A 143612-nucleotide genomic window follows, 5' to 3' on the forward strand; every position below is an offset into this window, starting at 1 on the left:
ATGTAGGTTTTCTTTGAGTGTGACTAATCAAGCTAGTGAATGCGAATACTTCATATAAGCATTTTGAACAGAGTGGACACGGCTGTAGAAGCATGTCATCTTTTGATGGTCAGATTTGTTGAACTTAATTGGTCTTTCGAAATTTATTTCATGGATCTTATTTCTCCAGGAACTGAGTGTGTTTTTAAGCCTCGCCTACTGTGTGGTCCATTATGAAATTGAACATCATTGTCACAAACTTCTTTGCCATGATTTAACCAATAAAGCACGTTTTAAAAAAATCTATTTTTACCCTTTGAAACTGTTATGGTAGTCATTCTTAACCAGTGAAGTCTCTTTCATAATAAGAACGCCACTAGACTCAAAACCTATTAAGCCCTAGATAGCACAATGAAAATACACTTGTAGCCTGGGATTTCAATCATACACCAACTTCTTGTGGAATTGAAAACATTCCATTGAACACAATGACTTTTGTATTACACCCTTTTCAAACAAAGTGTCATCTCTTTTAACATTTGTGTTTTTCACCATATTTTGGTTGATGCCTGCTTCTTGTTGAATCTTTTATAAAAACTATCATTAGCTCCTTCATGATATGTTTGTTGATGTAAGAATTTTTTGACTGTATACAATGATCTGGGAAGGAATCGCTGAGCATGTAATTTTACTAGATGCTGCTTTATATATTCTCACTATTATGTTGGGATGGATTTGTAAATAGGAGGATGCCTTTATAGGAAGTTGTTGTGTTTATATTAATCTTCAGTTGGATCAAAAATAAAAAAGTATATTATATAAAATCGAAGATGTGATATCTAGCAGGAAAGCATGAATTGTTATGAAACTGTACCATCTTCCTCTTCTACACATTGTAATTGAAAACGAAACTATATGAGAAATGAACTGTAGCTTTCAATAGTAATATGTGTTTTCAAGAGAAAGCATGGATATTCGCTGAGACATCTTTCTACTAGTATACAAATTCTTATGTTTTGTTGGAAGTTTCTTTAGTCAACATGCAGATTCATCTGTCAAGATTTTGGATATTATATTATTATGCTATAATGCAGCTAAGTCTCTTTTTTTTTGCAGGTTTTCAATAGGAAAAGTTTTCTAGAAAAAGCCAGGACAATAGTAGGAGAGTGCACTTGAAGTCAAGGGATAATGTTCAAGACAGCCCTAAGTTTGAAAAGGTTCTTTCACCAAGAAGATTAGCTGGAGCTGAGTCTTCAAAGGTCTCATTAACAGCCTATGAGAGAGATAAAGTTGTTTTAGGAACAAACCACAATTCAAGCAGAAGCTGATTGAGCCTCTTCCTAGTGCTATGTACCACAGGAGGAAAGCTAAGGTAAGAAGATGAAGGGGACAAGGGCCAAAATGACAGGCTATTGGGAGCTTCATCACTGTATGTAGTGTGTCATGATGCAGAATTGTACAATTAGATTATTAATTTTTATGCATCAATTATTTGGACATCCATCTTAATTTGGCTAAAAAAACTTTAGCTTATGTCCACAAAAATGTGCTGCTGTCTTTCCTTCTATTTTTGACATCATTTATTATGTTTCCTGATTGTATAAGGAAAGTTTTAAGTTTCACTTGCTGGAATTGATACATTTCTGCTTCCCAGGGTCTATAGTATCCTTCTGTTAAATACCTGCAGTCTTCTTGTACCATTTTCTTAATAGAATTGTTAGTTTGTTCCCTAATTCTTTCATTTTATGTACTTCATTTTTGTACTGATGCATATTAACTTGAATACCAACCCTTGTTATAGCAATTTCTCAGTTTTAGCTAATATTTGTTTTTGCTGCTGCTGTTGGCATATGCACAAACATGCTATGCCCTTGCATTCTGGTTCATATGTATTGTTTAATATCATTTTCAAGATATGGTGGTTTGTAAATCTATTTTGGAAAATAAAGAAAATAGAACATAGAAAATCTTTATGAAAGTTTCTTGTGTATCCAAAATGCTTGTATCCAGTCCAGCTGAAGGCATCACATAGCTAAAATGATGATCAGATAACCAAGAGTATCATAAATATAACCTAGAATTCAGCACACATAGTGCCGACATAGGCTTTTCAATGAGGTGTTCTTGATATGCAGCAGGACCAATTTGGTATCTACAAGTAAATATGGAAAAAACAGCAAAATATTATGACAGCCACAGAGAAATCTGAGCAATGTAACACTTTTTTATGCTAAAAGAGGAGCTTTTAGCAACAAAAAAGCTTTTGTCGCTAAAATTAGCACTTAAGCAAGAAAAAAGGTTTGGTCATTGCTAAAATATTTTTTCTGATGAATTCTAACTTTTTGTGTTATTTATTTGCCGAAGGTCAATGTCATTATAGTTTGCAACTAAAATTGAGGTTATAATTTTATCATGCAGATAGTTGTTTTCTCTCGGGGGATCAGATCAAACTGAAATGTTAGCTCCCTGTATGCATGCCTGATGGATTAATATGTGGTATGAGAAGTTATTCATATCCATTTTCTTTTACAATATAAATAATTTGTACTAATATTTTTGTTGAGACCAGCAAGTCCTGGCCAAGAAAAATTCAACCTCAAGACCAAGGAAGAGAAGAGGTTGCTTTTGAAGCCTGATCAATAAATAATGTGAGGTTCAATGTCAAATTCTCTCATTCCTCCAATTAACTGACATCTCGATCAGCAGCCTGCACCAGAGCAAGTGTTGAACCCAGCTGAACTCTTGGAATGCCAATCACAAAGACCAGATGCATGAAAGGCTGGAACAAGACCAGATGCCAATCAGAAAGAAGATCAGAGAGCCATTGAAAATTCTGCAAGTTTCTCTGTGGATCAGATCTCGGCCTCATAATCAGACTCTTCTATTGGCCTAGTCATTGATTCCCCAACTTAGTTTCAAGAAGTTTTCAGCTCGAGTTTTTGCAAAGATGGTACCTAAGTTTTTCACTCAGGTAATTCTCTACAAAAGCTATCTGCAGATTCCTGATGTTGCTTGAAATCTCTGGCTTTGAGCAGCCACCCTGAATCAGAATTTGGATGCAGAAAAATCTGATGGCCTCTTATCTGTTCCACAGGCAATGCCTAATGTCAACTGAATCTCACTCTCATCATCAAGCCATGAGTTATGTGGGCATTTAAGCTTGCTGCTGTTATCCTTCAGCTGTTTCTTAAACATGAGAGCTTGATCTTGGATGGTCCATGCTTCTGTGAAAGTAAATTCTTCAGCAGGCTGTTCAAGATCGAGACCTTTGCTCACTCTACGAGGATCTTCATAGCAGGTCATCAGTTCCTTTGCACTCCGACCTGACCAGTTACCAGATGGAAGCATGTATCTGCAATCAGAATTAATGTGATCTGTGAACTGATGTGCATCACTAACACAAGAAGCATGGCAAGTCTCCGAGGTAGATAAACTGATCCAATCTGCTGTGCTTGTATCAGAATTCAGCTTTCTTGAAGTTGCATTGCTGTGGGATTGGAGCTCAAACTTGCTGCTTCCAAGCTCAGCCATAATCATCTTCTGAACTCGATATAGCCGATGAAGTTCATTTATCTGAAACAAATTACTATGAGGAATCTGATCACTTGTAGTCATTTGATCAGATGAAGCTGCAGCTTGGACAATAGCTTACCTGATGTCTGAAGATCTCTTGATGCTTCATCATGGTATTCCTTACATAGTCCCTATTGTAATGCTCAAGAAATTCCTCCATGAATGAGCAAAGCTGCTTCAGACAACACCAGAGGCCTGCCTTCAGCAATATATTGATGTAGATTCTGTGGCCACTACATTACAGCAGTTCTTGAACACAGATGCCATGCAGTTTTGATCCCATTTCTGAAACAGCAACACTATGCCATCTATCAAATCTTGAATATGATAGGCAAAATATTTCATGCATGCATGGCAGAAAGAGTCCAAGTAAGACTTTACCAAATATGATTTAAAATGAAGAAAAGAAAAGAAATCTTAAATTTAGAGAAAGCTGTGTATTCCATGGCATACATTCTAAGAGAAAAAAAAAAGAAGAAAAAGAGAGAGCTGTCTACAAACACACAAGCAAGCATGAGATTTATGGCATATAATCTTATTATGTTACCTTCCTAGAAACCATGTTGTTATGCAGAATTCTGCTTCACAAGATAGCAAGAGAGAAATTTTCTAGATGAATTAAGAATTTGTTTTTGTTCATTTTACAAAAAGGATCACTCTTCTTTAAGCATTTCTCAAAATACTAATACAAGATTTGAGTGGAATTGAAATTTCAACTGCATTTGGTCACATCTATACAAGATTCCTAGAACAATGATACAAGCTGCACATGATTCCATGAGCTGATTGAACCATAAATGCCCCATGCTCACCTGAATATGAAGAAAAATAGCAAACTGAAAGAGTCATAGTAACAGAAGCAAGAACTTTGCACTGGAAATTACCATCTAAATCATATTCTTGGCATTGTCAAAGTTCTAAGTCATAATATATGTAGATCTCTATCCTAAAGAAAACAAGAGCAAAAGAGGGTAAATTTTACATACTGTGAAATGGATATTGTACCACAGAATCACACTCTTCTAATTACTGGAGATGCAACAGGTACAAGAAATCACCAATATACTTTAATGGCATTCATAGCTGAATGATCTGCATGGGTTTTAAGTGATTACCTAACTAAACAAGTGAAAGGAACTGTGCTTCATTTTTCTGTGCATCATAGATTAATGTAAACAATTAAACTGAAGACAATTGGATGATGTGCATGTCCAAATTGTTGAAGCCTCTGCACTTGTTTCAGAAGATGGAATTATGGGATTTATATGGACACCAGGAGAAATTTTTGCAACATGCACTCATAGCTATGTCAATTTTGAACTATACTGCATGCTCCATTACAGGTAGAGGCCCCCACTGCAGTAATGCAGACAACAGCTTGCTACTTAATATGATCATTGTATTGTCATGATGGGATCCACACACATAAATCTCTGCTGCAGATCTCAGTACCATGCCTCACAGTGGAGCAGTAGTAAACAACCATGAACATCTGTGTGTTACCACCATGAAGGACACAGGAAAAAAGTAACGAAGATTGAAACAAATCAGACATTAAATTCTTTTTTCAGAACAGAACAGCTCAAGTTTCTACAGATCTGACACAAACAATAGGGAACAAGAGAGAGATCTGAATTCCTGAATGAGCTGAAGGATTGAAAAAAGAGAAGAGAAAGAAACATCAGAGATATTGGAGACTACATACTGTTTAATCTTCATCATCTTGGGTTTTTATATGAATCTTAAAGAGAAATAGGTGAACGGCAACAGAACAGTAGAAGAAGGATGGAAGACACACCCTGCAACAGCATCAGCATAGAAATCTGAACCTTGCAGATACCCATATGCATAGAAAGCATTTATAGAGAAGCCAGTGAGGAACAAATCTCTGATGAGCAGAAACAGAGGTAAGTATCAAAAATCATGTGTAGAAAACATTATTCATCACCTGAAGGCTTTGACTCCACTGGTTTTTCCATCTGTTGCTCTCATGAACAAAGTAAAAACACCAGAATCATCTTCCCCTTCGGTAGCTCAGAGAAACAAGAAGGTTGTCAACACACGGAGAAAGCTTGAGAGGCTGTGGATGGGAGGCAAGGTGAAGAAGTATTTAGTGAGATCAGATATGGTACTATGTTGTAGCCACAGGAGGACCAACACAGTTTGCAGATCAGAACAAGATATAGAAACAAGTCTCACTCCTTACAAGACATGAAAGATACCTATATTGCTCTGTTAGGCTGATACTCCCCCTAGTCTTTAGCTTCTCTCTCTCTCTCTCTCTCTCTCTCTCTCTCTCTCTCTCTCCCTCTCTCTCAATAAAACCAACCTTTGTCCATGGCTTTTGTCCTTTTAGAAGCCTAAAAATGTTCATCCTCCCATCATTCCTAGTCCTTGGTCCCAAACCTTTGAGTTCATTTTACATTTTCTTTGTGGAGATTCACTTCCTGGGTGAGAAAAGTTTTGCTTTCATCAGTTAGCCAATGAATGAAGCTGTAAGTACTAGAAAAAGTGTTGGATAATCTGAGGATAAGAACACAAGAGCTGCAAAGATGTGTGATGATGATGTAGCACAAACAGACAAGTGGGTCAATAATAGACATATCAGATAATCTAACACAAACATGACCCAATGTTTCATCTTTCTGTCATTTTTCTCACAACATCATGGTCATTCTTGATTCGAGTAAGGGTGAAAGTGGCTTAGGTAGATAACACCTGATCACATATAGTACTGAAGCTTACATGGATGCAGACATGATTTCATTTCTAAACCATATATGGATGTAGTACATTTCAAACCAACTCCTCTAAACCATATATTTCATTTCTCTTCCCACAGAGAAGCATTCTTTGACTCATCTCCAGTACAGGAAATCTTATCTTGGAAAGAGTGCTCAAGTTTGAACCTTAGTTTTCCTGCTTTCTCTCCAAAAAGAAGGTAGATTCCTGTCACAGAACAACTGTCATAACACCTCCTTCCATCTCTCTCTCCTATGTAAACAAAGTCAACATTAAGTAAGAAACATCTTTTGTCCTTACCCCACCTGTTAGACTCCAAGCATTGAAAGGAGAGTCAGATGGATCCCAAAAATAAAAAATGCAATTGAGCTTCCCCAAGAGAAAAGATTAAAATAAAACAAAGCTAGACAACAACAACAACAGCATCATCATGAGGAAATTGGTGCCCATCAGTTTCCTCCACAGGCCAACTCAAGCAAATCTATCCTCTTACACCCTACAAGAAATCCAAAATCTTTGACTAAGTTCTCATCCAGTGAAGGTGGCAACAGCAACAACAACTGGATAACATGAGTCAGGGGGGATGGCTTCTTAGCTTAATGAATCCCCCCATCTCTGCCTGCTCCAATGTTGCAGAAGCTCCACTCACTCTGCCATGGCCAGATGTCCTGCTCTTCTGCTGCTCTGATTGGTCTTCCATTCTTGTTCTCCAAAATCTTAGCTAATTTATTACATGTTTTGGTAACATGATATGGGCTGCAAAGGAAGTAGATAGATAGGAATCAGAGTCTTGTTCTGAGGTTTTCTCTGTAAGAGAGTTGTGAGGTTTATTAGGATTCCTACTATGGAACTGGAAAGGCTGTTGTGATAGTAAGAATCTACACTCAATCTCTCTCCAGTGTGTGACTTCACCCTATGGCATGCAGTCCTTCCATAGCCAACAAAAACTATGTAATATAAATTGGAAGCTTAAATATGTGGAATTTAAATAAACCAGAACATTTATTGGTTGGTCAACATAAAATAAAAATGAAAAATATCCAATATATGAACTCAAATTAAATAAGGAAAATTATGCAACAGTCCAATAATTTAAGATTCATTCATTCTCTCTCTCTCTCTCTGAGATATTATATTGAACTTGAAATATTACCAGCTCATTAGAAGCTTATACTAATAGGGTGTAGGATTCCATTCTATGGCATGAAGTGCATCCAGAGTATAAAAATGATTATGTAACATAATTTAAATGTTTAAATATGTGGAACTTAAATTAACTAAACAGTTATTGGTTGGTCAACATAAAATTCAAAAAAAAAAAAAATCAACATGTGAATATCATATTAAATAAGGGTAAAATATGCAAAAGACCAACTCTAATTACATATATTATTTTGAACTTCAAACATGCCAACTCATTAGAAGGGTATACTAATCATGAAACACAACTTCAATTTAAAACATGTATAATGTAGCTCGAGAATCCATATTTTTTAATGTGAGAAGAAATTTTAAGAAATCGATTTAAAATATATGATTTATCAGATATATAAAATATTAGTTTGATGATAATATATCAAACTTACTTATTAGTATATTGAGAGTTGAAAATCTCATGATATTTTGAAGATGTTAGATAGATCTTGTCAAATAATCAAAAGGTCAATATGAACTAAAAAATTTGAAACTTTGATTATTTAACCTCGAAACAAATGACATATATATATATATATATATATATATATATAAAGAGAGAGAGAGAGAGAGAGAGAGAGAGAGAGAGAGTTTTTATATTTTTTATTATTTTAAAAAGTAGGATTGTGTAGCATCAGAAAGCTCTAAATTTTATGCATTGATTATTATTAGGGAGGTAGATGAGAAAAATCAAAAATAAAAAAATTCATCAGAGATCAATAAAGAAAGAAGATATTATAAATGATGCTTTAATGTGGTTCAACAACTCTGCTACATGAGAAAAAGCAAAATTTTCAGTATATGTGATCAATTATAAGATCCTTAATTTACTTATACTCAAGTTAACTCCCCATTGTATATCATTACAGTGGATGATTTTTTTGGCATTATCATACACTGAAGAGATTTTTTTATATTTTTATTATTTTAAAAAAGTAGGATTGTGCAGCATCACAAAGCTCTAAATTTTATGCATTGATTATTATTTGGAAGGAAGATGAGAAAAAAATTAGAAATACAAATAATCCATCAGAGATCATCAAACAAAGAATATTTCAGAAACAATGCTTTAAAGTTGTTCGACAACTCCTACCTATCTCTACGAGAAAAATTAAATTTTTTAATATATGAGATCAATTATAAAGTCTTTGATTTTTCTTGAGAGTATATCTCTCACATAAACGAATTTTCTCTCAATTCTCTCTCGAAACCCTAGAGATCATCCATCCTCAGTGGTATCTAATCTAAAGCGTCTTATTTTTCCTCTTACTAAAACTTTGAGACTCAAGATATATTTATAAAAATAAACTATAATTTTTTAAAAAAATTAATTTAATTAAAACTCATCTAATTAATTTAAATATAATTAAAACTTTTAGAGAAACACTTGAAACCCTAACACTTCTCTCTCACCACAAGTTTTGTGAGCTTAAAAGTCTTCGCACTCTCTTATGACATATTTGATGACGACATGGATGAAATCTCAATCTCGGTGTACAATTTAGGTGAAGTATTGAAGAGAAGATTAGACAGTCTGTATAAGAGATTGAGACACATTGAAGTGGGACATTTATTGGGCAGCTGATCATGGCATTACTCATGTGGTTGCTGACTTAAGAGTCAACAAAAACACATTCCATGTTGTTGAAAGGGAATTGTAGCAACCTCTTTTGGCCTGATAGGAATATGGATGGCATAAGAATGCTCGTCAAGTTGGGTCAATTCCACATCCGTCATGAGCAACAACACAGCAAATCTTGGGGGAATTGACTTTGACATCCTCAAATAATACTTTCTTTATCAGTACCTGATGTGATGTGAGCAATTGATGCATCGTATGAATCGAGTACACACAGATTCTTGTATGGTATTATGACTTGTATGAATGATGAAGTATGGTATAAAATCGTGCAGTGATAGGCTACATCAGTATACAAAGGGCGAATGCGATGCATGAGACTCTTACCAACGTAGAATGAGAGGATGATCAAATGTATGCTTTCTTATACGTATAAATGGAGAGATTATTTTATGACTCAAACCATGATGATCGAGGTTGCAATGGCATAAAGGTATTCGTACATGAATCAAATTAAGTGCCCTATTAATATACATTTAAAATTCAATATGTTCCCTATTTATAACCTTAGAATTTTTAGCTACTCAATGGTGAATTGATATTCAACAAATCTCATCGATGCAATTTAGAAGTAGTAATTAGAGAGTATCGATAACTAATGAACACGATTGTTTTAGGAAGAGTTAAGGTCCATTTTAACTCTTCTTATTTTAATCAACAATCATTTAAGTTCTTATGATTTACTAATGTCTAAAATAATTCTTATATTTTTAAAAACATCATATATAAGTTTTTTTCGTTAATGCTTATGTAGCATGCTGATTCATAATAAATAATTAATATAATGATATATATAATTTAAGTTTAAAAAAAGATTAAGGTTCCTCTTGTTGAGAAAGAGGAAGCGATGGAGAGGTAAAGGTATAAGAGACCGAAGGCAGAGATGAGGGAGCTAGACCATCATGTCATAGGTGTGGTGAGTGAGGGAGACTGGACCACCACGTCGTAAGCGTGGTAGTGGGGACGAAGATATCCAAGAGGAGGAAGAGAGACTAGGAGACTACTACATACCTAACGTTAGACTGATCGATACACATCCACCTAAGGCGGGACCAAAAGCTCCTAAGCTCATCGTTAGTACAGAGAGGCTACGTGCGTACGACATCCTGCTATGTAGCAATGACTCGGTGCTGCTATTGGTAGTCGCTTCCATGACGATATCTCCTCCCGTCATCGATGATAGTCTTAGTTTTTTTTAAAACTTAAATTATATATATCATTATATTAATAGTTTATTATGAGTTAGCATATCATGTAAGCAAACTCTAAATCTGTTAACTCAAACTTGACGAGAAGAGCTTATATGCTATATTTTTTGAAATATAGAGGTTATTTTAGATACGAATAAACCATAGGAGCTTAAGTGGTCCATGGGTAAAACCATAGGCGCTAAAATAAACTTTAGTTTTTTTAATTTAAATTATATGTATCATTATATTAATGATTTATTATAAGCAGAATCCAATATTTATTAATTTAAACTTGATGAGAGAGATTTATATGTTATGTTTTTAAAAATATATAGATTATTTTAAATACGAGTAAACTATAAGAACTTAAATGATCTGTGACCAAAATTATATGAGTTAAAATGAACCTTAACCCTTTTAATAATTATTAAAGAAAAAAAAACATGTGATGTGGCTAACTTAGAACTCAAGCTTCGAAAAGTGAGGACAAGTGAATCAAGAGTCATTAAAAGGAAGATATCACTGTAGGTGACAACATAGATTGAGCACATCTAACGTGACTGCTCCTAAGAATGCGGTGGCATTTTGTACCACAGAGATACTGTGCATTGATTGGGTGGGGTAGGCGGGACTGTTCGCATTGGTAACTTGCGGACCCAATTTGCGTGGTATTATGATGAGTGACCTAAGTGGTCCAAATCTTAGAGAATTACACACGACATGTGACAATGATATTAATTACACTACAATGTTTTCATTTCTTTTATTCATATGTCCCCCTGTAAAATACCAAACATCAAACATTGTACCCTTTGCAACTTATTAATATCATGTATGTTCGTGTTAGAGTACGCATATACGTGGATTGATATGTTTCCTTCCATCTACGTGGAAACGAGTCAGCTACTTTGTTAGTTCACGTGTGGAATTGCTCGGTCCTATGAATAAGAATATGGGGTGTGAAACACTGGTTAGACTCTTTCTACAAAGGAACTCCATTTCTCGATCTCCCGAGTCAGTCATCATTTAAAGCCAACATAAGCATCAGAAAGTTCATGTTAGAAATAACGCGGCATGTGTTTTGTAGCATAGATGTTTTGTTCATGGAACCTCCCTCTGAGGTGTAATTGCCTGAACGTTTGGCCTACTTCACCAGATATGATGAACAGGCAACTGATAGAAGTCTTAACAGGTATAGTTCATTGAAAGTGTCTCTCATCAGTCAATCGATCGATATTATATTATATATATGTCGTTTCAAAAATGATTAATCATACATAGTTGTTTTCTTCTTTGTCTTTTAATAAAAATGATGGGTCAAAGCCCTACTTTGAAATGAGTTCACATTCGATGTATTTATGATTTTTGGAATAGAGTTTGTCCTTGGCATGTTTGAAGCAATCCTAAACCATGCGACTTGAAGAACAAGATTAACATTTCAGTGTTTTTGCTGAGAGATGCATGAGACTTTTTCTTGAACTATACACCGACGAAATTTGTCCTTTGCAGCGACATCTTGACCCATGGGAACAGTGTATCGATACGATTGGATTGATTTGTAGGAAGTAGAATCTAACAATGTAATCGAAGTCACCAAAGAGTGGACCAAAAGAGAGTTGTGGTTCATACGATGGACAAATAGTTTCAATCATTTTCTTTGGCCGGGAGTTGGAACTTTGCAACCTTGCTACAGAAAATATTAGGTCATCATTTTGACTGTTGGATCGGCACCGTTTGAAAGCAGTAGAGTTTTTGAGGAGGATTAGCGTTGGAGTTTTGGATTTCTTGATGGAAAACATATTGCTTGAAGGATATGTAGAGGAGATGGGATTCGAAAGACTTCAACTTAGAAAGAAAAAATCACGACTGAATCATGTGAAAGGATATACTACAACAATTTTTCTTGTATTTGATCATTTTTATGTAGATTATTCTCATAATATAGTGAAGAATGTGATGTTTTTTCACGACTATAGAAAATGAATGTCAACCGACACGAATCATATGCTAATTATTTGTTTTTGTTGATCATTCTTTTTGTATCATGGTCTTCTTAATTTCTCTTAAAATTGGTATTTGTTTGTTCACAAATTCATGCATGTCAGAAGTAAACGACGACGACGATGACTAGTAAGAGTGAAGGAAATCCAAACATCAAACCGTAGTAGTTGGTGGATTTAATCCACCAATTACTGAAACAAAATGATGGAATTTAATCTCCACACTGTGATGATAAAAATGATTATCATGAAGATATAGTCATGAAAATAATCTCTTTATAAATAAAACTTGGAAGACTATAGTTCGTAAATGACTTTTCTATATTTAGAGATAAAAATACAATCCTCCCTAAACTCACATTATTATTATTATTATTATTTACTGTCAACTTAGCAATATTGGATAGAGAGAATGTTGCTTTGGTGTCGAAACATTAACCATATAGATGAAGCTGAACAGCACGGCAGTGGTGGATAAGACATTTCTGTCTGCATGCTTTTGGTTCTTGCTCAATCATGAGTTCTTCCTCCAGAATTCTCTTCTCCCTCACAGTATTAAGATAATACAGTACTCACATACTACTTCTGACAACTCAACATGCAATGATATAATCTGCATCAGGATCAGACATGCCTTTATTACCTGTCGAGTACTCCTCCTTGGCCATCATAAACACTAAATCATTGCTGACAGCAACTCATCTAACTACTTCGACGGATGTAAGAGAAATGGCCTGAGCAATAATCAGTTTCCCCCCTCCATCATTCGTACATTTCAGCAGTAAAAACACTAACTCTATGCATTATATATGTGTATATATATTGGCAGCTATCTAATGGCATTTTCTTCCTCAACTGTAGTGGTCGAATTGACTCTTCACCAACCCAACATCAATCACCAGCACCAGCTCGCAAGCAACAAAAGTTAGATACTGCCAACATGCACAACCTAACAAGCTCAGATGCTTCCAAACGTGATCAACATGAAGATTTTAGTGAGTTAGGTTTCTGTAAGCTTCATGACTTAACCTATTGTCTCTATTGATTAAGGATCCATTAATTCACTACCCACTGCATCTTTTCTAAAGAAGTAAAACATGTTGTCCAGTTGTCTTCAACCTCAGTGCGTGTGTGTGGCCTGTGATTGCTTGAAGTGGACAGCCTTGGATCTCTCCCACCACAAGCCCCGCAGAAGGGGAAGATTCTAGCATGCCAACTGTAAACTAGGAGAGTAGAAACATGCATGTCATGTCAGCATCCTCAACTCCATTAATCCTGTCTAGTACAGACATGATTGAGCCTTTGGGAGAACCCCGGCGTGGCATCCTCCTGCTCACGGGTTCAGGGCTGATGGAGGATGGAGGAAGCACATATGTACAAGCAATGATAATGGCTTCTTCGAGAGAGGGTACACGGTAGTGGTGGTTGAGGGGACTGAGATGGAGATCTGAGAAGGTGCTTGAAAGCTGAGGCAGGAGATTCTTGTGGATGGTGGCTGACACATCTTTCCCCACCAAGGAGGCATTCATGTCCATGATTTGACACAGTGAGAGCGATATGGTTGAAGGCCCCATGCATGTCACATGCATTGCCTTCTTACATATCCTTTGTGATCCTTAACTACTGCTAAATAGCATCTGTATGCATGCATGTTTTGGATCTCGAAACTGCGGTAACTCTCGCTCTCTCTCACTTTATCTGTCATACACATTCATTTTTCTGTGTCAAGGGAAGAGTGGTGGGCATGCATTAGACTGCATGTAGGTATGATTACAAGGAGGAGGAATTGAATGGCGTTGGATGAGCTACATATATGCACGTGCATGCATGGCTTGGCCCATGCACGTGCATGTGCATGGTTTAGTCATTTAAACGTCGGCATGCATGGTTTAGTCATTTAAATATAAACCTTTATATGACACATTAAATTTTACTTTTTTTAGTTAATTTGAACCATGATTGAACTTGAAACTACAATTTTGTATGGAAATTCAAATTAATAGTGTAATTTTACCTAAAGATTAAAAAAACATACACAAATTCTCTCGTATCTCTTTGATGTGGTTGGCTTCAATAAATATTATGCATCCACTCAAATCTTTATCTCATGTTTTTTTTGTTAGATTATATGGCTCTATTTAGATAAAATATATTATGAATATTATTAAATTTTGATTATAATTATCGGTCAATAAAAAGAAGTCCAATTATGATACGATTCCGATCATCTTGATGAGAGATACACTCTTAATTATTTATTCTAAACCCTATGCTCTCGCTTATAAAAGGACATAACATCTTAGAGAATTAAGATAAATAAAAGAAGACGAGGATACGTGATATTATTAAGAGATTATAAATCTTCTTTTATCTCTCTTTAGTCATGTGAACCAGTTAATAAGATATTATAGATCTTTTCTCATCACTCCTTTATCCCTGATCCATCGTTTATAGCAATTATGTGAAAGATAAGAAAAGAGGAGAACGCAAGTCTAATTCTTTTTGTAGATCGATATCACTATAGCTTTTGGATTCAACGACGATGAGATCGTAGATCAAATAGTATTATTAAGCGTAGCAGTCTTCGATGGTTGCCAATCAAATCACGGGCAATGACTGCATATGCAACGAGAGTGCTATAGATTGCAACAAGTTTGTGACGGCAACTACGGTGTATGCAAAAGTTGTGGTGGTTGCAACAATATCATTGCTTACACGACTTCGGCCACCATCGTTGTGTGCGATGATTGTAGCAGCATCGTTATTGTTGGTAGCAACTATAGTGGTTGCAACGGATGCAACAATGCCGCTACGACAACATTTGTTGGCCGCAACTGACGAGACTAAACGTCGAAGGCCAATGGGGTTGTTGGGCAACGTGTGTGTGCACAGCCATGTCACGACGACCGTGAGGATCATTGAGTGGCACATGTGTATAGCCAAGTGTGGGCGGGGCGATGACCGTGCAAGTGACGACCATGCATGATAGCGGAGGTACAAAGAGAGTAGAATTAGGGTTTCTTTCTTTAAAAAAAAAAATTAGCCCTACAAAATTAGTAAAATTCTAATCCATCCCTAAATTTTACCTTCCAAATATGCCCTTTATATATTAAATATTTTTATTATATATCCCATAAAAGAATTATAGCTTTACGCTTGAGAAATTAAAACTTAGTGAGTTGTGTCCTTAATTATAAAATTAATCAATTTGATTTATTTTAATCAAATATTTTGATCAGACTTAATTATTACTATATTTTGACTGCTCGATTAGATTTAGGTTCAATCAATTATGTTTTGATTAAATTTGAGGGGAAAAAAAATTAAATTTTGATTTTTTTTATTTTGATCAATTTTAATTTTAATGGGCCTAATTAGGTGAATGGTTGACCCAAATCTATGAGTCCAATTTAGATAACCAAATTTTGGGATTTCCAAATTAAATAACGATATAAGGGTTCCATGTAGAATTTAAAAAAATTATAAATTATGATTTTCTTTTATAGTTTTCTTATATAATATATTGATAAAATTCTACATGTGATAAATAAAAGTCTAATTATTCTCGGATATTTGTTTGGTTATTCTGATTTTTGCTTCATCACAATTATAGTTATCATATGAGTTTTTTTTTTTCTGTTGATTAATGTTTAATAACTATTATGGTTATTATTATTATTATTATTATTATTATTATTATTATTATTATTATTATTGAACTATTTTGGTATAAATTAGATTGAAAAAAATTGATGAACATTATTTTTAATTCATATCCTTGAGTTTTATTTGATTGGCTACTTAGTCTGCAATAGTAGACTTATGGGATGTAAATTATAATAAATAATTTATCATTTATAGAATATTTAAAATTATAATTTATATTATTTTATTAGTCTTTTAGTTGTCAAAGTGGCATAGACTAATGACTTATAAAATTACATTAAGGAATGAATCCTAAATAATATTAAGAAAAATAATATTTACAATGATACATATAATTAGGAGATTTAGATAATCCCAAAGTAGAATTTACTTCGAATAATTATATGATGGGGTAGATTGATGCTATTTTGAATAACCTTGTAATTTAGAATTATATACCCAAAGCTAGCAACACTATTTATTCTATGTGGATGGTATCAGTTCTTCATAAATATTTTTGTTTGAATATTAGATATATCAATATTTCACTCAAAGATGAAACAAAGATGATATCAATAGTTTAATATTTTATTTAAAAACTTAAAATATTAATATTATTTTATTTTATTATAGTGATACTTTATACATTATATTTTGATAAATATTTAATATTTGGATTAAATTATTATAAATAACTTGAGCATATACAATTTATAATAGGTATATCAAATCTTGATTAGACTAATTAAAAAAATCACTGGCTTAACTACTCAAAGTTTTATGGAATAAATAATTGAGATAAATGATAAAAAAAAGTTTTAGAAGACTCAATTTTATGATAATTATTAATAATATTTAGACTTCATTATAATAAATAATTAGTGTATTGAAATATTTAAAGATCAATTTAAATTTGCTGACAAGTCATTATATGATATAACTTCCTCACTGGCAAGATTCACGGGAGACTCAATCTCACCTCTCGAGATCGTGAGCCTGCACATCATATTCGGAGATGAGCTATACTCCAAAACAATATGACTAAGTTCACGGTGGTTACTATTCCCTTGGCATATAATGTCATCATAGGCCGACCAATATTGAACATATTACATGCAATAGTATTGACCTATCACATGATGATGAAGTTACTAACTAGCATCGGTATTGATGAATTAAGGAGCAACCTGAGGGAGTCCCAACGGTGCTACCTTATAACAGTCTCCTTACCTAAGAAGGTCCAACCCGAGGTACCACTTGTGGACCCTAGAGATTTTGCCAAGTCCTTTTCACACTTTGAATCGATGGAGCCATTGATTGAAACACCCCTAGACAAGGCTTGCCCCGATCGAGTCATCAAGATGGGAGCATTATTACCTGAGAAGAAGCGAGTACAACTTATTAATTTTCTCAAGTATAACGTTGAGACGTTCGCATGGTCGCCAAGGGTGATATGTCAAGAATCATTTCGAATAAGGTCCAGCATCATCTGAACATCTCTCCCAAAGCTTAACCAATTAAGTAAAGGCCCTGTAAATTTGCCCCTAAATGCCAATAGGATATTAGCAATAAAATCGACAATCTATGAGGAGTAGGGTTCATTGCCTAGGTGCAGTACCCGTTATAGCTTACTAATGTTGTACTTGTTAAGAAATCTAATAAAAACTAGATAATATGTGTTGATTATATCGATCTCAACAAGGTATGTCCGAAGGATAACTATCTACTCCCTCAAGCAAATCAATTGATTGATGCTATCTCAGGTCATGAGCTCTTTATCTTCATGGATGTATTTTCGGGCTATAGCCAGATAAGAATGACACTAGAAGATCGGGAACTCACATCCTACATGACAACCGAGACACATATTGCTACCAAGTTATATTGTTTGGGCTGAAGAACATAAGGGCAACATACCAAAGGATGGTAAATAAAATCTTCAACCACCGGATCAGGAGAAATATTGAAGTATATATAGATGGCATAATAGACAAGAGCAGAATGACTGACTTACACTTAACAAACTTGGCTAAAATTTTCTAAATCATAAAGAGATACAACATGTGTCTTAATCCAACCAAGTGTACTTTCGAAGTCCACTCAGAAAAGTACAATACATACTAGAGATGTGCCCACCTCGGTTGATTAAAGAAGTCCAACGACTAACGCGGCGAATGGCAACACTGAATCGGTTCCTACCTCTATCACATAACAAATGTCAACCTTTTTTATAAGCTCTTAAGAACCTGAAGGGTTTCTTGTGGTCATAGGAATGCTAGGAGGCTTTCAAAATACTAAAGTGCCATCGATCTGGCCATCAACTCCATGCTAGTCTAAGACAACTTAGGAAGTCAAAGGCTTATCTATTATGTTAGTCATATCCTAAGTGGACCCAAGGAGCGATACTCATCTATAGAGCAACTAGCATTTGTATTAGTGCTTGCGATGAGAAAATTTTGTTCATACTTTCAAGTGCATGCCATACAGGTCATTACTAACCAACCACTCAAATAGGTTTTATCTCGATTCGACGTCTCAGGGTGATTACTGAAATGGTCCATAGAATTAAGTAAGTTTGACATACAATATGTGCCAGAACTGCCATAAAAGCCTAAGCCCTAGAAGATTTTATCTCGGAGGTTACTCCCCCACCTAATAATGATAGCCATACTCCCACAGCATAGACATTATTTGTTGACGGGTCAACCACATCGAAGAGAAGCAGCATCGGTATTATCTTAAAGGGCTCAAACCAGCAGATGTACAAGCAAGCCCTTAGATTCGAATTCAAAATTTTTAACAATGAGATCGAATATGAGGTACTCTTCTCGGGACTCCGACTTACACAAAAACTCTAAGTCCAAGAACTAACGGTGTTCAGTGACTCGCAACTAGTCATAAGCCAGGTGAAAGGAAACTATGACGCCTTAGATACAACCATGGTGAAGTACCTCACTAATGTACAAAAATTAGCTCACACCTTCTCTCAACTCCATGTGCTTCAAATACAACACAAAGAAAATATCCAAATGGATGTGCATGCCCGATTGGTGCCTACCCAAACTCCTAAATAAGGTTGTCCGTTGGTTGAGACATTATCGACCTGAACTATTGAGAAACTCAGCATGACTATGGTTGGGGAGGAACCAAATTGGATAGGTGAGATCGTATGCTATAAGAAAGATGGGATGCTCCCAATCAACCTTGCGAAGGCCCAAAGAGTCAAGCATGACCAAGTATGGTGTTTCCTAATCAATGGTTACCTATATCATAGATCTTTCAACCAATTAATCCTCTGATGCTTAACCCCCCATAAAGCTTAGAGGGTGCTTGTCGAGATGCATAAGGGTATCTATGGAGAACACATCGACGGATGGACTCTTGCCTTCAAGTTGTTTTAATAATGGTTATATTAGCCCACACTAGCAAAAGATGCAATCGCTTACACTAAAAAATGTCGCAGGTGCAAGGAATTTGCTTGGGTTGAGGTGTAGTCACCTTGAGCCCGATCAATTGCAAGTGGTCATTCGCTCAATGGGGTATGGACCTTCTTGGACCCTTTCCACCGGCTTTAGGTCAATAAAGGTTCCTCATCATGGGGGTCAATTATTTTACAAAGTGGTAAAAGTCGAGCCATTAGGATCAATAACTAATAAACAGGTCGATGGATTTATATGGAAGAATATCGTCACTCGCTTCGAGATACCGAAGGCCCTCATCACAGATAATGAGACTTAGTTTAATAACTTAAAATTTAGAAAGTTTTGCTAATCCTATAGAGTCCAGCTAAGATTCAGCTCAGTAGCTCACCCCCAAACCAATGGTGTTACCAAGATTACCAATCGATCTATCCTCGAAGGTCTTAAAACGTAAATCGTTAACTCGAAGGGTACATAGATGAATGAGTTACTAAGCTTCATCCTTTAGCTTAGCCTTCATTACTAAGACTGTTTTGCCACCCGAGATAGTCTTCCCGACACCTTGTGTTAAGAACTTTGATAAGAAAACATTTGAAGAAGGACTTCGACCTAATCAATAAAACCCGAGCAACTACGTATCTACGAATTCTAAGATATAAGAAGGCAATAGACAAGCTATACAACTAAGATATTCACCCTTAAAAAAATCGACTAGGAGACTTGGTGCTACGCAAGGCTGATATAAGTGACCCGAATCAATTATGAGGAAAATTAGTACCAAACTAGAAAGGACCATATTGAGTTATCAAAGTCGTCTGAGATAGGACATATCACCTCAAGATAACAAAAGATGTGGCATTATCAAGAACATGATATATCTCTAACTTAAATAAGTTTTATCTTTAAGGACCCCCTCACGTCCGATTGAGGTACATTTCAAGTTTACAAAAGGTTTTTTTTCATTACTCTAAGAAAAATTATATTAGATAGATCGGATCTATATAACTAAAATTAGACACCAATCTATAAAAAGACAAAAGAGAACCAAGAACTAATATTACAAGCCTTGAGGTGGCTCGGCAACAGATCAAGCTTCTGAACAAGGTAACGAGTCAGGATTATCATTAAAATATATCTTACTTTTCATATAGATACTATAGTCCTTGGGGTAGTCGATGAATGAGTCATCCTCAAGCTCCAACTCAGAATATCATGTCCTGAAATGGGTTAGGATGATCAAGTATCTAAACTTCGGGCCGAACAAATGACTTCAGCCCTCGACCTTTCCAGCCTCTTTCTAAATCCCACAAATGATTTCGGGGCGAACAAATGATAGAGAATATAAACTCAATTTACTATCATTTATCACATCAATGCCATGTAAGGCCCATAGGAAGATAAAGGCAAGAAGCCCAACACCCTTATACCCACATAGATAAGAGTCCAAAAGGCAGCTTGAGTCAATTACCAAGCTATTGATTGCCTCCCCTACGAAATATTTATAGAAATATTTTAGAAATTCTAAGGGGTAGCTTGGGTCGATTACGAACTGTCTCTCCTATAGAGTATTCATAAAAATATTTTTGAAAGTCCAAAGGATTGCTCGAGTCAATTACGAACTACCTCCCTAATAAAATATTCATAGAAATATTCTTGGAAGTCCAAGAGACAGCTCGGGTTGGTTATGAATTATCCCTGTGGAATCTTTATAGGATATTTCTTCTTCTCAAGGTTAGTATAAAAATACACCTTTAACTCCAGATTAAGGTAGAGGGACCTCGATACTAACTTAAGCATCAGAGAGATTAACTTGAGAAGCAACCCCCAACCTCGATCTTGGTGCAGGAAACAAGTCTGGAGAGACTATGCTCTATTCCGGATGACTCCTCGCATATGGATCAAGGCCACTTTGTGTTGACGAAGATGTCAATGATATTTTTTCCTGACAACTATAAAAGAGTTTGTTATATAAACATAACTCAAACATCAATATCGAATAATATAAAAGTTAAACTTATGGTTAAAAATTTTACTCATAAAGAATACATCAACTATAATAAGATATTTTTTTCTAATAAAGTTATTAAGAATCATTATGATTTTAGTAGCTTATTATGATTTTGAGTTACATCATAATGTGAAAATAAGTTTTCTAAATGAAAATTTAGATTTATATAGATTAACCTAAATGATTCATAGAGAAAATAAAAAATATAAAATTTGATATGTAAATTTAGGAAAACCATTTATGTTCTTAAACAAGCCTCTAGACAATGGTATATAAAGTTTTTTAATATTATTATTTCTTTCATATTTAAGAAAAATATCTTTGATTAGTATTTATATCTAAAGATCAGTGAAAATAAGTTTATTATATTAGTCTTATATATGGATAATATTTTGTTTGTTAGTAGTGATCTTGGTTTATTATACTAAATCAAGAAATTTCTCACTAAGAATTTTAAGATAGTTGATATGAATGAGGTATTTTATGTTATTAGCATTGAGATATTTGGAGATATATCTCAAAAATTGCTATGAGTGTCTTAAGAAGGATATATTGATCGAGTCTTGGAGAGATTTAGTATACAACTTTATTCAGCAAATGATAAAAGTAAATATTTTAATCAAAATAAGTATTTTTAAAATAATTTTTTAAAAAATCAAAAAAGAAAAAATATTTTTTATATATGCATAGTTGGAAGTCTATTATATGCTCAAGTCTATGCCATATCATATATCAACTTACAATTAAAATACTAGGTAGATATTAGAATTACCCAAGAATAAAAACATAAAAAGACTACAAAGAAATAAATAAGATAACTAAAAGAGACGAGGGGTTATATTCTCACATATATCACATTAGATCAACTTGAAATGATAGTATTTTTCATATACTAATTTTTTAAATTATTTTGATAACAGAAAGTCTACTTTACAGTTTATATCTATATAGAGGGATAATTTTTAAAAAATATAAAGTAATATATTATTATATTAATAATAATAAAAACTAATTTTATGACATACTTTGATGCCACTAATCAAGCTTTATAACTATAAAATATTATCTCAAGGCTTGGTATAGTCCGACTCAATTGTTAAGTTACTGACGATACTTTGTAACATATTATAACAGTTTCTTTTTATCTAAGAATAGTAAATATTCTTGTAGTTATATGCATTATAGTATAAAGTACTTGATGGTTAAAGAATAAAATTTAAAAATAATTAATATCAATTAATAATTTAAGTTTTACTATATTAATTACTTATCCATTCACTTAAAGACTTATAACCTAAAATGTTTGAAAGAATATATTCTTATAATTGAGTTTATGAGTAACCAACACTATAATTAGGTGTCAGACTTAATGTAGCATTATTTTTATTGGGCTTATTGACCTATTTTATAAAATTTATGAATATGTGTAAAATATTTTTTTTTAAATTTCAGAATCTAATTAAATAAAATTATTTTTAAATAATTTTTTATTCTATTTATTTTAAATTTAATTTTTTATCTTATTAATTAATGAGCCAAGTGAAAAAATATTAGATTATGTGATATTATCTAATTAGGTAAGATATATTATGAATATGATTAGATTCTGATTATGATTATCAACCAATAAAAAAAAATTCGGTAGGATTCCTTAGAAGATGACTTTGATAGGAGGAACTCTCATAATATTTGTTTTAGATCTTTTACTCTTGCTTTTATAAAAGAACAGGTACTCAAAACTCAAGGTAATAAGAAGAGACATTGATATATGATATTATTGAGAGATTACATATCTTAGCCATGTGAACTAAGAAACAAAAGATTACAGATCTTCTCTCATCTTCCCTTTGTCCCTAATCCATTAATCATAGTGGTCCTATAAAGAATAGAAAAAAAAAAAAAAGGTAAGTTTAGTTCTCCTTACATATCAGTATCGTTATAATTTTCATATCCAATAATAATGCAGTTGAAGATCAGATTAAAACTTTTTGAATAACATCGAAGAGTATGTATCATAAATTTAATCTATTATTATTTGATTTTAGATTTTAATATTAATTTTTTTTTATAAGAAAAGGAATGATTTTAATGCTTTCGCTATAAATAAAATGGGGTAGAGTGTATCCAACCAATCATCTATCAAGTCAATAGATGAAAAATATCTTGAGAAACACATTGGTTATAATAAAAAATTATCCTGAGTTTAAGGCAAAAAAACACAACTGCATTATTCTTAAAATAGAGATGGATTATTTTTGGTAAGTTAGACATATGACTAGTCTCGAAAGGACAAGCAACCACGTTGTCATATTTGCCTTCTGCCAATAAGATATCTACTGAGAGACATGGTTGTGACCTGTTGTTAGCAAATCGGTTCTCACCATTGATAAACCAGAATTGACACATGAGACAGAGAACAAGGCACTGATGACAAGATAGGATCATTTAGACCGCTGCCGAGGACCCCATCCACTTGTGTTCGTATCTTTCTGGCATTTGGTGCAGCAGAATATCCATATCAGTGCATGTCACAGTGCATGTCAAAAACACTGATTCCATTTGCCTCTTTCCATCATTGTCTCTCACTTTATCTGCCAAAGAATACTACATTGGTCACTCACCTTTGGATGAGGGCTTGAAAGATGAGGCCTGACTTGATTTGGAGACCCATGTCTTAATTGAATGTTTAGGTGAAGCATCAATGGGCTGCTGACAAATTTGAAAGGAAGATGGGAGAAGAATATAGATAATCATAAAACAAAAATATATATATATATATTCCATATAATCATTTACAATCTTTCAATCTTTTAAATCTTCAATCTCTCAACCTCTCTTGTTCTTTATTTCTCTCTTGATTTCAAGATGCATTAAATTACTACTCTATTTACAAAGGAACTCAAACTATCTTTTTATCTATAACACAAGACTATAATTTATTTTTTGACAATTTAGTGCACTTGGAAGGATGACTAATTGCAAGTTTTGGTTTTCACTTACATTGGCATTAGGTTCTCGTAGCAAAATGAACAAGTTGGAAGAAATCAATCTTCACATAAATATTAGAGTGATTTAGGTTTGTCGTCTTCGTTAGACCATAGAGAACAATATTAGCTTCAGCTAGTATGAGGAGTGAAATAGTGAGATAACTTCCCTTGGCTCCAATGATAGACAAGTCCACATCTTATAGGCGATGAAGAAGACATGAATAAGCTATCAGCTTTCAAGTTAAAGGCTCACCTTATCTTTGCTTGAAGTGCTTCAGTCCTATCTCTCTAGGGAGTCCTCAAGGGGATAAACAACTCAATAGCTATCATTAGTAAAGAAAAAACCTCTTATAATCAATGAGAAGGGATTGATCGAATGGTTATGATGCTTGACGTTATTTCTATTATTCCAAAGAAATAAAAATTAATACTAATTAATGATTCGTACGTAAAATTCTCACGTCGTAATCGTATCCTGACCATAGATAAAAGATGATCGATCCATATTTATCATCCATTATATATAATAATTTTAATTTTATATTTCTTCTAGAAATATTCCAATCAGAAAACACAATTAGAGAAAGATAAAATACATGATCCATGTAACCTAATAATACAACCCCAAAGAGTGATTCCATTGTGCATTACTTCCCACTAAAAAGTTCGGTAGGAAGGACACTGACACCATTGGAGCTTCACTTTCTCCCATCTAGGTTGACTCTGTTGACTCTTTTGTCGCGTTGTAATGGTTTTGTTGACCAGTTTGACCTCCAGGGTCCTGCAGCGCCATGACGGTCTCGAAGGCGCCCACCAAAGCCCTCACCCTGCTCTTCTGCTTCTCCAACAGCCTGCTCCTCGTCTGCTCGATCACTTCGTTGCTCATCTGCGTCTCCTTCTTCTCCTCCTGCGCCACCGCCGGCTTCTTGCGAGTCTTCACTGTCGGCGCCTCCTCCACGGTCTCCTTCTCCGGCACGGCCGATGCGGTGCTCGGCTCTGCCTCTGGCGTCTTGATGTCCTCCTCCTCCGCCTCATCTTCCTGCTCCACGGTCTCGCTTGGTTCTTCTTCAGGCTCCTCATCGGTGATATCTGCAACCGACTCCTCTTCGGAGCCCTGCGGGAGCTCATCGTCGTTGGCGCCGTCCTGCTCTTCGTCTCCGCCATGATCACCACCGTTCCCATCGTCAACTGGAGTGGGCGGAGGCGCTTGCTTGGGAGAGATTGGTTCATATTGCTCGGTGACTTCAAGAACTTCTTCGTCCTCGACGATGTCCATCGGTTCGTCAGATATGAGATCTTCCGGCGACGGCACGCTTACAGGTTCTTGCTCTTCGACCTGGGCTGGCGGTGCCACTTTCTCGTCTTGCTCAGCTGCAACGACTGGCTCCTCGTGTGTGCTTGGAGCAGCAACGCTCGTCGTCTCCTTTCTTTTGGGGATGACACTCCCTGGACTCCTTGCTCTCACCGTTGGCTGCGTCCTCGCGGTCTTGAGCGTCGTTGCTGCTTTACTTGATGTACCGGCTGTCCTTGAGGAGACCGATTTACCGGCCGGCTTTGAGGAGATCGATGTACCGGCCGGCTTTGAGGAGATCGATGTACCGGTCGGCTTTGAGGAGATCGATGTACCGGCCGGCTTTGAGGAGATAGCAGCTCGTGGTATGGAGGAGGGAGTCTTCTTGAGAGCTCTCTCCTTGACGGCGCCCGACGGCGGTGTTCTTTGAGACGGGTGGGAGGGCGACGGAGGTTTCTCGATGGGCTTTCTTGCAGGTAGACGTGATCTGGTGACATTGACAATGGCAGAGGCAGTGGCGGGTCGGTGTATAACGCTCTTCTCTCTCTTGCCGACGTCGCTGTTCGATCTCGTCAGCGTCTTGCACTGCGGCGGCCGGGCCTCTCGGTCAGGAGAATTGGGGACCGAGGCTCGTCGCCGACGTGCGCCATCGTCGGTGGTGCTACGAGCGTGGGAGACGAGGCTGCTCCTCTCTTTGAGGCGAGTGCTTGGTTTTGACGTAGCCATGTGGTATTGACTGCATGAAGACAACAGGGTGCACAAAGCTTCTTATTTATTACAAGCAACATATAAGTTTGACCTAGTAATATATCAATGATATCATCAATATCAACATAGGTCAACGACAAGTATGACAAAGGAAAACAATAGAAACAATTCAATTTCATTTGTCCCCAGTGTGCCATGTTCTAGTTGTGTATTTATCCAGTTAATCTCAGGGTCTATGAGATAATCAAATTCAATTATTTACCTATATATATATATATCACACTGTTATCAATTCCTCTCTCTCTCTCTCTTATTGTCTTAAACTGTGTTTAGTGTATTATCTTTTTGTTTTCCTTCAGATAAACAACAGATTCATTAATCCACTTGTAGTTTACTCCATTAGAAAATCCAATTTGGCATTCTTGGAAAAGGGAGGAAAATAAAATAATAGTACTTGTCTCAATGATTAGTCTTACGATCACTATTTATAATCGAAACGAACATTTAGCTACTTATATATATTAGATCGTATGATAGATAATAAATTGAAAGAATTCACGAGAATATAGTATCAAAATACATTACCAAATGAAGTGAATAATCCATGCACTCGAATAATCCATGCTCATAATAAAAAGAAACACACAACCTTATTTCCACTCTTAAATTTTGATGTTCTTAGACTGTAGCTACAGGAAAAAAAAAAAGGGATCACAGTGCAGCAAGCATGTCGATTCTTTTGAAACAAGTGACAGAAAGGAATGGAAAGACTTGTTAGCTCTGTGCACTTTACCTTGACAAGATTAATCAGTACATACTTCACAGAAGAACTCAGATGCAAACTGGGAAGAGGAATGGCAAGGGAGAGGTGGAGTTTGTGGCATTTGATCCCAGCAGATGCCAGTGCCTTTTTACTTGAGGCTTGGAGGAGAGGAGAGAGAAGTGAGGGGAGACAAAGCCGGATGTCCAACCCCATGTTCTAAGGTGAGGAGGGGAAGACGAGGTCAATCTTGGATCAGTTTGTGAGTCGCCTTAATCGATCACAAGAATAGATGCATTGTGTGAGAACGGAATGCTTCTAATAGAATCTGTCATCAGAACTAATAACCATTAAGGTCACTCTAATTAGGATTTTTTTGGTTTACTGTCTACCCAAATTAGACATGGTTGAGTCACCTTTTGATAGAAGAGAGAGAAAAGACACTTGATGTCCTCAAATCTTAGAAGGTATAAGTTAACTTAGCTAATGATATTTGTAACAAGTTTGTTTTTTATCTTATCAAATCTATTTTAAATATTTTTTTATCTCTTTCATTCTAATGCACAGATGATCTATAACAATGGGATCATCCAAATAGATGATTGATAAGAATAAATATTTACTTTATGATTTCTTAAAGTTTATGGTTCTTTTTTAGGATACCACGTAGGACGCAATAGTGGACCCCGCTTGTTTCCCTCATAGGATTCCAAGTCAAAATGATCACCCAAGGAGGACGACACCACGTCCCACCCCACACCAACCTGTCCACATAAACCTCTACACACCCAGCTGTGTGTGGTCTCCAACCTCTCCCGATCCATTGAACAGCAGCTTCTCAAACCATTGCGTCAAAACTCGTCCTCGAATTGAAAAGATATAATTAGGAAAAAGAAATGCATGAAACCAGCAAAATGCTGGTTTTATGATCGCATGGCTCCATCTCCGAGGAGCGGACCCCCTCATGCGCTGCAAGCTGGCCATGGGAAGCCGCTCCTCCCCTTCCACTCACACTCCCTGAACTCCCTATCCAATTCATAGCAGCTCAAACCACTGCTGTCTCCAGCCCATTGCCAACCCATCATCCATGGCTCCGTCTCTCTTCCCTTTCACCTATATAATGAACCCTCGATCGCAACCCAATCCCCACACTGCATCCTTTTATCCCACTCTTGATACTGCTACTACTACTACCATCATCACCACTATGGCGATGCGGTTTCTCCTTGTAGCTTGCTCCTTGGTGGCCATCGCCTCCGCTGGCAACTTCTACCAGGAGTTCGACGTCACCTGGGGCGGCGACCGCGCGAAGAATCTCGACAACGGCCAGCTCCTCACCCTTTCCCTCGACAAGGCCTCCGGCTCCGGATTCCAGTCCAAGAACCAGTACCTGTTCGGCAAGATCGACATGCAGATCAAACTCGTCCCCGGGAACTCTGCCGGCACCGTCACCGCTTACTACGTGAGTTCCATCATTCTAAATGGTCTGCATCTTTCGTCAGTTATGGAGGAAGAACTCATGTTGTTGGTGTGTTTACCTGCAGTTGTCTTCGCAAGGGCCGACGCATGATGAGATCGACTTCGAATTCCTGGGCAACCTCAGCGGTGATCCGTACACGCTCCACACCAATGTGTTCACCCAGGGAAAGGGAAACAGAGAGATGCAGTTCAAGCTCTGGTTCGATCCCACCGATGATTTCCACACCTACTCCATCCTCTGGAATCCCCGACACGTCATGTGAGCACTACTACTAATCTATATCATTTCAACACAGTCAATGCGAATTCTCATGCTCACCATGGATCTTGTTCTTCTTCCAGCTTCATGGTCGATGGCACACCCATCAGAGACTTCAAGAACCTGGAATCGAGGGGCATCGCCTTTCCCAACAGCCAGCCCATGAGGATCTACTCCAGCCTCTGGAATGCTGATGACTGGGCCACCCGAGGCGGCCTCGTCAAGACCGACTGGTCGAGAGCTCCCTTCACTGCATCATACAGAAACTTCAAGGCTAACACTTGCGTTCCATCGTCTGCTACCTCCGAGTGTGCTTCCAACTCAGTTCCCAGCAATGGTGGGTGGTGGAACCAAGAGCTGGATTCGATGGGCCAGCAAAGGATGAAGTGGGTGCAGAAGAACTACATGATCTACAACTACTGCAGTGACCTCAAGAGGTTCCCGCAGGGCCTGCCTCCGGAGTGCTCCATTGCCTGAGAGAACAGAGAGAGAAGAAGAAGCAGTGTCATTCTTTGATTCATCATGTTTGCTGTAGTCTATTGTCAAAAAGCTATATTATGTGTGTAGAACAGAGCTATTAAAAGCATAGCGAGTAGAACACAACCAATGAAAGCACACATCGGCTTATATTCATGAGTAGATTTTGGAGCCGGACAAATTAATTTTATGATCTGAACGTACTCACTTTGAAAGCTCATGTTTGATAGTTAACAATTTAGGTAAGCAATTATCAACAACCATTAAAAGACTGAGAGTCCACATTCATCCTATACAATCTCTTCAAATTGATAACCTTATATGTTTCCAGACTAAAAAGATTCTCCTGTAGAGTTGCTACATGTTCAAACGAGAGTTAGCCATACTAATTGATAGGGAATGTCCTGACATCAACTCAGCCATCTAAACGTTGATATGGGCACAGAAATTCTCTGATCACCCTTTTCCAACAGCGAACGATAGGACAGAAACCTATTGCCCCTAGTAGATCACGACTCAATGGAAGGCGGTACGGACTGATTGTCGAGGGCAATAACCCCTCGGTGACAAAGCTTGTTTGCCCCCCACGGTCAGCTCACACAAACGATTACCATCTGACTATCTTTCACGATTGTCATGACTAATAAGCAGCGATGTCCTTGTAGTCATTCTTCGCTAACGATGCGTCTCGAGGAACTGTACGGGTCAATTGTCCGCATAAATAAGTCATCGATCCCTCTCTGTCATCGGTCCCTCTTTGTTGATTGCTGACGCCATCCACCCTCCGAAACATCTCTATACTTTCATCACATCCTGCCGCTTGGGCGGTTATCGTCATCGTGTCCTCCATTGTCCCTCTCCGCCCGTCCTTCACCACCAGCATGAAGAAAGGCAACACGGTGCCTAGCTTGACATGGGCAATGGGGTTGACAAATAAAGAGCCAAGCTGAAGAGGACCCAGAGCATGTCCTTGATAGATTTAGTTAATGCGCCAAGGGCATTGAGGAGGTCCACGAGGGTGGCAATGAGGGGCTTCTTTGACCAGATAATGGAACAATACTTTTCAATGGAAAGAGGCTATAAAGGATTGTGGCGACATACTAGGTGGTAGTGAGGGCATCGAGGAGATAGAGAGAATGAGGAGGGCAACAATAACGTTCTTCTAGGACTCAATCGAGGAGGAGTGGTGGTGGTTGAGAAGGTGGGTGGCAATGAGGAGTACAACATCAACGTTAATAAGGGGGGCATGCATCTTCGGGTCTTGCTTTGACAGGTGACAGATCTCCATGATGGCTTCGACAATAGATTTTGATTCTCTAATGACGGAGCACCGACGCAAATGCAGAGTGCCGAAAGAGCCACTTGGCAACTGTGTTAGCGTCGTCCGTCATTACTAGTTGAAATGTTAAAATTATTTTATTGTTCTTTTGCTATTATATTTCCGATAAAACTATCGTCATTAAAGTAAATAGAATTAGAAGATTTATTTTCATAATTATAGAAATATCAATATAACTTTTAGGGATCTAAATATTAAAGGTAACTAACTATAAAAAGTAATATATAATTAGCTCCGACTACCATCTACTTATTCAATGTAAAATCTAAACCCCAAAAAGTCGTAATTAACAAAATCATATCAACTCAAAATATTAAATTTACATCATCTATTATCATTAATCTAAATTTTAGTATTTGAGGTGAATAATTTGAGATAAACAAGTTAATGGCTCAAATGGCATCACCCAATCATCAAGATTAGATAGAATAAGAGAGAAAAGAAAAAAATAGGATGCTAGAGATGGGGTCAAAATTAGACTTGGATTTAACTCTAACATAATCCTGCCATCCTATTATTTCTATTTATTTGGCGAATAAACATGATTAACATTCCTTAATTAACCTCATAAGTCCCATAATAAATTCCAATACACTGACGCTAACACAAACATCGAAAACATTTTCCATCGTACATAGAATAAGTGTACTCAATGGAACTGTTGACTGTGGCACGTCGACCCTAACCATTCGTCCAATTAAGATGCAGGTACGCAAGAGGGTAAGTTTGGAAACAATTGGGGAAAGGTGCTACTTCATTGGCATCGGCAACAGCTTTATTCGCACCGCGGTAAAGTCACCGCGCTGCTTCTTTCTCTGGCCTCCCTAGGGTTTCGATCAGACGCCTCGGGTCTTTAAGCCGCTCGCCAGATCTAGGGTTCGTCGCTCGGCGGCCCCCATGGACGCTCCCCTCTCCGGCGCCGACATCGCGAAGCGCCTCGCCTCCTGCAACAAGGCCGCGCGCGACCGTGCCGTCCGCGTCCTCTCCTCGTGGCTCTGCCGGCAGTCCGACGACGCCGTCTCCGATGCCGACCTCGCCAAGATCTGGAAGGGCATCTTCTACTGTGTGTGGCACGCCGACAAGCTCCCTGTCCAGGCCGACCTCGCCGGCCGCCTCGCCACCCTCCTCGAGTCAGTCTCCGCCCCCCTCGCCGCCCGCTACTTCGAGGCCTTCCTTCTTACCATCCGTCGGGAGTGGAGCGGCATCGACTTCCTCCGCCTCGATAAGTTCTACCTCCTCATCCGCAGGTTCCTCTGCCACGCCTTCCTTCTGTTGAGGAAGAACGCGTGGGATCCCGAGCTCACGGCCCGGCTTACCGGAATCCTCTTGGAAAAATCGCTCCTTTCTACGGATAACTACCCGGCGAACGGCGTTAACTACCATGTCGCCGAGGTCTTCTTGGACGAGATCAGAGATCTCCTCCCTCTCGCGGTGGAGACGCTGGATTTGATGCTGAATCCCTTCGTTTCGGTGCTGAAGAAATCTGCGGATAAGGTGCTCGTCAATAAGATCAAGATAAATGTCTTTGACCGGTTACTTGAGAATGGGAGGAAGCTGTTGAATCTCGAGAAGGCTGGAGATAAGGTCGACTCTGGCAATGAAGTCGAGAAACTTGGAAAAGTTGCTTTGTTGCTGGCATTTTCAAAGAAGTTCTTTGATTCTGCTTCTGCTTCAGAGACTCTTCAGGGAAACCGGAAAATTCTGTTCCTTTTGCATGAAGACTTTCTGAAGTTGGAGAACGATTTAGATAAATCCGGAATTCATATCTCAGTCCAGCATTTGGAAAATGGGAGCTCGGAGAATGTGAGCAGTACAGTTGTTACAGAGATGCAGGTTGAGGTGAAGAACGGATGTGGTGATGGTGGCTCTGATGATAAGCGCAATAAAAAGAGGAAGAGTTTAAAGGAATCTTCAGATAGCATCAAGAAGAAAAAGAAAAAGTCTGGAAAAAAGAAGTCGTCCATGGATTCAGTTATGGGAAGTGATGTTGTTGAAGCCACAACCGAGGGTATCGATGTTGTTGATGATGCAAGTTTGAATGGGGATGTGATGGAAACCCATGGATTGATGGATTTTGACGAATGCATGATCTCTAATCTACAGAGACAATTCGAGAAGGCTGCTGCTGAAGCAGGCATGACAGATGATAACGACCAATTTAGTGTTATGCCAGCAACACCTGTTGCTGGTGCTGCCTTGAAAAGGAGGAGGAGGGCAAAGAGTGCTGATGTGAAGGTCAATGACAAGAGAAGTAGTGCTAATGGTGAAGGCAATGTTGAGAAGAGTGGGGATAAGAGTGCTAAGAAAGTCAGATTTTCTATGAAGAGTAACTTGGTCTGGAAGCCTAATAATCCTTTGCCTCCACATAGCTTGAGATTGCCGCCGTCTGTTACTCCAAAAGGTAGTGCACTTAAGCAAGGAGTTCCACCTGGGCCCATCAGGGAAACCCCTCCAACGATCAAAAAGATTAAGGTGAAGGCAAGCTCTGTAAAGAAGAGCAGGAAGGGTGTTAAGAGTCCTGCTATCAAGCGTCTTAGAAAGTTGCAGAGCCTTTTGGTATAGATCCACATGAATTACGCGGTACTGGATTCTCATTTTGGCTTTGCATATCTTCAGAATTCAGCTTTACAGTGCTTCATATTATCTTTTGTGTTGTGAGTGTTGGTTGGATGCCATTTTATAAAATGTTCATTTCAACTGTTACAAATCAAAAGCATGCTGTGACTTCACATCTGTACTGTTAGAATCCCTTGTTGCTTAGGTTCACAATGAAAAATTAATGAGCTCGATGAATTCAGGTCATTTCCATATTTTTTCCTTTCCTCTGTATACCCTTTTTATGCACATAATTTCCTATTTTCTTATTTTATATGCCTTGACCATTTGAGACACATCTGTTACATTCCTTTTTCCTTGTTTTCAGTAATCATTTCATCGGTTTTCTCTTGAACACTGTTGTTCATTTCCTTAAAGCTTGTTTTTGTTGATGTGAATGTATGCTTGTCATTTATTCTTCTTCAGGATGTCTCTTGCAACTGTGGTGATCGGCAGGATTGATACTATTGAGCCATTTAGGGTTTACAATAATGACAAATGGATTCGGAAAACCGATAGCAACGATAACGATAAAGCCAAAGCCATATCGGTTATCGATTTATATGAACGCTTGATGGGTACATTTTCTTGAATAAGATAGACTGAACGACTCTTGAATCTCCTTATAGCTCCTTCTGTGTTGGGATGGCTCTTGGAACTTATTGTGTGTTAGGGTTTACAATGATGACAAATGGATTCAGAAGGCCATTAGCGATAAAGCCAAAGACATATTGTTTATCGATTTATTTGAACACTTGGTAAGTGCATTTTCTCGAATCAGATAGATTGAAAGGCTCTTGAATCTCCTTATAGCTCCTTCTATCAGAATATTTTACATGATGCTAATTTTACTTGCTCATTATCTGGTTGCAGTTAGTAACAATTCCCCTTTCCTATGTGAGACTCTTGTAATGTACAGCTTGCAGGCTGCAATAGACATTGGCATTTCATATATTCTTATAATGAATGTCTGAGTAATATTCTGAACAAAGAGTGCTAAGTATCTATGCAGGTATTAATAATTTGAAATAGGTAAAATGTTATTAATATTCTTCTTACTATCATAATTATTTTAATGGAAAACCTGGGAGATATATTAAGCTTAATTCAAGCTGCAACACAGCTACTTCAATGATTAGATAAGCTTTTAACTAAAATTTTCCTCATTCTTCATTCACTTTAAATTGCATTGTTTTAATCCTTTGAGCAGCCAGATTGTGAGTGGGAAATTATCCCAGGTTTTGATTTCTTCCAAGGAAGCACTTCCAATGAATCTATCATGCTGTCAAACAACAACTGGTTCATTTTGCTATGGGCTCTAATGGTCAGGGAGATGATAAATCATCTAGCAGAATAAGACTGGTATATCTGCACTTCTACAATGCATTGAACATAATACTTCAGCAAGAAGCTATTTCTTTTATCCACATCAGAAAAAATGGAAAAGCCTTTGTCACTTCACAGAAAATGATGTAAATATATACATGCATCTTAGTCAATTTGTTTTTTTTTTAATTATTCTTGATATATATATATATATATATATATATATATATATAATCTTTAGTGATTTTCCTGAAAAAAATTTCTTTTTTTGGTTTTTATTGAAAGGTGCCTTCGGTTTTTAATTTTCTCATTTGGTATCTTTTTTTTTCAAGATCCTAAATGACTCTCCTTATTATCGTCTTCTTACCTCGTCACCTCATCATGATTGCCTTTTGCTTTGTCACAATTTCATGCTTGTTCGTTGATAGATCAACGCATAGCTTATCAAGATGGTCCCTTGCCCATACCTCACACTCCTTTTCATCCTTGCCCTCGTCCTCAAACCCCTCTTTCTCTAAGTTGTCATCCACACCCTTATCACCAACTCGACCCCCTTCCTCTTGCCCTCTCCTTCATCGGTGTCTTCCCCTTTATCATCTTCGTTTGATGATTACATTCTTTTTTCCACCCTTGTCGCACTACACCACCTCCACTCTCAACTTTATGATGTGTTCTGGAAGGATTTCAAACCACTAATTTCAAGGTATGTCATGGATCATTGATGCTTTCTACATTATTTAAGATTTCAAACTACTAATTTCAAGGTATGCCATGGACATTGATCACGATGGGGATTGGTAGAGCCAACATGACAAGGCAAAGGATGATAGAGATAGAGGCAGCACGACGAGGCCGACAGTAACACAATGGGATAGTTGGGGGAGGGTGATAGTAGATACAGTGTGATAAGATAGAAGGGGGACATGGTGAGATAGGCAACAGTCGACAATGTCCACTTGAAGGAGAACAATCTACTTAGGACGAAGAGGTGGTGGCAACGACCAAAGGCATTTAGGATATTAAAAAATATCAAATGAAAAAAAAAAAAAAAAAAAAGATTTTTTTCATGAAATCGACCTCTCCATCTTTTAGGTAGTTTTCTTGGAATAATAGAACATTGCTTTATTGGAAAAACGAAAACTATATGGGACGTCATTCTACCTCTGTAGTAGGTGAACACGCTCAACCATCTCCCTCCGCTACTGCGCTCAGGGAACTTCCCCACCTCCCCCCTCTTGTGGTCATGGCCCCCCTCCACCAACTCATCCACACCCGAAGCTCTCTCATGGCGATGGCCTTGCCCTCAGGGAACTTCCGCACCTACTCCCTCTCGTGGAATCCTGGACATGTCGTCTGAGTCAACTGCTCCTTGTGCTGTGAAGCTTCTTCTGACGGTGCTTCGGACGAAGGAAGCTTCTACGTGGATGGCACGCCGGCGTGCCGTACCTGAAGAGCCACGCCATGAGGGTCTACTCGAGCCTGTGGGACGCCGATGACAGGGCGACGAGGGGTGCAGTTGGTGAAGACGGATTGGTCGCAGGCGCTCGTCACTGCTGCCTTCAGGAACTCTAGTGCCGATGGCTGCGTCAGGGGTTTCCTCATGCTCTTCCGGCAGCACCAAGGCATGGATGCGGCAGCAGTTTGCTGCTCCCAGCTTGAATAGGCGGAGGTGATGTGCAGAGGTTCCCTCAGGGGCTGCTCCCTTTGTGCTCTCTCCTGTTTGATGATGCCATCCTTTGTTTGTAAGATGTGCTCTGTTCTTTGACCATCATCATGCCAATATGTCGATTGTAGATGAGCCCGACAGTCAAACAGTGACATCTAATCATCTGAAAGCAATATCTCCTACGCATTTTTGTGGGGTTCTTTTATTGTCATCACGAGACTGGTCTTAGGATGGGGCTTTCCAATGTTTGATTTTGGCGTAGGGTTAGAGTTATGCCAGTGTTCTTCCCCTGCTTCATCAGAAGATAACCTTTGATTTCAATCAGTAACATTCTGCACTTGCAACTGCAGAATGCAGATTCTCTCTGTAGCTTTCCTGTACGTAAAGCACTCATATCACATCTGTTTGCTGCAACTGTACAGGCATGCAATTGCAGCGATTAGGGAATCTTCATATTTATATATGCGTGCATAAGTGAAGTATTATGGCAATGATTAAGATATGTTCTTATTTTCATTTCTTTAAATTATTGGATGATCTATTCTTAGCTTCATTATGCCTTTTCAAAGCTTAGCTTCTGATGTTAACTGCAGAAATGAGTCTAAGCTTACATGAAGGAAGAAGGAGAACAAATATACAGGTGAAAGGTTCTGCTCCTACAAAGCTTTGTGAAATAAGTGGGAGTTTGACCACTGGCTTCTCTGGTAGCCCTCCCTGTAGAGCGCAAGAATGGTATGTGAAGATGGGGACAGTCTCTCTCTCTCTCTCTCCCTCTCTCATGAGAGACACCAATGTATAATTCACCACTCACAAACCCAAACCCTGTGACGAAACTTGCAGCAGGAACATCCTTTGGAACCATGTACAGAGAATTCCACTGCAAGTCTCCATGGTCTGCTGCCCTATCCCCAAGGGAAGGTTGTATATGTTGTTTGATACATGCCACGCTTCTTCCTTTGGCTGCCTCAATGGCCATGACCCAACCGGCTGTGCATTACATGCATGAAAACAATATCCTAAACATGCATGTATAAACACTCTGTATACTGCTTAGATCTGAGTGCAAAACAGTACGACGAGTGTACAAAGTGGAGGTGTTGTTTTCTTCTGCAGACGGTACTCTCTATTTAAGTAGAAGAGGCCGAAGAACTGAGCTGCCAACCCCCACGGGTATAACGGGAGAAGTCTCCACGATTCACCCTTCCTTCTAGCTTTCGTCAGATCTCTTCCCTCTTCCTCTGCTTCTCCCTCTCCATTGTTCTTCTTGGTTTACCTTCCTAGCCATTGTTGCCCAGAATCATCATCCAGAGAGAGCAGAAAAGAAGCCTGTTATTAGCCGTTTGTTCCATCTTAAGCTAGTGTGTGAAGTGGTCAGGTCTGTGTACGTTGGTTTCTTTGGTAAAGATGCTCTCTTTTGTCCAAGAGAACTGATGATCCATTAATGCGGGTTGGTGCACGGCAATGATCGAGGAGATGTGGATGGATCATAAGCATCTGTAGATCCAAGGAAGCTCCGTTATTGCCATCTTCCTTTGAGAGAGTAGTACTGCTTCGGTGGCCATGAAGAAGAGATGGGCTCGGGCAGCCCTGGTGGCGTGCTTGATTCTATTCTTCGCCGATTCGCGCGGCTGCGCTCGAAGGATCAACTGGAAGCACACCCACCATCGTCACAAAGCGAAAGAGAAGACATCAGCGATGGAGTTGAGTGTGGATGCTGCCACCATTCATCGCCATGGATGCAGGTTGAAGAGGAACGGTGTCGATCTCTGCGGCCACCCCTTCACGCAGCCGAAGAAGAACGGGAGCTTGGTCGACGAAGACAAGCGGCTGGTGCCGACTGGTCCAAATCCTTTGCACAACAGGTGAAGAAAGCATGAAGCAGCCGAAGAGTGATGTGTACAGCTCACAGAAGACTCCTCATCTGCATGCTTCTTCTTCTTCTTCTTCTTATTATTATTATTATTAACTACAGGGAGTTCATTCAGTTCTCTCTCTCTCTCTCTCTCTCTTCTATTATTTCTGACAGATTTATATGAAGATCTGAAACCTAGGGTTTATCTATCTCCTCTTGTTGCAATCATTTCAATATATATTCAGATTAAACCTTTAGGTCTCAGATGGAGGAGTTGTTTACGGAGGGGGAGTAAAGCTTCTTAACCACTTAACATGTTATTGCAAGTGAGACTTTATATATATATATATATATATATATATAGAGAGAGAGAGAGAGAGAGAGAGAGAGAGAGAGAGAGAGAGAGAGAGAGAGAAGAAGAAGGTAAAAGGTCATAGAAAAGAGAAGAAGCAAGGAGAAATGTATCAGTTTATTGGGTCGAAAGATGAACAGGATATATGTGGAGTAGATAGGTGGGGGGAGTAAATGGGGCTGCTTGTATGTCTGCCACAGGTCAGCGGAGAGGCGGCAGGGGGGAAAGGACGGTCAGTGAGCACATGAGGCCTCTGCACGGCTTGCTGCAGCTTAACTTGAATGTTGTTGCTATGGTCAACTTTACTCTCTCGTACACAGCCACAGCCACACACACACTCTCTCTCTCTCTATCTCTTCCTCATACACACGCATACTACACTCACCGTCTCTCACAAACAGACGCAACACGCGCACACACTCGCTTTGTCTATCTCTCACAGACACAGGTAGGCACTGACTTCATAACTCGTTCTCTCTCTCCTTCACTCGTACACCCAGTCGGTCACACACACACACACTCTCTCTCTCTCTCTCTCTCTCTCTCACACACACACACACACACACGTATGATTGACTCACAACTCCGTCTGTAGATGACTCCATTTTACTGCCAAATGAAGTTAAGAGGGATGGAGAAGATGGTTGATGACTCCATCAACTTACGTTGGCCATGGATCACTTCATGTTAGTTATCTTTCGTTTACTAAGAAATTGATTAACCATCATATAAACTTCCAAATGAGGGGCCACAATATATTTCAATTCAAAATTGACTGCATTTCCATGAACTTTATCTAAAACCGCACTCACATATGATTTAGATACTCTTCCATAATTTTAAAAGAATTATAATTTAAATTTTTTAAAAAAAAATGTTATAGAAAAAGACAACAGAGTAGAAAATAAAAACGAAGTGAAAACAAGAAGAGAGGAGGAGAAACGAAGTGAAAACAAGAAGAGAGGAGGAGATGGATGAGAAAGCAAAAAAAAAAAAAAGAGATGGATGAGGAAAGGAAAAAATGATGAGAATATTTAGCTTGATCGAAGAATAAGAAAAATCAAGAGCTAAGAAAAATCAAGAGCTTATAAGTTCATGGAGTCACTCATACAATAACACTACGAATATAAAATGTTATTCCATATAAAATCAATATTGAAGACTTCTTCCCAGTTATATATTGTGTCTTCTTTGAAAGAAAAATAGGTCCAGATTGACAGGAAACAAAAAAGAAAACGGCATATTATTTAATGTGAATAAACTTCATAAACCTCAAATTTGCAAGGTGAAGTAACATATTTTGTTTGTGGCAGACATCAACAAACTCTAATGTCAAAGAGGGCGTGAAACAGGACAGGAAATGTGCTTTCCAAGTAAGTTGAAATTACAGATAGCGATTCTACAGCAGAAGCAATAAAGAATGTTCACATCAGTCAGAAGCATGATTATTCTGAATCAAATGAATCGAACAGGAAGTTCATTAAAACAATGAAACTAAGAAGCAGTTGATGATACTGACTGATCATAATATTGTTAAGTTGAAGGATGAAGAAGCCATGACAAGAACCTCAAAAACTTTCAGAAGCTTGGCATGTACATGGGCCATGGAGTGAAGGAAGAATAGCTTTACTATGGAGGGAAATTATCTGCAAAAAGGATGTGTTGAAATATGATGCATCAGTAGAAGAGAGACAAGCTTAGGCAAGTTGAAAATGATTCTCATAAAACTTGAAAGAAAAGAATTTGGCATGCAAGCAAAGTAAATGTTCTTTGCTTGCATTAAGAAGAAAAAAACTGCTTCTTTCCCAACACAGCCATGGGTTCCGGTGCTGCTTCACTAGAAAATGATCAGACTTATTGCATGTGTTCCACATGTATGCACTATACAATCCACTTGCAAGTATATAAGATTTATAGGCCAATGAGGTGCACTGATTGCATAATTGTTTATCTGTCCAGTTCAATATTCTCAAATTCTCATTGTTTCCAGAGCAATATAATAAGATTGTCAGGTTCAAGGCCAGCTCCAACCACAAAAGAACAATCAAGTATCACAAAACAGATTGTACTCCAAGAAATGCATAGGTAAAAGAAACATCTTTAACCAAGAAATATCTAGATTATGCAAGAACATTAAGCAATGCACTTTTTAGTAGACTATGATACTCTTGGATTAAGTTTGGTACAAAGTGACAGCCAAAACCTGCAGAGAGCAGATGCAGAAGCATGGACCACAGGAAACTCCAAGTGGTAGTTCTACCTGCACTGGAAGATTTTTATTCAAAAAAAAAAGCATTTCCCACTGTTAATGGCCAGGAGGAACTCTTACCATGGTCACTGTTGGACAGTTTAAACTATTTGTACAGGGAAAGAAGAAACAATATTTGCATAAAGAAGCACAGTCCTCACAGTGATTGCTAATCTAGTCAGCAAGATTCCGACTTCAAAGAAGTATAATTCTTAGAGCAAGAAAAGAATACTTTTGATTGTATTAACAGAAAAGAATAGATCATGTATAATGTCTTGCAAGCCTCTGTAGCTCCAGTGTCATGGACAAAACTTCATACCATCTCCAATTGCATGGATGACTAGCTTTGTTATGTTTTGAGAGCTTTCTTGCTCACAATATACGTTAAAAAGAAGTGAGTTTAGCATAATCTAATTCTGATAGTTTTACTCCCTCAACTGAATCCCTCTTTCAGTATACCGATGTTGCAGAAATCTATAAGCCAAATGAATCATGAGGGCAAGGCTTGGATGTAGCTGTACTAATTCAATGCATGTTGAGATCTAAATCATAAGCAAAAATACTAGAAAGCATATCAAAGGATCAAAAGAATGACACCAGTGGTCCTTATTCTCGTTCAAGCTCTTTGCTCAGCATTTTACACAAAAAAGGAAACCGACCTAAATCAACTCACACTCGAGTGTTTCCTCTCTTGTATTTCCTTAAACAGGCTAAGATCACCAATCCGCTCTCGTTATCGCTCCAATGGGTTGGTATGTAGGAACGCAAGATTTTTACTACACGCAAAGTATTAGGACTTCAAATATGCAAAGAGAATTGACGGGAGAGAATGCATTCAAAGACCAATTGAGAGCATCCACCGGAAGCACCTAAAGCTAAATGATTCATGAATTTCCAATCCAACAGTAATTTACTACAATAAATAACAGGAAACCTGATTGAGCATCAACATATGAGTGCATTCATTCTTTCCCGCACTTATTGAAGAGAGAAAGCAAGTAACCAAGAAATGTATCAATAGCAGATGAAGACATGAAATCCCCTTCAGCTCCAAGCATCTCTCAGTGACAGATTATTATCTACATAGCCTAAAAAGCTGGGCTTTTTAACACAACATCTAAAAATCGCACCTTTTTCGACAAAGATCAAGAGAAGAGAGCCCTAACCTTCGTCGTCGCCGTCCTTGCCCACCCCCGACCTTGATGGCTTCGCACCCGAGCACCGATCAGGGTGGTGTTGGTGATGGTGGTTGACCTTCGCCGGTCCCCAAAACCCTGTCTTTCCGGCCTCCGTAGCCTTGGGTTTAGTCTCCACATAGGTGGCCGAGCTCATCTCCATCTGCGCCACCCGGACAGCCCCCAGGAGCCGCTCCGGCAGCTCCTCCTCCGCCTGAGCCTCCACCAGGAACCCCATGTCGATGGTGACCGCCGTCACGTAGCCGAGGGCGAGGTGGAGGATGGCATTGGCGATGGCGGAGCTCCCGATGTCGACGTCGATCTCGAGGTAGTTCTCCCCGCGGTGGTAGTTGCAAGTGAGCGCCTTGCCCAGGAGGCAGGCGGCGTGGTTCCCGACGGCGGCCCTCACGATCCATGGGCCCTTCACGATCCGATTCACGATCTTGAACCGCGAGTTCCGGAAGGCATCGTCGCCGTGGACAAAACGGTAGAAGAGGGAGCCCGGCGGGATGGGCTCCTCAGCGGCGAAGTAGAAGACGGCGGAGTGGCACTCGCGGCCGGGGACCTGGAGGTTGACGGCGAAGAGGAAGGCCTTGCGGGCACCGCCGAGGGCTTGGGCGCGGCGGAGGGCCGTGGCGACGCGGTTGTCAGGGCGGCCGAGGACGTCGTCCAGGCGGGAGGCGGATCGGAGCCAGTCGACGCCGGCGGGCTTGAGGAGCCACTCGCCGGAGGGGCACTTCTGGCGGCGGGCGAAGTAGTTGAGGCCGCGGAGGTGGAAGAGATCCCCGGGCGGGGAGGCCCAGCCGTTGGTGCCCGTGTCGAGGTCAACGTGTCGAAGGGACCCGCCCTCGATCGCCTCCTGCCGCCAGTCGTAGCAGGGGTCCTCCGCGGCCCTCGCGGGCTCTGGCGGAGGCGGCTCTCCTCCTCTTTGGCCGGCTGTGTCAGCAGGTTTTTTCGTCGTCGGGCACATCTCCGCCGATGACGCCTTCACCGTCTTCTCCCCCTCCCTCCTCGTCCAACCAAAACGGCAGGCAAATATTTGTAGAAGGCGACGCCGTGTGCTCCGCGATGGGAGCCAAGAACGGCACTTCATATTGCCATCGGAGATCGCATTAATCACGACAAATTACCATTCGTTTGGGATTAGCCGTCTTATGTAAGATAAAAGTCAAGCTTATCCCAAACTTACAGTGTCGCTCAAAAGCTGGGTCCCACCACCAACTGTAGGGTCACGGCTAAAAACTCCCATGAGAAACGCTGATTCGATGATTGCTATTCTGGAGGAGACTTGCGATTGAAGTCCTTGTTACCGAGGAAGCTGAACCCTGTACGGCCCAAACAGCTGAGCGACACCGGCCGACCACTGGCGTCATCTGTCCATCGATTACCACAGAGAGAGAGAGAGAGTGACACGGGAAGCAAGTGGCGAAGCCGGAGATCGGATGTGAAGTAGGACGTACACAACGACAATATTGGCTTACCAGGCTCTGCCACGTTTCCCGCCTCTCGAAGGCAATGGTCAGCTTCTCGACACGCGATGGGAATGAGTTGGTTACGGACTTCTTTACTTCAACTACTACCCACAACATGTTCGACGAAATGACCTTCCCCCACTCAAACTCATGCTATGCGTACTTCCACTGCGCACACGTCTCGACGCAGGCCAAGCGCTGCGTGCGTGCTTCATATGTGGATAAAGAATGCTTGCAGAGCTACACAGCAGATCTGATTTCGGGGATACTGCATCATTTTCTAATTACTGATACAGCTACTGCCTGCAGTGCCGAATACTGTGGATGTTGCAGGTGGATGGTTGCGTATGATGGACTCTTGCGAGTTATTGTGGAGCGGAAGTGGATGATGATGCATCGAACGGGGGTGGAAGAGGACAAAACACCATCACGTCCCTCACATTGATGTGGGTGGTTCCGCTTTCCTCTTGGAAGGCGGTGGTGCGTCTGCTTGTGGCTTTCTGCTGCTTCCTGGGCTGGGAGCCGTGCGGACCGAAACGAGGCGACGCAAACGAGAAAGCTGATAAGACAGGCCTGACAAAGAAAGCGTAGAATTGAGACTGCGATGGAAGAAGAAGAAGAAGAAGAAGGGAGAGTGCTTAATGTGATGGTTGGAGTACTGCGTTGCATTGTGATGGTTGGACGGGAAAGATGAATGGTACTGCTACTGCTGCTACCAAGATCGGCTGGCATGCAGTGGTCACTTCCCTCATGGTCATCACATAACAATTCAATTGGTGGTGCTCTCCAAGCTCTGCACACAGCAATCTTTGACAGCTCCTTGTAGCTTGGACTGGCGTTCTTCAATCACGCCATGAGTGCTTGCTCTCTCTGAAATAAACACAAGCTGGTATCACATCATTGTTCATGAAAAGTAGAACAGTGCAATCGTGCAGACAAGTACGGTGGTCAACATATTGCAAAAGCTCATATACCCCTCTTTGAAGTTGAGCCACAGGAGCTCTTAGATTCTTGGCTTAGTGATGATCTTTAAGACCAGCTGCATGCATCTCATGGATTGCATAAATTGCAACATTAATTACAATAGGAATCAAAAGCATGGAGTCAAGTCATGAACTTTTCTTTGGTTGAAGCAAACTCAAAACAATTGATTATAAGAAGTATATAAGCAAGGGATGACTTGTTGACTGTGATCATCTCCCTTGCAAAGCAAACCTGAAGCTAACATACTGCAGCATCATCCAAATGAGTATTGTTAATCAAAGCTACTGTTCAACCCATTTGTTGATAAAGGAAAGTACTTTCTTTCTTTCACTTAACATGACTTTTCATAGGAAGAACATGCAAATTCACTAGCTGTAAAAGTTATAAGGTAAATAAAAGAGTATCATGATACTTGAAAGCCAAAAGGCAACAAGGAAACTAAGGAATCATGGACCAAAATAATATATAGCAGGGCTTTAATTTCTTTCCAAGGTCTATTTAGAGGCAGATAGAAACAATGAACTCTTTTCACCATGCTACTCTAAATAAATAGAGCACAATCTCTTGAAGAAAACACACACATATATATATATACATATTGTTACAGGTAGTCAAACTTAGTAAGGGTCCTTCCGGCCATGATATGGTTCTTCTCTCTCCTCTCTCTCTCTCTCTCTCTCTCTCTCTCTCTCTCTCTCTAGATACTTATATTTCATCTCGAGAATTCTACTCCCAATATTTCTCAGCTAACTTGAGCATTCGAGGAACCTTTCACCATGCTTTTATAAGTCAATTCAAGTCCTCTATCCACTTTTAACATAGGACTAAATTAAGACTGTTATAATTCAGCTCTTGAGATAATAAGACCTGAACAGCTGAAGGAGAAGTAGCAATTTAGCTGTTGATGTTCCCTCACTGCTGCTTCTTGATGCCAGGAAATCTTCTTGGATTGGTTCATGATACCTTTTACAACAAATGGGACCTAAGATTGTTGCAACTTGAAGGCAGGAATTCTTCTTAGATTGCTTCATGGTACGTTGCACAAGAAATGGAGCCTTAGATTCTTGAAAGTGAGTGTGGATCAAGAGATGAATGATGGATATGGTGGAAAGTGGAGAAGACAGTGGTCAAGAAAAAGGCTAAAAGCTCCAAAGATGGCATTGCTTGTAAGCCAAAATGTAGACCACTGAGCTGAGCTGTGGCGATTGGTGGGTCACTCAACCACATGGACAGCCTATGCCACTGACACAACTATTCTTCCTAATGCTGACCATGTCCTTGCTAATCTATCATCTGAGAGTTTACTGCATCATTGAATTAGGTAAATGGCTTAGACTAATCAAGCATAAAGGCATGTCCAAGAAGAAGAAGAAGAATAAGAGATGCTGGTATGTTGGATGTCTGTGTTGATGATGACGGATGCCTCTGTTGATTCACAGTGCAGGGTTGTCCTCTGTGGTATTATGAATTGGAAGCTGCATTAGAATGCACTTGATCATCATGTGCTGTTGTCTCCAGGAATCTCATCCCTTCCATGTTGATTTCCCTTCTCATGGACATGTTAATGTCCACAAATCTTTGGCTGCAGTCTTTCACTGAGAGAATTTTCTACAACTTGATGACACTCATCCAGAGGAAGTACAGAAGCTGTTTTCTTCAAGTGTTTACAGATCGAAGTCATGAGATTACTCCCACATTACTGCAATGAAAAGAAGAACCTGTGCATTGTAGCTTGAATCTATTACATCTATTTGCTTCAATACATACATACATTATATATATATATAATTTCACCCCAACAACAGAGAAAAAGATGAAGACCATGAAATCATTCACGTCCATGCACAAGAAGAAAGAAGAAATCAGAAGAAACAAGGAAATAAGCTACAGTAGACGTAACCACTCCACGCAGGATTTCTTCTTGAGAGGGAGGGCGAGAAAGATGGAGGTGAGATCACAAGGCACGTCGTAAAAGCCATTTGGTGGAGCCTCCACCGTCCGCTTTGCAGGTCTCCGCTTTCTCGGGGCGGGCGGGCACACGACGGCCGGCCTCAGCGTGTGTTCCTCCGCCACCGGTGTCACGCACTCTTCCTCTTCGCCGTCCTTCGTTCTTGGACCGCCTTCCACGGGTTTTTCTTGTATCAAGGAGGACGTCTTTATAGCCGGAAGCAAAGGCAATTCGCCCACGACGACTACCTCAAATCCCATGGACGCGAGAACCCGAGGAGGAGGAGGAGGAGGAGGAGAGAACACAAAGACACAAGTCTCTGTGGGGAACAGGAGAGAGAGAGATAGAGGGAAGGACAAGTAGTTAAATAGTCACGTCCATGAAAAGGAAGATGATGATGAGATGATGGAATGATTTGTATGAGGAAGGAGGGCCAGTAGAAAGACAGAAAGGTATCATTTACTGAATGCATGAAAGACTCAGAGGAAGCCTTGGATCACTTTGCTGCTCAACCATGCATGTCTGCTCCTCTATCAATACCATCATCAAAGAAATGAATCAAGCTTGAAGAATACATGCAATCATAGCACTAAACAAGTTGGTGTGGGTGTCTTTAGGGTAAAGCTTGAAGGCCTTGGATCTACAAAGAAAAGCTACCCCAACCACATGGGATTTGTAGGGTTGGAAGGGATTAAGCTTCCCACCGAAGAGTTGTTAATTGCTGCACCCCCTTCTTTACGTCAAAAGGTGGGAAAGATTCTTAGAGATGGCAATGATATCAAACACTTCATGTGGCTACTACCATGCCAAAGAGAAATTTTATATGCAGTGCCTTGTACAGCAGTCAACTCATGGATCTAACTTGAAGAAGGGATTACATGATTAGTTTTATCCTAAGAACACATGGTAGATGCCATCCTCTCCTTGTCACCCACATTATGATGAACCTGAGATAGCAAGGTGGATCACATGAAATGCAGGAAAGCAGAAGAATGAAGAGACTGAGAAGAATGTACATACCAGCCACTTCTAAGCAACTAATTATGGAAACATTTAACTAGGTGTCAAGTTCAATGTTAAGACACACTCTTATACCCTACAGCATAAGAAAAATATTGTGAGAGGAGTCTATGCAACCCTTGAGGACATCAAGAGGTTGGTTGGTGGTGTGTCAATGATCAAAATAATCTATACAATGTTTTTTCAGATACATAGAGAATTTATAAAACAATAGATTATCTTCTTACTTATATAGAAATCTTACCAAAATCTTTTTTTTTTCCTCCAAGCAATCCAATTGAAATAAAGAATATAATGCCAATTTTAATAGAACCAAAGTGAGAAGATGAAGAATTTGATTCCCAATAAAGTAGGAAGATTTCATGGCCTAATTGTATTTTATTACTATGTACTTGCTGACCATACAAATAATTGAATCTTTTAACAGGGTAGTCCATGGGCTTGTTTGAGCATATCAGCCTATTTAAGGCTCATCTGCATAGCAATAAATGAGAGCAAAGGACATATTATTTAATGGCCATACAAATAGTAGAGTGAGACAAGCAACCACAATATCCTAAAATAACTCCCTCCCTTGGAATTTCCAAATTGCATATTTGAATTAATAAAATGGAATTATGTTAAAAAAAGCTATGCCAAATATGGGACAAAATCTTGTAGAATTCTAGTGTAATTTCATTTGTGCATGATGAGATGTTGAGACCATGATGACATTTTAAGTGAATTATTGCTTATAAGACCCATAGGTGATTGCATGTTCAATGCATTGGTTTTGGTTAGATCTCAATCAAGGTTAGGTCAAGCCATTCAATATTAGCTATTCAAATCCCATGTGTACAATTTCTTTTATTTAACATAAATAAATTGAATACATCATCTGGATTACAATCTGCATGATTTTTTTTTATTTTTTAAATATTTTGTAGGTTTATTATAATTTATTGAGAAGTTGAATAAGAGCATGCGGATCAGCAAAAAGGAAGTCAGACAAAGTCTACTCATCGAACGGCTGATAGCGTTTTGAAACCTCGTGATTGGTGAAAGGACTGACGTCGATGTACCACTGCGGCTTTTATTACTCGCAAATACTTTTCTTACTATCAAAAAGACACACGCGATGTCTACCTGCCTTTTTATTGGAGAACGAGAGCTCTGCAGGCAAGCCCCAACCACTACCCAATCACCCAACAGGTAGACGAGGGGATGACAATAAAAGAATATATTGCCTATTTTAATTTATTCTTTTTCTTTTGTATTTTCTTCGTTTTTTAAACACGAAAGACAAGAAATCCACCCTCCCACGTACCTCTGTCTAAAGGTGGGTCCCCCATCAGGTCTACCGTTTCTATTTAGCAGCAACGGAGGTAGGAGCTTTGTCGGGGTAGACGAGAGTGTTGCTGCGAGTTTCGGTCTCAACGGAAGAGAAAACGAGCGATCTTAGCCGTCGGATGGACGTATGGATGGATGGGCACCGTTGACACGAATCTTAACGGTCTCTGTCTTCCTCCTCTCACCCACTATAAAATGTCCCGCTCTTCTCCTTCGTTCGCTCGCTTCGGCTTTGTGTTCTTCTATTCTGATGTTCGCTTACTTATCTGCGAGTGATGGCCGTTGATCTGGTGGGGTACACAAAGATGGACGACCGGATCGCCATCCAGGAGGCGACCGCCGCGGGGCTTCGCTCAATGGAGCACCTCATCCGTCACCTCTCAAACCCCCACCGCCACCAGCAGCAGCAGCTGGACTGCCGCGAGATGGCCGATTTCGCTATTTCCAAGTTCAAGAAGGTCATCGCCATCCTCGACGGCACCGGCCACGCCCGGTTCCGCCGCGGCCCAGTGGCGCCGCTTCCTCTGGCCGAGCCGTCGTTGCCAGCCGCCGCGAAGAGTCTTACCCTCGCGCCGATACCGCTGCGCGTCATCCACCCTCACCACCCGCTCCCGCCGCCTCCCAAGACGACGCTGACCCTCGACTTCACCAGGCCAGTCTCCACCGCTGCGGCTGGCGAGCTGCCCCCGCCCACTCGATATGGCAAGGAGTACTTCAGCATCTCAATGCCGATGACGTCCGCGACGTCCTCGTTCGTGTCGTCCGTCACCCGAGACTGCAGCGTGTCGAACGGCAATCTCGCGCTGTCCTCCCTCCTCCTCCCGCTGCCCGCCGCCGCCTCCGCCAGCAGGCCGCCCCTCTCGTCCGCGCCTAAGCGGCGGTGGCATGAGCACTCTCATGCCCACTCGGATCACGTCGCCGGCAAGAACGCCGTCCCGGGTACTCGCTGCCACTGCTCCAAGAGAAGGTAATCGAGCAGATCCGCTACCTGCTTATGGTAGCAACTCGTGCGCCTGGATCAGCGCTCTAGCTAACCTACGCCGCGGTTGTGCCCCAAACTTAATCACCAGTCTCGTGCATTGAGCAGGAAGCCGCGGGTTAAGCGGACGATACGGGTGCCGGCGGTGGGCTTGAAGGCGGCCGACATCCCGGCCGACGAGTATTCGTGGCGAAAGTACGGGCAGAAGCCCATCAAGGGATCACCTTACCCCAGGCAAGGACTCGTTCTCCGCACGTCCGATCTCGAACCAACGGCCCCAGATTGATCTAACGCCCTCTTCTCCTTTATGGTGTTGCAGGGGTTACTACAAGTGCAGCACCCTGCGGGGTTGCCCGGCAAGGAAGCACGTGGAGCGGGCGCCGGACGACCCCTCGATGCTGATCGTGACCTACGAGGGAGAGCACCGCCACAGTGCCGCCGCCATCTAAGGTCGTCCAATTAATTCCAAGTTCCAATCACGACCGCTCATTCCATATGCATCTTCTTTTACTTCCTTCTTTTCCTGTGATATATTTATGTACAATATTTCCATGTTCCCCAAAGAAATCCGAGAAAATTTTGACCCAATCTGGTGCGGTGGGGTGTAAGTGGGAGCCTGTGATGAGGGTACGGTTTGATGGCGGCATTTTTATTTTTCTTTGTCCGAGTGAGTGGGTGAGATTGGAAGTTGAAGTAGGAACCACAATTAAGAATCTGGTAATAGAGGACTTAAATGGTGGCAGATCAACCCGCACTATCTCACTGTGCAGATAATTGACATGCATCTCAAGGTTGAAGTGATTTAGTGGTTTAATTTGTCACTAGCTGGCTACACAATATCTTTGTTGCTGGAGGGTTATATATTTAAATTTTGCTGGTGAAAAAAATTACATTTGAGATATTATTGGAATCAGGTTTCTGCGTGTGCATGACAAAGGAAAAAGAAATAATTATTTTTTTTAAAAAAGGGAGTCTATTAAGATCTTACAGTTCTACAATAGGACCTGTATAAAGAATGGAGGATCACTCCATAGAATCATGAGAACTTGTGTATGCTGAAAGAATCACATTTATTTTCTACTCTGAGGAGACACTTGATGGTTTAATGATTGTGTGCAATCTAGCAGTCTGGATTTATTCACATATATATGGTGTAAAACATTTTAAGAAAAAAAGATACTCTTAGGAACAAGAAAGAAAATTATTGGCATGAGTAATTTGGGTTCGAAAGGATTCCTTAACAATTACTTGATATAAACTACAAATGTTTGTGAAACCTTTTACGAGGAAACTCTTTGGATAAAATACTTGAAATGGAGAATACTGTAGCACATGCAATGGTTGAGGTGACCATTCTATTAGTGGGACTTGACCTACCTGACCACTACATGTATAGTGGAAGAAGCTTTGATTACTTTGCCAAAACTAATTGGATTTCAATTGGTAGATTTGACATAGATATTGTAGTGTACTATCTAAATTTGACTTGTGCCAACCAAATGAAGACATCGAAGTGTAGAAAAATGTATTCCCGTGCTCACAATTTTCCAACTTGATCTATATGCATAGTTCATGCCCACTAGTTAGTGTCTTTTTCTGGCATGAATTATATATTAATTCTGGTGGGTGGTTGTGGGTCTTGCATGATGATGACTGTAGAGGAAATGCCAATGCCCACTTGCCTTTTCTAGATGAGGAACAAATTCCTATATATATATATATATATATATATATATATATATATATATATATATATATATATATTAATGGCAATACAAATGGATGGCCTAATAGTGTCATAGCGAACTTGAGCATTGTTTTTTATGCTTTTAATTTCTCATTTGGACTGATGGATCCTCAAGAACTTTGATTACCTCCATTGTTAATAAATACAATCGATCATTAAAGTGACGAGGTATTGCTACATAACCATAAAGAAATGTCACAAAAAAAAATTCATAGCAGCTCATGCATGTAATTTTCCCATTATTTTGATTGGCCTTTGATCTCGGTAAGGATGGATAATTTTATACTTTTTAGGATTAAAAAGACTTCTGCCACAACCAACCATAATGCCCAATGTTCCAGCAATTTAGGATCAATTACATAAATCTCATCACCACTATGCTTGTGTAAGAAAAAAATATATGTCAACTATCAGCATAGAAGTGCATATATATTTTATCTGAGATCAGCTACATAGATCATTACTTGCCGTTGAGTTCTATAAAAGATATAATAGTATATATCAGCTATCAGCTCGAAAGTATATATTTTCAAAGTCATACTAGGAGAAAGAATGTTCTAATTATTCATGGAGCATGCCGAGGTAATGCATGGCAAGTCTTGTAGAAAATTAAAGAACAAAACATGAAATACCTAATATTACTGTAGTGATTTTGAAGATAATAATTCTTTACCAGCAACACAATAGGATACTAATTCTTTGCTACTGTTGCGGTTCTTGTTTGTATAACTTATTTATTTTTTTCTGTTCAAAATGACCAGAATACAGTGCTTTATGGGTGGATATCATGACTTTGTTAGGGTATTGACAACTGTGTTATTGACTAAGGTTGAGATTATTGCGGAAGAAAGCTGAAATAGTATAATTACAAGATAGAGTCAGGCATCTCCTTATGAACCCAAGATGGTCTTTGGCTTCTGCTGGGTGGCCCTGTCATTGCATGCACTTGGGAGGAAGCAAAACAGTCTTCCATGCACTTGCAGCAGAGCGACAAAGCTACTCGTGTTTCCACAAGTTCTCCATGGATTATGATTGCAGATGCATGGAAAAGTATTCCACCTGTGTTTTTTATGCAAGAGCTGATCAAATGCATATGGGAGAAACAATTCTGCACTGTGGCATCACCAGGGTATGACCCACTCTGGAACGAGAGGTCGAATGGTTTCAACCTCATAGGCAGGGAAGGTATTCAAAGATACTGCACCTCGTTTCTGATTGCTGCTGTAGTTGTTTACAATGAGCTGTGTAACTGTATGATTGCTGCTGCAGGTTTACAAAGAAACAAGAGATCAAATGGTTTCAACTTCACAGGCAGGGAATGGATTCAAATGAACTGTTCTGGTTGCTGCTGCAATTTATTTTTGTTGGATGGAGCTCAATAACAGACGTCTAAGAGGTCTCATTTCTTCTTTCTAACGTTAGCGTCACTTTCAATGAGATATTGCATGTCTATGTCAATTTGCTTCTATTTAATTAATGCTATTCTGGCTGCAGTTCCTTCTTGTGTTTTGCACTTGTCTCATCTCACCTACTAAAAGAAAAGGTATCTTTGCAGTCTTCCCAGTCAATGAAAACATGTTTATCTTGTTGAGACCTTCCAATTAGTGTCTTGTCCCCTGGAAGATTCATACAATGCTGGGCCCATATGACATCAAAACCTTGCCAACCTAGTGCCAGAAAACACAGGAAATCATGGACAGCCCCTTTAAGAAGTTTGATGACAATGGATAAGTAGGCGTAGGTCTTGACAAGTTTCACAACTTGCCCACTGTTTTTCCATGGTTGCCTGTCCTTTTCTGCCACCCAATTAATTTGGTCATCCCTATTGGATTTGACCTTAGGTTTCCAAGAGCTGTGTTGCAATTTTTCATTTTTTTCTAATGCTTAAGAAGTATTAACATGAATCCAGCAAATAAACTGGTGGATTCAGATTAAAAATTGACAGCTCTAATTAAGTAGAATCATGGATTTTCTTTTTTAATACAGTAGTGTTCATCAAATAAGGAATTTTGAATCTTATATCTTGATATATGTGGCACTTATTTTATTGTAACATTTATCAGTAATGCTTCTATTTAGTGTTGGGATGGGTGGAAACCACCTACAGTATCTTCCTGTTGCAATATATGCCAGGTGCATGTCTTTTTCTTGAACCTTAAAAGTCAAAATAGGGAGAGGTTATTGGGCAAAGCAAACAAGAATCTTTCTCAGTCTTAGAAACTTTATTTGCTTATAACAAAACTAGTAAAATCCAAAACCAAAATCACATGGTCAATATTCACAAAAAAAGTATTCATAAATTTTGGATGATTTGTAATAATTCTGTGAAAAAGAATAGAATTACAAGTCATGGAAAGCATTAGACTACTTATTAACTATTTTACATAATTATAAAATATAGGAATCAGATTTTTTGAGTATTTGCCTTATATATGATTTTCTTTCTTAGGTTTCTCCACCAAAAACATATGTAAAATTATGAATGCATCCATAAAAAAGATGAGCTTTGCTAGCAAAATTTCAATCAACTAAAACTTCCACAATTACAATTCAACTAAAATAAATTAAAAGAAAAAAGATGAAAAAATTGTTGGATCAACTTACGAATAATTTTGATCATAAAATCTTATATGTGACATCCATCTTTAGAATTTTTTGGATTTTTAATCATAAAGGTTAATATCTATTGTTTGATAGTCAATTTTACTTTTCAAGTTTACAATTTTTTTTCCAAGAGAAGTTTACGATCATGCAGATGACAATCAACATTGTAAATCATTGATGTGATAGGTTAATATATTTATAAGAAACCTTATCAATAGCTTGGGCTATAGAGTTCATGAATGATTTGTGATGGGACACCATGCAAGTTCATTGTCCAGATTCATTTTATTTCCACTCCATCCATGCTGAACATTGAATTCTGTTCCGAAAAACAATATGATTTTGGTGTTTATATTTGTTTAATTCAAAGAGCAAAAATGAGGAATTAGTGTATTACCCAGAGGACTCCTTATATGCACCTTATATACAACACACCTACAAAATGATCGGGCATTTGGATGATGTCTCTTAAATGTCATTAAGTGAGCCCATTAATGCTTCAGTTGGACCGTTGTGCTATCATAACTGTGCTATGATTGAATGGTAGAACTATTTTATAAGAATCCCCATTGATAATAATTTTAATATGCAATATACTTCTATAATATAATTAAAATACAATCACAAGGGTTATCTTACCATCTTCTTATTCTTCATTTTACCTCCAAAACTTTTTTTTCGAAACAATATTATATCATTCAAGAGTGTGGGCTTTAGTATAATGCTAGGGTCGTTCATTTGGGAGATCATAATCTGAGTTACGGAAACAGTCTCTATATTTAGAAGGTTGCATACATTAACCATTTCCTAGACCTTAAATTAACGGGAGCTACATGCACTAAGTATGAGACATAGGATTAAATGAGCTATCAACATTAGTCATTGCAATTGTTTTGCATAATATAGAGAAAATTTGATTTGGTGGTCGGGATATTGATAATTATTTTTGTTGAGCCATAAAACCCAAAGTAAATTTTTAAGAAGTCTCTAATTGTCAAAGCTAGACTCTCTCACTCCAATTGTCAAAGAACATAAATTAAGGAAGATTAAGGTTCAAATTTGTTCTAAAACGTTCCCAGAGTATGTGAGCATAGACACACTCAAAGAAGATATAATTTGGAGAATCAGATTAGAGTTTTAATGGTAATTATATCTTGGATTCCTAAGCCTCCCAAATAGTTACATATCCTAACTAATAATATCATATTTCTTTTTTTAAAATCATTTTCATTCCAATAGAACTCCCTTGGCAACCAACCATCTTCCTAATAATTTTGTAAGACACCCAATTATTTAAAAGAATATAAGTAGGAAAGGAATTAAGAACAAAATCGATCCTGACAACTTTACCAAGCTATCGTAGACAAATCTTTTTCAGCCATCACACTTTAATATCTCTCAGGTAATCTACCAAAGGAAAATACAAATTTGGTGTTTGATCAACCGGTCACAATTTGGTGGTTAATCATACCTGGGATCTACTGGGTATGTTTCCACTTGTCGGATCGACATGGCAAGAATTCTCAGCTCATGATTGGGCAAGTCTTCTTGGAAAATGCTTTGGGTGGAATCAAATTTGCTAAACATCATGTGTACAATGTTAAATTTTGCATGTACTTGTACCAAACATGATACAGTGTGACCCTTGGTGTCATTAGGCTTGTATAGAGGCTTTAAATGATTAAAATAGCCAGTATTTGTTCAGTTGATATCTTTGTTACATCGGTCAGTCTCCGATGGGTTTATATGTGGATGACAGTATCTAAACAGAGTTAGCCTAGACAGGAGTTGTTTTCACTTTTTGTTGTGCTTGTTTTCTTTTTCTTCTTTTCCTGTATGGTGGACAGAGTCCATCTTTCATCAAATGCCATGATCAAGTTTTCCTTCTACCTGATGGCTAGATGAAAGCCCACTTTGCTATGAAGGATTGTTGATGGCGTCATGAGTACTTGGAAGTATTGTTGATTAGTGAAACTGTTGTGTACGGAAGAGTACAATATCAAGAAGTTCCAAATCTATCAGGTCGAGTATAGACTATATTCTTGTGACTTGCTCTATATTATTTCTCTTTTGCACAGAATAAATTGCAAAGACAGATTTGATCCCAATACCTTATTATCAACATCAAGGGCTTTACCAACTAACTAGGAGAGTCGATCCGACTTATGACTTATGAGAGCCACGTGTTGTACTTTTGAATCTTGGAACAAATTGAAGATAATGAGTCCCACTTATGGGAGCTCTTTTGGGGAAGTATATAGCAAGCAAACCTTTGAGGTCCAATGCTTAAGAACAAACTTCCTTCTTCCTCCCCTTTGAGGAGTCTTCTTGATGCCTTGCTTCTTCCTCCCCTCTAAGAAGGATCTTATCAATTTGGATGGATCGAAGAGTTCAGCTCATCTCCTTCTCGCTTAGTTGCTTGTGATGGATCTTATCAATTTCAAAGATCATTATGAAGTTGAATATTTTCTTTCAAGTATTTGCTATCCATAAGGTTGCTCCTTTGCAACATTAGAGGATGGGTACTGGTACAACAGTAAGCTGCTTCTTTGCACCTTGAGAGATTAGGGTTTAAATCACGGAAATAACCTTTTCATATTTAGAGATAAGACTGTGTATATTGATTCTTTCCTGATCCTGCATTAATGGAAGCCTTATGCACTGGGTACATACACCCTCTATGCTCATTTGCTATCCATAACAACCATAAATATATCCCATTCAAGTAACAAGTTTGAGAATAAATATAACTAGAATAATGCTAAGACTCCTCAAAGCACCCACAACTATGTTTGTCTTTTGTATATAATATATATCCTCCTGCTCACTAAATAGGAATTACAACTCCTGATTTCTCCAAGTTTATTTCAGCAAAATCTTTCCCAAACTCCCAAACCATTGAGATATACTACCAAGTTGAGCTTGGGTAATAGGATTCTTATATCAAGAAACAATGCAAATGCATATACAGTGTAACAGTGGAGACAAGATTTATACGGTTTGATTACTTTTGCCTAAATCTATGCAGAAATACTCAAATATTTTATTGCCAGAATGATAAAATACAAAAAGGAAGAAAATTCCATTTTGAGTTAACTCAAATCAAGCTCTAATGTTCCTTGGACACCATATGATAAAAAATTATGACCACTTAATCTATTAGAAAAATACCTTAAGAGTTTATAGAATGTGTATCTTTAACTTCACATCCATACTAAAATTTTAGGATGCTCAGAGTACTTATAGACCAATCAACCATTGAATTTTAAAGTATTCTTTTGAAGTCTTTCCAAACTTAAATTCTTTTCCTCCAAGTAACTTATCCTCCAAAAAATATAATTTTGACTAAGGATTAAAAAAATATTGACCAATTATAATAGTAAGTATTTTCCTGTCTTGAGTTCCATTTATCATGAGTAGCTAAAATGATTTTGAAATCTTTGACAAGCTTATTACAATAACTTTTAGCCACAAAACTCTTCCATGACGGATATCACAGAGTTTGAAGCTATGCTACTCCCAGCTCTTCCTGCTCAAGCTATATCAGGTGTTGCTATGAAGAACAATGAAGAGCTCTCTCTACTTAGCTATGCAGTCAATTATCGTTTGATATTTTTGGGAAATAATTTTCAGCATTATGCATTATGCAAAACAATTTGTTAAGTTCTTTATCATTTTGCAGTACTTTCCATTTCTCATCCCAATAAACTGTTGAAAAGTAATTTATAATTGCTACTGGTGTTAGTGGCCTTAATTCTTCTTTTTGACATTTGACTAGCGACCATGTTTTATACTCATTGTTCCTTGTTTGTTAAGTCAAGTAGTGTCCAAAGATCTCACTGTAGTTAAAGTGGTGATACATGTTCTAGTTTATTTTGAAGCACTAATTGTGTAGTGTCTAAAATTAATCTTTCCACTAATGGAGTGGAAACACAATTAGTTGTAAAGCGAGGTAGTTGAGTTGTAAAGCCTATCGATATATACCTTGGGTCATGAATCATGTATTGGGGTTTGACAAACTTAGGTCAATCGATGTAGGTTCTTGAAGAGTTCATCGGTCTTGTTGAGTAATGTAATGGATGTGAAAACACAATTTTCTTTCGAAGAATAGTAGACTCTTGAGATGGTCACTATCTTTGATCAATCAAGATTTGACAATCGAAACCTTAAATGGTGGAATAGTCTCTTTCTTTATCTCAGTATAGAGTAGCTAGGAATGGTGTTTAAGGGTCACTTTCAAGGATTGCTTTTTTGGAGTCCCATGTAGGTTTAGTTGTTGTCATTCGATTATCAATGCTAGTGCTAAGGGCTGTTAGTGAGTGTCGTTAGACACAAGGTGTTGTTAGGGAGAGTTGTCTCCTTGGTGTAATATAAGATGAAAGGTCAAAGGTAATCTTTGTAAATTCAATTCTAATTGTTTTTCAATAGAGGCACTCACTTAAGTCGAATTTGATCATTCAAATCTTCCTTGACAAAAGCACCTGAAATAATATCGCAAGCATATATCGAGTATAAAGACAAGACCTCCAACCAAGAATGAAATTCTTAGTTGTTCAAAGACATTAATTGTGTGAAGCGAATAAGACAAATTGGCATCTGAAAGGTTTTTAGCCTTACATATTTGAGAATCCTCATGGTCCTCTCTTAAACTCCAGAACAAAGCTTAAAAAAAATAGAGAAAGAATCAACCACACTCTATACCCCAAATACCAATGAGAATATGACTATCAAAGTTTTGTCATCTTGGATATGACAACTATTAAATGCAACATCTCATATTAACAAAATATCTAAAAAGAATATTTCGTCATTTAAGCATTTAATCTTCTGTAACCTATTGTGGTTACAAAATAAGTGTAATATGGAGGCTTCTTCAACTATGCTCTATGGACTTTTTCCTTTCAGAATAAATAGGACATTATTGAATACAAACAGGGATAGAGTTTTTCAATAAACCATCTATAGGAGGATCATGAAAGTTAGACCTTAATGACTCAAGAAAGATTTATCTCTTGACCAAGTGATCCAATAGGCTCGGATAGAATTATTTTGCTTCAACTCCCAGATTACACTTTCTGTTGGATCACACCTTGTCTCAGGATAGAGGACTTCATCATTCATAGACATGAATTTTAAGAATAGCCTATTTCTTCTGGCTGTTTGCAGCTTGACATTAGATCTTTTACTGCTTGTTAAATTAGAAAATGATCAGCTCTTGTAATCTTTGTTTGCCTGACAGAAACAAGATGTGCTGATTTATGTTATAAACAGGAGTTCCCATGGTTCTTACTTGGCATCCTGCAAACCCATATGCTTTCAAGATTGAGTTACTACTGGTGATGGATGCAAGAGTCTTCTAAAGATTGAAGTCATAAACATGAAGCTTTGCACTTCCAAATTCTTCACCTTGGACCATCTGCTAATTGACTTTTTGATACTAACTCTTTCTGCTGTTGGTGCAGGTACTGCTGCTACATCTCTCTTAATAAATGCATTAGCTTTTTGGTGTTTGACTCTACAAAAGGTCAAATCAATTTCTTGGTAGAGGCCACCTCTGCCACTTATGAAGACATCCCAACCACTTTTATGGCACAAAACAATCATTCAGCACAAGCGATAGGGAGAGTCTGTTGAGGTCATTAAGTGCGAACCAGTAAGCTGTAAATAAATACTGCATGTTAACAGTGTGCTGATGAATGAGGTAATGCAGGCTAAAGGTAGCATCGGTTACTGTCTTTTTCTCACAACTCATGAGATTTGATTGGGTTATGCTTGTGTTGGCATTTGCTCCATATGGCACATAATTTATTCTGCTAACTCTGAAGGATATTTGCAAGCTGAGGTACTATTTGGGAGACAAGTAACACATAAGCAACTTTAATTGATAGTCGTGCATTATGATCGACCTATTTATCATCATCAGGAAACCAACAAATCAACCTTAGAAACCAAATCTACAAGCAAAGGAATCATTTAATTTACACAAGTGCCATATATGATCACACCAGACCCATTTGGTGATGCTTGTTTCCTGGAGAATTGCATGACAACTTTCTTTTACTGGGTGGTGATAGGTTAGAGCAGCTCTTGGTGTAGTTGACTTCAGCTCAATTACATCACAGAAGAAGAATAAGATTGATTCATAAATCTTACACTTGAGGACAAGCAGATACATAGTAATCTGCTGTGTTGACAGAGTCAGCAGCAAAGTGACACCCAACAAGATGCACAATTGAAGACAAATGTATCTGACTAAGCTCTATAGAAGAAGAAGTCAAAAGGTTGGAGCTTTAGCTTAGCTTTCATATGATGCAATCAATATCTAAATTTCAACTTTGGAATCACCATTGGAGGATCAAGAAGAAAGAAATGGAGCATGGAAATATCATGTTTCTTCTCTATTTCATGTTCAACACAGTGTGTCCTCTCTTCTCTACTGCTCTCAATCTTGGAAAGACAAAACAAAGAACAAACTCTAACATCCCTTGACATATGGTGGAAGAACGCAAACTTAATTGGCCATTTTAAGTCCAAAGTAGATGAGAGAGAGAGAGAGAGAGAGAGAGAGAGAGAGAGAGAGAGAGAGAGAACAGTCGTTCCCCTGACCCTACACGTTTCAGGTTTCCGGAGCTATGAATGAGCGCATGCTGCTGTTCATGGAGTCCCTTCCCATCGACCGCCCGAAGGAGCGCTCCTCAATTGCGTCGAGCTCCGGGCGCCACGTCCGGGCCCGCGACGCCATGGGATTGCCCCGGCCGAGCCCCAGCCACACGGGACCGCTCGGAGGCGGCGGGGGCACCGCCGGGGGCGCGGCGACGCCGCCCCTCTTGGCGGCTGTGGTGAGCCGGGTCATCAGGGTGGCGAGGTCGACCGGGGACGACTCCGACTGGAAGACGGCGTGGGGTAGGAGGAAGTAGAGGCGGCCCGGCTCGAGGCAGTCATCGGGCCGGAGCAGGTTGGAGCCGAAGGCGATGAGGTGGGCCGAGGAGAGCAGCACGTGCGTCGGCGGCTTCCCCGTGACCTCCCCCACCGTCACGGGTGCCTCGAAATCCTCCACGTACCCGTTCATGTGGATCACCCGCACGCAGCTGAACGTCCTCGCTCCCCTGCACGACATACAACCCCCCATTTCTCCCCTCTCTAATTCAGTCTCTCTCTCACAGATGAAGAAGAAGATGAACAAAAGGAGAAGACAGAAGTATATATGTGAAGGGGATAAACAACAGGTTAATATATACACTATGTATCTACTGCACTGCAAGAAAGAGAGAGAGAGAGAGAGAGAGAGAGAGAGAGAGAGAGATCTAGTAACACAGCGTAAAGTACATAGATTTAGAGAAGAAAGATAGAGAAGAGCGAGGAGATAAAGAAGAGCAACAAAAAGAGAAGACAGAGCAATGTGAAGGGGAGAAAGAACTGGTTAAGATATCCAACATGTATATTCTACACAGCAAGATAGACCGGGTAGAGAGAGAGAGAGAGAGAGAGAGAGAGAGAGAGAGAGTTGACTCGTTCAAAATGCCAAGAACGGGTCGATAACGTGTGGACGGTGCAGTGCATTTAGCTTGCATGCGTTTTTCTAATGAAATGACAATGTTAACCTCATATTTTCTACTATAAACAGCTGCACATTTTGAGGGGACGAAGGGTACTTTAGCCACTTCATAGGTGTGTGTGTGTGCGTGTGTTGATCCATTAAAATTTCTTGTCGTGTGGGGTTGGGGTGATAGAGTATGATACAAGCTGAGTGAGATGTGGAAGTAACTTGGAATGGGTGTGATGTGCCAATCTGCTGCCTCTCAACAATGGATTAGATCTCAGCAATAACACACATTCCACCTACCAGTTTGAAATGGTGTAGGAGTTGGTAGTCAAAGATCACAATGTTAATAATTACTAATGATGCTTTCATGGATATTAATGGATGCAATTAACAAAGGGTTTTTCTGTCTTTGAAAATATCTTTATTTAAAGGGTTAATTATAGATTATCTATGTAATTAGTTATCATCACAATCCTAATTCTTATATTTTTAAAAATTATATTGGATTCTTTATATTTATGAAAGTGAAACATTTAAGTCAATTTCTCCTCACGTAATCAATTTTATTAATAAAAATATCATAAAGTTTATCATTGAGCCTACATTGACTTTATCTTATTTCGTGTATCACAAAGTACGTGTAGTATTTTCGTCAACAGAATTGACGACATAAGCGAGAAACAAGGTTAAATATTTTACTTTCATAAGTACATGAATCTTAATATGATTTTTGAAAATATAAAAATTAAAATGCTAAAGATAGTTAATTACAATACGTAATATGTAATTAGCTCATATCTAAATGCTAATTAAAGTCCTAATCATATTAGTAACTTTTCATCAGCTTTATTATGCATGTGGGGGCATATGATATGGGTTCCTAATCATATGCAAATTGAAGTTAATCCTCACTGTATTCTTGCTTTTTTTTTTTGTCATTCATTTGACTTTGACTTTGAGAGCAAAGTGAGTTTCACGTTTTCTTTTCTAAAAAGAAAAATAATGTGATACTTCAACAGGATTGAGAAATAGTCCAAATATTTTACATTAGATTAGCATAGTGGGATCAAGTTGGCTGCAATATACAATGGAAAAAGGGTGTGATATACTTTTATGTGGGAAGACAGAGAATCAAGAGAAATAATAGGAAATGAGAAAAACATCCCTGTAGTTTATCACAAACAAATAGTAAGAGGAGGAACAATGATTAATCTTAACCATCTTTTGAAAATAGATGATGAGTGAAAGATAGTTTTATTGTTACAAAGGATAAATGGTGAGGATTGTTATTAATGGTTAAAATTCTTATTAGGTAGGTTAGCTAATATTTATAAAAAAATATATTTGATGATATTTTGAGCCTTTAACTTTAAATATATTTGATAATATTACAAAGGATGTTTTAAGTTTGAATAAACTAGAATTTTCTCAACAAAAAAAAAGAAGCAGAGAAGCCATTAAACATTTTTTTTGATATATTAAGTCCATTTCTACAATTTTACCACTTTCTGGCAAGGATTAACCTTCATGGAAAAACTTGAATTTAGCATTGATTTAGAGTTTGGTTTAATTTCTAATTCAAATTACCTTTAGTATTTGCTCTACATTTTTCCTTCTTATTTCCCATCTCCTCAGGAGACTAACTATGGAATGTTACTCTGTTGAATGAGATAGGATGGAAAAACAGCAGAAGAGTGAAGACAGTATGATGTGACATTCTGTAGAAAACTGGAGCTCAAACCAAACTGAGTTGAATGACTTGAACTTGATTTCCTGAGTTTTCTTCTGCATGCAATTGATAGACCTGTCTTCTTGGGAGCACCTTAAATCACCTTCTGATGTAGGGGAAATTGTCATTTAGTGTTTGAAACTGAAGGGACCTTTCATTGGCTCTGTCATCTTCCTTGGAAGGATATGAACATTTAGGAAGGACACTACTTTAGAACTTGCTATGAAAGTCATGGGTGCACACTGTCAAAAACATAAATTGGGTCAGAGATTTATGATCATTTTTAAGATGATCTGTTCTAATATCATTTATCACAATTCGATCGGATATAATAATCTATTTCTTTGATTTTATAAGCTTAGACAATTAGTCTGAAATATTTAAGCTCAAAATAATACTAATACATCAATTTAACCCATCAAACTAATTGAAATCTTCTCTCATTTTTGAGTGGAACTAAATTAGGGTGTCATAATATCTCATTGTCTGTAGACACAGATAATGATAAGCCACTCCAACATGATCTAAGGAAAAAGCACTGAACAAAATCTTCTTTTCTATGCTGTCAGATGATGGCTGTGTTTATCATAATATAGAAATGCCAAAATGAGACTTAAGAGCAATGTTGAACTTTCTGATGAGTGTTCCATGGCATTCAGACTCTCATGCTTGCCTACACAGGTTTGACATGTCAGACTATGCCTCCGTTTCATATTCTTCCTCCTCACATATCAGTGGCAGATTCTTCCACCTTCAAACCACACGGATTCAAAGAAAGATAAGCATGACAGGGACTTCTATAAGCATTTAGTGGCTGCACTGAGATCAACATGAACCAGAGATACTTGTTAATTGGCTGAACTGCTCTTGCTTCTTTGACCTTTGCAGTTAAATACTTCATCCATGAGAAGGTGCAGTTCATCCGCAGTTGATACATCACTGAGTGGCACAAGGAAGATGTGATTTGGTCGAGCTGGTGATTTGAATATTTTATGAACAGAATCCACAGCTTTTGGATTGATTCAGCAGGCAATGTGTGAAGTGCAGATGAGACTGTGTGTATGAGGGATGCAATTCTTTTAGGACAGCCAATTTGTCTGTGTCTTGACATTGAAGCAATTGGAAACTGTCCTAAAACCTTTGATTGATGTCTTACACCAATTCCTAAGGATGTTTTCCTTTTACACCTTAGATCTTTGTAAGAAGATGATTAGGACTTACAACTTTTTGTTATTATTATATATTTTTTTATAAAGATTAAATGTACAATTAAGTCGTTGACCAATTAGATACAAAAGTTAGAATTGAACAAATTTAATATGCTTTTTTGGCAACGTTGACATATGTGTCAAGATAAACTATTTTTTTTTGGACTCATTTAACTAAGTAATATATATATATATATATATATATATATATATATTTAACTGAATGAGTTTGAAAAGAAGAAAAAAATAAAAGAATAATTGAGAATATTTTTATTATTTTAAAATAATATTAAAAACTAACATTAGAATGCTGTTTGAGAAAAAGATTATATTAATTTGTTTTACAGAAATGACTTATATATATATATATATATTTATGTTTATATTCGTATTTACGGGTTTGAACGGGTAATGAGTGGAAGGCATCCCGCGAGGGTTCGAACCCGCAAGCGGACACCTACAATTGCATCAAGTGTTTGCGGTAAACTCTCGATTAGTACAGATTTTAAAGCAGAACTCGAAAGAACGGTTCACAAGATCAGGCTGCGTGTGTCTCTTGGGACATCCATGCCGCCGCTACGCCGTTCGCTACCGTCTTCATCCACGTCCCGCCGCACTGCATACGACGCCACTGCTCTTGCTCGGGACGGTGATGTCATTCTCTGTGTGTGTGTGTAGCCTGTGACTATTAGATTCTTAACCCAGGAATTGCGCCCCAAATTTAGTTCCTCGGTGAGTTACTTTCCCTGGCATACGATAAAATGTGGATTTTGATTGCTGATCGTTTCTAATGATTGCATTCTTTATCGATCGATATGATGTTACGCAAAAGTAAAAGGGGATATAAGAGGGAATAGATAATGCAAGGACGTAATGGACTCCTCTGATTTCTTCATTCTTCAAACTTCGGGGTAATTTGGACATACTGAACCGAGTAGATGGTAGTGATGCTCATGAGCGTTGGGTTCCCAGACAATGGCTGGAGGCAGGACCTTCATTCTCGTTCAAGCAGTCATTGGATGAACTAGGTAGTAGAAAATTTGGGCTGAATTTGACTCTGTTGCCAACAGAATTAAGAATGCACTATGTTACTCTAAATTCATAGATTTGATACTATTTTATTGATAGATGCCGTCGTGGGCCTGCAAGCATTCAGAAATATAGACACATGTTAATAAGCATTGGTAAATATTCCAGAAAGGGTAGACATCTAATAACCAGAATGTGTCTGAACTTAATGACCAGGAAAAGAGTTTTGTTCTTGCAGCGTTCATTTCAATAGATGTGACATTGTGATTTATTGGCTCATTTTCTAGTAACTTAAATTATTTGGTGTTTATCTTATGCTCTCTTGAAATCTTAACTTTTTTTCTCAGTAATATATATATTTGATGCCTTGTTAAACTCTCAATGGACATGACACTATACTACATGAATCTGGGATTGAAATTGTATGAACTCACTACTGCACCTGGGTGCAGTGGGGTGCTTCATAGAGCAATCTTAACTTACCGACAAAGATGTATACTTCCACAATTTGTATGGGCTAGTGCTCATGCTAAACTTTTTTGGTGTGTGCTTGCTTTATTAGGTTTCCCTATATGCAAAAGATAACAGGTGGTATGAACACACACAAGTGACAGGGGGAAAGTCTCAAGAGGGTGCAAGATATGGAGCCTGCAATGAAGATCCAAAGTTTGATGTATTGCAGCTTCATCTTGTTGATGATGCCTGACATGAGATGACATAAAGGGTGATGGGATAGGAGAATTGGGGAACACAGTAGGTAATGATGATAGAGAAAGAAAGGCTAACATAGAGAGAGGATGCAATAAAACACTCGATGATTTGTAGAAATCTGAACTTAACAATGAAAGAACAAGTGTTGCAAGTTCAAACGTATACTGATTTCGTCGAGGGAGAGAGGCATTGAACCACCATTTTGATCAGCTGGAGTTGGTGAGATGTTGATCCACAAGCCTGTGCTGCAAGTGGGCTCCAAAAATGTTAGGGTTTCAATGGAGGTTGCTGATGATTAGGCTATTCTGGGGAAGAGAGGGGAGAAGGTTAAATAGTTAGTCCTAAGACTTGCTTCAAGTCCTCCGACTTACATCGAGGGGAACTCTTGACATCACACTGCACACACGTTATGTGGGAAAACTAAAGCTTTCATTTATATAATAATTCTTTGTCCCGTTTTATAGGACCCAATTAAAAGAAGAAAAGGATGAAAATAATAAGAAGAAAATACAATCATATCAAAGCTAATCAAATAAATTGTGGTTTCTTTCTTTCTGGAAGATATGTTTGACCATACATGGACGATAATTGGTTTTGGCGGCTCTCCTATTTAGTTGCAATGCATGAAGATGGTTGATGAATGACCTTCCACATAGTTGCTGAAGCCTTGCATGAGAAGTAGAGAGCGGACTTCAGCCAAGAATGACTTGCCAACAAGCTGAAGCCTTGGACTTCTACATTAAGATATTGGCAACTCATTCTTGGCTTTATTCCACTCTCTGCATCTTCATGTCACGCTTGCAGACCAGTCTGTTGAACAATCATTCAATCTATGCTTTCTTGAACGACTCATTGCCTCTAATTTTGTTCTTCTGGTTTCTATGTGGTATTTCTGTTTGTATATATAGGCAGTACTTTACATATTCTTACATGGACTCATTAGATAATGGAGAACCGGACTGGTTTCTGCTGAAGAAATTCCTCAAGGAATATATTCCTTGCACTGACAGTGCTGCAACATGTGAAGGCATCTAAATTATAAAAGTCAAACATCTGCTTTGGGTTCAATTTGCTGTGGGTTTATACTAGTCACATTTAAAGAAGATTAACTAAAGGGTTATGGAGGTTAAATGTTATACTACTTACATAGTGAGTGGTCATCCTGGAATGTTTATCCGTTTGTCAATTGTTGCAAGAATAAGAATTGATTTGATGTGAGCCAAACATGAAGGGTCTTATTCTTGGCATCTAATCTGGTAAGGGATTCTTTCAGGAGATTTGAGATTGGTCAATGCATTCATCTTGAGGAGAATGAGTTCCTGTTGATTTGATAGGCTTAGATTGCATTGTTTCTCATTTTGGCTTGTGAACCTTCTACACTTTGTTATTGTTGTATTAGATGTTGAGACAATTTCTTATTCTGTAGATATTATATATATGTCCTTCTGGTATAGCTAAACTGACAAAAAAGGAGGTCTAGTCATGGTTAAACATAACTGTATTTTTCTTATTAGGTCAGGAAATTTCAATTCTTATTTTAATCATATAAATTTGTGCTTTCCGAGCCTTTTAATCATACATTCACATCTATATATCAAAGAAGTGGTTTTCATGTTTGAGACTATTTGAGCCTGTGACACTCACTTTAATTACTTGATTGTTGAGGCTATTTGAGGCAACTAATAATCCATTTCTACCACTTGTTTACCTTTTATGTGGGAATCCCCATTGGTAAATGATGTTTTTTGTATTCATGACGATTTTCATATAAACTAGTCTTTTGGACTATGCTCATTGAGGATTCCATTTCAAAGGTCATATTTTGATCAATGATTTGAATCTCAGTCCAACGCCGGTTTTCGTAATCTGCTAGCTCAATACCGTATTGGTATAATAGGTAGTGTATTGGCCCATAAAGTTCGTGTTCATAAAAAAGAAACAATAAAAGAAAACCTGATTGTTATCAGCTTATATTGGATCAGTAAATATCGGTGGATACTGTATTAACCAGTATTTGAGTCCATACTTTTGATACCTGTATCTAAGTGAAGTATATGTCTTTTATTGGAGAAGCTATTTGTTGGAAAGTGATATTGAATCATGAAATTCATCCTAGATACTTAGATATTTTGATATAAAAATCTTTACGAATATTTCAAATGTGAGCATTATGGGGTAATGTATTGTCTAATAGTCAACAATCTTTACGAAGCTATTTGTTGGAAAGTGATATTGAATCATGAAATTCATCCTAGATACTTAGATATTTTGATATAAAAATCTTTACGAATATTTCAAATGTGAGCATTATGGGGTAATGTATTGTCTAATAGTCAACATGCTTTCAACACCATTGCAGAAAATATGTTATTAATTTTAGCCATAGTTGGGTCATTACAACTTTTGTTGTAGTAGTTACTTCAAGACTCCAGCTTTGTCACATATTCCATATATCATATTAGATAGATATCATATTTATGAAGTACTATTTACTTTCATGATGTCTTGATGGTGAAATGGTAGACACATGAGACTCAAAATCTCATGCTAAAGAGTGTGGACATTCAAGTCCCATCAGGGCATAATATTGAGAATGCTAATTGAATGAACAATTTAATAATAGATCTAGATCTAATCAATGTTGATATATCAAGTATCAAGGTTTGCCTTACTAGTTTGAACTAGAAAAATGACAAAAAATGGTGGGGTATGTCGACGACATAGAAAAATGACAAAAAAATATCTCCAAAAATACCTAAAAATAGAAAAAACATAGATTAAGATTTTTAAGTTGAAAATAAATATAAATTTTGTATAATTTTAATAAAATTATTCTAAATTAGGAAAGAATAGTGACACCAGGGTTTTTAATATTGTTCCGTACCACACGTACCGGGCGGTACCTACCAGTCCGCCAGCTGACCGATACGCAGACCACCTACTACCAGGCGGTATTAGCCTGGCTATGGCGAGGAAGAAGAGAGAATTCGAAGAAGAAGGAGAAGCATCGAAGAAGAGGGAGAAGTATTGAGAAAGAGGGAGAACCATTGAGAAAGAGGATCGTGGAGTTACCAATACGTCGTCACCAGTGTCTTAATGAACCTGAGCCCATCGAACCTCGGTGCAAACTTGTCTTCCATACCCTTTCTCGATCCTGATCTGGCACCTCCCTCCCTCGACGATCCCGATCCAGGAGGTAACGACGAAGAGAGTCGTACCTCTTTGGAGGAGGAGCTGGAGGCACGGGGATCAGGAGATACAGCGGTGAGAGCAGTAGAAGAGGCGACCGTGAGGAAGGCGACGAAGACCTCGACCTTCTTCATCTCCGAACAGTCTCCTTCATCCACTATCACCGCACGAAGGACCTTTTGATGTCGTCTTTCTTCTCCTCACCACCTTGGCGTCGAAGGTCGCATATGAGGCGACGAGGAGAAGAAGGACGAGGCGACGATGATGAGGCTACTACTTGGTAATCTTCTTTATATCTTTATATATTATTTTTTATATATTTTTATATAAAAATATATATATTTTATATCTTTTTTATATATTAATTACATATATTTATATATTTAGTATCGCTCAGTACTAAAATTGATTTTTATATTTTTTCTAAGCGTACCACTCGGTACGTTATACCGTACCGAGCAAGCAAAGCTCGGTACACCAATATGGTACGAAATTTCAATCCTTGATTGACACATCTTTTTTGGGCTTTGAGGAGCAGCTTTGTGGTACGTTCCGGATCATCCTTCCATTGATATTGAATTATCTATAAAGAAATGAGTTAAATTGTTAGATTACAAGTTGAACTTTAAGATTCAAATGAATCAAGTATAAATGGATCGATCAATGAATATACATAGTTCTACTACCAAAAAAGAATGACAGGGCTCTGTGGGCAATGGATCGGGGTCCTCGATCCTATGTATATGTATATCAATTTGATATATTTGTTGGACCAAATCTTAAAATTGATCCCATGACATAGTATACTAATACATTGTATGCTATTAATGCATCAATGTGGTGATGGTCGTAGTTTGATCATTGTGAATCACATGTGTTCAAGGCGGCTCCTGAGACAAGTACGATCATGGCATGTATTGTTGCAGGGGTTGGAGAATACCATAACTTATATTTTCATCATTGATCTGCTACTCTATATCATAAGATCGATTACTGTACCGTTTCTCTGAGAAAAATGATTATCATTATACTGATGTTGACAGTAAAATTCTCCATAATATGATAGCTAGGAATATGACGAGCTCCACTTTATGTCTATGTCGTGTAGGTTCTATCGTATCTGCTCAGAATCATCCACTGTCTTTCTCTTCCCTTTCCTTATATAAACTTGACTAGTACCTCATCGAGTTGTATAATTTGAATATTGGGTGGCATACGTAAAATACTACTCCTCGGTCCATGCACCACCTTCAAAATGTGGAGATAGGACCATCGACTCTCAAGCGTTGTCACCATCATCGGTTGAGACACTACTATCCACATTGCTGCCATGTCTCTAGACCAAGTGGGTTGTTGAATACGATTGAGTAGTCTCGTCACCTGATTCGATTCTTTCCAACGATGCAATTGATGCTATTACCTTCTCATTTGCCTTTGTACACTGGGCAGATGATTGTGATAGTTGGGTGTCTCTGATTCCTCGAGTAGTTTGATCGATGTTGTTAGACTCCTTTCGCCACGTTCTAATCGAGGGGAATCTTCCTTCTGCTAGGGATGTGTTTCCTTTTCTTCTATTGCCTCGATGAAATCATAAATGATATGGAGGATCTCCCGCCTCATTAAGTAAAGAATTCTCTTGGTTCTCCGCTACTTTGACCCATTCTAACATCGGAGGTGAATCTTCATTGTAGTATTGAAGGTCAATGAGATTAATCTTTGGTTCCTTTGACTCCTTATCCAGCTCGACACATCGCAAACTTAGCTGCATGGTATAATAGATATATACCAGTTTCTTCAATCGTCTATATGATAGCCTATTACGGACCTTTGTATGAATCAATACAAATGTTGACCAGTTACGTTCGTAATCATTCAATATCGCTATTTGTGAAAGTACACGGACGACAACCTTTCTTAAATTTGGTGTATCCCCTCCAAATTGTTGCTATCGCTCGATTGTAAAAATATATAAATAAGACTTTATTAGTATAACAAATAATTAATATTAAATATAGTTTATAATCAATATATGTGTAATTTTCCCTTACCGGGATCAATATTGTAATGACACGAAATAGCTACATTGTCGAAGAATGAATCAATACTTTTTAAAATAGTCAACCATCCATAATAGTATCGGCTGCATTGACAGTGTTTGGTAATAGTCGATATATAACATTTCTTAGTGCCAACAATAAATTTGATCACATTCCAAGATTATACTGAAATTGAATGGCTAGATTTAGATAATATGTTGTAAGGCATAATTTTATTAGTAAAATTTTTAAATATTAAAAAATTATGAATTAAATTATATTGAATATAATTTACTTACATTATGGATGTCTTGGTCCATACGAACCTTGGTCCTACGGTCGATGATATGTAAGTATCGATCAGCCTTGAAATCATCTGCAAATGCTTTCTTGACCTCCTATCTTGTTGTAAGCAGTAAGTCTCTATATCGACCTTATGGAGGACAACGTAAAGTGGTTCCACTCCTTCTATAATTTCATTTACGACATCCCAAAATCTAAAAGAAAGAATAATCATTTTCACCTTTTTCTATCGCTCGATCTCGAATGCCTAGAATTGGACCATTTTTGTGATGTGACTATTGCCTTGAGCCCCTACCTCTTTTGTTGTATTGACTTTAAAATAATAAAATTTGTAACAAACTAAGTGACTCTACGTCAGAGTATCTCACTATTTGTATACTTTTGCATCAAAGAGTGGACTCGAGCTATACACTTGCGTACTGATGGTAGCTCGTCAATATTCTTCAACATTAAGTCCATGTAATGAGCTGCTCATAGAGTACAAAACAATATATATTTTTTCCATTAATCGTAAACCTATCTTATTGAAATTAGCTCCATTGTCGGTGACAATGTACTGTGGTTCAATCTCCTCTACCATGGTATTCATTAGGTTTTTTCAATATAGCTTACATCTTGAATCTTATTGGAAGCGTTAATTGACTTATGAAAAACCACTCATTTGTTGTAATATATAAGAAAATTGATGATACTTATTCTTGTTGGCCCTATTCAATTGTCACATATCAGTGTCACCATATATTCATCCCATTGTCTTTTGAAGAATTTTATCTAATCCCTTAGTTCTGCCTCTTCATTTAAATACAAACTATGGATCTCCTTTGGTGTTGGAGGTTGGATCCTCATGACAACCTTTTAGATAAAGGAGACTATGCTCTAATAATATAGACCTTAGGCTGTGCTTGCTAGAATTTTGTAGAAGTTCAACCAGTTAGCTATTGTCTTTCTAATATCCCGCTTATTTTCTTTTGTATATGTATTATCAATTCGTGTTTGCTTTGCTGTTTATGGAGAATAGACTTGCATATCAATATCAATAATATACGGTGTTGATCTCCTGCCAAGTCCTTTGATAAAACCACGATTCCACCTTGCCTCTTGCTACCAATCTGGCTCAATTAAGGAGGGGCAGTTGGCTACCTCATACTGGCTAACCTCTGGAATCCCTGTTACGTAGACCCATTGCCACTGCCATGCTTCCATTGTGAGTTAGGTCGTCGATGCCTCATTGCCTCCTCGTACATGTACTGATACTTCATTTATGCATGAATACTAGCTCTGAGATCTATATCGATATTATCATTGCGAGCCCTGTAGTATTCTTCCTGTTCCTTGGCCTTCTTTTTAATTATATCTTCTCTTGTCTGTTGTAGCTTAATTTTGAAATAATTGATGGATCTCCATTGGAACCTTTTTGTATTTTACAACATTGAGATATGTATCTTTAGTTGGGTGATTCCTCTAACTCGGTCAATGTAGTCACAATGAATGTATTGCCAATGATGATGGTTCCCATCTATCTTTCGGGTATGATCCCAAGCGTCGTTATGTGTCTATTCCTTTGGTATCATGTTCTTACCTACATTGAATTAAATAAACAAGTTACGATTAACTCTAATTTGAAATAACAAGCTACGGTTATATGTAATGAACCCTACTTTGCCACTATAAACATATCAATCAACCTAATAAACATTAAATACATAGGATTTACCCAATATAGATCAAATTACGATGAATTCATAATTAAATATCACAACATTAAAAACACTAGTTTTCCCTAATTAGCCCTCTTTTACCATTATAAACATGTCAAAAGCCCTACTAATTATTAAATACATAGAATTGACCTAGGTCAATTCACGAAGAATTAATCATTACATACACAAATTACAACATTAAAAAACTTAAATAAACTCTAATTAGCCCTATTTTACCATTATAAATATGTCAAACACTACAGGAGGCATTAAATACATAAATTTGATGCAATATAGGTCAAATTATGATGAAATATTATTAAATATACTAATCATAGCATTAACATAATTAATTAAGTAAGTGCAAATGAGAGAGTGAGGAAAGTACGTGAGTGAGAAAGAGATTGAGAGAGTAGAAGAGTTAGAGAGAGCGAAAGGGGAATGAATGAGAGAGTAGAAAGAAGTTTTTAGTTCAAATAGATGAATCCTGGGCACCCATCGGTATTGATCGAAATTCGATTGTTTTGCTCGGTATAGACCCCGTATCGGGTGATACAAGATCATATAACACTAACTGCCTGAGACAGGGTGGTCCGCGTACCGGTCTCCTGTCGGACTAACACATACTTCCCGTATTGGATGGTATACCACGTCATGACAAACATTGCCAAGTACCTGATCTCTTGATACGAAGCAAGGTCTGTCATACCGAAGCGTACCCACCGTACCGGGCGGTACGTACCGGTCCGACAGGTTACCGGTACACGGACCGTCTGGTACCACTACAGTGCTGCTACAGTGCTACATTACTATACTGTAGCACTGTTACAGTATGAAAAAGTATAAAATTGTTCTGTGCACCAAGGTGTACCGCTCGGTATGCCTGATGTACCGCCCGGTACACCGGTACTATACCGTACTGAGCCCGGGTCGAAACACCGGTATGGTACGGTACAACGAACCTTGATACGAAGTAATTCTACAATCTCCATAATCAAAGTCTGGCCTGTTAAAATTGAAATAGGTTTGCTAGGGGGTTACAAAATCTTGGCGATCTTTCTGTCTAATGAATCAGGAATTTGTATAGTAGTTGTCCGTCTCAGACCCACCCTTTAGGTATATGATTCAAGAGGAATCACAAGGGTGGATTGATAAGTTAGCACATGTTGCATTTAACCTTGTGTCACTTCTGTGATAATTTTGGTCTTGCTCTGGATGTGCAAAAAAATATCTTTTTTTTCTTTAAAAGTCTAGAGAATTCAATAAGCTTCATTTGGAGAGTAATAACCACATGAACAATATAAGATGAGTTCAAACTTGGGAAATGATCTAGACGGATTTCTACCAAAGAGTCACATTCATCTCACAGCAGAATGTTAGTAATTGAAAATCTCATTGTTACTTTACACATGTACCTAATACTTATAATCTGTAAATTTACAAGAAAGCTTTTGGTACCATGGATCAATTCCCTGATCGAAGGCACATGTATATTTCTTATGATAGTTTAAATGGAGAGTTGCATGTTCCTGGCTGTATAAGTAAATGAGATTACTAAAAGAATAGGCATTCTTTGTGGAATAATGTTGTGAAGAATAATTGAGATAAATATGATGAAATGAGTAAGTGATGTTAAACAAAAAGATTCAATAATTTTTTCAAAAGAGAATGTAAATAAAGAATTATTTTGTACATTAGGTTGGATAGAGGTAGCACTATATGACTATAGCATGAGGGGATGATATTTTGGGAGCTCAAACACTCAAATTAGGCATTATGATACATAGTGAGCTAGAAAAGAAACAGCAAACTTTTGATGTAGCATAGTGAGAAAAAGACCAATTTTTTTATTAGGCATTATGATACAAATGATTCTTGTAGGTGACTAAAAAGAATCAAGATAAATGCTCTTTTTTTTTGTTAATGTTGTGATTATCATAGTAGAAGCCATAATATTATGATTTTTATGCAAGTTGTACAAGGGGATTACCAAATGATTACCCCTATGTTGCTCTTACACCAGTTGGTAGAAAGCTATCACAGTGTCAATACTGGTCAGACTAGTAAATAGTGTTTGTACCATGGTATTAGGTTTCTTGGTTGTACTTGCTCGTGTGACATCTTATAGTTTTTCAATGTGGTTATTTAATGTATACATTTCCTTAAAAGGGTTATCTTCATATCATGTATGCTCTAATTACAAATGGCTGAACTCCTAAAAAGCTCCTGGCCCCCCAGTCTAATGTCATGGACTTGGCTAAAATACCTGATAATAAACGACCTAATTGTAACCTCATGAGGGCTAACAAAGAAACCTATAGAGAAAGCGACATCATATAGTTTTTCAATGTGGTTATTTAATATTTTAATGTATGTATTTCCTTAAAAAGTTTTATCTTTCATATCATGTATGCTTTAATTACAAATGGCTGAACTTCTAAAGAAGCTCCTGACCCCCCTTGTCTAATGTCATGGACTTGGCTAAAATTGCACCCTAATGGCACCTGATAATAAACGACCTAATTGTAACCTCATGAGGTCTAACAAAGAGACCTACAGAGAAAACAATGGTTTGTCGAAGAACATGTGGGTAAGCAATTGAACAACAGGAACTTTGTTAAAAAAATGTTTACTACAGGGTGATATAATCACAGTAAGATTGCTTTTTTGTTTTAGGTGTAAAGGTTCAAGAGTCATGAAGATAACATCTCTTCGTTCCAGGCTCAGTTAGCAGAGTCTCATATATCAAATTGCTCTTTATATTTTCTTTTCTGTTTACAAAATAATTGGTGATCTTTGTGAAACTTTGGGTAAACTCCTTTGATTTTGGAAAAAGAAAAGGAAAGTCATGACTCAACTTCTTCCATCCAGTCCAAATCCAAATTGTTATATATCTAGACAACATCCAGAATTTTTATCCAGTTGAGGACAGACACCATTAGTTGAATTAACCTAAACTGCCCTACACTCTCCTCTCTACTCTAAGATGATCTCAGGCAGTAGAACATTTCCATTTGCACAACAGCTATCTTTCTTCCCACACCATTTCCTGTAACTATTACAACACCCACCGATCATTCTCCTTTCTATGATCCCCTGTGAAGATGAACAACCTTGTTGTTCTTTCCCACACACATGCCGGTGAGTAATGCAACAATCACCATGCTTTTCCTTGTCTGTGCCTCTGCAAAATTTTGAGGAACTACAAATGACATGGCTCTCACAGCAATTCTCCCTGATATCAGGCTTGTGGCTGCACGCAACATTCTTGCTTGTATTCTCTTTGAGCAATCCATCTCCATGTTGCACCTTCCCATCAGTTATCAAGATTGAATGTTCCTGAGTTGCATTTGCTTTGTCTGCCACTGACTCATGACAGCAATGAGAAGCGATTGATGATTCAATTTGACTGTCTTGATTCATGCAGTTCTCATGTGTCTTTTCTTTGTCTGCCTTCTCATGCTCATGGCAACTATGCCCATGTTTGCAACTCTGTGATTGTTCATGACTGCCAGGCAATTTGTGTTCATGCCTTGCACAATGTTTCTTGTTCTTGTCTTTTGATTGCAATAGCATCATGCTGTTTAAGATGACTAGAAGGCATGTGCCGACATCAGCTAGGACAGCTGCCCAAAGAAGTGGATGGCCAGCAAAGGCAAATGCAAGGACTACCACTTTAGTTATCACCGAGAAGAAAATATTCTGAATGATGGTAAAATATGTCTTCCTGGCCAGTCTGATAGCTTTTGGGACCTTGGAGATGTCATTTGACATTAAGGTTATATGACTGGTCTCCTTGGCAACTGCTGAACCTGATATGCCCATTGAGATCCCAACATCTGCCATGGCCAGTGAAGGTGCATCATTCATCCCATCTCCAATCATTGCTATAGAACCTTCTCCGGCCTTTAGATCTCCAATAATTCTTACCTTGTCCTCTGGTAGAAGCTCTGCATGAATTATTTCTATGGCATGCCCTAGCTGTAATTAAGTATTAGAAAGAGCAAAATTTGTTCTAAAGTCTTAAGTAGTTGCTTAAAAAAAAAAATCTTGCTTTCTTTTGATTTTTTATTAGTTTACCTGGTTCTGGGCATGGATGGCTGCCTCATTGCTGTCTCCTGTAATCATTGCACATTTAATTCCCAGTGATTTTAGTGCCTTTAGTGCTTGTTCAGCACCAGCCCGGCAGGTATCAGACAGAGTGAAAATTCCAATTGGAATCATGTCCAAGAATATATATCCATAGTTGATTCCTTCCATGCCCTCCACGTTTGGAACTGAAACATCCAAACACAAAAACCTTAGAAATTCTTTGAAGTAATCACTGTATCCTTCTGCTAATCATGAAATAAAGGAGATGGTCTATAGAAAAAGTAAAATAAAAATTTTATACTGGAAGCTCTGTTGGTTTCTATGTTGATATCTTTTATAAATTGTATCAGTAAGATCTTTGCTAACACAAACATCCGATAAAATCTAAGTCATGCTGCAAAACTTTGGGAGTGATACAATGTGACCTACACAACCCTTAAGGCAAACAATTGATGGGATATATCTTCTTACCTGTCTTGCATGTGGCCCTTGATGCAATTCTCTTATTCCCTATGTAGATGTTCTTTCCATCTATTTCTCCATGGATTCCTTCTCCTGGGTAAATATGAAACTCCCTTACATTCTCTGGTTTTGGTTTGATAGAATTTGATTTAGCATAATCTACCAATGCGGATGCCATTGGGTGGCTTGATTTGCTTTCAATGCTTGAAACCCTGTAGAGTTACCACATCATCAGTTCATCTCTTATAACATGCAGAAGCTCATCTTTAAGGATGAGCCAAATGTTGCAAAAGTGCAAGCTTTATCATCACTTTGTTGCCTTTTATTTGAGAACATCTTTATTTACATTTCAATTCTTGCATGTATGTGTCAGTTTTCCTTCTACCGATTTTATGAAGATCTCTGTGTCCATTAACAGATTAATGTATTCGGAAAACAAAACCTTGCTGTAATTGATGTTTTACCAGTAAAGTAGTGTGTGCAGGGAGACGTTGCTGCTAATCGAGCGGAAATCCATGACAGTGAACTCTCCTTTGGTTAGTGTCCCTGTCTTGTCAAACGCCACCACTGTTATGCCAGCCAGGTTTTCAAGAACATCTCCTCCTTTGATAAAGAGTCCTGCCCTGGCTGCTCTCAACAGTGCACAAAATGTTGCAACGGGTGTGGATAGCACCAATGCACAGGGACATGCACTCACAAGCAGGACAAGTGCCAACCTGAACCATCTTTTAGTATCATTAACTCTCATTAGCATTGGAACTACTGCAACCCCTGCTGCTATTGTCACCACAGCTGCATTGGTAGTAGGTAAAGATGAGGCAGAGATCATAAGATGTACAAGTGATTACTTCATATTTCATTGCCTTCCTTTTAGTTGATGAAGTGTTTCCTCATTTATTTTCTAGCAATGGAGAAATCTTGCTGAGAGGATCTTCAACTAATGGCCTACTGACCTGGTGTGTAGTACTTTGCACAGGAGTCTATCAATGTCTGGGTCTTGGATCTGCGGTTTTGAGCTTCTTCGACTAATCTTGCCATTCTAGCAACTGCAGATTGCTCAGCTAAAGCAGTTGTGCGCACACTAATATAACCTGCATTGTCTCTTGCAGGTCATCGGTGATCAAAGAGTTAGTTGAAGAAGCATGACAAAAGTATTGTACCATCTATGTTTAGTGTGCCAGCCCAAACTGGTGATTGCGGCTGCTTGACTACAGGGAAGGACTCTCCTGTGAGGCTACTCTCATCAACTTCACTCTGCCCTTCAACCACAACTCCATCGATTGGGATCACTTCTCCGGCTTTAACTGCCAGAATTGTGTTGGTCTTCACATCTTGAGCATCCACTACTTCGCCTGTTTCCGCTAAAATGGCCTTTTGTGGTGCCATCCTCATCAGCGTTGACATCCCAGCGGTGGCCTGGAGGTTAGAAATTTAGCTGTTTTGTTCTGAAACTTACCATCCCAAAGTTCATGTCTAATAATTTTGCCCCATGAACATTGTTGTTTGTCTTACAACCACTGTTCTAGTGTTCCCTAAGATTTTGCTTTTCCTTTCTTTTTGAGGTCTACATCTCCTTTGAGATGATCAACAAAAAATTTATGTAAAAGAAAAAATGAAGAAAAAAAAAAGTGCATTGATGGGCTATCAAATTGTTCATCGAGATTACATGGACCAAACTAGCTCTTTTTAGTGCTTGAGTTAGCAAAAGTCTATGAAAATACTATTAACATGTTTCACTCTATAATAGCTTCTTTATCTTTTAGTATTCCAAGTCTGTGTCATTGTGCCAGAGGTTTTAGCTGATTCTGACTCTTATTTTTTCCTTTCCAGGTAACTTAGGTTCAAACAAGTTTCATAAGTTCCTTTGGCAGGCTCATATATTGTTCAGTGATGACACAGGAAGCATTTTGTGGTCAGTGTCTCCAAACCTCTCAAGTAGTCCCCAAACTTGCACCATACTTTCACTGCAAATCTATACATTCACTTGATTGCATTGAATGTGTAGAAAAGTATTGGTGTGAATCAGACTCCAGCCAGATGGTTTTGATGAACTGTATCTGACTGGTAGCTTTTCTGTTTGCCCTACCATCTTCTTTTCATCCTGCATCTCATCCATAGGTCTATATTGGTAAATGACCCAATAAATGATGTGGGGTTGGGTTTCCTACTATGTCACTTCTGACCCAGCACCACAAAATCCTCGAATTGTGTGCCCACAGTCATATTAGGATGAAATATATATATATATATATATATATATATAGAGAGAGAGAGAGAGAGAGAGAGAGAGAGAGAGAGAGAGAGAGAGAGAGAGAGAGAGGTGGTACCTTGAGGCTGGATATTGACTCCAGCCATTCAGCAACTGCGAAGAGAAGCACAATGAAGCCTGCTTCTGTGTAGTCCTCAAGTGCAACCGCTCCACCCACTGCCAAACAACAAATGACAAAAGCATCAGCAATGGAACTCCAATTCTACCGACAACATGCATCACCAACACCAAACTGCACAAAACAATCAAGTTCACAGTGCATCCATCAGCTCTGCTTGTTCCAAATCTCCATCACAGTAACCAGAGATTCACATTGCCAAACTCATACCAAGCTTATACATACCTCATCCAGACATGAGGGAAGAAGAAAATAATTCTTCATCAATGACACATCTCTACATATTGCTTATATGAAGCTTTTCAGGAGTTTGCTGCTCTACCTGCAACCAGCAGCAAAATGTTGGTCGAGAGTGCATGTTCGAATGGCTGCAATGCTTCTCAGCACAATTGGCGGCAGGCCAGCCACCACGGCAGCAATTGCCAGCCATTTCAGCGGGTGGAAGAAGTGTTTGAACATGGAAGCTGAGAGCAGCAATCCAGAGGCCAGTATGTATGGACTTGGCCATTTCTTGACGATTGCATCAGTTCCATATGCTCGAACGGTAGCTTCAAGCCTCGCCTGGTTCAATGCCTTAACTGATGAAGCCAAGAGAATAGAGTGTAAAGAAACTTTGATAGATCCTTCTGCAGCAGTTTGATTGAGGTCAGTGGTCCTAAAGGTAGCTTGATGAATGATGTATCAGATCATCATCTCTTGCATTTCAAACTTTGGAAGGTAGAAGTATAATTCACATGGAAAAGTTCTTGTTATTGTTGTTGCAGACAGTAAGTAGACGTTTGTTCATGCACAACTAACAACACTTTCTCTGGTGCTCAGATATGCCTACTTACCGATCTGAAGCTGCGAGATAATGAGGCTGTCATGGATTACAATGACCATCTTCGATGGAACGATGACCGAAACTTTCTGAATCCCATCCAATGAGCTCAAGATGTTCTCGATCAGTGGGACTTCGGTGGGACAGCAGAGCCCCAGAACCTCAAAATAGCTCTTCTGATGTCTCACTTCTTTGCTTCTCTTGGGACTGCCATGTTCTTCCATTTCCAAGATCTTTCTTTTCACACCTTAAAACAATAAGACATGTTATGTAGACACTCACTCCAATTAAGATGCTATCAAGCTCCAATATCTGATGTTTGCAGTACTTACATCTACATTTCTGATGCTTACAGTGTGTGTAAGTGGAAAAAAAAAAGAAGCCAGAAGAAAGAGGAAGAGGATGATGAACTGGTGCATGCAGAAGAATAACCAGTTTCTCATCTGCAGAACTCAAGTTGGAAACATCATGTGGCAGGAGGTAATATACTTGCACTAACTCAAGCAATTAGTTTCATCTACTTGTACTTTGCATAAAACATCATTGTTGTGTGCGTATATGCTTAGAGAGACAGAGAAAGTTCAGTGTAAGAAACAAAGTGGACATTACATATGAACTTAAACATCACATTTAGAAGAGGAGGCTTAATCTTCTTCTGAGGTTCCTAATGCAAGATTGTATGCACGTAGAGAGGATGCAGCCGCAGAAGAACCAATTCAAAAGATCTGAGAAATCTGAGGCTGCTAATGAAGAATTGGAGAGCAATGGAAATGCATTTTGTACCTAACGAATAAGGAGCAAAACCTCCTATTGCTTGTGCCAATGGGAAGAAGAGGATTGGGGTGATTTAAGAAGGCAATGCCATGCCATAAGGTGGTGGGCAGGCAGGAAAAGGTGGCAAAATGGAGCATGATTTGGTTGATGACTTGGTGGGCACCATCAAACACATCCTACTGTTGTTTTCTGTTGTGAGCCAAGGAGGATTCCATGTTCTTTATTCTTGCATGAAAGATAATAAGTTTGTTCTACGCTACCTTCGCATTGGCCTCCATTGCTTGAGAACCAACACTCCGTTGGTATATACACAAAGATGATTTCTTCATGTATATATAGATACATATATATACATATATAAAATTAATACGACAACAACATATCAATCAACAAAGATTGGCTCAAAATGTTTTTGAACTTTTCATTACCGTATGGTACAATCCTAATATTAAGAGCATATCAAGAGAACAAATAAGAGACGTAAACTCAAGTATAAGGCTATAAGAGTTCGAGAATGAAAGATAAATAAAAAGGTAAAACAATGGCATAATATATTAAGTTATTAACGAATGAAAAATTCTTCGTGACCTAAAAAGAGAATCAAAGTCTAATTAAAAGTTGAAACCTTGAGTCAATGATATGGAAAGGGCATAACATATTAACTATTACAAAGAGAATAATTCCTCGTGAATAATTCATACCGAAAGCTCACCAAAGGAATGACTAATTTAGACTTTCCAAGTTAAAGCAAATGTTACGAGTCTATTACTGTTCTTGCCGAGCTTTCTTTCCCATCTTGAAAACCGTTTTCACCTCTTTGCATGCCATGAGTTGCAACAGTCTTATTAATATATCTATTGAGATAAATTCTTTACATTCATATTGATGACAAAACATGATGTAAATACATATATCCAAGAATTTTAAATTGTTTGAGAGTCTTCTGATAGGTAGAAATGCATGTAAAGGTTTCAGAGACAAGCCTTTGAGGTAGGATGATTGATGCAGCTCGGTTGTCGAATTGTGATAGGCTCATGTCTTTATTTTCTTTTTTGCTTTTAATTTTTTTAGTGGAGAAAATCATGCATGGGTTCTCTCAACATTGTATCCAAAACTGGCCTTATCTCATCCAATTCTGTCAAGCATTTGTTCATTCATTTCTGGAAGATGTTGGCAAAGAAAGGAATGTGACAAACATAACTTGCAGAATTCATGAAATCATGTTTCTAATTATGTTGTTCATGCTCTTCAAATTTGGCTCCACAATGGCACAGAAGTCACAAAGGAGAAGTGTCTTTTTCAGCTCAAATTTGAAAGCAGTTCTGAGTCCATTGGTTTTGTCATTCCACTTTAAACACACATTCTCTCACCAATTTTTGTTCAAGAAAAAACTGTTTATATCTGCATATATTTTTCAGATATCTTATATAAACTTACAAAACATTAAAAAAATATTTGCTGATAATTTTCGAAGACGACAACAATTAAGGATTTGAGATTTCATCCTATGAACTTTTCCAAGATGATAGGTAATTTACCTGATAAGATTTGGATTGTTATTTTTACATAGATATTGTGTATTTATCAGAGATAGATATTCTAAGAAAGAGAATTGTTGTGTTCAAAGTGAATTGGTTAGTGGAAAGGCTTGAAGGACACACCATGAAGGATAACATTAATAACAATGGATAGGAAAAGTGATTCTCCAAATCTGCTCTATGAAATGCACATTAAACAAAAAAAAGGCATAATTTATCTTGAAGTTGTTTTGAAATAACTAGATTAGTGCAGTACCACTAATGTGATATTTTGATGAGAGAGAGAGAGAGAGAGAGAGAGAGAGAGAGAGAGAGGATTTGATGTGATCCAATTCTTTCAAGGTGTCCTAAAACAGATTGGGCAGCAGTGGGATGCACATATTGCCACTAGAATTCAGCAAATTATGGCATTCATATATAGTTTAATGATACATAATGTGTTATGAATTATTAGTGAGTTAATTGCAGAAACATAGATTAAAGCATGGCATGGTAAGCACCCACAACAGGTTTTATCTATCTTCAACCCTAAATTTCTCACAAAGGATTTCCTATCCACTGCAAATTGCAAGCTAAAATCTTAATAGTTTAGTTCTTGCTTTCCAAGAACATACATACATACATCTCATCCTTAATCAACACTCTCTTTCTTGTGAGATTGTCTAAGCCCCATGGAGTCAGATGATTCTGCCAACCAATAATGTTCTGCTATTGCTTGATCCATTCATGACTTTAGTTGATAAAGGAAGGGCCACTGCTTACACAACTAATGCTAGGGTTAGGTTTCTTTCTCATCTTAGCCTTTGTGGAATGCACTAGGAATTTAGCCTTTTCTATTATAAAGTTCCCTGAACTCCATGCAATTGTCTCCAACAGCAATTTTGTTTATTGAGAAGTCCTCCCTAAAAGGTTAATCTGAAGGATTAGTTGGAAAATAAAATAATGAAGGATAATCTTCAATTAAAATTATATCCATCATCCTGCAAAGAATGGCAACAAGAAGGCATAGTGGTGCACCAAAAGGCAACCATGGACTCCAAAGTGGAGCTTTCCACAAAAGAATAAACATGGTGTTCAGTGAAAGCTAATATTCTAGAGCACCAAAATGTCATTCTTAGTGGAACCAATTCCAAGAGAATACCTATTGGCTTGTGAGTGCATTGCATTGAGAGCATATACTAAACTTGCAACATGTAAATAGATTTTGGTTCCATATTTTATTATGATTCTTGGTATCAGAGCATCAGAAAATATGATGGGCATATGTTTGGTGGCCTCATACAGGTCAATATAAATGTGGAAGATCTAGCAGAGGATATATTCCTATGTGGATACACCACATTGTTAGAATATATATTAGGTTCTTTTATCACCTTAAGCTTTTGAATTTATTAGCCACCAAATCAAATCTTTATGATAGTATTAAGTAGATCCTAAGTTTGAATTATGTATTTGTATTATTTTTCAAACTAATTACATATTACCTCTCGTAGTTCGTTACCTTTAGTATTTTGGTTCTTATATTTTAAAAAATTACATCGGTATTTCTATAGTTACGATGGTGAAATATTTAACCTTATTTCTACTCAAACCGTGGACTCATCGCACATGCTACCATAAATGATACTAAAAATAGGGATTAAAAATATAATTTTACTATTCTAAACGTCCAAAAGATATTAGTTTTACATAAAGATAACTTCTGTGAAAGTTTTGTTATTCTTCCTTCGACTTCGTTATCCTCTCGGATGGTCTACCTAATGACGACATCAGTTGTGATCCTCATCTCCTGTATTGTCCCATTTTTCTTGCTTTACTATCCTTCTCGGACGATCTACCTAATGGCGGCATCGGTGGAGATGAGGGTCACCATTGACGTCGCCATTGGGTAGGTCGTCCGGGAGGATAACAAAGCAGACGAAATGAGATGGTGTAAGAGATGAGGATCACTACCGACGTCGCTATTGGATAGGCCATCCGGGAGGATAGTGAAGCTTTCATAGAAGTTATCCTTCTGTAAAATTAATATTTTTAGACGATGAGGAGGATAAAAAAATAATATTTTTATCTATATTTTTAGCATCATTTGTGCACGTGATAGCACGTACGGTATCTTCCGTTAGTAGTAGAGTCAACAATATAAGGAGAAATGAGGTTAAATATTTTACTTTCGTAACTATAGATCATTATAGGGATGTCAATATAATTTTTTAAAGTATAGGGATCGGGAATAACCAACTATAAGGGGTAATATATAATTAATCCATATTTTTGGACGATAGATTAAAAATATTTTTAAAATCTATTCGCTTGCCATTCTTTCTTAATAGCTTGCGCTTTTCGAATTATCGGTCACCGAATCAAGATACATAACTGTTTATAATAAAAATTATCATGATGAAGCAAATTATAAACCATCTATCAGGCAGATCATAAATCAAATCTGTGCAAAATCTTCAGCCTTTCATGCAGAAAAAGTATTGGTTTCTGATGGACTGTTGCATCCTATTCTGAAATCATGATTCCATGGTGAAGTACGAGCACAGCTTTGGGAGGCCACCGATAGAGCCACAGCTGCATCCACCCCAATAATCTCCTTTACTTTTCAGCCTTCATGTCATCTTTGCCTTTGGATGGCTAATGGAGGATGATGGACAGGGCAAAGATGGATTGAGAAAGCTCATCGATTCTGATGTGAGCATGGGACTGATGCGAGCTTTAAGAGTAGCTTTATTAATTGCATTTTTTCTGAATGATGGCCACTCATATCAATCACAGTCCTCATCCCTTTTTGCATGAGTCATCAAGGATGTCAGACAACCATGAACAGCAGTCATTCTCATCATATGTTATGTTAACAGTTGTGACTTCTTTTTTGATTTTAGATGGCTTCATTTGTGGTTGTCGATGCTTATATAGGAACTGGATTCTGTATCATCAGCTCCACTTGGGATTGGAGGTGGTCCTTGCAAAGCTGCTAATCCCCTGATGGCTGAAGCTGGGGGGTGCTACTGGAAGGGCTCAAGGCTGCTGAACACCTCCACCTATCTCACTTATAGATTGGATTGGAACAGACTGTTTGTCCATTTTTTGTGATATTTTATATCCATCTGACAAACTTCATGTGGTGAAAGCTAATGTTGTATGCCACTGGTTATCTTCTTATGGCAGATCTCTCACCTCATCCTTGTTGTACTCTGCAGAGGATCCATAGTTTTTCCTTTTTGTTCTTGATGATCTAACTTAAGACAAAGTTTAAAGTTTTCATTTTGCTACAAAAAATATTCATTATATTATTATTATACCATATTGTGGAGTTGGATCAGCACTCATCATATAAACTATTATATCCTCAAATTCTGAAAGAAATTTGATCCACTTGTGCTGTCTTCCATTATTACTCACTAAAACCCATCACCAATAGGTTAATCACAAAGGATCAGTCATAACACAGTGGAGAATTAATCATTGATTACAGCATAATATTTTTTTTCCCATCTTCTCCTAATAGGATCATGATTAATCCAACATTGGTTGGAGTGTTAAAAAGTTGATGTCTAAAAAAGGGCTAAAGGTGACTCCTTTTGAGATCCATGCCGAAAGGATAAAACACTATATGATGCACTCCGGAGTGGAGGATTATTCTTTGCGGCTTAGAGGGCTGACACCAGTGATGACTGACTAATATGGACCTTATCATGGCAATCTAAGGACTCCATCATAATCTTGATCTCAAAGCCAGTCTGCAGGATCATCCCCAAAATACACCTGCTTGTTGTTGGTTCTACTTTCTAACTCTGCTTGTACAGTACATGCATGTTGAAGTTTAGCAATGCAAAAAGTTTTCATAATGATATTATTATAGAATAAAAAAGGAAGTTATCATAAACATAGTTGTGTTTTGCAGTAAGCTCACAAGTAGTGGTTCTGCAACAGTTCAAAAAGATCAATAGAAGCTTTAAGAACAATGATGCCAATAGAAAGCTTCAATGCTTTGGGTACAGTGAGGTGGAACCCAGGCAATTCAAACTTGCATGACAGTGACAAAAGAAAGGACAACAACATGTCTATCACAACAAGCCAAATGCTTTAAACTACTATGCAGATCCATAAATCCAGCTTTTTGCATTCAAATGAGTCTGCTCCTTGTGATTGAAGATGTTTCAGCAGTAGAAGTATTCCATGAGCAGATAGATGAATGCAGTCAAGAGCAAAAAGAGGAGAAAGCTGTTATGTTCTGATGGACAAAAGAGCAATAATCCCATGCAGAAAAAGTAAAGACCCTAATCTTGTTCTCATCCTCAACCAGCCAAATTTGATGACAAGGGATTAGCTCATCAAAGTTTGCAAGATTGGATGGGCTTTTTGGTTGGCAAGCAATGTCTTCACATGTCACAAACAGCAGACCAATGAATGCATTCATTGTCAATTAGAGTTTGAGTTTGAGTTCTTTGGGGAGTTGACTGAACAATGATCCTGTGAAAGGGGATATGGACCTGTGGATTCTGTAATTTGTTACATATCGAGTGTTTTTTTTTTGTTGTTTTTTGTCATTGAACTATGTCGAGGATATTATTATTTCTCAGATTAATGATCATTATACATACGCATCTAACCGACAAGTCTAGCGATGAATATCCATCAAGATTAAAGGTTCCAACTCTCATCATCTACTTTGTGTGCTCATTATTCCTTTTATCTTTTCGTCAATCGACTTTTCTAGTGGCGCTTGAGAAAAAGGTCATACATGTGTTTAGAAGTTTATAATCAAAATCGATATACTTGCATGATATCTTTGATATCATATGCATAAATGTTCAGGAATAATTTATGCTTTGTCAATATAATTGAGAGTCACTGGTTTAATCGAATTCAAAATGAGTAAAAGAATATTTTTGATTACATGATGATTGATTATTGAGAATCGACATTTCGAAAGTTAAGATGATTTGCAGGGTGACAGACAATCGAGCAAGAAGAACAAAGTTGGATCTGCATAGACTGTGAGTCAATGTACTACTAAATTTACCAAAAACTGGTACAATTCCTTGGATTACACTTGTAATGACCTTAAATTTAGTCCCTCATCAAAGTAAAGATACAATTCCTTGGATTACACTTGTAATGACCTTAAATTTAGTCCCTCATCAAAGTAAAGATTCAAATTGACTTACGAAAATATAACAAGTGTAATATCATTAATATGGATCTAAGCATTCTAAGCTAGTGGTTTAGGTTCAACAAATTAATGAATCAGTTATCCCATCAATTTAGATTCCATCGATACCATAAAAACTAACCATTCATTGTCCCTTGAAAGCATAGAAAAGGAGTACAACACAATCTACCAGCTGCAGAAATTTGCCAAAAAAATATTTTGGCGGAAGAAAAATTCATGTCATATTAAAATGGTGTCAAAATACATGGGTGTTGAATTGGACTTTGGCAACATCATTACATCCATACGACAAAAATATGCATTCCTATCATTCGATTCCATAGTTGGAAAATCATATTGGTGTCTTTTGAGACAGAAACTGCATTGCAGGTTTTGTCTTTTATAACATTCGCAATACAAAATTATGAAGAATCAAAATGACTTGTTCTCATGCACAACTAGAAAGGAGTTTGAGGACTTATTCCTGTGCACAAAAGAATGGTTAATTCGTAACCAAAACAATCTCCCAGTGTGGACTAACAAGATGGGTGTGTAACTGCATTTGAATCTTCTTCATGACTTGAAGCAGAATTTTCCTGGGTCGGCGTAGTTTATTTCAAGCTGTTCGATCTTACAGACTTTGAAACCTCTTATCCTTGTTTCCTCAGGAATCGAGATGTCTTTAAAATCAACATGCTCAAGTGCCCAACCTTTATTTTGAACGTATCCGGTTACTTTCACCTACATTAGGCCACAACTAAACATTAAAGATCATAACGGGACTGCTATTTGAGTGAAAGCTCATGCTGCAGGCTCCATGTACATTAGAACGCTTAAGATCCATCTGGTAATGATCTAAGTATCTCTTTGTTGAATAAATGCTGTAAGAGAACAGAGAAATACCTCTGCTTGATCATTAGCATTGACAACAAGAGCTCCATCCAAGGAGAGACCATCAAGGAATATGTTCTGGCCATTGATGATCATGGAAGATCTCTGTGATATGGAGCAACACTCACCAACTTTTCTTTTTACGTCTCTAAAAGTTGTGGCCCATTTTGGGCTCCATGTGATGCATGGCCACAGTTCCACCTCTTGTCCATTGAAGATGTCAGTCACAGGGTCAGCTATGTGCACACCAGCCTGCAAATACATCATCTGGTGAGAAAACTGAGCCTCTGTTGCAAATTAAATATCTACAAGATCAGCAGTATCACTCTGTATGGATATTTATCCAGGTATTTCCTCACTTTGGGAGCTTCATAGTAGCTCCTACATTCATGTAACCGTGAAAAAGAATCATCGAATATACAGATGTAGCTGATTCAATATGACGAAAATAAAAAATACGTTGATCAAGATTTTAAGTCCAGGTTCGGTCCCGATTTTGTTATTCTATTGCACCGTTGACCTGATGGTATACCAACTCTATCAATTGAAAAAAAAAAGGAAAATGAAAAATGTATTGAGCTATACGTTTTGATATCGGTCGTTGGCTAGATTGGTAAGTACCAGTTAGTGCACATATCAATATGACTAGATTTTAGAACCTTGATGCTGATGACCAATCTAATATTTTGATATTCCACACTAGCATGAGCAATGATATATATAGACCAAACGGCCAATTCTAATTAGTTTGCTAGGTCTTAGTGATTTCTTTTGAAGAACAAGGAAATAAGGAAAGATACGTGCAAATCCAACACACTAGATAGCTTCAGACAACCGATAACCAGATAAAACAAAGGCATTTTTAGGAAAATAATTCTCACATATTTAACTGATAAGCCTGCATCAAGCCAGACAACATCAATTCCTCTCAAGTGCGACTAAAATTCACGCATCTTGTGAGAGAAAGTAAGCTTAATGCAATTTGTGCAGTAATATGCTTAAGCAGATTCTATGGAACCAAAAGATGCATCAGAAACATGCTATGTCAACATGTCCTGCTCATATATGATTAAAGAAGTGCAATTTTGATGGTATGACAATGTAAGCAAGGTCAAACAAGAATCCAACTCGTAAGTAGGTAAAAAGGCCCAAGTTCATGGACTTTAATCAAAGCAAAATGTTCCTTGTAGACATTTCTCATCTTGAGATCTGAGAGAAAAAAAGAATCACGTATCAACATTTCATATATAAATATACATAAATATTTTGAAAATATATCTAATACTAAAATCATAAAATGTGCAACAGAATTGAAAGATGTCTGTTGCACAGGGCTTCTGCCTTTACAAAGTTCAAGGAGCATCAATGTACATCTTTATTTTAGCTCCAAGGCCCACCTTAAAAATAGCAATAAGGTGCACCATAAGTTTGTCATCTTAAATAAATATCGAGTGTCAATGCATAAAATTACTATGGACAGTTAGAATAGACTTTTTTCTTTAGTCAAATAATATCATAATTAGACAGCTACAGTTAGGGCCTTGCAATTTTCAAGGTTATATATTACATAATAAATGTTACCTTTCTGAGAATAAGACAATTAGCCTTATAAATAGCCATCTCTCCACTTGTTGCACTGTGATAGGGATTTCCTTTGGGCACCTAGAATCAGCCAAGAACTCAAAACCAGTGACAGAAAATAAAAATTTGAATGCCATAAACAGAATGAGATGATAATTCATACATATAATTGGGTGTTCCAAAGTAGAAATTGATTCAAGTGTTTAACGTTTTAACAAAGGGAATATATAACTAATGCACCCCAATGATTCATGGCTACCAAGCATATGTATGTATTGAGACACTAAAAACTGGGTGTCTAAATAAGATAATCTCTGAAACAAATAACATATATGGAAAATTTGAAAAAAAGCCTGTCCTTAAAACTGTTTAGTAGATGCTATTTCTCTAGAGACAGATAATATATAGGATTTGAGCAAACGAAGAATCTGAGATATTGTTTTTCTCGTTGCATGTGCATAAATCATAGAACTGGTTAGGAAGATATAAATTTATCTTTCATTTATGGAGATTTCTGTCCACCCACAGCATCTAGTTATCAGAGAAAGCTGAAAAGGCCCATTCACTAAGTAACAAAGGATAAGTTGAAAACTTCACCAGCTTAGAAGTCAAGGCTGACCGGTCATCCCAGGTCTAAAATTTAACTCCTGAACAGGCTCAGCCTAAAAAAATGATTAGTGTTTGTGCAATACTACCATATATTTCCAGTCCTGGAACCAATATACAAATGCCCAGCTCCATCCCATCACTATGGCCCAACTTTATATGGATTTGCACCTTCATATTTGGCCTTCTAAGCCCAAAATCTGATGGTTGCATCTGGTGCCTTTGGGAAATTTCCATCCTTAGCTATATTTTAATTCCCCTCATGAACCATTCCACCATACAAGGCCATGCCATACTATGAGGGCAAGCAATGACCAACAATTAATATTGTGAAGCAACTATACCTGCTAAACCAGAGCTCCAGTTGATCTGTCACCTTACGAATAATTCCCATTTGAATGACACATTGTCTCATGATTTTTCACTAAAAGAACTAATTTGTTGTCTTCACCAGTCAACATCATAATTCCTCAACAATAACCCAGCTATTAAGCACATCCAGAATGTGGTAGAGTAACATATACAGGATGTATAGATGTAATATATCATCAACAACACTATCTAACTTAACCTACAAAAAATAGTTTCCATTTGTGAATATACATAGTTGATGTGAATGGACAAATAGAGTCGAAGACTAATATGCAAACTGAAATTTGAAAGAGAAATTTGTGCAAAAAATTATGACAAAAGAATATTTTATAAAACTCTATCATCAAATAGAATTTCATGCAATAACAATTATTCTACAAAATTCAGATCCGAAGGGTCATTACTTTTTCAAACTAGTTCCTAAATAACAGAGGATATCTAAAATGACAAGCTGATCACATTAACAGGTTAATGCATCTATGAAAATTCAAAGTGTAATAGAACACTGCTGCAAAACAGCAAACTCCTATAGATTCTGCAGAGATTGTGACATTCCAGTGTTTGCAAATATAGAAGGCCAGAGTCACAAAATAGACAAAGGGCGACAACTGATTGTAAAACTTGCCCAATCCTTTTTATTGAGCCTTCTCAACTAAGGTAGCAGCACTCAAACAATAGGTGAACCAACTGCATAAAGCTCCCCCCAATACAGGGTCTGGAAGGATCAATCTATACATCCTTATGCTTACAAATGGAGAGACTTTTCATGAGACTCAAATCGTGATCATCTAGGTCACAATAGAGCAACCTTAGAAAAAGAATTAAAATGTGGAAAGAGATTACAAAGAAAACATAATTTATTTACTTCAACTTGGAATTGATTAACTTATTGAAGTGATTCTATCAGTAGGGTTTAGCCTATAAATATCCATAATGTATACAAATCAAAGCCTATTTTGGTCAGATCTGAACTGAAGTGAATAAAGAAATACCATTTTTTAAATAAACCACAGATAAATCCAAGCAATCTTTGTGTGTATATTGGACCTTTTGAGACAATTATAGGTCCTGGAAGGTAATTCTGATAGGAATGTTTTTATGTGGTGCTAACGATTTAATAACTATTTTTGTAGCTCCAGAATGTTTCAGTTTATGTTCCTACCTATTATCTGGATATACCATGAGAGATGTACGGGCTTTTTCCTATTCAAAGATCAGCCCTTTGTCTCTGTATTTTCATGTCGAGAATTCTTTGCAGATGAAGAGATGTCAAATTGGGAGAGATGGCTGAGTGGACTAAACAGCGGATTGCTAAGTGAACTTAATACATTCTCCCATCTTTCTACAGCTTAAAACAGCTCATCCATATAGTTCAGCATCTAAGAAAAGTTTGACCTCTGACTATTTATTCTTTTCCTCATAAATTTCTCAAATTCTAGAGCACAAAAAAAAACAATCTCCACTTTTTTTTTTCCATTACATCAGCAGTAACTGAAATGAATTTAACTGATTTTAGTGTTACCTTCATACTTTCTTATTTTAATATATTTCTCTTGAAAATTTCCCAAGAAAATGTTCATTCTTTCTGTAAAAGACCTTGATGATATTCAACCTACATTCTGTCCGCCCTTTAAAACCAGGTCTATATGCAAGATGAGATACTGATGTGAGTGACAGAAAAACTATACCTTTGAAGCATCTTCAGGTTTATTCTTTACAGGTGCATAAGCAAGCCATTTATCCATTACCTTGAGAGGGGAAATATGACAAATGAGCATTTCAATTTTCATATACATGAAAATGTTATCTGAAATCAAACGAAAATTGTAATCATCATTGACTATGTATGGGTTTCAATAAGTACACCATAATGCAATTCTAAATTTTATACATGAAGCTACAATTGTAATTATGCTGTAAACAATGCTCTTTGTGTATTTCTAGCTGCACTCATCAAGACAAGCAAATCTAAGCTGTAATGGATCCTGATTACACTATTTTTCACTTTAGAATAAAATAGTTGTTTACTAGCATGTGTGTCTAATACTCTGCCTGCTGGAAAATTGAATTATACATGGTTGCATTCTAAAACATGTAATGAGTGTCAAAAAAAATTTGTTAAGAAACAAAAGAGAAATAATGATCTGTTTTTTAATTTGGCTACTTGATAGTTGACAACATACATTATTTAGCCCCATCCACATGGATGTTTTATTACCATGTAGTTCAATTAAAGGTCAAGATTTTTTAAAAATCATAGCCCAACTATATCCTTTTAACCTTTTCTTATCTGCTAAATTTTTTTCTTCCACTCTTGTGATTGTTCTATTTCAACTCAACTTCATGTTTTGACTGATGTTAAACACCTTAAAATGAATTCTCCTCATCTTAACCTGTGACCCATTAAACTGAGCCCGAACAGAATATCCTGTTTGGTTTCTTTTTTAGATGGGCCTATGGCCCAATTACCTTGCTGCAGCTTGCGAATGTTTTTTTATATATTAAATTTATTTGGTTCATGTCATTGTTCTCAGCCGTTAGATGTAATTTTATAGTGGAAATCCAACTTGGTTCTGCCATATTTAACCTTAATCATGGTGGTCAATCTCTCTCTCTCTCTCCCCCACTATCTATTATTGGCAGTTGATACAATCACTTCATGACCTCTCCTCTCTTGATTTTTGCCAATGATCGCGGGCCCTTCCTCCTTTCCGCTGATTATCACTGTCATGTGTCAGCATCCAGTCACAACCCTTCCTCAAGAGTGACCCACTTTATTGCTACACCACTTTGTCCGTCTCTGGAGATCATCATCTCCATTCACAATGAACACATCCGTGTTAACCTTTGTCCCTGCTGGCAGTGAAGGCCTACAGCACCTCGGTGGCACCGCAACTTGCCCAAGGCACAGCCTCCATGCTTAAAAGCACATGCATCAGGATCAAGCTGCCTCGATCATGTCAAGCTACGCCTGAACAGAGTTTTCCAAACACTACCATGCATGAGCTGAGCTGAAATGCTATGTGGGTTCAATTCAACCTAGCCCAAACATGCTTATGCTTATCATGTTCAGATTGTCTAAGTCCTAGTTGACAATATCATGCCCGTAAACTTATTAAACTAGCAATGTCAAAACTTCAAGGATCAGGCAACACAAACTTTAAAATGCATTTCTGGCCTCATTGATATAAATGACCTATACATAATATAATATGAAGAAAAGAAGACAAATTAAAGGTGCATTATCAGTGGTCTGCAAGATTAATGAGTGCATTCAGACAATATAAAGATAAACATATCCTTAATCATACCACCAAGTCTAAGTGAAAATTTAAAGTCCATGACTAGTATATCTAAGAGCTTAACAATTAACTTAACCAGCAATGTTGAATAGAATAAGTTGCCAAATCATAATGCTATAATTGCTAGGCATGTCAATCAGAACAATCTCCACATAAAATTTTGTGAATATAAATTTACCATAACTAATATAATGCTGATAACAACAACAACAAGAATTTAGTGGGATCTTAGACATAATCAATATCGGAATCCAGAAAAGCAACAAAGAGCCTACAAAAGTTCCATTGAGTTTAAAATCAATACTTACTGTGAATCCAACCTTCGCCGATGGGGGTAGAGATTTCGGATAATCTTGCATCATGCATTCCAACCGAGTTGAGGATTTAAAGGATGTCTTGGTTGAATCCTTGTATCTGAAGCAAGGATGGAGAACACTGTTAAGTTATTAATTGGGATTTTAATAGGTAATAAAGAGTAGTCAACTCAATTATTCGCCGTAGACTTTCTATGTACCAGAAACATGTATCCATGGAATGACCTAGCATTCTTGTACCACATTTCTTCGTTTTGAAGATAAAATTTTCCACTATTCTTAGATTCTAGCAAAAAGACATTTTCCTGATCTCAAATCTATGCATGTAAGTAGTCTCCAGGTTGTGTATGCTGATTATAAGGTCAAGTGGTCAACAACATGACAAAATGATTGCATATATCAATTGTTTCTCATCATACAAATAAAAAAGCAAATGAACCTTTACAAATCTTTTTATCTCATAACTAGACTTTTCAGACTTCTGGGACCGCATCAGAGTATCCTTAGAAATTGATCAACATCTGCATTACTAGACTGAAGCATCTTAATCTATTCATGTTGGCAAATGTTTATGCATCACCCTCAGGTCACAGACTGCTAGATTCTGGTGATGTGACAACCTTTTGAAAACAAGATGAAGCAATTGGATGTATGACTAGCAACATAATCCCTAAGGCATTTTATTTTCTTTGACATCAGCAATTATCAAGATTCAAAATATCAGTCACACGACCATTATCTAACCATTGGTAGTTACACCACTTGGAACAATGGATTTGTTTCTGTTATGTCCTGTATTTCCTTCTTTCCTATTGTTGACCAGCATTTAGAAAATAAATGTACAATTTTTTCTCCAATTTAGTCTCCTTTCTATGATCTTTTAGTTCCCAACCATTGATCCATCAAAAAGATATATGTGAATTCAAACTTAGCAAGGCACTAGATATTTCTTTTTTTCCATGGTGCCCTGCAAAAATGATACTGGTAAAAATCAATATGTTTTATGAAACCAACTGTCAGAATAATTTCATGTGCTTAAAGCATCACTTGGCATGTTTTAAAGGTGTGACACATTCAATTGCATCGAACAGTCTAACTTTATATTATGTTCATATGAACAGCTATAATCTACTGTAAATACTAGAAACACATGAGTATTAAAATAACAAAAGTATAATGACAGCTATGTGTTCTGTCATGCTCATAAAACTGCTGATAGCTTCTGCAACATAAGAATTTTTATCAGCTTTGGTTATAATGTTAAATCTTTTAACCATTGATCAAACTTTCCATCAATATTCACTGATAATATCGGGTTTATGCACAATGTTTTTTATGCAAATAACATAGAAAGATTGAGCCACTTATTAATTGAGTTCTCCCCTGATCTCTCATTCCACTATTGAAATGGACTTAATTGTTTCATGAACCACTACATTGTTGTGTGGACCAATAATAACCGTTTCGCCCGGACCAATATGAAACGGGCAGCATGTACCAGTCCGAGTGCTGATTGATACACAGACCCACCCCGGTGTGGTCCATCATATAAAAGGGAAGTGGGAAACCCCAAATCCCACTTTCACACTGCCTCTGCTTCTCACATGATTGCTGCGAGGTTGCGGCTTCTCACCACCATGACCTCAGCTTGCTGCGATCGATGCTGCACACTGCTACACGACCGATTCTGCGATCAATGCTTCTCACGCAGGCGGCTACTGGTGACCTCCACTTGCCACGACCACGCTGCACACTGCGACATCTCAAGTATGTCTCTTCTCCTCTTTCTCTTCCTCTTCCTCCTCCACCACTTCCTTTTCTTCCCTCTTTCTTCCTCCTTCCTCCACCATCCCTTCCTCTTCTCCCTTTTTTCTCCCTCTCTTAAACACAATGTACCATGTGCCGATATATCAGTACAAACCGATATAAACCAGTCTGACAAATCTCCGAGACAGGTCCAGTACCTAATTTGGCAAACTTGAAAGTGCATCTAGATATTAGTGGAGCTTTTTGAACCCACAGTTATGGTTTTTTAGTTTCAAAAAGTTCCAATCATGGCAACACACAACAGTGATGAGGTTGGTAGTGTGCCTATATACACATATGAAATATCAACCAATAATATGTTATAAAAAATCATGGATCCTATGCCAAAGAATTTCTATTATACAGTATCATGCAGGCTTATTATCAGCATGGGCCATAACTGTTACATCCATTTCCATTCCCAAAAGACTAGACCTTCTAGGAAAATCTCTTCAAATTGAATATCATCTTAATACAAGGTCACCTCTAGATTTATGAACATTGTGGTGAATGTCAATTAGAGGGTGGGCCTTGGTACAATGGTAAGGTTATTCTTTTGTGACAAAATCAGGGTTCGAATCACAAAAATTGCTTCTTTAAATATTTAAAGGCAAGGGTATATACATTCACCGTCCCTAGACCTGCATCAGTAAGAGCCTCATGCATAGGTACACCTTTTTTATTGTGAATGCCAATTATAGAAATCTATATGCATTCACTTCAAACAACTACAAATGACATTCTGACAGACTACTCCTAAGGCATACAAAGACAAACAAATATTGATCTTAGTAAACAACACAGCAGAGTGAGAATTACTTAGGATTAACAAATTCAGCAATAGCACCTTGCGTTTTGCTAAGCTCCTTTGCATATGGTCCAAGATCCAAAATTAGCTGCAAAAGTTGATTCGATACGATCACAAATTTCTATTTTGAAAAATTGCAATTCTTAGATAATTGTACAGGCCTATTAAATCGCTTAGAAAAATGTTAACCTGCAGTTGGATGATATGAAGTATGCAAAAAAGAAATTATGCAACATAAGGCATAATGGCTGTTGCATTCGTCAAGGAAGCTAAATTCATCAAGGAATCAAATACCATAAGCACCACTTGGTGTGGCAGTTCCATAATGGAATGACTATAGACTGAGTTGTGGATTACCCAGTCCTGAATGGCATACTGGTACTCAACGTAAAAGAGCCAAAAGCATCCAAACACCTTGACAACAGTCAAATGCATTGGTTCAGTCAAAAGTCCCTTAAATCAGGGGATCTATTTGGTGGAGATTTGCCTAAAACCCTGGGCCCAAAGAAGAAGATTTATGAACATGCAATTTTAGGTGCTAACAAATGTCCCTTAAGTAACTAGTTTGTTTCTGAACATGTAACTGCAGACCTGAGATGGCTAGATCATTATAAAAATCCTTTTATCATAATAACTTTTATCAGTTTTGATGGTTTTTCTCAGTGGTTGCCAGATTAGAGTCATGAAGTACCAAAAATTTCAAAATTTATGTAGCTTATTAGCCAATGAGTAACACAGACCAGCCTTAGCATGTAAGGGTAGAATGTTCAAGTGGAATTAACAAATCAAATTACCCATTTTCTTATGTGGCATTAATTTAATGGCATAATCCCCACTAGTCAAAAGCCTAACATGCTTATTCTGAATATTGTACTGTACCGATGTACCAATTAGCTGTCGGTACGGTACGTACCATGCATACCGACACATGATACACTAAGATATACCAATGTACCGCCCATACTGATCCTCTATTGGACTGATACGTCCCGCCCATACCGAGCGGTACGATATGGTATTGCAAACCATGCTTATCACTGTGGAGAACATGATCCATTTCCAGAATTTTGTCATGGAACTAACACAAAGTAGAGTATCTGATGAAACCACCAAATCGGCTGATATGATTTAGTCATGACTTGATATAGTTTATTGGCCACAATCTACCCACCCACTTCAACTATAAATTGATTTGGGATGCAACTGACTACACCACTCCTCGATGCCTGAGCACTCAACACACTAGCATTCAGGGTAAAGAAATGGTTCAGGTCTTAGATTTAGAAGCTTAGGTTACTGTTCAAATAATTTTGGATATGAGAATTTAAAAGCTAATAGAGGACTTAATAACATCGATTTGGGATTTGAATCTGACTGTCCAATCACAACTTTTGGATCTTGTTCTATAGATAATAGCTAGGAGCAATTATAAGCCTATCTAGCCTACCCTATATTTCCAGATAATTCATGTTTGTTAATCATGTCATTAGCCACATAAGTACATTCATCCCTTTTCTTTTTGTTAAAAGATAATTCACCTTCTTTGTTCATGTAAACATAACTTTTAACATTTTTTATGGACATTGTTGTGGGTTTTTATTATTTCCATGAGAATAGTGACCAGTAATTTTAGAACTGTTGCCAAATGATCATTTCATGATTAAATTTCAAAACACTTTATAATTCTCAGAGCTTAAGAGCAGAAATTATTTTTTTATTTTTTTTTAAATTTAGAAACCTCTCTAGTCTATCAGGTAACTAGGTTTATCAATATAGCACATGACAAAGAGACCATCACACTAGTAATTAGTCCCCTATTCATATTAAAGGGGTTAAGATTCTCAACTATTATGGTAGCTATGCCCAATTATTTAACCCATAAAAATTTCTAGGTAACAAGTCACAGCCTCCCACTTTCTATTTATTAGAAAAAACAGATGATTGAATGACTCGTGGCATATGCTTATGCATTTTGTCATAAGTTCTCAATTACGAAGACAGGTATTATAGTTTGAAAAACTATAATGTCAATAGAGCAGTGTACATCACAAAAGCTGCTTACCTGGTTTATGTTTCCAGGGAAGGGAGAAAAACCTGTTTCAGAATTCACATCTCCATCAGCATGCCCAGTTGCACGTAGTAAGGGATCCAACTGATTATATTCCACATTAGTAACTATTTCTGAACCTGAAGGCAATAATTTAATAAAGTCAACTAAGAATACAAGAAAGGCTACCTGATGTTTAAAATAATAATAATGGAGACATGCACACAATGACACAAGGAAAACAGTATCTGCTTCATTAAAAGTTGTTAACAATTTTTAAAGTATCCACTGTTAATGAAACTTAATAGACATCCAGAGTATATAAAGCGCCAGACCTAGTACAATAATCTGTCAAAAACAGAGAAGTCCTGTCCTAGATACAAACTGAACTATATGGAAGTATGAAACTTCACTGATCTACCTCAGAAATTTGACCAAATTGTACAAAATTTTAATTAGGAAACTGAGGTATGTCGAGGCTCTATGATAAAATTTAATGGATCAAATGTGATGTCAGATATTTCCTGAATGTTCACTTAGTGCATGTTTCAAAGCATGAAACTGTTAAAATATAAACTGTTTTATTTATTTCCTTGACCCCAAATTTGATGTAAGCATATAATAGTTTCAAAGTAGAAAGTTGTACAATCAGAATTTGTAAATTTGTTAATTCGATGTTTACAGTACATAAACCACTTCAATTTAAATGAATTAAGTTATTTAGCCAGTCTTATGAGTAAGAATGCTATCAGACCAAAAAAGGTCAAATGGGTACAAATGCAAGTAACTTTGCAAAGGCACACGCATAAAACAAAGGTATGCAGGCAAATACACAGGAAACAAAGCTAGAATAGGATGGCAACTTCTGTTCTGTTGAAAGTCGACACTTAAGAACAAGATTTACAATAGGCTAAATAGGTTGAAAATTAGAACCCACTAAGTTATGTCATTTATTGATTAAGCAAATGCTAAAAGCTTAAATATTAATAGGATGAAACATTCTATTACCATCAGTATGAGTAAGTTTGGTTATCCCCCCCATTGCTTCTTTTGCCTTTCTAGGAACTGCAAGAGAATTTACATGATATCCTTTTGTAGAGCTAACACCCAATGAAGCTGGTATTGCCTAAATAAATTAAGGAAAAAAGAAAAATATAAATTTCACTCCATTTCAAGATAATGAAGAAAAAAAACAAAGCAAACTTATATGATATATCAACCTTAAAGAGTAATCCATTAGTATCTTGGAAAAACAGAACCCATTTAAGACCTGCACTCTGCCTGAGAGATAACAGATTTAGATTGCATTATAAACCTGCAGTCACTAAGGTCTTACAAAATGTCAAACGAATATGAATGTAATTGACATTATCCAGTTACTAAGGTCTTACAAAATGTCAAACAATTAAGAAATTAAGCATACCACGAATTCAGAAGGCCACTAGAATAAAGAAGTGCATGAACATCACCATGGCCATGAGGCTTTGTCTGATAAAAATCAATGTAATTGGATACAAATAAATAAATTATTTATAGTACTTTCCCCAAAGAATAATTTAGTTACAGACTAGAAAACTACATGAGAATATGAATGCCACAAAAAGAAGTCACCTGAATTTTGTACTTGTCATTTAAATCTAATGCAAATCTGGCATCATTATCAGTTAAGCATGCTACTTTTTCCTGACATATTGCCAAAACAAATGATAAATTCAACCTCGTACCATTGACAAAATAAAAAACATGAATGAAGAATCAACTGATAATTACCTGCTTAATAAGCTTTACTTGAGTGGTTTTCATTCCAAAATAATAATTCGACTCTAAAAGCAATAATGTCGATTCATGAGTATCATCAGATGTCATAATCACCAGAGGTATTTCAGCTTCACATTGGCCTACAAACTCAACAGCAGTATGATCAGTTACAGCATGTCATTGTGATCGCACTTCTTTATGAAGTAGATATCAAGAATACTTCAGCCATATCTACATTGTCAAAATCTAACTTAAATTCCTAATGATAAGAAAAGGTATCAGAATTTTCTCTTTTATGCTTCTATTGATCCCCTTGTGAATTAAAAATGCAAGGATACAGAACACTAACTCAGAAGAATCTTAGAAAACACAAAATAGGAAAATCATTTTCAGACTTTTTATGTTAGCATTGCCCTGATCATATATTATTTTCAATTTAGTAGAACAGAGATCAACAGCAAATATAAAGCAGACTGGCAGAGTCTGACATGGTGGTGCACTCCACATCAAACTTTAAGGAATTACAATTCAAGTAAAGAAAAAAGAATGGACATCCATATCAAAAAGACAAAAGGTTTAAGTAGTTCTTTACATATCACTTCAAATCTCTGGGAACAAATGGTTACAAACATTTATCGAGCAATAGATTTAGGGGTTACTTACATGTTATCAAGTATCAATCATGGTGAAATGAACTATGCAGATATTTCAATAGTGTGTAGATATTCAGATACTTTTATAAAAGGATTGACAGAATTACTATGTGGTAGGGAGATTAAATTCATTATCAATTTTATATTTGGTAATGGAATACTTCCTAAGACTCCATTTAGAATGACATTAGTTGAATAAGAAACTACAAGAATTATATGGTAAGGTGTTATTAGATCTAGTGTCTCAAATTTTAGTATTATAATCTTCTTTGCAAAGAAAGATGATGAAAATTTTAGAGTTGTACTAACCAAGGTATGCAATTTCGAATGGTACTGCTCGGTATGGGCGGTACGTACCGGTCCGATGGCATACCAGTACGCGGACCGCCCGCTACCTGGCGGAACGTTGAAAAACGCTCCATATCGAACGATATGGGGTAATATCAGACGGTAACGATCAAAATTTCAACCGTTACCGCCCGACACAAATCGGTAACGGTCGATTTCGATCGTTACCACTCGGTAACAGTACTACAGTGCTCCAACGATCAAATTGACCATTGGAGCCCTTTCTTATAGTATTTAAACCCTTCTTCTCCCCTATTTCACTCCATTATATTCTCATACTCTCTTAAACTATCTCAAACTCTTTGTTTCTCACATTTGTGCTTTCGTAAACTCTACAAAACAACGATTTGTGAATTGAATCAAAGCTAATTTGAAAAAACTAAGAGGAAGAACTTTCTAATCAAGAGGTATGTGTTTTTTTTCTTTAATTAGAGAGTAATTAAGATCTTTAATATTATGATTAGTGTGTTTAATATTGATTAATTCGAAATTAGATACTTAATAGGTCAAATATTTATATTTCATGCATATTAAATATTGAAAAATATTTATGATAGTAAAATAAGTTTAACTAGGTTTTATTAAAGTTATTGAATTTAATTCATTTGTGATTATTTAATTCATTTAAATTTTAGAGTTTATATTGCAACAAAATAGTCTAACAATTCAAATGATTTTTCTGTAGATATTTCAATATTTACATAAGGACAATCCGTAATGGACTGAAATACGAACCTTACACAAGATATTCTTCGAAGCCCAAAAATGATATGTGATATTATTTTTACCTAATTTACATTGATTTTGCTAAACTTATGCTATTACTATATTTATTCCTAACTTAAAAACCTTGTCCCAACTTTTTTTTTATTTTCAGGTATTTTTGGAGGGTTTTACACCTAAATTAGGTGTATCGCTCGATACGCCGTAGTGTACCGCTCGATACACAGTACTGTACCATACCGAGTCAACCTCAAAACACCAGTATGGTACAGTATTGCATACCTTGGTACTAACCAAGGTTTGCAGTTTCGATTATCGGACATGTGTTGTAAGGGAAGGGAAAGGTGGGGAGGAAGAATGAAGAGGAAAAAGAAGGACAAGAGGAAGAAGGAAGCAGAACAAGAAGGAAGAAGAAGAGGAGGTGGAGGAAAAGGAGATAGTCGAGGAGGAAGAAGGAAAAAATAAAGAAAAGAGGAAGAGGAGGCGATGGAGGAGGTATATCAGAGCAGTCCAGGGGCAACGGCAGCAAGCGACAAGTGGCAACCATGCGAGCAATGAGTGCGAGCAACCACCATGCAAATCATGATGAGCATGAGAAGTTGCAAATGTGAGGAGTCCACGTTGCGTTACCCTAGGTACAAAAATATACATCATATGTATAAATTGGACTAAACCACCTAGTTTGGACTTGTCCAATTGGTGGGTGGACTAGTAAATACTGATTGAGCCATACCAAGTCAATCGAGATTGCAATCCTTAATAGTAACTATCAAGATGTGAATAAAGTCACCATGCAAAGTAAATATCTTCTTGTATCAATTAATGGGGTATGTGCATAAATAATTTCAAAGATTGATTTATGATATATTAGCTCAAAGATATATTTGTGTCTGTTTTCGAAACCATATATAAGTACTATGAATTTTAGTTGTACTAATCAAATGCACTTGTAATATTTATGAATTTCATGAACATAATATTTAAATTATTCTTAGATAAATTTATATTTGTCATTATTAATGATAATTTGGTATCTTCTACAAATTATTAAGATAATAAAGAGCATTTGGGAATTGTCTTATAAGCAAGGATCATAATTTCGTATCATACCAGAGTTTTGATCTCAGCTCGTTATAGTACGGTATGAGTGTATCGAGCGATATGTTTCGGTGTACCGCTTAGTATATATATATATATATATATATATATATATATATATGTGTGTGTGTGTATGTGTGTGTGTGTGTATGTGTGTGTGTGTATATATATATATAAAATAAAAGTTAAAAAATAATAAAAAAGGCGACGTCATTTCGTTTCTTCTCCCCACGCGAGGAGAAGAAACCAAGGAGAAGAATCGGTATTATATATATATATATATATATATATAATAATAATAATAAAAGGTTAAAAAAATAAAAAAGGGCGACGTCATCAAGGCAACGTTGCCTCGTTTCTCCCTCTTCTTCCTTCTCCCTCGGGCTAATACCGCACGGTAGTAGGCAGCGACGGTCGAAATCGATCGTTATCGACCGATTTCGAATGGTAACGGGGCGGAAACAACTCCAATCGATGGTACCGCCCGGTAGCGAGCAGTCCTCATATCGATCTGCTGGTGGACCAGTATGTACCACCCGGTATGGGCGGTATCATTTGAAATTAAAATCCTTGCTTATAAGTTCTAAGGCATCAAAGTTTATATGCAAAAACAAGGTGAGTTTTGATTGGAAAAAAGGTATTTTGTATCATACTATTTCCAGGGAATGAATTTAGTTGATTCAATAGGTGAAATGATATTTTTTAACGAACATGGTAAAGTTCTAAGTTCTAACTTACAGTTTGAGATAATTGAAATCATATAAATATTTTAATCTTATACATAATCTTGAATTAGCAACAACAGCTTAATTTTATTTTGAACCAGCAATATTCTTTGTATGATGATAAATGTGAGACAAAAGGAAAAGAAAAATAGATGACTCCAAGTATTGAAAGATTATGATTGGACCATAAATTATTACCTTGTAAAAGTGAATAGTATCGTTGACGCGCTTAGTAGAAAAAGTTTAACTAACTTGGATGTTACACCACACAGATTTGTGTCATACAGGATCCACAAAGATAACTCAATCCACTAGAATTCTGAATCAACTCAATGCTTGACTCAGTTAGATGAAACTTGGAGTCAAACTCAGTCTCACTTGATAATGTTCTCAGAATTTGGACAAAATTATTAAACATGACCTAGTTAAAAGGCTTACATCACACCTACACTAAGAGAATGACTATAAGGTTGATCACCAGTTTATATAAAACATTGAATTGTAATGATATAATCACTCCATTTCAGGTTGTGCAATGGAATCCTAATCCTTTATTACATCAAGGCATTGAGCCATCATGAAGGCTTCAAGATAGGATATTTTTCTACATATGTTTTTATTTCATTTTTTTCATACACATGATTATGAAAATTTTATGTTTATTATTTATTTTATTTTTTCAAAGTCATGATTATGATAATTTTAATAAATTTCAGGCTTTTAGATTTAAGCATATGGGCATAAACATAACAAATTAAATGATGATAAGTGATAAATCCAATTATATAGAACATTTTCTAATCTTGTTCTTCTACTCATCTCGGATGATATAGAGTCATTCCTACAATTTTTGAGCATTGGTTCAAGTTTTGTATTCAAATTAATTTAGCAACAACCATGATGCATGTTTCGACAAAGAAAAACTTCTTGTAAATCTAAACGCTCATACCAACCTTGTACCAGTCTACAACTAGCCTCCTGCAATGCTAGAATAGATTCTATGTAGTGTTGGAGAAAGCATCTGCCTGTTGTGGTTTCTGAAGGAAGAGCCAACTGCAACATAAAAAAGTTTATAATTTGGTCTCACTGAAGAAATAGCTCCAAAAATTCTCCTTTAGATAGCAACTGAATGTTCAAGAAATTATTGCCAAACATGTTCAACAGGGTCAAGCAGGTATAGAGCAAAGGGGCTCAAATATTGAGCACATCATTGTAAACTAATCAGCTATAAGCCTAAACTTGTGTATAAATAGTAACTATAAAAATAATTGTGACTTGGTCATTGGGCATTGGGCAGTTTATATTAACTAGCTACCACAAGGTACCTAAATGTGAAAGATATGATGGAGGACATTAGTCTTTAATCAGAGTGCTTACAACTTCTAAAATTTAATTCAAATCTGTGACTAATTTATGCACACCTATTATTTCCTACTCCTTATAGGCATGTACTAACCTCTTCCACTGGCTTCTCTCTGGTTAAACCTCTCATGCTAGCCAAACATGTTGTGGTGGTTTTCAGTCAACTCTATCATTTTCTCATATAAATTTAACTTTAAGAAATAAACTGGAAAATGACTAGGAACACTAACTGCAACCAATGTTATTAGGGAACTATTTTTGTAAAATTGTAATTTAGATAATAACCTAGTTGAATAAGTGAAATAAAAAATTTGTCAAACACTTTGATACATTCAAATGTAGATTGCAGAGAATTCATCTTAACTACAAAATGCAGTTGTATGAACATCAGCGAAATCAACAGTATCATTGCAGTAATATATAACTTGTACCAAGAATCATTCAAATGCATTAAACAAAAACTCTACCTTAGTTGAGGACTTATAATTAACAAAATGGCATTGCAAAAGGCATGATACTCAGTTACAGAAAGAAATGCGGACTTATAATTAACAAAATTTGTCACCACTATAGGATGCCACTTACTTTAATTCCTTTGTATCCAAGGCGTTCTCCAAGCCCACCAGCCACAAGAACAAATGCGGCCCTCCTAGCTTCTCTAACACCAGCCTCTTCCAACATCATAAAGTTATCATTGCCAAATGTCAGAACCTCTCCTGTTGGAACCTGCACATACTTCCTTATGATCATTTCAAACTATCTTATTTTACAATATTTGTTATTTAACCTTTTCTGTTAAACGAGATTTTGTTTGTGATTATAGTGATATTTAAAGTTTATATTGTTTGGAAGTTGAAACAACTTGATCATGATTCACAAATATGCATGACTATTATAGTAAGGAGATGAAAGAGGGCATCTGGTATCATCAGGACCTCAACAATTTGCTTTTATTAAAAGAGACAAAATCATGAAATCTTGGTTGATAAGGGATGGAATGTAAGCAATGTGCTTGCTAAAGAAAAAAATTCAATCTTTTGTATTTGCATTATTTATAATCATCAGACAATATTCAGAGACGATTTAGTGCCAATTCAATTTTACTAAAATGTCCATTGCATAACTGATAAATATACTGGTCAACACCGCCTTCCAGCATGTTGTGCCTGTTGTCTCAGTAGGCAGCAACAAATGCTTTACAACACCTGCCAATTAACCAATATAAAGTTTCTCACTATTTAAAGGTACTTAAAGGTGGTCTTACAAATCTATCATAAAGAGAGAAGAGAAATATTTTTCAGTCTACAACTTGTCACTGCATTCCAGAGAGCTGGATCATATCATGCTGGCAAGCCATCTACCATGTATGTCAAGAGCCAAAATGGACTGGATAGCTTAATAACTCATGGCAAGATACGAGGGGCCAACATCTTCTCATCACATGTTACAGTATATTTCAGAGAGTGTCATAGTACACCCCCATAAAAAACTAAGAAACAACCATTTGAATAACTAGAGGGCTATATGCCACTAGGAATTCAGATGTAACAAAAGAACATCAAGCATACTCACAGAAGGAGTGAAGCCATCATATGGATTTTTCCCAGCCTTTGAATCTGCCAAGAGTTTTCTTGCATTTTGAATATATGATACCAAACCACCAGGATAGTTTGCATTAAGTTGAGCAACCTAAGGAAAAGGAAATTTATAAAGAAAATCCTGAAGAAGACAGAAACTGAATGCCATAAAGTCTTTGTTCAACATGAAGTCAATTCTCATTCATGTTTATTCAAGTTTTCTTACTTGTCACGTTTTTCAACTATGACATTACAAAAATAATAATCACATACTAGTGATAATATAATGCAGCATTAACTGGGACCTGTAAGTTAGTTATCATAAACAACAACAAGAACAACCAGGATAGTTTGCATTAAGTTGAGCAACCTACGGAAAAGGAAATTTATAAAGAAAATCCTGAAGAAGACAGAAACTGAATGCCATAAAGTCTTTGTTCAACATGAAGTCAATTCTCATTCACGTTTATTCAAGTTTTCTTACTCGTCACGTTTTTCAACTATGACATTACAAAAATAATAATCACATACTAGTGATAATATAATGCAGCATTAACTGGGACCTGTAAGTTAGTTATCATAAACAACAACAAGAACAACAATGACAACAAGCTTGAATGTCATAATTATATGGGATCAACTACATGGAATTTTTGCCACCACTGACCTTTTTGCATAGCAATATCCTTAGTTATATTACAATTATGCATGAATTTTTTTGTTTCTTTAATGTCATAGTTAAAAAACATGGTAGAGCTACCCTAAACATATCAATTAGTAAAATGTATGGAACACTCAAAGAGAGGTTCTGACATATCTGACGGATCAAGTCTAAAGATGATTTTGAAAACAATGATACTATTTTGCTATCAGCACCTATAATCACATGTTAGGTCAATAAGCCTAAAACCAAAGTACGACATTTCTCTTTCAGTTTCTAATAATAAGTACAAATTTCTCGTTATCCTTTCTCAATTTGTATCACCTAATGCTTATTATTTTTCAAAAAAATGGAATGTTTGGTTTGGTTCTTATCATATGTTCTTTAACATATCTAGCATTAAATTTGTTTCTTAAAGGCACATTTCAGGAACAAATAAGCTCCATAAACAAATCCACATAAAGAAAACTCAAGTTTCAAATGTCTTAGACAATAAGCACCAATATGTATCTTGATATTATTGTCTATAAAATCAGTGTCAAATTGTAAAAATTTTAAAGGATCTAATGATGAAGAAAAATAAATCTATGAATAATCTGAAGGGAGATAGCACTTACCGCTGCATCAAAACACCTCTCTCAAAAAGTCCAATCCTGATATCAACTGATGTTTGAACATAAGAGGACCTTTAGGTTTAGATCATTCATTGTTCTTGCTATTTGTGTGTCAATGATTACACGGTTCTCCTGTTGTGTCAATGTCATCGCTCATTCACTGGAATGACGCGTTAGAATAGACTGGTTTTCTCTAATGTTGTGAAAATTGTTGTTATTAAGCATTAGAAAGAGTGTCACCTATCTCATGAATGACATTAGCAGAAGAGTAACATATATCTCCAAATTTAGCACTTCAGAAATTTCTTTTGAAAGATACAAATTCCAACGGAATCAAATTTCTTCAGTGTCATAAAGATTCAAAAGAACAGGAAAAGTTTCTAAATGACCTGATCAAAAAAGCCTTTCTTCCTTTTGTCATCAACACCTGGTTCTGGCCAATGATCAAAAAGATGTTTTTGGCCCTCCCGTAACAACATCATGGCAAGTCCGATCTGATAAACAATAATAATAGTTATTAGCAAGAAATGACTGCTTTATTAGTCAGCCACTCAACATGAGTATGCTAAACCACCACAATTTTACAATAAAGAAAGGCTTCTTATTTATGTGATATTGACCATGAAGCCTAATTTCTTAACAATACTGTGTTGCTATCTAGATGGAGCATAAGTGACTTAGTTATGTATTTTTTTATATTAATTTTTTTTTTATGTGCAGTAGGTTTGGCTTAAATCATATGCATCAGAGAAGTACAACAGTTCATTATCCCATATTTTGCAGATATAAGCCCCGGAAATTATGCACAGGTAGAATCAGCACAAAATGATGCATGTGAATGAGTAGAAGTTGTTAGCACACACCCCAGTTCCCAGATCTGCTACCAAGAATGAAGCAAGAATCAGCCTATTAGCAACCAAGACCACATCGCTTGTGAATTTCCTTGAAGAAGCAAATAGAAGCACGCTAAATTGAACAGGACAAGTGTTCATGGACCGGTTGATATCCTACTCACTTCATGTCGTCAAACGAAATCCAATCCCGAGATTCAGAAGAAAATGCCGTAAGATCTAGAACTGGTATCTTAAGACTCAAGCAAGTGATCAAGATCTCATCTTTCATAACATTTCTGATCGGAGAAAAACACATAAATGTTGTACCAGTTAAGGCACGATAGTAACACAGCAAAAATTATAAGAGTTCAATGTCGGACCTCCTCAGAGGAGAGAATCCCGAGATTCCTCTGGAGATTTGGGGCCGACGAGGCCCAGCCGTCGGTTACGCTCAGCCCGGCGAGGCTCTCGACGGCATTATCCATATCACACCGAGATCCAACGCCGGCAGATGCGGGACGGAGACGAAGAGGAGGAAGAACCGACCGGAAATAGGGAACGACGGTACATCAAATCCAGAGTATTGATCCTCTCCAGGAAGGCTTCGAAATGAAACCTCAGTGATCAAATCTTCGCCGTTAACTATGTGGTCCTCTCATAGTCCTTTAAATCTCTACGGTTAGTTTACAACGAATTAGTACAATATTTGAAGCCGATCCTCACTCAGATGAAACGTGAATGTGGTATATCCGATGGGGCCCAATGGTGGATCCCACGGATCACGAACGGGCAAAGGTCTTGTTCTCCTATCGCACCCGAGTGGGAGAACAGGGTTTTCCCTCAGAATTATGGTGGGTCCCAACACATAGTCATGTAATTTCACTACGGTTCGGAGATTGCGAGGGAGAAACCCTGTTTCCTGCCGGGGATGGCACAAGATCTTTTTGCGAATGCAGCGACTGCATCTACCTCACACGAGCCGCACAACACCAGAAGAAGCCTTGCCATAGGGTGGCCATCGTGGACCCCAACTCTCGCCCGGGCCGAAGCACCTTATAATTCAGTGCATGCATGCATACTATTCACATTATATCCTTCGAGTTATACAAACGATTAATAAAAATATCATAAACCTCTATTAATTCTAATATGACCCGCCACATCTGCCTCACTTTAACAACCATTAACTATTGATAATCAATATTATTTTCAAAATTTTGAAATATTTTTTTCCGAAAAATATTTTAAAAATTGAAAAATAAATAATAATAACAAATATTTTTTATAATATATTAATCACATTGAAACCATCTAAAATTCTCCGACTATACCTTCATGGTCAAAAAATAATATAATATAGGTTTTCTTGTTGGAGGAATAAATATGAAAGGAAAAAGGATAAAAAGGTCTGCCCATTGTAGCACAGGAAACCAGCTGTTTCATAATGTTTAGTCAAGCATATTGATCTCATTTCCCTTTGGTAAACTTGTACAGTGTCTAAAGAGTAACATCAGGACTACTTTAATCACAAGCAACACATGGTTGGAAAAATATTTCTCAGCACTCACATGGATCCCGAACTTCTTTGCTTTTCAAGAGAACTCACCTAAATCATGCTTCCACAAAAAGATGCCACCATTTTAGAGAAGCTTCAACACCCTTGGTCAATACAACAGAAAAAGTGAAACTCAATGGCCAGTATATGTCTTAGCTGCATTGAATCTATCTCCAGGAGTTGAATATTATCCTATCAAAACTGTTTGCTACATCTATATAATTCTCAGAGAACAGAAAATGAAATTAATGCAGGGATCCTCTGAGCATTGGATGGTCAAAAATGAGCCTTCCGTTTCCGTGCCGTGTACTTTGTATCGGGAGGTACAGAATATCCTTTTTTTCTCATCTGTTCCTTTTTCTTAAATACCCATTCCTTTCCTTTCCCATTTTTGTTTATCTTCGCCTTCTTCCTTGGTCGGGTTCGGTCATATATGCCAACCTGCATCCAGAAACAAATGGATCATTGGGATATGATGACATGAAATAATCTGATAAATTTAGTTCAGGCCATACAAATAAGCTTGATTTGTTAGCATTTTACACGGTATTTCAACGGTCACAACAATTCACATATGCATCATTGGCGTTGGAATATATTACAAGAAGTTCCCCCTACAGTTAACACCAAAAACTTCATTCAAAGATGCACGTGTGGCATTTGGAATGTATTGCATGAAGTTACTCACATGACTGGCATTAAATTTTTTTGAGAATACATAATAGAAACCCCTCTCTATATGATTAGAAGAAAAAACAACAGCAAACTTTTTGGTGACTTTTAAAATCATAAGATGTGAAGAATTTTATGAGGTAAACCTCATATCAAGATTAAGATCCATTACAAGTCAAAGATGGGTTAAGGTTAAATCGGAGTGCGAAGCAAAAAAAAAAATCTTCTTGATGTTTAATAACTTGAAATTACTAACAAATACTGTAGAGAAGCATCAATAAGAAAGAACATCTAAGAGTTAATCTGCTAACAACTTTAAGTAAACTTGTCCAGAAGACAAATATTGTATCTGTCAACTATTGTAAACATATGCACCAAAAATTTCTAGTGTGCCCTTATTTTGGCCCAACACAAGGAAGCATTTCAAACTTAACAAGCCTATACGACCATTTCAAATTGAACCTATATTTCAAATTAAAACTTAACAAACCCATATTTTTGTCTCTTAACACATATAACCACACATTTTATCTGTTAACACATATATGCATATGCACCAGATAATTCTGTAGAGTGTCGTATTTCATAGAAGACTAAGAAACACTACTGAATGCTTCAGCATTCAACTGTTACCACTAACTTATGACCTAAAAATTGTAGTATAAACTGTTTCTGATTTAAAACAGAAGGCCCTTGTTCTATCTCGCTTGCTGACGTGCTATAGCACTGAAGATAAGACAAGGAATCAACTCATCAAGTTTTTAAAGAACAGACAATATTGGCTCTATGGTTTTAAGGAACAAAAAGAAATGCTTCACAGACCTGAGAATGGTAGCAAAAAACGTAGGAAATTTCATAAAAGAAATATAACAATAGTTTCTTCATATAACTGTTTAAAAATCACAGTCTAAAGATCATTATGAATGTCATTCAGACAGTTAGACTTAATAAAAGTCTACTCACAGACAAGAATTGAGAATTGCACATCATAAAAGAATTATTATCACTATTTCATATTCTACCAAATCAAATCTTTCTATAATGATCTAGAAGAGAACAATGTAATAGAAATGGCTGACAATTCTTACTGTTTGATTTCCATCATCATCACTCTCCTCATCTTCACTGCACATCGCACCATCCTCACCTTTCCCTTTCGGAAGGTAACTTTGTACTGAAGGTGGACCACATGTCAGAACAAGATATGCTTTCCTTGCTTTTGAGCTGTGGTTAACAAACATTTTAGATAGAAGACCAAATCAATAACAGAATAGACATCAAATTGAGTACACCATGTACTGGAATTCTGAAATTAATACATCGAAACTTCTAAATGGATATAATATGAAGATCTCCTTTTGTTCAGAAGTCTCCAAGACCAATCTAAATACCCCTAAGATAAAAAATTTCCATGAAAGACTCATTTCTCCACTTCAATCCAATATTACAGTCATTATATTTTGAGAAATACACCAAGCTAGTATAACAAATAAAAGAAAAAAAAAAGCTACGGTGTATTTTGCAAACACCTAATGTAGTTCAGAAGAATTATGCAAACACTGGGACTTCAGCCCTCTAAAATATTTCAGAAATATGATAATATTAACCTAGGAAATTAAGAAAGCACCTCTACAAGAACATGCAACTTGTAAATAATAAACAGCTTAATTATGTACCTATGTGGCCAATCAACAACAATGCCACCAGCAAAACCAGCACGCATGGCATACATCATTATCATCTCACTTTGATCCATGTTCTCTGCATAAAGTTGCAACACTGCTCTTGCTCCTCTTGCAAGACATCTATATAACGAACCAAAGAAAGCCCTAAAGGGCACAATGCAAATGAGTTAATGACACAAAATGACTGCAGATAAAAGTAAAATGAAGTGTTCTATCAAGTATCAACTACTCACTTTAGTCGCATCCTTGGTTCATGAGAGGACTTGTCAGCATAGCATAACCACTGAAAATACATATATAAGAAAATTAAAGATCGCTACAGGAGTTAATAAGTAACATGTATAATAAATCATACTGCAGCAGCATCACAAGTGTGCTCTGTTTTTAATGTTTTAAAATATCACATGTATAATAAACTGAAAGTGTAGAGGGCAAAGTTTTATTTTGTAATTCTACTGCGATCTCAACGGATTGGTATCTAGCAAAAACATAGCAATATAACTCAATTCTAAACTCTGAAGATCTGTATAATAAATTTATAAACATTAATCCTTTATGTAAAAGCCTTCTTTCTCTCTCTATCTCCCTTAACTAAAAAAAAAGACAAAATTAAAAAACTTCACCAGAACAAGCATAGCTCAAAAGAAATAATTATCCAAAAAATTGTCATACATACACAACAGATCACAGTTACAGCACAAGATCATTTCATATATACACACAGCAATTAATTAATTAGGTAAATCTTCCTCTATGCTCTCAATGACTAACTTGTGTAACCGCATAAAACCTGCCACCAGTAGATGCTAGATTTTCTTGGAAAATGCCAATATGTCAATCAGAGCTAGAATTTATATATGTATGTATCTCATTAAACTCCTTATGAACATAAAAATCCAAACTCACTTTAGCTCTAGCTTGACACAAAAAACTAGAGCATTCTTTGATACATTTTAAATCAACAAAAAGATTATGTAAATGACACAAAAATCCATGTGCAACTCAGGCTTTTCCTTATGAAAAACTAAATCATAAACACAAAATCATTGAAATACAACTTAGCAATGGCAACCACGCAGGTATATCTGGAATAAACATGTACCAACAAGTCAAAATTACGGCACATAAAAAAAAAAAAAAAGAAACATCATTAGTAAAAATTATAATGACTTTTACACTACCAGAATCTTCTCAAACAAGCAACAACATATTACAACTGTTTTTGTGTGCAGGAAAAGAGATAGTAGGAAAAATAAAATTGCCAACCTGAACTGCTGAAATACTGATAGCACCATCAACTACTCCTGGTCGTAAGCCTAAGCCCTGCAATAAACCTTTTCATCAAAATCATTTAGACTATTAAACAACTGAAGAAACATTCAGTAAAACTCCTACTCTCTGGGCAGTGCGACATTGAGGGAATTCTACATTTGAGAAATAGCAAATACAAAAATCATTCTTAATTAGACAACTATCCACTTACATAATCTCCACATCAATTAAGCATAGCAGAAGACATTAGATTACTTGAGTATGAAATTTGTCCATAGGTATAAAAAAAGGGCTAACTTTTTACAATTTTGCAGGCATAAATTTTTGGCTGAGTTGGTATAAGAAAATGAAGCCCAATAGAAAGTTCAAGTTTTAGCTAAACCAACCAAAATCAAAAGGGTATTGTATCCTCAGAAGGCCAAACCTATTTGGCATTGATACTCCATATCAAGAAAAAAGTTGAATGATCTGCAGGTGCTTCAACGAAATCTAAAAGAAACTACATAATTCTCCTTGCTATTACCACATTCCTGGATGAAGAAGCCAAAAGGACCTCTACAAATGGCAAGAGCATAACTATACCTGAGATAGCCTCAGCTCAACCATATTTGTACACCTCTGAGGTTATCTTTTCCTATCAGACTGCGATCCATAGCCACAAGATATCAATGACCTTACTTAAAGTCAAACTTAAAGTTTAAAATGCAAGATAATCTTTATTTAAAAATTCCAAAGTTATATTAAGAATAAGAATATGATCTAAAAAATATCTGCATAAATTATAGAATAAAATGTATTTTTTTTGTAATATCCAGTGATTTAAGGGCATATTATACTGAATTGAGTGGCAGGTACTCCAATAACAACCTAAAGAAGTGAGATTCGGGTGTCTCAAATTTAGAACCTGACGACACCTTAGTTGCTTCAAATCTACATATCAGCTTGCTTGCAACCCCATTGGACATATGGAACCCGACATCTGGATAGTACACGATGGTGGAACCAGGGTGTTTGCTTAACATAAGACCACCCTGAGATGCTATTATTATTAAACATTAAATAGGCTTACTTATCCTTACTGTTTCACAAACAAAACCCCATCTTTTAATGTCTTCTGCATGCCACAGAAAAGAGCTTATATAATTTATTCTGGAACAAAAATGCATGGAGCTAACAGATATCATTTATGCTTAAGTTCAACTCTTGCAAAGTATGCACATTGGAGAATTAATATTGGAAATAAAGTGTACAAAAAGGCAAGATTCAAAGCAAAAATATATGATTCCAAGACATAAGAAAATTTGATGGAAATAAAAGAATTTGTAGATGGTGGTACTAAGTCACTAAGTTTGTTAGACACAAATAAAGTTGTTTGTCTCTGTATTACAGTGACTTATTTTAACCAAGACTCTAGCTGTAACATCCCATTAGTCCCACATTGGAAGTGGGCAATATGTATGATTAGCTTATAAGGGTCTGATGAGTGTACTACGTTAACTCCCGCTTAAGCATTTTGGTCCATGGTTGAAGGACCAAAATGGAGTTATTGGCCAGTTGGCTCATTAGACTCGGGTCGTGACATTTGGTATCAGAGTCGACCTAGCATTTGGGCAGGGTGAGAGGACTCGAGTAGGAAAGGGCTACCCGTGGATGGAGTCAGAGAACTCATCACGACGTGGAGCCACCACTGAGTTAATCCTCACATGCCCTATGCTAGGGTTCGATCTGGGATATGTTGGACCTTGACGAGGACGTCAAGCTAATTGAGTTAGGGATATTGTAACATCCCATTAGTCCCACATCGGAAGTGGGCAATATGTATGATTAGCTTATAAGGGCCTGATGAGTGTACTACGTTAACTCCCGCTTAAGCATTTTGATCCATGGTTGAAGGACCAAAATGGAGTTATTGGCCAGTTGGCTCATCAGACTCGGGTCGTGACACTAGCAGCACTAACCCAACCTATAAGGGCATCAGAAAGTAGAGTAGCAATAAGAAACTTGCTTGTGGAAGTGCTATTAGTAAGATTATTTCTAAACACACACATTAGATGGTACCCTGGTTCATACTATATAAGCAACATGAGAAAAACAAAGTTGAGTTCCTATGGCTCACACGAAGTGCGAAAAGGCATGACACAAATCTAAATATCTTTAGTCTGATGCATAATATTTGATGAGATTAAAGGCCATCCTTTTAAAAAAACAGGAGACCCAAATCACAAAGTGATGCCAGGTAGAGCTAATGATTTTTCTACCTGGCCCATATCGGCAAGCAAAAGATCACCCTCTGCTTCACGCTCCAGTGCAACATCTGAATGAAATCGCCAAGTAGATAAAGATAAACAACAGAAAACGAATAAGTTTTGCTGCTACACAAGAACAGAATCTACTCACTTAGCATTGACTCAGAAATATCATAGCCAATCCAGTGGTGCCCATTTTCAGACAGGGTCTCACCACTGAGCCCAGATCCACAACCTAAAACAGAAAAGAAATGTAAATGAGCAGAACAGAACAGAAATTTAATCTACAACATCATAACCCATCCACAATAGGATATATGTCACTGCATGCAATTCCAATGTTCTGGACAAAAAAATTTACTTAAAACAGTTTATTCAGCTGAATAACCACAAAATAGAATCACTTACAAGCCAATTTCATATAGAATAAACCGAAACAATAAACAAAAGATGCCACAATAGATAGAACTGCTAAAAATTCATATTTCGGTCCAAATTCACGTACCGCGGCCACGGAACATTCATCTGAACAATTCCTAAACAAGCACAACATTTATATAAAACTTGAACTCACCTATATCCAGTAGAAGTCGCGGTACCCCATCGTTCGGCAGCGCAAGAAGCTCAAGCGCTCGCTCAGAAATCTTCGCCTGAATTAGAAGCGAATCCAAAAAAACAGATTAGCATCGAAAAAGACAATCTTTTCGCCAAACAAAGACGCGAGGGACAAGATGCGGACGGCAGAGAGACGTACTTGAATTTCGATGATTCGAGAGGAAGTGGTGTACTTGCGTGCCTCCGTTTCATTGTAGAATATTTCCGGCGGAGCTTGTACCTCCGGCCTCGGCATCTCTGCCAACTTCACCGCCGCGATCCAATGAACCCTAACTTTTGAACGCCTCTACACGAGGCGAACCCCAAGTCTACTACAAGTAGGTCTCGACCGAAAGATGTGGGCCGAATCAGGGCGGTTTTTGCCATCTAATTTTGTATTAGCAAAAGTAGGAAATTAATTAATAAATAAATAAATAAATAATCATCCACCAACAGCCACGTCAGCAATTTATACTTAAACCTTAATATTCCACAATATAAAAAAAAAAGAAAAAAGGTTCCAATTTTTTTAATTTCAAGGGAATAAATTTTATTTTGGTTGTGAATATAACACTTAATATTTGTTAAAGAATCAAATATGATGTTGTCCTCTACTCTTAATATAAAAATACCTTAGAATAATGTTACTTGTTCGAAAGACAACACTTATTGTCATATAAAATTATTTGTGATTTAGTGCTATATTTCATGCTAATTGTGATTTTATTTTATTTATTTTTATGCCTAGCCTTACCAAATACTTATAGTGATAATGATTGGAAATTGGTGGACTTAGGCCTCAAATCCAGCCCGTCCATCTTTTATCAGCACGATTCGTAAAGCAAATCTAACGTCCAATAAATGCCGGCGTCGAGTTAAAGCCCGATGTGCGGTCTCGCCTCGCCTCGCCTCCGGTTTGGGCTTGGGCTGGAAACCCAACATATCTATAATTTGACAAACACGAATCGTAAAGAAAATCTAACGTCCAACAAAAGCGCTTAAGCACGGGGTCCCGCTCGATTTCCCGTAACGGGCTTGGGCTAGAAACCCATCTTACAAGCACGCGTGAAAAGTCCAAGAAGTGCCGGCATGAAGTTAAAGCCCTAAGTCTCGCCTCGTCTCCCTCGGTGCTCGCCTTCCCTGCCGCTGTCGCGTCGGAATCCAGTTACTTTCCCTATGCTCCGGTGCCACTGCCGGTCGCCGCCGTGGGTCGTGCTGAGAGTGGTCAGGTGGCTGTCGCGGATAGCCCCGCCGTCTCCGGCGACGGCCGAGCCGGTCATCCGCGTGTCTAATAACGTCGCCCGTCTCGGCAAACCCAAGGAGGGCCCGAAGCCGCGGCAGCTGCTATCCCTCCCTCCATTCCCCTCGACTGGCACCGACCCTCTCCCCGGCCGGAAGAAAGATCCGGCTGCCGGCGGCCAGCCGCGCCGGGTCACCGCCATCAGCTGGGTCAAGCACTACTTCGCGGATATCCCGCCGGAAGTCATCCAGAGCCACTTCAACAAGGGCTTGGTAAGCGGCGCATATGCTATTGCTAGGTTTTCTGGACCTATCCTATCTTTCAATTTGCATACAAGTCATCTAGATCTTGTTGTCTATATGGAAGTATTTTATATGTATATTGGTTGATCTGCCGATCAATTTAACCTAACCTATTATTAAGAAAAGGCTGTTTTACCCTTTCCCTTTTACACAAGTTGAAGTTGAAATGTGGAATGTTAACTTTAGCAAAGGAGTCTCTGTTGAGACATTCGGGTTGATTAGTATATTGTTTCATAAGTGATAAGTCTCATGTTCGAATCCATTTGTGTGTTATATACCTCATTTGATGTAATGAGAATTCTTTTAAATTTATATATTAAAAGAACTTAGCAAAGGACACCATCTGGGATGAGGTCGATATCATTAAATGATTTCCTTTTTAAGATTAAAAAATAGTGATCTGATGCTGTATTCCATTATACTTGTTTTGAGGGTTGAATATGCACAGGTTAAGCATTTGATGGGCTTTCATTTGAATAATGTAGTTGGGAGACTTATCTGAAAAATCAAAAATATCTATAGGACTAAAATATGTAAGTAAAACCCCTGTCATTTGGACTGGTTTAAGTTCAAATGATGTTGTGGTGGTGTATAATTTACATCAATGTAGAGAATTGGAAGGAGAACTAAGAACTTGATCACCTTTATTCAGCATTGCCAGAGAATGTATACAGGGCACACCTATCATCTACATAAGGCATTTGTGTATGTGATATACTAAGAACCATGCATACATGTTGTTCTTTTTCCCATAATATGTTGATTTGCTATTGATGTGAACAATCAAGTTTTTCTGAGAATATTTTCATTTGTAAAATTGTTGATGTGTATAGAAAAACTAGATGTTATCTTGCCATGTACATTGGATGTAGTAGACACTATCTTTCCTTTTGAAATTTGCTAAAACAGCATAATTGTGTTGTGTCATGTATGTGTTGTTTCATTATGGATTTCAATTGGGATGCCATTTGTGAAATGAGAACTAATGAGAGTTAAATCTGATTTTCTAACAGGTGCATGTTGAAAGTTCAAATCATGACTTTCAAACCGAGGAAAATTATTTAATGCACTGTTTAAAAAAGGTATGTCATACTAAGCCTCATCAATCATACACCAAATGACATTTTAGTTGTATGGCCTGAGAAATGTTCAACCTGCTCATTGAGTGCTTATTCTTAGTTATAAAAGTGAATTAACTACTTTTTGCAGCCCCCGTGCAGATTAAGCATAATCATATAATGGAGCCCGGCATGAAGATTCATCTTCCTGTATCAGCTGCAGAGACCAAGATCATTAAGAGATATGACACTATACCAACTGCAACTTTGCATCCCAATGCTGATGAAATAGAATACATAAGAAGACTTGTCATTCACAAGGCCAGTTTCCTATTTTATCTTCTCCTTTTGTTAACCTAGACTTCTCTTATCTGGTTTGGGATCATTGTTGCTCTCATGACATTTCTTTGTGATTGTTTGGTTTTTGCTTTTGCAAAATTTTAGCCAAAGTCTGTAAAAATCTGCTGCCTCATACTGACGAACTATGAATTTTCAGGATTCAGCTATCATTGTGCTAAATAAGCCCCCTAAAGTGCCCATGAAGGTTTGAACTTTTATTATTCTTCCACTAGTTGACTGGTTAATCTTGTTGGGGTATATTATCTTATCATTTTCTGTACTAAATACTTCATAGGGAAACTTACCAGTTCACAATAGCATGGACATCTTGGCAGCAGCAGCATTATCATATGGCAGTGATCAGGGTCCTAAGTTGGTAAGCTCTAAAAGTTGATCATTTTCAAGATTTGCAATATTAATTATGCATAGAAATCAGTTTGTGATACTGCCTTTGTGATACATGTATGGCTTGTTGTTGTTACTGTTGTTGACTCTTTGCCATACATGGAAGTGTCAGATCATGCCATACTGTGTTCACAGTATGCCAAGGGCATGCTGAAATTGTGTTGGCTTGGCATAATTCTTATGCTGAGAAATGAAATCTATGTTGATCCACATCAATCACAGATCATATGGGCACATTCCGCACAATGAATTTAAACTTTGGTTTTTGCTTGCTGCACCATTGCTTCTGACAACTTTGATTAATGCATATGTATTTCTGGTCTTAAAATTTAAGATGTTTCTCATCATTCCTCTTTTGCAATCTTAGGTGCATCGACTTGACAGAGAGAGCAGTGGCTTGCTCTTATTGGGGAGGACAAAAGAGAGCCTCACTCATCTTCACTGGCTTTTCACTAATGTAAATCTAGCAAAATCATCTTCTGAGGTATGTACCAATGTCCCTGCTATGGCAACAAGATCAAGCATAATTGGTATATCGCGAACATCTAAAAGAATGCAAAAAAAGAAAATCTGTTATCTAGCCCTTCGTTCATGAGTCAAATTACTTGTGAATAATTTAAGCATTAGATTTTAGCATTGCAAGAAAAACTTGTGGTTTTACATAGGCATATGAGTTTATATGAATGCTGATGACATGAGTATCACCACCATCCAATTTATTAATGCATGCACGACATGGTTCAGGCTTATCAAGACAATTCTTCCTTCTGGAATTCTGTAACTCAATTATTGATGCCCATTACACGATTCCTGTTCCAACTTATTTTGTAGATATGGAATAATGCTTGTGAGGCAACAACCCAAAGGTACTGGGCCTTGGTCATAGGCTCTCCTAAAGAAAGGGAAGGCATTATTTCTGCTCCACTTACGAAGGTAGATTTCTGTACTTAGTAATGCAGGGGAAGAGTCGTCATTTTCTGCAGTGAAATATCTCCATGCTTTTGCCCTTGTTCATGCATTTTGAGAAGAAATGATTGACTGATATTTCAACTTAATCATCTTTGTTTTAGATTTTGCATATTCAACCTGCTGACTCTGATCTTAGGTGCTTCTAAACAATGGGAAAGCAGAAAGAATAATTCTGGCCCATCCTTCAGGGATAGATGGTTCTCGAGATGCCATAACTGAGTATAGGGTGATGGGACCCACGATCAACGGATGCTCATGGGTTGAGTTGCGCCCGCTTACTGGTCGCAAGCATCAGGTGTGTTTTAAATAACCAGCACAAAGCAAAGTTTTCTTCCCCTTGTGCATTTTAAATAACCGCTTACTGGTTGCAAGCATCAGAGGCAAATGTTGTGCTTCTCATTCTTCTTGGTTATGTTTGACCTTATGCATTGCCTCTAATAGTTGGACCAGTTATAGCACAGAACTTTCGTACCAGATGCCATGTCTGGTTTGGAGGACCAGGAAGTTGACTAGGCTGCTTTGATAAAAAACGATACTATGTAAATTTTGCTGTTGGTCCAATGCAACACAGAGAATTGCACTTATCACTAAACCTAATTAATGCTGTCTTTCTTTTTTTTTTTAAATAATTGATTTGCACTGCCTTGTGAAATTATCTCATCTCTTCAGATCATTGGTAAGGACTTAGCGGCATGGCATCACTAAACCTCTCTATATCTCTTTTTTATCTGGAAAAGCCTACATACCTTCATGATCCCTCTAACATGCTTTCACAAATGAATTTCAATTGCATATTACATACCTGTGGTTAATATTTGTGAACCTCAACAATAGAAAAACAAAATGGGAATAATTAAGTAGGAAATCACCTTTGTCATTTCATTGTTTTTAGTATTTTTACTGACTAAGCATGTGGATGTTATCAGTTTGATTGTATTTTTATTAACCTCTCTAACATTCACATAGCTAATGAATAATAGCTTAGCCGGTGAAGCATGGATACCAGGATTTACATATAACATTGATACAGATGTGTCATTATGTTAATCTTGAAAAGAAATGAATATGGTACATCAAGATGTTATATATGGTAGGGCTCGAAATTTAATTTTAATGTTTGAATATATAACTACATGTCATGAATAATAACAGGTAATCAGTGTTACTAAGTTATTCATCATGAAAATAATATGTTCTGGGTAATATAATAATTCATGAATATAGAGAAGATGGAAACAACTATTAGTTGTTGGGATAAGATTATCATGTTGATCCCATTGATCAAAATTTTATGCTTAGGACATATGACATAAAACAATATGCTGATCATATATCCATAGAATCAAGCTAACAACATAAGAAAAACAAAATTATTTCTGTAAGTATCATGAAGCATACTGCACTATTCTAAAACAACCTGTTATTTTCATAATTTAAAAAGAAAATTGGATATTTTGAGAAAGCATCTGAGACATGTCCAAGAAGACATCCAAGTATAGATGTGGAATTATGGACGATCAACAAACAAAGTATCTGCTTTCCATAAAGCATAATTATCCTTGAATGGTTGTCCTCATCTGGATCAGCATGAATGTCTGTCCTTAGGAGGCTTAAAGAGAGAAAACGACATGAAAGGATGAGAATTTTGTAGTGCAAACAACAGAATGAAGTGTGTTTATTCATTAACCGCTTTTGGTTTTCCTTGCAGCTCCGAGTCCACTGTGCCGAAGCACTGGGCACTCCCATTGTCGGAGACTACAAGTACGGTTGGTTTGTGCACCAGAGATGGAAACAAATGCCTCGGGTGGACTACGAGACATTAAGTGGAAAACCATACAAGCTGCGGAGACCAGAAGGTTTAGACGTTCAAAAGGGCAGTGTCCTGTCGAAAGTCCCATTACTGCACCTCCACTGCAGAGAAATGGTAATCCCCAACATTTCCAAGTTTCTTGGCAGTTCAGGTGAATGGCTTGATGAATGCAATCCATGGTCCACCAGTAAGCCTGATCTTCTCCGAATTGTTGCACCGATGCCTTCTCACATGAAAATAAGTTGGAATGTTATGTCATCATTCTTAGTTTAGTGTGTGGATTAGGGTTGTGCTAAATATCTTCTCTTTTAATTTTTGTTGTATTCCCCCTTCATCAGCAAACCACATGAATTCTCATTCTTCACTGTTCTCTGCCCGCTTTATTCTCATGTTTGGTTCAAGATTGGTATTGCTCAGGTTATGCTGCCTGGTTGTTCCGCAGGCTTTATGGTCCAATGGACTATTAACTCTATTAAGAGCAGACAATTGACAGAACTTTTTCTTTCATCTCCTTGTAATTGCCTATTTATTTCACGAGTCTTGAATTATTGTCATAATTTCTAGGAAAATTTGGACACCTTTTTTTGGCTTGTTTATGTGTGATATAAAAAGAAATACATATTGATCGTGAGCTGAATTCAACACATGTTTATTTTCTCATTGAGAAGTGATTGTTTGATATCTTGTCCTCGAAAAATGATTAGAAGAAAGAAAACAAAACAGCTGCACCAGATCAAACAATTCAACATCACTCCAAGAGGGGCTGTTTCCACTGCTTGAGGTGACATACAGATCACTCTCGGATCCCACCAATTAACACAAGGGAAAGTGGGAGTTATGGCTTACATTTCATTCTATTGTGCATGAAGTTTCTTATGCACGCGTTCGCATGCTACAAAAAGGTCTTCCTTGAATTCTTCATCGTCTTCTTCGTCGTCTTCAGCAGCTCCGTGAAGTCCTCCTCGTCGCATGGAATCCGAAGCCCGCCTACCTGATCGAAGCCAAACTCGTCGGCCGCGCTCTCCATCAGCACGCGAAAGAGCGGCAGGCGAAGGTAGCTCGTCGGGATCACGAAGCGCCTCATCTCAGCCCCAACGTACACTGCCATGCATCCTTTGGGAACTGCCGACTCGTCGTCATCCAACAAGGAGTCCTTCATGTTCTCTCTCCGTGAATCCTTCTCCTTCTTCTTCTTCCCTCTCAAGGAGAATAGCACCGACATCTTCGAGCTGCGGATGAAGTGACCCATCGATGAGTACAGCCAAAACCCAAAGAAGAAGAAGACGATCAAAGAGGTGTTCTTTCACAGAGAAACGTCGAGATATGTCATCAACATGAAGAAAGTACACAACAAGGACTGACTACCTGAAGGTCATGAACAAAACCAAGTATATGAATAGAGAGAGAGAGAGAGAGAGAGAGAGACTATAGACGTGAAGAAAGAACATGAAACATTGACTGACTAGGTGAAGGTCATGAACAACAACGAGCATATCAAGGAAGAGAGAGAGTGTGAGAGAGAGAGAGAGAGACTATAGACGAAGAAAGAACATGAAACAATGACTGACTAGGTGAAGGTCATGAACAACAACGAGCATATCAAGGAAGAGAGAGAAAGAGAGAGAGAGAGGTTGGACTTGCAGTTGTGTGTGTTGTGTTCTTTTGGCTTAAAGCTGTTCCTATCTAAGGTTTGTCTACAATGGCTAATCTTAGGACATGCAGACCACTACATTAATCATGAACAAGGCCAAGCATATCAATGATTTATATATGTTGTGTTCTTTAGGCTTCAAGCTGTTCTTATGTGAGGTCTGTTTGCTGTGAATATTTTGAGGACATGTAGTCCATTCCCTCATATTTTATTATGAAACAGAACATTATCCGATAATTTTATATTGTCTGTCTTGTAGAATTTGTGATCCATAAACTAATCAATCGTTGTTTCCATGTTCTGTTATGTCTCATCTGTTTGTGTTCTAATATTGAGCCAGCCATTGTTTGGACTTGATGATCACAACAAGGCAGGACATCAGAAGGTACAATTTGCTTGGAAAGTACAGTTCCAAGAATTGCTTTGGAATCTCCAATCAATGTCATTTGGCATTTGGGAAACAAAGACATGACAAATAAATCATGATCATGTCACACTGGCAACAACTAATATTAAATTTTATGAATCTATAGTTGAGACAAAAAGGTGGAGTTTCTTGGAAAGTCCAGTTCAGGTATTCCTTTGGAATTCCCCAATCAATGTCAAATAGATGATGACCCAAAGTGCTCTTAGAAATTTAGTTCACAAGTCTTTAGTCATCAGAAGCAAGTGTTATTAAGTTCTGTCAACCTATCTGCCCTCTACTGGTGAATTAAGCATCAAGCTGCTAAATTTCTAGAGGAGGGACATCTTAGTGAGAGGAAGCTACTTGCAAGTAGTCAAGGAAAGAGTTCTTTTCTTTTTCTGAAAAGTAAGGATTTGATACCACAACCTTATTATCAACAATCAAGATCTTTACTGACTAATCTTGCTGACAGTAATAGCTTCAAATTGTCAATGGTTATAGTGAACTCCATCAGGTCTCCTGTGACTATTTTCTCCACAATGTTTCAGACCACATCTACAGAACTTAAGAAGAAGACTGCTAGTGTCTCTAACTGAGACATGGGAGGAAGACAATGCCTTAAACAACTTTGTGCAGACTCTTTACACCTTAAGACATGGATTGCCACTCATGTAGCATTCCCAGCCAAAAAGTTAAAAGAGAAATATATCAGATGGCAAGTTATCAGATCATTGCTCCATTGTTGTCACCTTGATGATGAGGTACTTCACACACATGAATGGGATCACAGTTAAATAGTAGTTAACAAGTGTTAATTGATGGAAACATAAGCTTTGTGATTTCACATATGCTTCTACCTGCTGCATCTTTTGTTTGCCAATCCTTGTGAAGGTGATGACTTGTATGCATCCACTATGCAATTCATAAAAGAAATGCTTGGTTTTATGCTAATGCCAAAAAATCTTTAAAATCATTGTGGGCGAGCTATATATTTCCAATTAATTAACACCTACAAGAGAATTACTCTTCTGTACTCCCACTGAGATGTTCTTATAATAATTAGAGATCTAATCAGCTCAATGTGACTGAAGAAGCCACCACCAGACATAATCTGCACCTGCGATTCTCTCAGCTCGCTGTAGTCCATTTCCCTGAATGATTTCATGAAGAAATTAATTGGATTGTGCATTTATATGCAATTTTAAATCCAGAAGCAGTTGAAGGAGGAGTATTTAAGATGTAGACTTTGTACATCGAATCAAATATTTCACTAAATTGTAATCTGTACACATATTTGTTGGATTGTGGCTCATATTAGATCGAAAACAAATGAAGGCACCCTATGGTTGGGTTGTTTTTTGTGTCTGGGCATATCTAAAGAGATTGGAGTGAGGAGTAAAGTGACCATCAACCACTAATGAAACTTGCATCTTGAGATTTGTCGAAGGTTGTGCAGCTACATGATTCAAGAATTATATATACTGTCCAAAAAGGAGTGGAATTCAGCACAAATTAAGCACCAGTTTCCACTTATGACATGAGAAATTGGAAAATAAAAACATCTGAATAAAATGTGCAATAGATTATTTTGTTTTTCTACGTGTTTTTTATTTTTTGGACTATGACATATTTTAGAGATGTCAATTGCACCCACGAACAAATGAGAATAAAGACAGGGATGAATGATATTTTTTATTATCAACATGGTTATGAGACAAGAACGAATAAAGCATACCACTTATATGAGGTGAATAAATGGGAATAAAGACGAGGATGAATAATATTTTTTATTATCAACATGGTTATGAAATATAGCATTCATGATCTCGTACTCGTATCCACTCGTCAATATGTGAGCTAATACTTAGCTCGTCTAACTTGAATCAAGTTAGATTGAACTTTGGTTGAATCGATTATAAGTCAATTATGAGTCATTTGATTTGATTGAACAAAATGAAATAATATCAACAATTATTGTTATTTTGATTTGGATATATTTATATTTAAATATTATTATGATATATAAATTAATAAATTTTAGTATTATTAATTAATTTTGAAAATAATTTTAGTTTATAAATGAGGAATAAGATGGAGATGGGGATGCGATAAAGGAGGAGGACGGGGAGCGTTTCATCTGTTCGCCATAATGCCTCAACCAAATGCTTCATGATTTGAACACGCCAAGAGGTTTTTATTGCTCGGCCTCAACAACAGAACATGACGGGGAGAGGAGGATGATCCACTCCACTGTGAGCTAAGAAGCGGATGGGGAGCTCCTGGTGGTAGCGCTAACGGAGTCCCAGATGCCGCGGAGACCGCCGAGGACGTGAGGGAGGACGGCGCCGGCGCCACGGAGGAGCCCGCCGGAGGCGAGACCGACGGCGAGGGTCTGGCCGAGCCCCGGCTTGGAGTCTAGCTTGGACTCGAGGATGACGAGGCGGGCGTTGGCGTTGTCGAGCTTGCGGAGGGTGTCGGACATGAAGCGATCCTTCCTGCCGCGGCCGGAGGCGAGGGAGGTGTAGAGGAGGGATTGGAGGTCGCCGACGGCCTGGAGGGCGGCCTCCCTGGGGCCCAGGCCCTGGGACTCGTAGTGGGCGAGGATCTCCTCCGGCCCCGGCGGGCGCTTCTTTGCGTCGGCGCCCTCGTTACCGCCGGTTGCGGCGGCGTTCGGGGCCGAGGGCTGCTCCATGCTCGGTGGTGGGTTTCGGTGACCGCAATGCGATAAGAGAAAGATGAGGTGAAGGGTTTTAGTAGGTCAGAGACGGTCTAATTTCAATTTTACATAATATCATAACATTAATAAGAGAAAATAAAATTAATAAACGAACTAACGAACGCACAGAAATATTGGAACATATAAAAATATTAAAACATAAATCAAAAAAGTCTAAAAATAAATCATCATTAAAATATAAAAATATATCAGATGGAATTATAGAAGTTTTAAACCCTCAACCTGTCAATAAGTGGATCTGATAGTGGTACTCATATCTCTATAAATTCCAAAAAAAATTATAATTACTCATGAGATTCATATATCCATGTAGATAGTGCAAAATTTTGTTCACTGTGCCAATGAACATTACATGAACGAAGCAAATCTATCTATCAAGTCTCCAACGGATGATGACATTAGCGAAGAGGATGGAGGCAGTCATTTAAAGATTTCCAGGACATAGGACTGATCAAAAATCAAACAGTACCACCGAAACAAAATGGAGTCACACAGACCACAAGGGGGGGAAGAGGTTTCCCACATCAGAGAAAGCTAATACAAGAATCAAGAAACATATTCTTGAAATGGCCATTAACATGACATGTTAGTGTATATGAGTTGAGCCAAAAAAATGGGTCTCAGAAGGTGGTCTTGTGCAGTTGAAACTCTGGGAACTGGCTGCCGTTGCTTTGCAGGTTAAGTGGGTACGGTTTGGCCAGGGGCAGCTCATCTTGTTGCTGAATTCCGGTTGTTGTGTTGGTCGGACAGGTAGCAGAATGAGATGCGAGAGTTCTTGCATTTGTAAACTGGAAATCAGAAACAGGTTCCGGATTAGATGGAACCCAGGATTCAGCTGACAGAAGAGAGAGAGCACGCCGAAGATCCGATGCTCCATCCGAGTAAGAAGCATCAACAGGTGCTCCCAGACCTAGAATGCATAATAAGAGAGAACATGAGACCATCAAATCTTAGTGAAGAATTGTGACGTTTAATTTGACGAGTGAAACAGAAAAATTCCATCACACAAGCACTGAACTAAATGTATTTTACCAACAAAACAGCTCTCATGGCATTCATTTTTCGTGACAGAATTATCATTGCCAGATGTAGGAGGCAGAGGATAAATATGTTAAACATTTTCTACAAATGTTAAAACATTCTATACGACTAGTTAAGAAGGTCAAGTAGCTTGAATCATGATATGAATTGCAAACTCATTAGTGTTGTCTAGGCAGTCATTTAAGTTCTGGAGGACCAAGCTACTAAGAAAGTTGATACATCAAGTTATTCATACATAATGTTTGCTCATGACTTTTCTTAACTCAAATTGTGAACCACAAAATGTAACAGGCATTTCAACTGTCTTAAAGATTTCCCTTCTAAGGGGCACGTGATAATCACATCGAACTCTTAACGCTTCTCTCATTTTGAAAATCCCACGTTAACTCCATGGAATAATGTATTTATCGACCTCTGTTTCCTACCAAATGATAAATACAAATTACCTAAAATTATACTTATAGTAACTTCTGGATCTTTCTTAGCTTTAATCTTAATTTTTCTCCTGGTATTACTAAAATTACACATCAAATGCTTGGTTCTGCTACTACCTAGCCAAAACCCCTTCATTTCTGGTGTTTGTCAGCATATCTTGGTACACACATAGTTATAAGAAACACACAGAAACTCTTGCACTTATAACACTAATGAAAACTTCATTATATATAGCTTTTATCACATCAATATAATTTTTTTTCTATTTAAAATTTACCATAAACGGATCACTAGGAACTTTGTCAAAGGTTTTCTGTAAATCAGTGAAACGATGTGCAAGTCTTTCTTCTCAAAGACTCAATAAATAAGTAGCTCCTATAGTTTGATCTTCAGACACACTCAAAATGTTTCACAACAAATAGACATCTTGTATCTTATTCTAAGTTAACTCACCCACATGAAAGGCATCTGTCATTAGCTTAATGACTGTATTAATTGTGCGAAATTGAATATCTCCCTTATTGTTGTATATTGGTACCAAAAAGTTTCATTTATCAGACATTTTCCTAGTGTTCAAAATATTGTTAAATGCAGTGTTCGTCGTGCCGTGGTATACTGCTCGATATGGGCGATATGTACCAGTCTGACAGAGGACCGACACGCGAACCGTCCTGTATCAGATAGTCCATGATATATGTCCCTGTATCACTCGATACGAGGTTTGAACCGACCGGAACGATTGAAATCCAATCGTTATAGACCTGTACCAATCGATAACGATCGGATTTCGATCAATGGCTAGAATTGATTTGGTTCAAACAAATCGATTTGACCGTTTGAACCATTTCAAAGGGTTTTTAAACCCTTTCCACCCCTCATTCACTCTCTTCAACTCTTCTACTCTCTCAATCTCTCTCACTCACATCTTTCTCTCATTCTCTCATTTGCACTCTCTAAACTCTATAAAGCTGTGATTTGTGGATTGGATCAAACTTGAAAGGCTAATTTGAGAGGATTAACACCTAAGTTAGATGAAAAATCTACTAATCAAAGGTATGTATTCTTTCTCGATTTTTGTTTATTTATGAGATGATTAAACCTATTTATTCTATGTTCTCAATGTCTAATATATTGTTTGAGACCTATATGATGGTAAAATATGGTTAATTAAGGAGTAATTGCAGAATCTAATGCTGTCATTAGTTTGTTTAATGCTGATTTAATGGAAATTAGGTGAAATCTTTGTATTTCATGCATATTAGGGTGAGTTACATGTTTGTGATGGTAGAATAAGTTTAATTAGGTTTTAATTAAGTGACTAATGATTTTAATGATGATATAATCAATTTATAACCCATGATAGATCAATTCAGTATCTTTAATGCCTATCATGTTTACCATGTACATATTTATAACGATGAAAGAGGACTAATTAAGAGGTAATTAACTATGTTAATACTATGATTAGTATATTTAATGATAAATTAATCAAATTTTGATCCATATTAAGTCAATTCAATATTTTTTTAATGCTTATTAAAGTGTTTGATATATTTATAGTGGTGAAAGAGGAATAATTAGGAAGTATTTATTATGCTAATAAAGTCTTATTTATATCTTTTTATAGTCGAGTGTTGGCTACAATTTGGAGGGGACGCACCAAGCTTAAAAAAGGTTATCATCTATGCACTTTCACATACAACAACATCAAGTGGTTGTGTACGTTACCAATCAACGTTCGCATTGATTCACACGAAGGTCCACAACAAACTATTGTATAAACAATTGGAGAAACTCATATATGTCCACTAGAACGTGGAACTAAGGTTACAATGTGCTAAGCTAGACAAGAAATCAAAGGCGGCGAAGATTGATCCCAACGACCTCAATATTAAACGGATTCATAGTCGATGTTAAAATAGGTCAAAGTAGCGGAGAACCAAGAGGATTCTTTATGAGGCGGGAGATCCTTCGTGTTTTATCACCGAGGCAATAGAAGAAGAGGAAGCATATCCACAGCAATAGGAAGCAAGGTTCGTTGTACCGTACCGTACCGGCATTTCGACCCGGGCTCGGTATGGTACGGTACCGGTGTACCGGACGGTACATCAGGGTGTACCGAGCGGTACGCCTTGGTGTGCCGAATATTTTTTATTTTTATACTATATGAGTGCTACAGTATAGTACTGTAGCACTATAGCGGTAACAGGCGGTCCGCGTACCGATAACCTGTCTGACCGGTACGTACCGCCCGGTACGGGCGGTACGCTTCGGTACAACAAACCTTGATAAGAAGATCCCCCTTGGTCAACATATAGTAGGAGTCGGACAAAATCAAGTCAGACTACTCGAGGAACTAGAAACACCCAACCATCTCAGTCATCCGCCCAACATGCAAAAGCAAAGTCAAAGAAGAAGGTAGTAACATCAGCTATACCGTCGGAAAGAATCGAGTCAAACTATGAGACACTTTATCAATCGCGTTCAACAACCCACTCGATTCGTAGACATGACAACGACGTAGACAACAGTGCCTCGACCGACGATTGCAATGACGTTAGAGAGTCAATAACCCAATCTACATAGTTTGAGGGTGGTGTATGGACCGAAGAACAATATTTTACGCATGTAACCCAAGATTCAGATCATGGAGCTTAATGAGATATTGGTCAAGTTTATATATGGAAGGGGAAGGGAAAGACAATGGATGATTTTGAACAGATGTGACAAAGTTTACACGATGTAGATATAGAATAGAGCTCATCGTATTCGCAATCATCATATTATGAAAAATTTTATGGTCAATAGTAGTACGATGATAGTTGGTCATTCTTCTCCGAACAATAGTACGATAATCGATCTTATGATATAGAGCAACAAATCAATGGCAAAAATAAAAGTTTCAGCTTTCTCCAACCTCCACACCAATACATGCCACAATCGTACTTGCCTCAAGAGTCGCCTCAGATACGTGTAGTGAACGACGATTAGACTATAACCATCACCATGTTGATATGCAGAGTTCACCAATTCCTCAAGGACCATAGGATTCTATCCCAATGGACACCTTCTTATACACCGTAGCTCAATGGTGTATCGGAAAGGAGGAATCACACGCTGTTAGACATGGTGCTGTCTATGATGAGTTTTGCCGACCTACCCGTCTTATTCTGGGGACACGCCCTAGAGTTCGCAGCTTACCTTCTAAATAGAATTATAACTAAGTTGATAGTGTCTACATCATATGAGATATGGAAAGGGAAGAAATCCGATCTTAGTTGTTAAGATTTAGGACTGCCCTGCCCACATTAGGAGACACAACCCCGACAAGTTGAAATCAAGACAAAACGATGCAAGTTCGTGAGATATCCCAAGGAAATGAATATCATTTTTATCATCCCGAGGACCAAAAAAGTCTTTGTAGCTAAGAGGGCAGTGTTCCTTGAGAAAGAACACATTCTTGGTGGAGACATAGAATTGCGCGAGGTTAAAGAACTTAGCTCAAGCAGTGATTTAAAAAACGCTATGCGCCAAAAGGCGCCAAGGTCCAAAAATGCCCGAGATGCTAGGCGCTCGCCCAAGTGCTCGCCCGAGCGAAGCGAAACGCTAAAATATAAAAATATATAATATAATTAATAAATATAATTATTTAAATAAAAAATATACTATTAAATTAAGAAAAACAAGTATAAAATCACAATGTCACATTAATAAAAAGTCTCAAAAATCAAAACGATAAAATTTTACATCAAATCTATTGAATTTCTCTGTACACTTGTCATTTATTCTGAAACCTAACAATAATTTTAAATAAATAAAAATTAATAGTATTAAAATCAAAATAATATAGTATTAATCTAATAAATAAAAATACTATTATTAGTATACAGTTAGCAGTATACTGTTAATATACTGTTAACAGTATAGTGAAAAGAGTGTGAGAAGACCGAGGCTGCTGAGGCAACGGCAACAGGCGACAGCGGTAGCTGGAGCGGGAGCAGCGAGCGACAACGGGAGTGTGAGTGGGAGCGAGAGCTGCGAGCGACAGCGGGAGCGGCGACAGCAACGGCGAGCAGTGATTGTGGCAGTGGCGAGTAGAGACAATAGCGACGAGCAACGATAGTGGCAGCGGCAGCAGAGAGCAGCGACAACGGAGAAGAAATCTCGACAACAAAATCGTGAGCGTTAGGGTTGGGGAAATCGGGGAAATCGCGAGAGGGAGCCTGATATCGGTGATTTAGTTGGTTCGATTGAACCAACTAAAGCACCGGAGACCAACCAAGCCTAAAAATCTGATTCGGTCGCCTGGTTTAACCCAGGCGCTCGCCCGAAGCGCTCGACGCCTGGGCTCGAGCGAGCGCCCAAGCGGCGCCGCTTTGAAGCGCACCGCTTGGAAATGAAGCGAGGTGCTCGGGCCTTGCCTCACCCGAGCACCTAAGCGAGCGCCCAAGCGCCTATTGTAATCACTGAGCTCAAGCACTATTCTGTAGCCCGAGTCTATTCAGATACTTAGCACACAAATTCCGACTTTACATAGGTCTGGCAGAGTACCCCATCCTCCTGATATATATATAGGATATATCAGAAAATAGGATGTTAAGGATATTGATCCTCACACCTACGAGGAAACTATTACGAGTATAGACTCCGGGAAGTGACAAAAAGCCATGAATTCCGATATAGATTTCACATACTCCAACAAGGTTTGGAACCTAGTTGATGCACTTGAGAGTATCGTACCCATCGGTTGCAAGTGGATCTTTATTTCTAACTTAAAAACCCTAATCTATTTTTTTCTATTTTTCAAGTAATTTTGGAGTAATTTTTGGCCTTTTTTATATGTCGTCGGCATGCCCCATTGTGTCGACACTCAACATGTCGGTACGGGGCAGCACGTATTTTGCTGCCGACTGACCGGCATGTCGATTCGGACTGGTAAGGCAAACGTTGGTTAAATGAACTAGTCAATCTGATTAACCCTCAATTCCCTAATCCTCGAACATCAACAGGAATGTCATAATCCTAGACTCTTACTTTTTTCATTCTCTTTGAAGCTTTCTTTACCTCGCTTGTCCTAATTCTATAAACAAATATTTGGTTTCTATACTAACCAGTATTTGCATCTCAAAATTAACTACCTATACAAGGCCATTAGATAGTTTATAGAAATAATTCATCCATCTATGTATCCAAGGAGTATGTAATAATTGCAGATAAGCAGGTTGAGAGCATTAAATGCAATAAAATTCGTAAAAAACCGAATCACTTAACAGGTGAGATGAGGGCTGAAGTATTATTACCTTTGTTGGGGGCCTTGTCAGTCATGGCCCTAAATGCCAAGAGCCTGTCCATATCATGGCCACTGGTGGAAATTTTGTTTGATATGTCATTGTATTGTAAATGCAAATGTGCATCAACACTTCCTGGTTCACTAGAATTTACCCAAGACAATTTAGTTGGAATAAGTTTGAAGCCACCCGAATCATCCCATTTGGAACTAACCATGTTTTTCACTTGACCAAAAGGATCTTGACCAAAAATAAGATTTGTCTGTTGTCTACCACCTATAGGGACCATCACAAAGTTATAAGAGGACAGTTACATCAATAATTTACCAAAAGGATAAAACTAAAACAAAATAATCAGCATGAAATGCCCAAGAAGATGAAATGCAATTGTTCACATCAACAGTAGAAAATGATCTACAAGAACATAAAAATCAGAACACATGCCGGTCAAAATTTTGAACGTGTTTTACAACTACGAAAGGTATCTATCTAGTGTGACATCTAAAATATTTTTCAGGACCTCCTCCAGATATAATGTTGAGATAATTACTAATTGCACTCCCAGAAAAATAATTAAAACATTCCTTTGTCTGTTCAGATAACCATTAGGTTCTTATTTTAGCTGCTGGTAGGAGAAACAAGCTGGTTAACATTTTGAATAATGGAGACTTATGTATGGCTATCTGGTACCACTTTGACTTGTAAGCCTAAAGGTAGCAAGCATGTTGCACTTCCATCATTCCATGAGATCCAACAAGGACATGATGGTAGGTCAGTGGCACAATGCAGCAGCTCAAACTATCTATCTAGATAATCTTCATCATGACCAGATGAAGTGCTATCTGAAACAAATGGAACTGGTGTGACTTCAACCAACACAGCTCAATATAAACAAACATAAGTGTAAAACCCCTTGCTTGAAAGGAAAAACTAACTGTGATATTTCAAATTAGCAATGCCAAATATAAATTATGTGTTCCTCATTGAGCTATTTTATCATCTTCTGATACGAAGGAACAGTCATTTGCCTGTAGAATTAATCTAGCACTTCAGTGCTTTTGTACCTCAACATGAGTCACCTCCAAAATGTAAACAGATTCAGCATCAACTATTTTCCTACCAAAACATAAATTGAGCTTTTGATATTTAGATATATTAGCATTATCGATAACCTAGAGAAAACCTACAAAATAATAATTTGTTCCATCAAATAAAATGCATCATTAATTAAGTCAATGTTTTTATCACTTAAATCATCCAAAACAAAAGAATAAAAAGGGCACATGACAATGAATCAACCAATCCAACAGACTAAAATTCTAAATTATGCAAATCATGCTAACAACTAAAGGTTCAAAGAAGAAAGGTCTTTGGAAGTACTATTTACTGGTATACCTTCGAGATAGGATGTTAAAGAACAGAAATAAAAACTCTAAATATGAATACCATGATACTATCTAGAGTGAGAATCATAATTATTGGGAAACCATTGTGTCTTCCTTCACAATGGAGATTGGAACTACAATTACTACTACTTAAGAACAGAACATCACATCAAACTTCACCTAACTTGAAGAAAGTTACAATTCTTGCAAACAAAAACTCCCGCAAAGTTCCTTGGTTGAAGACGAGGGATAAAAGGGTGTCTGCTATCAGAAAGCAAAAATAAAAAGACAACTTGTTCTCATTACTTGCTTCATCTCAATGTACCTGAAGTAATCCTTTTAACCTACATTACTCTTTGATTCACAATGTCTTAGTCCAACTGCTTAAGTTCTACATGGTAACAGCAACATGAGCTAATATTATAAAATATGTTTAGAGAAACTATTCAATTAGTAACCACAAACTGAGTATTACCATAATATGATGCAGGAAACATTGAAGAAGTGAATGGGATTGTCTCGGGATGGGGTTTGCGTCGACGTGCATTGTGGTCAGATAAGCGTCTTCGACAGCTTCGCTTTTTTTGATCAAACTCGGACAAAACATGAAACCTGGAAGATTATTTTATCTAGAAGATTATTCTGAAACCTTGGATCAGATCATAATTGTCACTAACTAAAAGGAATAAGAAACAGATTAAATCTAAATAATGTGTTATTAAAAAGCACTAGAGATATTTCTGAAGAAGCACTACTGATCCTTCTTCACCAACAACCTTTAACAACTAAACTTTCTCTCACTTTTTAACAACACAAGCATATCACCAAAGAATAGGATATACAATTTAAGTAGCATTACCATGTTTGAGTGGCAAAAAGTTTTTGCTACCTAAATGGGTAAATGCATGTAGAGAAACGTCCCTCAGCCCTTTAAAAGGAGAGAAAGAAACAAAAACAACCATCCATGATAAGATGAGTTAATTTTCGAAGAGCAACAAGTGTTTCACCTGCTACACTGTTGACAGAACCTGCGCTCCTGACCAGAAACAATAACCTCAGGAGACTTTGAATGGCTTTCGCAGACTTTGTGCTTCCTATGATAATCTTTGGCTGAGGTCAGGTCAACATTGCAACCTTCAACTTGACAATATGAGTTCTGCATGTGCTGCTGTGACACCTTTGGTTTTTTAATTAAACCAGTGGATAAATTCGTAGAAGACAAAGAAGACGGGTTCTTATTGTTATTCCCTTCAGAAACATCTTTTAAGTGTGTCCTCTTACCAAGCTTCAGACAAATAAGAGGTTTCTCAGGGCCATCTGAGGCCACTACCCTATGCATAATTCCAGTTTCCACCCTGGCTAAATCTTTGTTCTTCTTCAGGTTCTCAGGAGATTGTTCCACAGAGTCAAAGTTGAACTGTGGAGTTCTGCTTATGTCCTTTGATGTCGAACCAACGGATACTGAGATGGAGCTTCTAGATGAACCATAACCTAATTCTGAACCAGAGAAGGCACCAGCATCAGACGAATTTACAGACCCATTTCCATTCGCATGGTGAATCCCACGCCCACCAGCAAATTTCCAGTCAGGCTGGTGTGCGGATTTAGAAATTTCAGCATCCTTTTTGCTGAACAGGGTCAAGGTTTCCCAGTCCCAATGTAAAGGTGTCTTCAAGGTCCAATCCATCCCGAAACAAACACTTGCAGAAAAGGTCCAAAAATTCAATCCTGCTCATCATGAAATGTGCACAAAAATCAGTCTATGATGTAAGGAGCTGATTCAAGCAAGAAAATATAGTAAAAAATTTCAGGACTTACAAGTAGACATACTTAAAACAAATACTTGGGTCCAGACAGTTTCCAACAATGGTCCAACTTTCCCACCCTTGATACTACAGCTCATCAAAGAAAAACAATTATAGAGCTAAAATATTTGTGGGATCAGATTCTAAGAGGAGACAACAAAAGCAGATAGAAACTTTAACAACAGAAAATGGATGAGAAAGCAAACACTTTATCCCTCTAGGAATCATGCACACTAGACTCCTGTAACCCAGCTACACTTATCTACCATTGTGGAAATGTTCTAACTCTAAAGCGTGTCGGCTCTCTTTCTGTTTTCTAACATTCGGCCAAAAAAAAAAAACACAGTATAAAGGAAGATCTCTCCATCATCACTGATATAGTTCTGCCAGGAATCACTAGGTCTGTCCCACCAGGAGGCAGGTGAACCTACCAACACAAAAAAAATCATCATTGTTCTCCAACAAAACTTTATAGTCGAGCAACTCCCCCAATAAGACTCCATCCTCGAACCTCTTCTCCGCTGTGACTTCATCTTCTGATTCACAAAGTCTAATCTTTTTTGTTTACCATTCTTTATTTCTCTCTAAATAATATTAACCAACTAATTTTCTTCTCACATAATAAGATATTTTACGTTTTACAACATGCTAGCACATCACATGCTAACAGTCAACATGAGAAAAAAAATATCTAACCTCTGCTTCAGAAGAAAGAGTAGTGGAATCCCTCTGCAACCAAGTTGTTGTTCTTCTCGTTCCACAGCAGTCGTCTTTATCCAAAAATTCAAGGTCGTAAACAGATCTTTCGCCTTGCCGGTTGGCCTGCCACCGGTCTACGCAAAAAATACATCGCCACAAATGAAATTTTGAAGAAAGTGTCTGCCAACTGAAAGGAGAAAAAAGACTTTATGCGATAGGTCAAGACACAGAACAGCAAACGCACGTAAAAATCAATCAATGCATCGCTTTTAGTTTTTCCCCTTTTCACAGTAGCCCCAGAGCTCAGCAGTAGCAAAAAATCTACACTGCAAACAAGCACATGGTTTCTGACACAGAGCACTCAGTGCTAGCAGAGAGCTGTCGAGTTCTAGTTTCCTTTACCTCCCAACTTCCAATGCATTACTAGTGCACTTTGCGTCGAGAGAAGAACAGCCTTTGTCGTGTTTTGGGTCTTTTTCTTAAATTATCACAACCCAAACGAAGAAAAAACACCGACAAAGATGAAATCTTTGGTTGCAAAGAATTTTACTCCACAATCTTTCCTCTGCCCTACTATCTGCCTTGCCATAAACGATTCAAGATGCAGTCTTGCCCCACGCTTTCGCCTTTTTACAAGCTTGGAAAAAGCGGATCCATCACCTTCCATGTAAGGAAGAAGAAGGACAAAGAAAAATCCAATGTCACCCAATTCTGCAAAAAAGATACCGATCTCTACCGGCTCCCCTGAATCTTCTTCTACTTCCCTCCATAAAAAAAATATAAAGAAAGAGAATAAACTGACAGACAAATACTAAAATAAGAATCTTTAAGCAGCTCGGCGGTCAACGGCGACCCATGTATTGCAGTTTCCTTAGGGTTCACTGGGAAAGCAGCCGGGACCAGCAATTAATGCGGGGCTTCTCGATCAAAATCGAGTGCCTACAACGCACGTAAGGGATCTGAGAGCAAAACAGCCATCGAGAGGTTACCTCGCCGCCAGAACCAAGTGGCACGCGTCGGTTAGCGCTCACAAATCTCTCTCTTCTCGACCGACGCTACTAACGGTGCCGTCCCGCGGAGTTGTCCCGCCGATCTCTCCGGGCTCCAGGGATCGCTTGAAGCAGGAATCAATCGAGCTGGAGGAGAGATCTCCAGCTTCGGGGCGACGACAGGACGAAGCGTGACGGCCGCGACGCGGTGGAATTTTAAGACCGAATGAGGGGCAGAATGGGAATAAAGAGGAGACTTTTGCTTCTCTCGAGAAATAGAGATACCCCACAAATTAGCGTTATCTACGGGAATGCCCACTCCGCAGGATTTCCACGTGGTGCAACGGGGATCAAAGACGAAGACAACCTGAGGTCGGTTCTGGTCACCTCCGAGTGACGGCTGATCCGTTGCGACCGCGGCGTTCCCACGTTGGACGCTTGTGTGGCCCGTCCCAACCAATAGGTTGAGGGTTGACTGGATCAGGCCCGTAACTTTTCGAGGGTGACGCGGCCTCATCAAGAACGTCCGAAACTACGTTAACCCGATAAATTTTGGATCTTTCTATCCGTAACCTCTTATTATTATTATTATTATTTTCTAAAAAATATTAATAATAAAAAAAATAATGTGAATAGTAAACTTCTTAAATTATAATAAAGATGGGTGACCTATTGATGTAATTTCTTGGATAGGTCGATCTTTATATTTGTAGCACTTAAAAATAAGATTTTATATTTTTATCAGCATAATTACAGTATGTAAATGGGATATAATTTTGATTTATATTTTAAAAATGAAAGGAATTATGGGCACTTTTTGTTTGGATGACCAATAATTATGTCCTAAAGACTTTTATTCCTTATCTATACATCTCTATCTGGAGTGGTGCTTATTGTCAAACGATGGTAGATTGCTTGGATGACGAGACCTAACCCAATGGGGCAACCAACCAGAGAATACTTTATTACATAAAATATTATTTGATTTGATGTATAGTGTCTAATCCTTCACCTACTTCATAAAATATGTATTATTTTATATGATTGAATTATGTAAGGGATGGATGTGAGCATTTGTCAACCAATAGCATCCTTTGGATCCATCATATTAGATTTGATGTCATTATCAGCTTAGCTCATCACTCAAGAGTCCATAATGATATGTATGCACTACAAAAACTCTGGGAAGAGAGATAGACTCTCTCTCTCTCTCTCTCTCTCTCTCTCTCATCATTATCATACATAATATTTTTATGTTAATAAAACCCAAAATCTTTTTTTTGGCCGGTTTAGTTGTTCATAATAATAATTCAGTTGTTCAAATACTTACCTCTATATTTATTTCAGGCACCAATCAAGTTCCTTTTTATCCATCTAAACTAGTTAAAATTTTAAAAATGATAATATTTCTTTGTTTAGGGATAATTTTTCATGATTTTAGAAGATTTTACATCCTTTGTAGAAGATCAATATAAATGATTTCGTCTACATGTCCCCTTAACCCTATATATCTTAAAGATTACATGCATAACACATAAAAGTTATATCTAGATAGATATTATATATATATAATTATTATTAGGTTAGAATTGATGATCAATTCATATCATTCTAACTTAACAAAATTGACATATTTGAAAACTAAATCTTGAAAGATAGTTAGTGATAGGGAGTATTTTGGTGCAAATCATGACCTGTCAATTGGTTGTCATGGATAGTGCAAGACTCAAGCCATCCCTCCCTCCACGACCAATAACAAGACAGTAACTTTTCAGCCACAGTGGATTGCAATACAGGGGAAGTGGTATGGGTCGGTCGTCGAGGCAAAGGCCCCCTGGCGATCGAGCCGACTTACGCCCCTTTGGTCGACTCTAGTGGGTGACAACTGTCCGACTCAATCCCGACAGTTGGTAGGACTAATAAGCGACACCCTTTCTGTCGTCTTTTGTTGACGAAGCATCATAGGAGGTTGTACGAGTCGTTCGTCCATATGAATGTGCCATTAAATGATGTACAGGTTAGTCCCCATCAACTATGCTCCTCATTTCTCGACTTCCCAAGTATAAAGCCTAGTCCCTGATGCTTGAACAGGGACCAGATTCTAATTTCATATTGTCTTAACTCCACAAAAACTAATTTGATTATCGACAAGATCGGACCGAAAAATCTCTCCAACATCGACCTTTCCATGAGGAGACTAGAGCACACCTTGGCTCAACCTCAGAGTAGCCTCAAATGCTCAACTTCCACCTCGGAATAACTTCTATCGATTATTTTTCAACTCC

The 143612-nt window shown here is 37.6% G+C and overlaps 13 protein-coding genes, 1 long non-coding RNA gene and 1 pseudogene across 33 annotated transcripts; 5 read left to right on the forward strand and 10 right to left on the reverse strand.

Annotated features, from left to right (window-relative positions):
• Positions 1-2437: 2437 nt before the first annotated feature.
• Positions 2438-5928, reverse strand: LOC103985557 (uncharacterized). Of its 5 annotated transcripts, XM_065109614.1 has the most exons (5): positions 5775-5928; positions 5501-5632; positions 5351-5375; positions 3632-3837; positions 2438-3552 (listed from the first exon to the last, which is right to left on the reverse strand). In XM_065109614.1, the coding sequence occupies exons 4-5, from the start codon at positions 3710-3712 to the stop codon at positions 3025-3027; spliced, it is 609 nt and encodes a 202-aa protein (XP_064965686.1). In that variant the 5' UTR covers positions 3713-3837; positions 5351-5375; positions 5501-5632; positions 5775-5928; the 3' UTR covers positions 2438-3024. The 5 variants fall into 5 exon arrangements, with proteins under 5 accessions (XP_064965686.1, XP_009401566.2, XP_064965687.1 ...); XM_009403291.3 differs by lacking the exon at positions 5351-5375; XM_065109615.1 differs by lacking the exons at positions 5501-5632; positions 5775-5928 and having other exon boundaries at positions 5351-5391.
• Positions 5929-25087: 19159 nt separating this feature from the next.
• LOC135612862 (uncharacterized) lies at positions 25088-27249 on the reverse strand. Its single transcript, XM_065109617.1, has 2 exons — positions 27169-27249; positions 25088-26403 (listed from the first exon to the last, which is right to left on the reverse strand). Exon 2 carries the CDS (start codon positions 26391-26393, stop codon positions 25089-25091), a length of 1305 nt encoding a protein of 434 aa, XP_064965689.1. The 5' UTR covers positions 26394-26403; positions 27169-27249; the 3' UTR covers position 25088.
• A 1020-nt stretch (positions 27250-28269) lies between these two features.
• Positions 28270-29570, forward strand: XET1 (xyloglucan endotransglucosylase protein 1). The gene is made up of 3 exons (XM_009403289.3): positions 28270-28597; positions 28680-28873; positions 28957-29570. The coding sequence occupies exons 1-3, from the start codon at positions 28343-28345 to the stop codon at positions 29348-29350; spliced, it is 843 nt and encodes a 280-aa protein (XP_009401564.1). The 5' UTR covers positions 28270-28342; the 3' UTR covers positions 29351-29570.
• A 1900-nt stretch (positions 29571-31470) lies between these two features.
• LOC135612863 (uncharacterized) lies at positions 31471-33906 on the forward strand. Its single transcript, XM_065109618.1, has 2 exons — positions 31471-33269; positions 33711-33906. The coding sequence occupies exon 1, from the start codon at positions 31587-31589 to the stop codon at positions 33249-33251; it is 1665 nt and encodes a 554-aa protein (XP_064965690.1). The 5' UTR covers positions 31471-31586; the 3' UTR covers positions 33252-33269; positions 33711-33906.
• Positions 33907-39810: 5904 nt separating this feature from the next.
• Positions 39811-43011, reverse strand: LOC103985554 (protein ENHANCED DISEASE RESISTANCE 2-like). Of its 3 annotated transcripts, none has more exons than XM_009403287.3 (2): positions 41895-43011; positions 39811-40126 (listed from the first exon to the last, which is right to left on the reverse strand). In XM_009403287.3, exons 1-2 carry the CDS (start codon positions 42994-42996, stop codon positions 40110-40112), a joined length of 1119 nt encoding a protein of 372 aa, XP_009401562.2. In that variant the 5' UTR covers positions 42997-43011; the 3' UTR covers positions 39811-40109. The 3 variants fall into 3 exon arrangements, with proteins under 3 accessions (XP_009401562.2, XP_064965691.1, XP_064965692.1); XM_065109619.1 differs by having other exon boundaries at positions 39811-40740; XM_065109620.1 differs by lacking the exon at positions 39811-40126 and adding an exon at positions 40133-40745.
• Positions 43012-48719: 5708 nt separating this feature from the next.
• LOC135585542 (WRKY transcription factor WRKY51-like) lies at positions 48720-59719 on the forward strand. Of its 6 annotated transcripts, none has more exons than XR_010487126.1 (6): positions 48720-49623; positions 49744-49869; positions 49955-50085; positions 52144-52567; positions 52652-52778; positions 55888-59719. XR_010487126.1 is itself a non-coding variant. In XM_065109621.1 (3 exons), exons 1-3 carry the CDS (start codon positions 48932-48934, stop codon positions 50082-50084), a joined length of 948 nt encoding a protein of 315 aa, XP_064965693.1. In that variant the 5' UTR covers positions 48720-48931; the 3' UTR covers positions 50085-50383. The 6 variants fall into 6 exon arrangements, 1 of the variants encoding a protein (XP_064965693.1); XR_010487127.1 differs by having other exon boundaries at positions 59258-59715; XR_010487128.1 differs by having other exon boundaries at positions 59449-59714.
• A 637-nt stretch (positions 59720-60356) lies between these two features.
• On the reverse strand, positions 60357-61406 carry LOC135611834 (uncharacterized). Its single transcript, XM_065107480.1, has one exon. The coding sequence runs from the start codon at positions 61113-61115 to the stop codon at positions 60603-60605; it is 513 nt and encodes a 170-aa protein (XP_064963552.1). The 5' UTR covers positions 61116-61406; the 3' UTR covers positions 60357-60602.
• Positions 61407-76300: 14894 nt separating this feature from the next.
• On the reverse strand, positions 76301-81941 carry LOC135584769 (putative inactive cadmium/zinc-transporting ATPase HMA3; annotated as a pseudogene).
• Positions 78659-80308, forward strand: LOC135612864 (uncharacterized). Its single transcript, XR_010487129.1, has 4 exons — positions 78659-78795; positions 78894-78944; positions 79098-79410; positions 79819-80308. It is a non-coding gene; the product is annotated as an uncharacterized LOC135612864 (long non-coding RNA).
• Positions 81942-88970: 7029 nt separating the features above from the next.
• On the reverse strand, positions 88971-111280 carry LOC135612865 (UDP-sugar pyrophosphorylase-like). 2 transcript variants are annotated; one of them, XM_065109623.1, is made up of 17 exons: positions 111125-111280; positions 110301-110405; positions 108632-108748; positions 107645-107785; positions 106651-106750; positions 102163-102290; positions 102004-102075; positions 101816-101880; positions 101613-101673; positions 101401-101518; positions 100408-100532; positions 98357-98433; positions 95726-95831; positions 93804-93863; positions 91138-91218; positions 89569-89808; positions 88971-89406 (listed from the first exon to the last, which is right to left on the reverse strand). In XM_065109623.1, exons 1-17 carry the CDS (start codon positions 111227-111229, stop codon positions 89239-89241), a joined length of 1869 nt encoding a protein of 622 aa, XP_064965695.1. In that variant the 5' UTR covers positions 111230-111280; the 3' UTR covers positions 88971-89238. The 2 variants fall into 2 exon arrangements, with proteins under 2 accessions (XP_064965695.1, XP_064965694.1); XM_065109622.1 differs by lacking the exon at positions 111125-111280 and adding an exon at positions 110775-111026 and having other exon boundaries at positions 89010-89406.
• Positions 111281-112426: 1146 nt separating this feature from the next.
• Positions 112427-119112, reverse strand: LOC135612866 (18S rRNA (guanine-N(7))-methyltransferase RID2-like). Its single transcript, XM_065109624.1, has 9 exons — positions 118929-119112; positions 118749-118824; positions 118326-118409; positions 118187-118242; positions 115923-115979; positions 114890-114939; positions 114648-114800; positions 114060-114195; positions 112427-112740 (listed from the first exon to the last, which is right to left on the reverse strand). The coding sequence occupies exons 1-9, from the start codon at positions 119022-119024 to the stop codon at positions 112576-112578; spliced, it is 873 nt and encodes a 290-aa protein (XP_064965696.1). The 5' UTR covers positions 119025-119112; the 3' UTR covers positions 112427-112575.
• A 751-nt stretch (positions 119113-119863) lies between these two features.
• LOC135612867 (RNA pseudouridine synthase 3, mitochondrial-like) lies at positions 119864-125398 on the forward strand. The gene is made up of 9 exons (XM_065109625.1): positions 119864-120280; positions 121324-121392; positions 121531-121689; positions 121865-121912; positions 122003-122083; positions 122480-122596; positions 122944-123045; positions 123218-123376; positions 124790-125398. Exons 1-9 carry the CDS (start codon positions 119945-119947, stop codon positions 125162-125164), a joined length of 1446 nt encoding a protein of 481 aa, XP_064965697.1. The 5' UTR covers positions 119864-119944; the 3' UTR covers positions 125165-125398.
• A 385-nt stretch (positions 125399-125783) lies between these two features.
• On the reverse strand, positions 125784-126140 carry LOC103985905 (auxin-induced protein X15-like). Its single transcript, XM_009403760.3, has one exon. The coding sequence runs from the start codon at positions 126138-126140 to the stop codon at positions 125784-125786; it is 357 nt and encodes a 118-aa protein (XP_009402035.2).
• A 2978-nt stretch (positions 126141-129118) lies between these two features.
• On the reverse strand, positions 129119-129698 carry LOC135611835 (uncharacterized). The gene has a single exon (XM_065107481.1). The coding sequence runs from the start codon at positions 129638-129640 to the stop codon at positions 129206-129208; it is 435 nt and encodes a 144-aa protein (XP_064963553.1). The 5' UTR covers positions 129641-129698; the 3' UTR covers positions 129119-129205.
• A 253-nt stretch (positions 129699-129951) lies between these two features.
• On the reverse strand, positions 129952-141529 carry LOC103985543 (squamosa promoter-binding-like protein 12). Of its 8 annotated transcripts, none has more exons than XM_018825658.2 (7): positions 141328-141529; positions 140336-140472; positions 139665-139726; positions 138842-139562; positions 138310-138446; positions 136462-136725; positions 129952-130595 (listed from the first exon to the last, which is right to left on the reverse strand). In XM_018825658.2, exons 4-7 carry the CDS (start codon positions 139519-139521, stop codon positions 130306-130308), a joined length of 1371 nt encoding a protein of 456 aa, XP_018681203.1. In that variant the 5' UTR covers positions 139522-139562; positions 139665-139726; positions 140336-140472; positions 141328-141529; the 3' UTR covers positions 129952-130305. The 8 variants fall into 8 exon arrangements, with proteins under 8 accessions (XP_018681203.1, XP_009401546.1, XP_064965699.1 ...); XM_009403271.3 differs by having other exon boundaries at positions 139653-139726; XM_065109627.1 differs by lacking the exon at positions 141328-141529 and adding an exon at positions 140741-141301 and having other exon boundaries at positions 139653-139726.
• Between the last annotated feature and the right edge of the window lie 2083 nt (positions 141530-143612).

This window comes from Musa acuminata, chromosome BXJ2-5, assembly GCF_036884655.1.
Source record: "Musa acuminata AAA Group cultivar baxijiao chromosome BXJ2-5, Cavendish_Baxijiao_AAA, whole genome shotgun sequence".
Taxonomy (NCBI): Eukaryota; Viridiplantae; Streptophyta; class Magnoliopsida; order Zingiberales; family Musaceae; genus Musa; species Musa acuminata.

Bases quoted from the DNA above. Each gene is read 5' to 3' on its own strand.
- LOC103985557 (XM_009403291.3), bottom strand. From the start codon at position 3,712: ATGGAGGAATTTCTTGAGCATTACAATAGGGACTATGTAAGGAATACC. The intron at 3,553-3,631 runs GTAAGCTATTGT...AATTTGTTTCAG, and splicing joins AAGAGATCTTCAGACATCAG to ATAAATGAACTTCATCGGCT.
- LOC135612862 (XM_065109617.1), bottom strand. From the start codon at position 26,393: ATGGCTACGTCAAAACCAAGCACTCGCCTCAAAGAGAGGAGCAGCCTC.
- XET1 (XM_009403289.3), top strand. From the start codon at position 28,343: ATGGCGATGCGGTTTCTCCTTGTAGCTTGCTCCTTGGTGGCCATCGCC. The intron at 28,598-28,679 runs GTGAGTTCCATC...GTTTACCTGCAG, and splicing joins GCACCGTCACCGCTTACTAC to TTGTCTTCGCAAGGGCCGAC. The intron at 28,874-28,956 runs GTGAGCACTACT...TTCTTCTTCCAG, and splicing joins TGGAATCCCCGACACGTCAT to CTTCATGGTCGATGGCACAC.
- LOC135612863 (XM_065109618.1), top strand. From the start codon at position 31,587: ATGGACGCTCCCCTCTCCGGCGCCGACATCGCGAAGCGCCTCGCCTCC.
- LOC103985554 (XM_065109619.1), bottom strand. From the start codon at position 42,996: ATGAAGTGCCGTTCTTGGCTCCCATCGCGGAGCACACGGCGTCGCCTT. The intron at 40,741-41,894 runs GTTAGGGCTCTC...CTTCCAGTGCAG, and splicing joins CAAGGACGGCGACGACGAAG to GTAGAACTACCACTTGGAGT.
- LOC135585542 (XM_065109621.1), top strand. From the start codon at position 48,932: ATGGCCGTTGATCTGGTGGGGTACACAAAGATGGACGACCGGATCGCC. The intron at 49,624-49,743 runs GTAATCGAGCAG...TGCATTGAGCAG, and splicing joins TGCCACTGCTCCAAGAGAAG to GAAGCCGCGGGTTAAGCGGA. The intron at 49,870-49,954 runs GCAAGGACTCGT...ATGGTGTTGCAG, and splicing joins AAGGGATCACCTTACCCCAG to GGGTTACTACAAGTGCAGCA.
- LOC135611834 (XM_065107480.1), bottom strand. From the start codon at position 61,115: ATGGGGGGTTGTATGTCGTGCAGGGGAGCGAGGACGTTCAGCTGCGTG.
- LOC135612865 (XM_065109622.1), bottom strand. From the start codon at position 110,903: ATGAACACTTGTCCTGTTCAATTTAGCGTGCTTCTATTTGCTTCTTCA. The intron at 107,786-108,631 runs GTGAGTATGCTT...AAGTATGTGCAG, and splicing joins ATGATGGCTTCACTCCTTCT to GTTCCAACAGGAGAGGTTCT. The intron at 100,533-101,400 runs GTAATAGAATGT...TATTGCCTTCAG, and splicing joins CAAACTTACTCATACTGATG to GTTCAGAAATAGTTACTAAT.
- LOC135612866 (XM_065109624.1), bottom strand. From the start codon at position 119,024: ATGCCGAGGCCGGAGGTACAAGCTCCGCCGGAAATATTCTACAATGAA. The intron at 118,825-118,928 runs GTACGTCTCTCT...CTTCTAATTCAG, and splicing joins CTCGAATCATCGAAATTCAA to GCGAAGATTTCTGAGCGAGC. The intron at 112,741-114,059 runs GTAAGAATTGTC...TTCTGGATGCAG, and splicing joins ATGATGATGGAAATCAAACA to GTTGGCATATATGACCGAAC.
- LOC135612867 (XM_065109625.1), top strand. From the start codon at position 119,945: ATGCTCCGGTGCCACTGCCGGTCGCCGCCGTGGGTCGTGCTGAGAGTG. The intron at 121,913-122,002 runs GTTTGAACTTTT...AATACTTCATAG, and splicing joins CCCCTAAAGTGCCCATGAAG to GGAAACTTACCAGTTCACAA. The intron at 123,046-123,217 runs GTAGATTTCTGT...CTCTGATCTTAG, and splicing joins TTTCTGCTCCACTTACGAAG to GTGCTTCTAAACAATGGGAA.
- LOC103985905 (XM_009403760.3), bottom strand. From the start codon at position 126,140: ATGGGTCACTTCATCCGCAGCTCGAAGATGTCGGTGCTATTCTCCTTG.
- LOC135611835 (XM_065107481.1), bottom strand. From the start codon at position 129,640: ATGGAGCAGCCCTCGGCCCCGAACGCCGCCGCAACCGGCGGTAACGAG.
- LOC103985543 (XM_065109626.1), bottom strand. From the start codon at position 139,737: ATGAGCTGTAGTATCAAGGGTGGGAAAGTTGGACCATTGTTGGAAACT. The intron at 138,447-138,841 runs GTGAAACACTTG...ATAATCTTCCAG, and splicing joins TTCTGTCAACAGTGTAGCAG to GTTTCATGTTTTGTCCGAGT. The intron at 136,726-138,309 runs GTAATACTCAGT...TGGTCCCTATAG, and splicing joins GTTTCCTGCATCATATTATG to GTGGTAGACAACAGACAAAT.